Raw genomic sequence first — 144,179 nt, 5'->3', positions numbered from 1 at the left:
TTGAAGTGAGAATCATGGCAGTGGGGGACTTACATAATAAACTTTCAATACTTTTTGCTAATTTAATTCTGAGTTGCCAAACACTGGAATGATAGTCATGGATTCTCAAGCAAAATGGAGCAGCTATTGTATTGCACCTTGGCCCAAGTTCTATCCTACCCCAAGTTAATTCTAACATTAGGTCAGATAGTCAGCTAAACAGAAGCAGTGTTTTAAAACAGTCTTATCTGAGGAGCCTGTTGTGATTCATGAGAGCAATTTCTTACGCCTGCTTAAACCGGAGCCACCCTGAATGTAAGTCAGTGACACATCAGATCATGGGCTATTCTCAGCTGACCTCTGGGGAAATGTTTGCATCCACTCTGAACTTCTTCCATTGAACACAACCACAGTCTCTTCTTCTCTAAAAGAACTGTTATGCCTTGAGCTTGGTAAGGTTTTAGTAGATGATTCCCTCATATCAATAGATTTCACGGTGTCACTTCATATCTACGAACAAAATTGTCATGACTGTAAGTTTTTTGAGCTTTAGGTTTCAAACTTCTGTTCACACAACAATTGTGCCTTGGGCAGGATCTAAGTTTGTCACAATTCTCAGAGGGGAGAGGAGATGCTAAAAAGGACTGACCCATCAACAGGCTTTCTGTAATTTCCCTTGCATGCAAAGCGATCTGTTCCAAGTTATTTTTGCTGAGAGTTCACATTCAACATGCAGAACTGAGATTTGATTACACAGTTTATCACACCCCTGAGTTTAAATCAGGAGTAACACTCCCCGGTGCTTATCAGGGCCACTGTGCTGCATACAAAAACTACCAAGGTTCCTCCTCCATCAAGTGAAGGGAATCCACATAAACATCAACAATCAAGGTGGCAGGTCCTGCTGTGTCTCAGCACCCAGCTTATGTATATAATTATGACTGTAATGCAGCTATAATTATATAGATTTTATTACATATAAATTAAGTGCATTACAATATAATATACAACATATAATATATAATTATAGCTATAATATAGCTGTATAATATATACGATCTTATCTATGCAAGAAAGAGTATAAGCTATGAGCATATATATAAAAATCATATCTTATACTCTTTCATGCATAGATAACTACTAAATCAGGCCTTGCTATGTTTCTAGTTAAATGCAACTAATGTCTTTACCAGCTTTTCTATCAACTTACCTACATCTTTCCCATGTCCTCTGCTCCTGGAGGGGCAGACATTTGTGTTGGTGTGTAACCTTCACAGGGTATATGGCATGCACTGCTGTGTGGAGCAGGTCTCTTCCACAGAGATTGCATTTTGATTATGATTTTCCCTCCACATAACAGAGAAAATAACTTGTTTGAGATTCTCTGACTACTGCTTCTTCATGGAGCAGGATTGCAATGTCTATATTTTTCCCAGTGATCCCTCAGGCAGCTGCATTCCCTTAAACACCTGAATGTTCCACATTATGCAGAGTGTTCTCTGTAAAGGGCTGAGATAAATGATGAGATTCAACTGCTGGAGGAGTAACCTAATCAACATACAAGGTCACATTCAAAAGCTTGAATGTTACTTCTCAATTAGAGCTATGTATGTATCAGATGGAAAGCAAGGGATTAAATATTGACACTTTTCTGCGCTGGGTTAGTGATCATTTTCAGGGAGAAAGTTATAGTTTCTCAGCCTGTGTCCATGTACCAGATGCATACTTCCAATAGGTATTTTTTTTTCTTCCCTTAAGTCAGTAAAATAAATCTCAAATAAAATTTGAAACACTACCCTGCAGTGAAGACAAACTCAGTGGTTTTTTTTCCATTATTCTATCACACTGTGGATATCACAAAGGTAATTGGCCACATTCCATTTCCAATTGCTCCAATTTCCAATTCCAATTTCTACTATACCGATATCATTAGGGATTGCATAGATACCGCAGAACAGAATTAGGTTCATATGTCTTCAAAGTAGCAGGAACTTCCATGTGATGAGTGTGTTGTTTGACAGGAGAGGTTTCTGGATGAGATCAAGAGACAATGTTGGTGCACTGAAACAGCTGAGTCTGAGCACCGTGAGAAGCGTTCAGGGCAAGGGTGTTGGATCACACTAGCAGTGAACAGTGTGGCTTCTTCCCTCTACTGCTTATAAAGAATGACATGGCAAAATATTTCAGAGACCACAAGAGATTTTCAGGCTGTGTCTTTCATAGCACCTGTTTTTGGGCTGTAGCTGTCACCAATACTATGCAGCCATAGGCTTTCTGTGTATCCTTTTCCTTGTCCTATTGCAACAGGCCCTGCCAAAATGTCTGTCCCCATCTTTCCTGTACGTTCCCTGTAAGTCAAAAAGACCACGGAAAGGTATCCCTGGAGCCTTCTCCTCTCTGGGCTTCACAACCCCTTATGAAATGACCTAAAGGAAAAAAAAGGGAAAAAAAAACCCCAAACTAAAAGTTTCATGTCCAGTCCATCAAGTCTGGAAAATACTTTTTTTGCAAGCTCCCATTCTTTGCTTAGTCTTCACATTTCTTGATCACTGGATTTTCTTGCTGTAATAACTGCCTCATTGTGTAATTAATTTTACTGGAGAATTCATTCGTGCAGTTATTGCTTTGCATTTTTCAATAATTAATTCCCTGTAAGTAGGTTCATGTTTTTTGCATATTCCCCATATTTTTCCTGACTCGTCTTCAATTTGTTAAGGTTAGCACAACAATCCTCTTCCCAGATCCCCTCTCTGTCCTTCTCTTGCCTCTCATACTCTGTCCCTCAGTCTTCAGCTCTGCAGCACCTACCAGTCCTCACTCTCGACACAGCAAAGACAATCTTCATTCCTTGTCTTTTGGCCAAATTAAGCCAGTTTCAGGATACAAAAAAACCTGTGGCTAGATGAGGCAGCTACAAGGCTTTTTGGAGAACTAATTCAAGCTAATGCCTGGCTAACTCTGATCTTCTTGGAAGTGGTAGAGTGGTCCCAGGGACAGCAGGGTGGGATAGAAGTGGCCAGCAAGGGTTTGTGAGGTCTGAGGTTAAGGACTCATAGGACTTTGGGGGACTTTATGAAGTTGCACAGACCTGGAGAGAGTGAAGGGACCTGGGTGGAGATTGCAAGGGGTCTAGTGGGGTGAAACATTGGATGAGACCATTTAATGGTATTTCAGACACCTTTTGGTAAAAGGAGGTCATTTTTGTCTTCCCACCATGAATAATAAATAGAGCAGGTTTGGCAACCTCACATGTCCTTGAAGTTTCTGGAAATATTATGTGTTTTTCTGGAGAACAGCACTTGTTTTACTCCTCATTATGGCTTTGCTTCAAATGTTGACATTGACAAAGTTCATGCTTTCTTCCCAAGATGGTTGTTTCTCAAACAATCTTGATCTCAATACCTGTTTCTTAATTTCAAGAAAGCAAGTAAGTTCACTGTTACATTGTTTGTTAATTTATTCTCCCCTCTCCCCCATTTACAGTGCTGGTCAAACAAATCAATGTTAGGGCAACAGTGTTTCGGGGTTTTTTTATCTGTATGATACATGGTGCTGATCAGTGTCAATAAGTAAATGGCTTTTTGGTGCAATTTTGGCTTTGAAAAATTGAACCTGACCCTAGATTTTTTGTCTTAGACAGGAGTTACGCACTTTTACACAGAATGGACTTGTAATACTCCTTAAGTGGATAAAGTAAGGCGAGATGGATCCTCCACACACTCTCTTAGAATTTCTTAAGTGAATTTGCATGTTCACAAGTTTGTAACTTTGCTGTTGGAACTCTTTTCTATTTATTTCAGGTTTTTTTCAAAGTAAAATTTCTGCTGCAAAGCTTGATTACTCCAACATTTGTCTAAAGGGAGATGAAAAAAAAGAAAACTCAAAAAAAATGAAAGTAACCTTATTAGGTGGCTCCTCTGCCCAGTCCAAAGGGCACAATCCAAATTTTCCTGGTGACTTTGTTGGCCTTTGGATTAAGTTCTGACTGCAAAGTCTGGTTTTCAAGCACATTTCTGAAGCACAAGTCACTGCTCAAATCACCAGCCCCAAAGAGATCTGTGCTTCAGGGGAAAGCAGTCAGAGGACAATTAAAAGATGATGTCTGGATTTGTCAAGCGTATGGAGACTTTTTACGTTATCAGAACAGAACTCACATCTTAATATGTCAGGGCTCATCTACTTTAAATAGTCCATGATATTCCAAATATTAGGTTCTAAGTTGCTCATCTGAAATATTCTCAGTAACCATCATATTAAAAGTGATACACTTGAATATTTAGGGATTAATCCAAATATCATTGGAGTTGTTGCGAGCTTTACTTTAAATATATATTGGGCTGGAGATACAGCCGATTAATCAGCTTTTAATCTGCTGATTTCATGGCCTTTTGCAGGCTGGCGTGAGTTCATTCAATCTACAATCTGCAATGGCTAGAAGCTATTAATAATGGCAGCACGACACTGACTTTGAATTATCCTTTTTCCCTGTGAGCACCAGAACTGGTTTCTCACTGATCGTGATTCTGCAACTTCTTGTCACTGGAGGAGCCCAGGTCTGCACAGAGAAGGTGCTACAGCACATTGTCCTCCATCGACACCCCAGGAAGAGATGGAGAGCTAGTGTTTCAAACTCAGTCATTCAAGTCTCATCCATAGAAAGACTCTGGAGGGATAATGGCTTTAAACTGAAAGAGACAAGGTTTAGGTTAGATATCAGGAAGAAGTTCTTCAGTGTGAGGGTGGCGAGGCACTGGAACAACATGTCTAGGGAAGCTGTGGGCACCCCATCCCTGGAAGTGTTCAAGACCAGGTGGGATGGGGCTTGGAGCAACCTCTTCTAGTGGAAGGTGTCCCTGTCCATGGCAGAGGGGGTTGGAACTAGATGGTCTTTAAGATCCCTTCCAACTCAAACTGTTCTATGATTCTATGACAACCTCATGCCATTTGCAGAGTGCAACAACAGACTGGATACTTGGACCTACAGGAAACACAAAACCTTTGCTTATGGAGCTCTTTATGCAGGCACAGCACACCAGGATTAGGACATTAGATGTACTCAAGATGCTTGGAAAGTCTGCCCTTGCTTATCCCTCATTAAAACAAGATTTAATATGAACTTTATTTGAATGCATTAGCATACATATATTACCATTATTCCTTAATATTTCATTGTGGCAGGACAGTAAGATGGCTATATATGGACACTGAGTCTCTGTTGGAGGAAATTTGCCTGTATAATAAACTCACAGGATTCAAGCTTTCTCTCATGCCTGCCAGCATAAGATATTGTCAATAATGTTAAAATAAAATTTTAATAAACTAAGTGGAGACAGAGGTGTAGTGATACATAGTTCTTACTATGGAAAAAGAGGTGAAATTTACAGTTCAGGAAAGCTGAATTTAAGACCAAAAAAAATGAGAAAGTAATTTAGGTTTAATATTTCACAATGAAGTGACAATTTCAAATTGAAAAATTTGTGAGTTATGTGATAAATTGTTTAAAATTTTCATCCTGGTTTAGGATGTAAACATCTTGTAAAATAGTTTCTAGTGTGTAAATCTCAGTGTTTCCCTCTGAATGGAGCCTTGTGTTTGCTATTGGGTTGCAGACTCCATAAATACTACATACAAATTGTGGTAAAGTCTATGTTCTCCACCAGAGAAAAGAGAAAATGTTCTCACTTGGCTAAAGGTCTTGCTCCAGGCTAAATGAATGCCTGGAACAGATCTCCACTTTCCCAGTACTTCTTGCTTCTTGTTCCTGCAACAACCTGTGACCATGATCTATGGACTCAGCCTGTATCCCTGATGAAGGTATCTCCCATGAGCCCACTTTGTGAACCAGTAATGGTAGTAACTGATCATTAAAATCAAACCTTGCAATGCAGTTTTCTGGTAGAATCCTAATCATGAAGATTAAATATGTGTAATTGTGCTTTCCTTGTTGTTTCAGAGAGGCTTTTCAATGAAATTGAAACTATAAACTAAAGCACTTGAGAAACTCATATCAGCTTTAATCTGAGAGGTGTACAAAGGTTTTATCCTCAGTCATCTATGTCATCAGCTATTAATCTCTGCAGTTACTGCTGTAGAGTTTATAGGCTCTATAGGTTCCTTCCTTCCTATATATACGTTCCTTCCTTCCTATATAAAGGTGACTACAGGCTCTGTAGAGAAGATGATCTTTGGATAAAGTTTCTTCCAGTAGAGGAAACTCATATTTTCCTCAGCAATTTTGAAACCATGCAATTTTCAGGAAAGAATTAGTTTCTTCGTAGAAATAGATTCCTAGGACAGTCTGTACTAAGAATAATTCCATTTGTTTATGTGTTATTTTTAACAAAACCACATATTCCAAAGTAAATCTGTCTTTCTTTTCATTTCTGGATGGCTTTCAGACTAAATTATTCATTCTTCCTACAGCTCAAACACACTGAATCTCGGAAGGGTTGCTGTGGCCTCCAAGAATATCAAGAATATCAAAACGTGTCGCTGCTTTGTTATTAAAACAAACAAACAAACAACCCCCCCAACAAATCATAACTATTTACCTCTTGCTTTAATTCCCTTCCATTTTAATGGCAGTTTATTAAGCTAATTTTTTAGAAGATATAAACAAAAAATACATTTCACATTCCATGAACCTTTCACCAGCATTTATTTCAAGCAGTGGTATTCTCTTTCCTCAGTTTTCTGTCTTACATCTTTCTGCTTTTCACTTGCCATCACAAGAGAAACTCATGTGATTTGTTACCGTTATGCTTAACTCCAAGTTATTAAAACATATTATATTTATGGTTTTGGCTAAAATATCCACATAATTTTACATCTGAAGTTTTTTGACATATATTGATCTGTGAAACTTGGTGTTAATGTGACCATCATGCCAAAAAATTTAAAAGAAAGCCAAGATCGGTGACCTAAAGTTAAATTGCTCTCTTCCACACCCTCCTCCACCAGATGTGTTTTGCATAATGTATTAGGCTTTTTTTTTTTAAAAAAAAATGCACATAATCTTTAATGTGATGACTTTGGATTTATAGCTTTTTGTGGATTTTGGTGTGGCTGGAGCTTTCCTTCACTTTAGACCGTTACTTTCTCACAATTTGTGTGTCACATTCCTGAAGCTTCGGTTTAACCATCTTTTAACTGTCTTTTCAAGGCAATAGACTTTTAGCAAGAACATTGCTTTGGGAATGGACTGCAATAACAAGTGATATGGTAGATCAAACAAGATAAAAGGCTCAAGGCCCTTAGAGGGGCTCCAGTGGGGCAGTTCTGAGGGTGGTACCAGGGTAAAAGGGGTCTTAGGATTGGATGTCCCCATTAGATATGACAATTAGTAAAGATATAAAAGTGTAAGGATTCTGTATGTGTGCCAGAAGGCCTTCATTAAAAGAGATGTTCTCTATCTTATCTCTACTAATGGCCTGGTGAGTTTTTCTCCCACATCTTTAGGCCACAAATTTCACTGGAAAGTAAAGGAGGAAGAAAAGGATATGTGTTTCAGTGTTGGATTCCAGCCAAGCCTTCTTTGGCAGGTCTCAATGAAGAAAGAAACAGTAAAGTTTTCAGAAATGACTTTTGAAAAGAGGTCTTTACCAAGAAAAAAAATCAGATTGCCTCAGCATATTAAAAAAAACTATTAAAATTTTAAAAGTGAGATCCTGACTTCATTGAAATCCCTGGCAAAACTCTGATTTGCTTCAATGAGACAAAGGGTTGTTGTAAACTCTCTGATCTTGGAAGCTTTTGGCTGACAGAAGTAATTTCAGATGATCTGTTATTTTGGACAAAGAACAATCAATTAAATGATGAGGGATTTCTCAATGTTCAGGAGCCCACTGAAGGAAAAAAGTCTTAGCCTGAAAGATACCAAATCTCAAGTCAGGCAGGGTTTACTGTAAAAAAAAACAGAATTAACCTCACCCAACCTCTGCTCTTCAACAATGAGGTCTCTTCTCTGAGCTTGTTGAGGCTGAGATTCAGCTCCAGCTTCAGACATCCCTGTGTTGGCACCCACATCTAAGCGGATTCCTGAAAGTGTTTAAATTGCCATTAGGATCAGAGGAAACCTGGTCAATACTGTAAAAAAATCTGCAAAGTGATTTGACTCATGCTACACTCAATGTCATGGTGCTGTTCCCAGTCACACAGGGAGGAAAACTGTGCCTCAGGAGGGAAATTTATGCCACTGATTTTAAGACAAGATGGACCATGGTCCCCCATGGGTCATTTGCCTCTCCATTGACCACAGAGAGAGGCCAGAAAAATAAAAAATGAGCTTAGACCTCTGAATTGTCTTTCAAATAAAAGAATCTTGTAACAGGAGGGCTTTTGCAAATGTTTGTGGCAGGTTGATGTGTCAATCAAATTGATTCCTAATCATTGCAGACATCTACTTGACTCCAGTATCTTCTTGGCAGACAGAGGATGGTGATGGGATAATTGCCTGGGGGAAAGTTTCTGACTGGAAAAAAAAGTCAGAAAACCACTGGCAATGAAACTTTGAGATCAATAAGATGTTTGAGATTTCTGTGGAGGAAATCCACGTGAATGTGTATAGAGCTTTGAGCACCATCATCATGTAATGTTATATCCTCTGCATAAAAAATAAATTTTGGAGTGTTTTCCTCTCTTGGCATGAGACTCCTACCTAGGAATGAGTCCTTGGTGTGGTTCAGAAGGAAAGATGGCTGAAAACAGAGTTAATGTTGTTTTAAAAATAGGAAAGCTGTTAAAAATAGGACACTACATCTTGAAAAATAAATGTTTTTATAAGTGATAGCTATTGTGAAATAGGCAATTCCATGAGTCGAACATTCACAAACTTAGAATGTGACAGGGATGCAGTGTAGAAAGGTTATGCATTTAGAATTGGAGACAAGGAGAAAATGTAAACTAGATAATGCTTCCCTTGCCATTGAAAAACAGGACAGATTTTTAGGTCTCTTATGGTGGCTTTAAGTAGGTGTCATCTGATACCAATTGAGAACTGTGCATACTTGTCAGAGTCAGGCAGGACCACAAAGCCCTTAGTGCCAAACTTTCCTCTTCAGGAGCTACAGATAAGCAATTTGGAAGCTGGAACATGAGGTACTGGAAACCAGAAATTATGGAGGTAACATGAAAGATCACCATCTTTGCAAGTAAGAAACAGCATGAAACTCTAAAGAGAAGAGACTGTAAAGCTGTCAAATTAATATTCATAGCCTTCTTACCATGGGTGCACATCTGAAACTAGAAATTCAGTCCCTCAGTGGGAAGTGAAAACCTCTTGTTAAAACTAAAAATATTGCTTCTGCTTCTAATGAAGACCAAAATCCCACAGGCAGATGTTATGTTCTCTGGGTGAAGGCTCATAGGAAGACTCTATGTTTGCACTATGAAGGGTGACAAAATTAGGAAACTTAGGCTGAAGGCAAAACATCTATAAAAGTGGTCAAACTGGAAAGGGAACAGCCTTGCAAAGGTAGATGTCAGATGATGAAGGAGGTAGGACATTCTGTATAGGCTCTATGGTGCAGTTTATAAATGAAATAGAACTAGGTGGTTGAAATGCTGCTACAAGCTCAGCACTGGAAAACTTTTATCAGCTCTCTATCCTGGGAACTGAATCTGTGAATTTTATTAATTGGCTACAAAAGGCTATGTTCTCTATTTTTCTTGGATTCCTTTTTATTACCATATGAGAAATCATTAGTTAGGCTGGCAAGAGAAATGGTCCTCATGGGTCTCTGGATAAAGTCATTATAAATTCTTGTAGAACAATGCATCTTTGAGATAGTCTCTCTGTAGTTTCTTCCAACAAGTGCATATTTCTTGAGGTGTTAGCAGACTGCATGGAGTGGCTTTTCACTAGATCCACAATTTAATAAATGTATGCTAAAGATTTTTCTTTTTTTTTTTTCTGGCATTGGAAACACTACAAAACATTATGGCAGAATGAGCATCATTTTCATGTTGCAGTGAGTCGATTTTGTCACTAACCATATCTGGCCAGTCTTAGAATCTTTTATCTTCATGTAGAAGTAAATTGATGCAAATTAACACTGGGTTTTGTTTACATTTGATTTTAAAATTTCATTACTGGGCACATGCATAAGGTGATAATTACCCATTAGATGCATAGTATTATCAGGTTATTCTCTTACTTTGTTCCCAGGTACAGTAAATTAATTTTTAGCATCCTTGGAGAGGCTGTGATTCTGCAGTGACACCTTGCCCCATGCACTTCATGCATGTAACAAGCCCTGCTCCAGCCCAGTGAAGGAAACAGGTCCCCTGTCTATCCACCCACCAGGACTTTTTCCCAGGACTTTTCCAGTGCTCGCTCTTCCTTACCAAGTAGCTGAGCTGATCCATGCCATGAACCTTGATGCAGTCCCACCACCTGTGTGTTCAAACACCTGCCCTACCTTGCTTTGAGCCTTCAGTGATGTAAGGCTGGGAATACCCACAGAACTGTAAATTCAGTACCAAAATTTGCTTAAGGGATAATGTCAGTGCAATACAGTGCTGTGACAGGATAATGGTCTCCTGACACAATAAAACTGCCAAAAAGAAGCCAAGCAGTTTATAGATAATAAATGTCAAACAGAGGTAGATGTTTATTTTCAGAACATCACAAGCCTATTATCCTGTCAGACCCTCCTGTTTTGATTTCTTTATTTCCATTACAGTAAATGAATAAAGAACACTAAAGAATAAGATGTCCCACAGGCCAATCACCAGCTCATTCAGCCTGAAGGCTCCAGCAAGGCAGTGGTTTACGTCAATGTTTACGTCTTTATTGGGCAGCTACTTTGCTCTGGATCATGGACACATTGGCTTCACTCAGACAGAAACCCCTCCACCTCTTCCAGGTTTGAAGTTTACAGGCAAACCATGAACTTCTTGTTGCTGTTAAACCATCTTTGCTTCAGTGAAGAGGGGCATATGTGGAGGAAACAAGGAGAAAACATCTCCCTGTATCACACTGCTGGCATCAACTTGGCAGAGATGAGCACTAAATGGTCTCTCTAGAGTGGGCAGATGAGGGTTGTGGGCAGAGTCAAACAGGTACATGTTTGTGAGAGTGCAATCACCACGAGTTTCTGGAAGGGGATATTGGGTATCTTCATTTATGTCCACGTTACTAATAGTTGTGAATTGAGTAAATCCAATGACATCTTTTATCTTGACATATGTCTTCCTCTGAGGAGCATTTTACATCATTTATTCATCTTATGTTGTTGTTGTTATTGGTGGTATTTATTATTTTTAATCATGTATATATTAATATTTTATGCTTATATTTATTACATAATTGTTACATGAATATTGACTATCATTATTAAACCATAAGTATGGTACTGATAAAAAAAAATTATGCCCCAAAAGATGACACAGTCTGTTGCTGAACAAAAGAGGGAAGTAAGAAAGGAGCTGGTTGTGCTTTTATTTTCTGCTGCTTGTAACAAAATTCAGAGCTGCTGTAGTGGATAAAATGTCATGAATAGGCCATGCTGGAGAACAGGTTTAAAGGCAAGCAAGCAGTAATATCTGAAATGGGGTGAAAAGGGGTGTTTCCAAAGGAAAATACACTGAGAAGTAAAGACTATCATGCGAGAAGAATGTTGTGGTGACATCTGGTCTCACAAACATTATTTATTTTGTGTACAGCTTTCCATTCACCATCTAAGTGAAGTCAAAAGGCCTCCAGAAAAAGCAGCATGACAAAGAAAACTCTTGGCAGCTTTCCTGCACAGAGAATGCCAAGGGCATAGTATTAACCTTCAGACTTCCCTCTGGTCCCTTTCTCCTCCTTCACTGGTTTTCCTGAGGTTGCTCCACCTTCCCTTAGGGGGATGGCATTGCATTAACATTTTTCACTCTCCTTCTTTCCTTATTACTTAAAAAAAACCCCATCCAGGACAAAAATACTCCACAGAGGACTGGTCATCTGGAGATGAGCCCTAATATTCCGTGGACAGCAGCCTGGACACATGTACTGCCTGGAATGCTTGAACATCCAATGGTCGGTATTTGAAAAAAGCACTTCCAGGGGCAAAATGGATTTGGACACCAAGGAAAAGGCTAGTCTGTCATGATGAGGCTGTTTCAGGATTATCTCATGTTAGATAGTTGTAGTTCTTTGTGTTGGCTGTAATCTGTAATTGCATCTGTCCACAGAACAATGTTAATTAACATTGATACAGAAAGGGGACAGACTTACTGAAACATTCCACAATTTCTGCCCATAGGGATCCTTCCATGCTCTTCCTGACCAGGTTTTGCATCCCCAATGTAAGGATTGATGTCTTTGGGAGGTCATCTGGGTGAATGATGGCATCTGACAACAAGGGTGTCGGGTGGGTGTCATAGTGTCTGAGTATGGTCATCTTAGCTGACTTCAACCATCTTTACACGACCATGTAGCGACAGGACAAGGAGGGAATGGTTTTAAACTAAAGCAGGGTAGATTTAGATTACATGTTAGAAAGGACTTATAACTATGGAGGATGGTGAGATGTTGGCATAAGTTGCCCAGAGAAGCTGTGGCTGCCCCATCCCTGAAAGTGTTCAAGGCCAGGTTGGACTGGGCTTTGAGCAAGCTGGTTAGGTGGAAGGTGTCCTTGCTTGTGGCAGGGGGGTGGAATGAGATGATTTTAAGGTCCTTTCCAACCCAAACCATTCTATGATTCTATGATTCTGTCATCTGAAGGTTATGGATCTGGTCTGAGCTAACCATCAAGGAGCCATCAATACTCCCTGGAGGCAGTCATGTCCAAAGGCTGTTTTGTCCCCATCTAAGAAAAAGTTGTAAGATAAGTCTAAGATGAGTCTCCTGGTGAAATGTCTTTTTGATGACTATTAAGGGACCTACCTAACTTGATGAGACTACGCACATAATTTTAAACATCTAATTTTAGGTGAGTTGTAGCCCGTCCTATATACGAATTTCATGACTTCTTATTGAATATTATTTCAATATTGCAATAGAAAATACACTATGTGAACTGAAATCACTGGAAAAAATGGATAGATGATAAAATTCTAAAAGTTAGTTATATCAGATGAGATGATGGTATTTTCAATGAGGTTTTTATTTCAATATTAACTGTCTTAAATATTTAATTTTAAATTCTGACACCTCTGTTAATCTACTTAGAATTAGCTGGAACTGGAGATATATAGTTACTCCCATTCATATAAATAATTTAAAGTAAAATAATTTCAAGCAGTTCAAGGTTCTTACCAAAGTTATAAAATGTGAAATCATTTAACCTGTGAAAAGCACTGAGCAAAGAGCAGGAAGTTGGAATTTGAGAATCAAAAAAAGTAGGAAAATTCTTTATTGCTGTCTGGAAGGATGAGATTTGCTATGGTAAAATACGGTAGAGTTCTGAAACAAACTGTTCAATTTATTTGTACATATTATAGTTTGACTTTATCCTGGATGCAAATCATGTCATTAAAAGCTCTCCAACCCTGTTTATACATCTAGGACATTTAAGATAATTTTATTTAACTAATAAAAATGATTTTTAAAACCCTTGGTTTCTGCACTTTAATTAGATTCCTGGATCCATGTGAAAGTTATTTGGCACCTACTAGGCAGGGGGAGGGGAAGTTAATTACATCTTTAGAAAATAAGAAATTTGTCATTCACACGTTTTCAGCAAAACAGACATGAATAAAACAGAGAACCCAAATAAGGTTATTCTTTATATTTTCTTATGTAAATGCATACTGATAGAGAATATCTAATATTTGCAAAAGTGTGTCCCAGATTTCACCAAACACTGAAGGTGAATGTAAGAACATGCATATATATATAGAAAAACATATATATACATATTTTCATGTGTGTATATATATACATAAATGTATATATATATATATATGTATAAAATATTTTTTCCTTCTCTTCACATTTTCAGAAAAAAAGCACCATCTACGTTTTTATTGAAGAAATATGATCTGCTCCACAGTTGGTGAGTTTTGCATCCATACTTCAGCACAGGGACTACTGGGAAAGTCATAGCAGACTCATAAAACCTTCTGGAGTCAGAGGTTGGGCCTTTTCTCTAGGCAATCAGTGCCAACACTAGCCTTTTCTCTGTGTTAGAAGGTTTTGGTGCAATATTCAACAGCCTGCTTGCTGAAGTTTATTCCATGTTATTCTAGTCACCAATGTAATGCAAAACACACTAATTCTTCCTTCTTTTATATCTACTTTCCATATATTTGAAAAAGACCATCACATCCCTTTGGTTTTTGCCTTTGCATACACATTCTGCAAGGAATATTTTTCTTAGAGGGACCAGTACTGTCTCCAGAGAAAAGAAAAGAAGTAAAGCATGAAGAAGGTTTGGGATTAGGGACAAATCTCATAAATATTTGGGAATGGGAAGGAGTGTGATATTGGTAGTGAGGCACTGAAAGAGTTTGCCCAGAGAAGCTGTGGCTGCCCCATCATTGGAAATCTTCAAGGCCAGGTTGGATGGGGCTTGGAGCAACCTTGTCTGGTGGAAGGTGTCCCTGCCCATGGCAGGGGGTTGGAATGAGATGGTCTTTAAGGTACCTTCCAACCCAAACCATTCACGATTCTGTGATGATTCTATGAGTCTCAGAGTATCACACCATATTCAATATTTTGGCCCTAATATGCAAAGTACTTCATCATCTTGGCATGGCATTCCTAAAGACAAAGGAATTCTCTCCTATGGGCAAGATGGAGCCATTCACTGCAAAGAGAGGGCAGTCAGGTCAATTATAGCAGAGCCCTGTGCAACCAGTTTACTGAAATTCTCCCTCATAGTCCCTCCCCATGGGAGAAGATGTCACTGGAATCAGCTCAGCAAAGATGAAAGAGTCAGTTCACGGATTTCATAGCCATTTCAGCAGGACAACCTGACTTCATGAGAGATAGAAATATTTAAACAGGGATAAATTTGGTTTTGAAAAGTTTTATCGTTTATTACAATTTAATTAAAAGCCATTTATAGTAAATGATGAGGTTTCTGCTGCAGTAAGTTTCTCAAGCAATCATTATCAAGCTGATGATAACAGAATCTCGAAGTCAAAAGCAATAATTAAACTGAGCAAAGAATATCAGAGGAAAAATATTGACTAAGGCATCAATTCATGTCTTGTTGAGGTGTGATATCTCATGCTTTGCAATGGAACCTGCTTGTAGTGAAGTCCGTCTGGTGCATTTTGAGGCTGTTTCTCAGGTAAATGCCATGACAGAAGTGGACACTGATCCCTGAAACTTACTGTCACACAGGTACGAATTTGAAAGGAAGAACGGAAGAGGACACTGCTACAATGGTAGCAAAGTATGGAGGCAGTGATGATTTATGTCCCTTTTGCAATGGGAGTAGCAGATGACAGTCACATTACATGAACACCCATTTTACCATGTCTCCTTATGGGGTCTCATCTATAAGCAATGGAAATGGTCCTTCAACAAATGAGGCAGAGATGACCTTTTTTGGCCGATAGGTGGAAATTAAAGCTCAGAGTGCACTGGCTATCATGACACAGCACTGAGACACAACGTTTCAAACAGCACCTGGTTCTTGAGCTGTCTCCTTTGAGTCTGAACCACATTTTACACTGCCTAAGTCAAACCTGTTTCCCATTCATCTCTTTATAACTTGCAGCAATACTGAGAATAAACCGTATCAGGCCTTGAAGTGTAAACAGAGGATTAAGTGACGTGTCTTAGAGACACATCCCATATGATGTTTGACTATATTGGAAACTTCCTTATTTTGTTGGAATATGTTCAGATTGTGATGCAGTGAAAACTTATGCTTCCTGTTTGATCTTCAGCATAATTCAAATTATTTGGTAACACCTGACCAAAGAAAGAATCTGCTATAGCACCTCATTTGGAAAACGAACCCATGATAATTAATTACATTCATGTAGTCATTTACTAATCAGTTTTTGACCCATCTCAATTTAGATTTATCAGGATCATCTTTCTTTAATCTGCTATTTACGATAAAATAATATGAAACAGTATCAACAGACATTCTAAAGTCAGGTATTTAACTACTGTTTTTACCTACCCTGAAACCTTCTGTAGAAGGAACTGACAGAGTTTCTTTCTTAGCAAAACCACATTCCTGCTCATTTCCCTCTGTGAGCTTTCAGATAGTTATTGTTTCATTATCTCTGGTTGACTGCTCAGTAGCCTTTGGCTTTCTATTCTTCCTCTTCTTTTTTAAGAACATCCACTTTATTTGCTTTTTCCTATCTTATGGGACCTTATCTGACTTCTAGGAGTTCACAGGCATCTGACAACAATTCCAAGATATTGTCCATATATTATTTGAGAATCCAATTTATATTTATCTAAGTGTTCTCACAACATCTATTTTTGTTCTAATTTGATTTCTATAACTTTGTTTCTGGCATTCATTTTTTTAGCCATCTGATTTGATTACACCTCACCCTCTTGTTGAAAATGGAAGCAAAAATGTTATCAAATATTTAAACCTTCTTAAGGTTTCTAACGATTAAGAGAGAAAAGCAGTTTATTAAACTATGTTATTAAACTGTCTTACTGAAGGATCCAGTAGATCAATCTAAGAAAATGGTAATTAGTGTGATGTACAATAGTGTCCATTCCCTCATGGAATGACCTCAACCATCAGAGATTTCCCTTTTCCTGGCCAGGAATGGTACCAGATCCTTGCAAGAGTGGATGTGGGCTGAGAGAAAGGACTCTGCCCTCATATGAAACAGCTCTTAAAAACCTGAGGTCCTTGGCAAATACTAGGATCCATCAAAGGCAGAAAAAGCTGTCTGACAATTTCAGAGGACTATTGAATGTATATGGAGAAGGACAGGAAAAAGAAGAGCAGGGGTGAATTTATGGAGCAGAGTGGTCTGGGACTAAAGTGGTACTGTCAAACTTTCAATGAAAAGGTGAACTTCGTGTTAGGTCAGAAACACCTGTCAAGTTTCTCCCTAGTCTGTACTAATTCTCACATTTCAAATTAGCAGGATCACTTGAGAGTGGGGCATTTTTTCCTGCCGTTGCTACCTCTCTCCTTTCCTCTGTATTCCTTTCACTGAAGTTGTCTGAAATGACACCCCTGGTTTTGACAGTCACTTAACACAATGACAAAAGACACAGGAAAACGTGCAGGCTGGGGCATCTTGTATGCCCATGAGTTTCTAGAAAAGTGCTTTCCAAAACCCCAGAATCCAGGGGATGTTCCAAAGGGTGGGAAGCCTACTGATATGCAAAAATAATAAATGAAGAACGAGATCTCCTGGGAAAGCCATTGTAACATCAATAACAGAACGGACGCAGGGAGGGGAAAAAGGTAAAATTAATAAAGAATAAATAAGTAATAGGGAATGTAATTAACTAATGCTAGTCACCAAAATTTTGCAGAAAACATGTCTCATAAAACAAATGCAATTTAAATATTTGATGATTTTCCAAGGGTGGCTAATCAAGATAATAAAAAAGATATAATCTATTTAGACTTCAGCGTAGTGTTTGACTTTTTGCTGCATAACATTCTGATTAAAAAATTTGCTCCACATCATATCAATAAGCCACATGATAAGGAGATAGAGAAGAGGGTAATTCACAAACCTGCAAGAGGGTTTGTCGAAATGAGAAACCATGATGGAGAGAGGATGCTCTTAGTAGGGTTCTGCACTGACTGTTGCTAGGTCTGTTGCTATTCCATACTTCTGGAAGGCAGTTTGCAGTCGCTGTTGGTGATATTTGCAGATAACACAAAGGCTGTCAGCATGCTAAATAATGCAGAGAATGAAGCCACAGCACACAATCATACCCATCGCTCAGTGAGTTGATCCCAGACAAGGATCAACAGCCAAAGACAGGCAGGAGTGGGGGGGAGGATTCTCAGGGCTCAGCATGTGAAACACTCAGCATGAGCGATGGTGTCTGAGGAACAGGACTGCAACCTCTGCAGAGGGCCAAGGGGGCAGGGAGGTGAATCTTTTCCTTCCACTACCACCCTAATGCTTGCCTGAGATGGTGAAGGGTCTGGAGCACAAGTGTGATGAGGAGCTGCTGAGGCAACTGGAGATATCCAGTCTGGAGAAAAGGAGGCTCAGGGGGAATGTTATCCCTCTCTACAAGTACCTGAAAGGAAGTTCTAGATAGGTAACAAGTGACAGAACAAGAGGAAAACGCCTCATGTTTCACCAGGGGACATTTAGTTTGGATATGAGGAGAAATTTCTCCTGGAACAGGTTGCCACATGGAAGTGGTGGAATCACCATCCCTAGAGGTGTAGCTGTGGTGCTTCAGGCCATGACGTAGTGCTGCACCTGGCAGTGCTGGGTTAATAGTTGGACCTGACAAACTTAGAGATCTTTTCCAATCTTAATGCTTCTATAATTGTCCTTATATATTTTTTCCTTAGGAGACATCCAGTTTGCCTGGGTTGACTCTCTAACCAACAGCCGTATTTCTGGCTCCTATCAGAGTAGTCCTACAGTAACTACCTAAGTTCCCAGGCAAGTAGTGATGACAGATTCCTTGAAGCCCTTGTAAAGAAGATCCACTTTCTCTGATTTAGGTGGTTGAATTTAGGTGAGCAAGATATCTCCTTGGAGGTCTCCAGAGCACACTGCCTATCTCTACTGACCATGCTGGGTATTTCAGCTGTTCTTTCAGGAGGAACTTGACACCGAGTCAGATAAACTGCATCATATCCACTGTGAAGCCACGTGGCCTCTGTAAATCTACAGTCTCTACTGATAGGGGGATCTATATCATTCACTCACAGGTATTGGCTAAGAAGCATTTCTTGCTATTAAGTTCATTAAATTAGTGCAGTGCAACAAAAACCTGATACCATACACGAGAATCACCTTTACTTTCTGTAGGTCATATACTGTGTCAAAAGTTAAGGGCATCCAGAGTTTTCATTAAGACCAAGATATGTCCTGAATTAAATTCTTCCTTTGGAAGGAATTTAGGGCATGAAGACTGAATTTCCATCTGGTGTGAACTGGGACAAAATCACTGAGTTCCTAGTTTTATGAAGAAATAACGGTCCTTCCTTTTTCTAACAGTCTGTTTTTCTTTTCTCTTTGCCTATATCTCAGTTTCAGTCATTCATAATCCACTCTTCTATTTTTCTATTTTATAGCCATCCCACGGGAGTAATGTGAAATGTAACCAATCAGTATTTGTAAAGCACTCTGAGGGTATCAGGTGGAAGGGAGTGTATAAATGCAAACTGTTACTATTGCTCTTACATTGCTGCCAAGGGACCTGCAAACAGGATCAGGTCCCTGTATATTCAGAGTTAGTCACACCCTGTGAAAGAAGCCAGAAGATAAAACCTGTGGAAGCGTGGGATGATAGAAGTTTAATAAAATATAGGAAAAGGTCGTTCAGGGATTGTTTATGAGTTCAAGACTGAATCATTGCTCTGCCACAGATTTTTGCTTGGTTTTGCTTCTAGCACTGTGTTCAATACCTGCTTTAGGAGTATAATTGCACTGTGTTGTCTGTATTGGTCTGTGTGGCTCATAATGTAGAGACCTAGTCTTGCTGGGCTCATCTTACAGTCAGTGTTATCTAATACAGATTTTATGGTGCAGTCCCTGTGATTGTTATTAGACAACCACTTAATGATAAGTAGATCTCATATGATGAGACAAATTATGACCAAGTGTTTCTCTTTGTCGACCATACATTGTCTGGGGAAGACACAGACAACTGTCCCAGATGTTGGCATCTACATTTCATTAGGCAAATCCCATCCTATAATTACCTCTGTCAGCAGATTGAATGGTGCCAGGGAACATTCCCAAGCACTGGAATGCAATCACCTCTATTCTTCAATTTTTAGAATGGTGCCTGGAATTATTTTGGCCCCAAACAAACAGCACTTTCCCAATGCATTCCTGAGTGTAGCTCAGGTTCCAGCACCAGCCAGGGACTGTTCTGAGTGGCTGGTTTGGATGCAGCTACCCTATTTTAGAGACAGGGATACTTTATTGTTATAGACATGGACAGGCTGTACCAGCTGGACCCAGAGCTGGACTCTGGAACTGCTTGGTTTACCAGGAGAGTCATACCCGCAGCTCAGCACCCATCACACTGGGACTGGGAATATTCAGTGGTTCACGATAATGAACCCCAGTATCCCAGGCTGACAGAACACTTATAGCCCCAATGGATCTGAGCCATTTGAGTAACATCCCATGAGAACAACGCAGGAGAGGCAGGAAGTGAACCATGTTCCCTGGAGGCAGCATTTAGTGCTTCACACTCCTGTAGCCACATCACGCTGGGTTGGGTTTGATTTTTTTGTTGTTTTTTCCTGTTTTGTTTTATTGGTGATTTGTTTTGTTGTTGTTGCTTTGGTTTTGTTTGGTTGCTTTTTTTTCTTTTGTTTTGATTTTCTATATTTTGTTTTTATATGAAGGTTTTTGGTTTTTTTCAAATGTTGCATTATTCTGTAAAAGACAGAAAGAGAGAAGCTGTGCTGATACATTTTGAAAGGACTCATGACCATGTAGGTTTGCTCTTCATGAAACAAGTTCTCTGGTTTGCTGTTATAAATATCTTAAGGCAATGCAGCTTTTAGGAATAATAAAGTACTTTATATTGAGGCACTTTTCCTAGGTAATAAATTAATTAGATTTTATGTTCCTTTTTACCTCTTGTTTAAACCACCATGCCCTCGTGACATTAAACAGCCAACGACACCACTAGGAGAGATTGATTGCATATCTCTTGATTTCATATAAGTCCAAAGGAATAAAGTCCTGAACCTTTACTCCTCCTCAGTTTCTTCAACAGCTTCTCTTACTACATTGATTCCTGCCCTCACAGGACTCACAGCAAGGGCCATTTCAGGCCATCTCCAAAAAAGCAGACTAAGGGGGACAAAATTAGCAGAGGCAACTGCAATGAAGGAGAAGCAGAAAGCCTCTTGGGAGGCTCTTTTATGAAGGTGGTCCCTTCTACAAGACCTACAGTATTGCCTTTTAATTCTGATCTCACCCTTGTAAACAGAAAATGACAGTGCTGTATGGCATCACCCTCTGGTCTGGTCTAAACGACAACACTGCCCTCCATTCTCCATAAGGAGGAGAAATAACACAAGACAAGTACACAGGATGTTGTCAGACCAAGAATTAATACCATCTATTTTCTTACTGGGATTCCTGTGCTTAGGAGAGGCTTTTCCGCCTTCCTCTGGAACTGTAACATTAAAAATACATTGCAGCAGCTTCCCCAGTCAGTTTGAAAACTCACAGCATACATTTGGTGTCTGTGTAAAGCCCTTAAGGAGGATGTGGGTAGCAGGTATAATTGACAGTTCCACAGATCTCCATCTAGGGATGGATTGCAGCAGACACCTTTGTTTTCAAAGTACTTTTCCAGATACGCAGGGACATGAAAATCAAGTCATACAGTGACAGAAGAAATGAATATTCATTGTTTGCCTTTTATGACAGTAGGAAGCACAGAAGCAAGAGTTGAAAAGATGGGGTTTAATTTTTCCAGAAGTGATAAGGAACACATGTGGGAGCACATTTGTTTGATTTTTTCACTCATCTGAGGTAGCTTCCTCAGTCATTTCCATTTTCTCTGGATGAATCAATATTTTCTCTCTCACAAAAGAAAACAAAACCACAACTTAACCTCTCCACCCACACAGAACATATTACTTAACTGCCTGCTGCTCCCAGCTATCTTTGCAAGCTTACAGCATTTTAATTTTTCAGTTCTCTCAAGAAATATAATAACATTACCATTATGCATTTTATGATGATCTTACTTGTTACAGATCTGCAGCTCCTTGCTAATACTGGGTGCTTTTATCAAGTAACAATGTGAATTAGCTGTAGATGCTTAGAAATTTTGAGGATACTTTTGAAACCAAAAGAAAACCTAAACAGGGGGAAAACCTGTTTATTTCTTTTTAATAAATTTCCAAGAAACTTTCTAATTTTTGATTAAAACCCTGAAATTTAATAAGATTTGCAGCATTAATCAGAGGGTGGGGAAAAGTATTTTAAATATGCTCCCAAAAGCTTCATTTTTGAGTTGGCAAGTTTTACTTTTCAAAGCTAAAATAACTTGTGTGTTGTAGGAGAGACAAAACAATCTGCCAGTCTGCTAAATGTAGAATAAAGCACTGGGTTTATGCCTAATATTTTTCAAAACCTCTTTTTCATATTTGAAAGAATTGACCAAGTTTTTCCAACAAATATTAACCTCTTGTAATCCCTGGCTTGGCAACCTTTACTCGTGTGAGCATATTTTAGCCACTTCACCAACTGCTCTGCATCTGCTTAAGGACATAGAACCCAACTGGGGGACTAAAACTTTTGCAATAAAGCTGACCATTTGAAAATATATTAGTACATAACACCATACTTGTTTCCTCCCATACCACAGTTTCAAAAGCTCCTTAGCATCTATTCCTTTTGCTATTACCACTACAACCTTTTTCATCAGTTCTCAGGTGTTTCTGTATTAAATCTCCAATGTCAACAGGTGCAGGTTTCTGGTCCTACAGGGCCTGACATCCTCCCCAAAAGGCACAAGGTACCTCAGTGTTTCTTACCCTTTACTTCTGCAGCTGGCAGGGTTTTCTCAAACACAAAACCAAACCTGCCAATTCAACCACAGTAACCACAGTTTTAGCTTTTTTTCCCTGAAGGGTCACACCGGCTTTTACATCCTTTCTCCAGTGCTCTCATTTCCCAGTAGGATACACAGACACTCTCTGTCTCTCTGTTCCCACCCATGCCCACCCTGTGCAGTGCTGGCCCCGCAGTTTGAGGAAACTCAGAACTGAACAGAGAATTCCTAAGAGATTTTTCTATAAAATCCACGTTTCTAAAACTAAACTTTATATCACATTAGAGTTTTTCCTTCCCAGTTCAAGCTAGAAAATCATGCAAATGTATGAACATGAACTGCTAGTTAGTCTGAAGTCTGTTTTACACAACCTCTGTGGCTATTATGAATCATCCCTCTGCTTTTATTTCACTATTTAATGTCTTTTTATACCATAAATTTTTACTATATCCACCCAGTTATTAAACCATAACAACCCGAATTCGCTATGTCAATAGGACCATTTGTGCCTTTACTTGCTAGTGAATCAACATATGGCAATCTGGCTCCTTGACACCCAATCTACCTTTCTCAATACCTAATCAGTGCACCTACATCAACCCTTCAAGCCTATTAATAATTCTTATTTAAACTACTGGCAAGTTTACTGTGTCTCAGTAACCCTCTGAGTTGAACACTAGTAGAGCCACATCAGAGTATTAGAGGGACTGTCCCTTTCCTCCTTTCTTTAGGATACCCTGCAAGTAAATTTGATTTGCTTTGACTTTCTGCTCTGTAATGCCTTTTCCAAAACCATGTCTACCTTGCCCTGTGCTGTAATCCCATTATTTTCTTTGTGCCGAGTCATTTGTTTCCAAAATGGTCTCTTTTCTGGGAATAAGCAACTCCAATTATTTTCTTCAGATACAGCTGTATTTTTTCCAAGCTGAATCTTGTTTCAAATATTTCTGAGTGTTTTGAATCTCTCTTTGTGGTTCACTATTTCTCTGGGCTCCAGACTCTGTGAAACAGCGCTCAGTTCCCCAGCTAACAAACCTGACATGGCTGTTATTCCCCTTTAAAGAGGATTCATTGGATGACACCAGGGAGGATATAAATATCAGCACATCCCAGCACTGTTCTCAGAAAAGGTGCTGATGCCCTGCTTGTTTCTGAGACGTACTTCAAGCCGCCTTTTTAGATCCTCCGTGGATTTTGCCATTTGGGATGACCAATGTAATGCATTGCTCGCTTTATCATCCGTGTTTCCTGCAGGGTAAAACTTTCAGACACCTTCAGATCAGCAGTATCTAGGCCACTACATAAAAACAGCCTGAATTTGAAAGGCATGATGTGCTTGCAGCACCCATTCAAACATCCAAAAATTAAGCCAGTTTTACCGTCACTAATGCCGGATTATACATTGCTGTGTAGTCTCAGGGACAGGCAAGACAAACTGGCAGTGCCCTTTGGCACTGTTCTCTATTCTTCTGCTCAGGAAGGAAATAGCATGTACTCAGTTACACCTTTCATTGCATCTCTTTCTTTGCCCTCTCTTTGCATGGTCTGTGCCTCAGCAATGGCGTTGGAATGTTCCACTGCAACATCCTGACGCACAGGAGTTGTCTAAGACGTGTAGAAACTGCAGAAAAAACATCCTTTGCCATATCTTATTTAGACACTAGAGGGACTTGCTCCTCCCAGGGGGTCCAGCCTACTTGTACTGTTTCCTGAACTCTTCCTGTGGTCACTTGCTGAAGTGAATCGTCTCAATTGCTTCCTGTGACCTAAGGGGTCAATGGGGAAAGGTTTTAAGCAGAAAAAGGGTAAATTTAGATTATATATTAGGAAGAAATTCTTTACTGTGAGGGTGGTGAGGCACTGGAAGTGTTCAAGGCCAGATGGGATGGTGCTTTGAGCAACCTGGTCTAGCAGAAGGGGTCCTTGCCCATGGTCTTTCAGGTCCTTTACAACCCCAACCGTTCTGTCATTGTTGATCTGGCCAAGCTCCTGAGCCACAATCAGCTCTGTGGATGACTCATTGGGTAAGGCTATACAACCAAGGGAGTTGAGTGCAGGTTTCTCCCTTCCAGACCAGATCCCAACACCATATAAGCCACAGAAGCAATAAGAGTCAAGGACCCAAAGGCTCCAGGCAGATTTTCTGCAGTCTCTGCTGAAGTCCACAGTGCTCAGGTATCTCTGCCACCAGCACCCATAGCTTAGACGTGGTGATATACTCTGTCAGAAGCTGTTACAAGCCTCCACGTGTAGAAATTAAGAATCAGGCTCTGACTTCCCACCCAAGGTCTCACTTATGTAAGTACAAAGGCTCAATAAAGCCTTTGCATTTAGACTTTATTCACTGGGAGCACTCAACCATTGGCATAAGTGCATCATAAAATAGACAAAGAGCTGTAATTTGTACCAATGGAGCTTAGCATTTCCTGGAGTTGTTGAGGCAGATTTCCATCATAGGCAATATCTTAAGATGTGCAAATAGGTGGCTGATAGGGTTTTTCTGCAGAATTTCCCACCTTAGACCTCTCCTTTGTGTTGCCTGTAAGAACTCCAGCCCACATTTGCAGATCAGCAGTATCTAGGCTACTAAATAAAAAAAAAGCCTGAATTTGAAAGGCATGATGTGCTTGCAGCACTCATTCAAATGCCTAAAAATTAAGCCAGTTTTACCAAGGCAGTTTTGAATTTTAGCCACTGATTTCAGTCATGTAGGTTTCCAATCCAGTGCTCTCAGCCTCTCTGTTCCTTGGAGGAATTTCATGTTTCCACACTTCTGAAGGACTTCAGGCCCCTAATCTGAATAACTGTCTCTGCAACCTAACCCACACCCTTCAAAGCCATCAAAGACGAGCTCCTTCTTTGCAAGTCCTGTTCATCAACACAGAATCATAGGATGATTAAAGTTGGAAAAGACCTCTAAGATCAAGTCCAACCATTAGTAGCAGTAAAAGCGTGTGTGTAGGGGTGCCAGCATGAAAGGCATTGTTGAATATGCTGTTTTTCTTCAAAACACTGATAAATACCTCAAGCTGAGCACAGCCTGCTGTTTATCTAGTCCTGAATTGGACAGAGGCTGCTAACTAACATTATCAAACCTCCCAGTTTCCACTCACCCTTCTGTTTCTGTGGGGTTTTACAAGGGAAAAGCCTTGTTCTCTCAGACTTTGCACAATGTCCTTGGTCTCATCCCAAAATAAATAATTTCTGCTTGACAAAACTAGCTGAAATACAGCAGAAACTTGGTGAAGGGAGAGACGCCAAGTAGAGATCTGCATTATTTTGGGGGTTGTTTTTTAATTGCACTTAGAATTAAAATATGAAGCTCATGCAAAGCTAGCTTGCCTTTCCTCCTTCCTTTCCTGCAAGGGGCTGTCAGGTCTGCTGGGCTGGATCTGCTGTCCTGAGCAGTCCTGGCTGAGGCTCCCGGAGGAGCAGAGCTTGCTGCCTGGAGAGTTGGTGGGCAGCTCGCCTGCTGCAAACGCATTTCTCTGCTGCTCGCCTTTGGTCCGGAGAGCTGCAGAATTTTTCTCCTCTTATGTAATGGTCTGCTGGTATCTTTGCTCGGAAAACCTCTTTTTCAGCTGGAGGGTGTCAGAAGCCGTGTCCTACCTCTCCTGGGTCACTGCTGAGAGAGCAGCTGGCCGGGGGAGATGTGCCAGGGCGTGGGGCAGCAGAAGGGAGCAGCTCCCCTCCCCTTCCTCCTCTTGTCCCCAGCCTTTCCCTGGGTCACCCTCCTCCTCGTAGGAGCACGGGGCAGCTCCGCCTGGGCGACCACGGGCAGCAAATGGGGGAAAAAGGGAAAGGGGAAATCTGTGCTGGAGCAGTGTGTGTCGGGTGTCCCCCCGCCCCGAGAGCCACAGCGCGGCTGGGGCAGAGCCGAGCGTGACGGGGGGATGCGGTGGGACATGGGGACGAGAGCGGAGCGCGGCGAGGGGATGCAGCAGCCGCGGGACCGGGGGATGAAGAGGGGAGTGCAGCGAGGGGACACAGCAGCCGCGGGACCGGGGAACGAGAGAGGAGCGAGGCGGCAGCTGCTGCTTCTGCTGCTGCGGGAAAGCGGTTCGCCAAGTCTCCGAGCCGGAGCTCTCCCTTCTCCGGCAGCCGGCGGGGATGGGGAGGAGGGGGCGAGGGAGGGGCGGGTGGGGGTCGGGGGACGTCAAAATGCAGCAATCATCCTCCTGCCCCGGCAAATTCCGTACGGTATGTGTGTGTGCGTGGAGGGGAGAAAGCGAGCAGTGCGAGGAGCAGCTGGCCCGCACCCCCGGAGCAGCTGGGCCGGGCGCCGGGGCTGCGCGGGGCGCGGAGCGGAGCGGGCACTGGCGGAGCTCCCGGTGCAACGCCCGAGCCTCGCCGGAGAAAGGGGGCACCGGGAGGGAGGGGGAGGAGGAGAAGGGGGCGGCGATGATAGCTGGGCTCGGGGGGAGGGAGGAGAGAGAGCGGGGGGGGGGGGGGGGAAGAGAAAGAGGGAAAAAAGGCAAGGACCCCCCCGTCCTCCTCCCTCCCCTGCTCGGTCCCTTCCACCCCCGGCACACACACACACACCCGCACGCACACACACACCCCATTGATCAATATTTGGCTGTCTTGCTGCAACTTGCTGCAGTCTTTTAAAGGAGTAGTAGAGAGAGAGGGAGAGAGAAAGGGAAACTGGCAGGAAGGGGTAAGGAGCTACACATGTCACATGTGCTTTCTAAGACGGCCAGGAGCATCTGCAGGCTGGATCTGGTGGAGGATGCTGCGGCAGGTGATACACAGAGGGCTCCAGTCGTTTTTCTACAAGCTGGGCTTATTCGTGAGCAGGCATCCGGTGTTTTTCCTCACTGTGCCCGCAGTCCTGACCATCATCTTCGGCTTCAGCCTGCTCAACCGCTTCCAGCCTGACACTGACCTGGAGAGCCTGGTAGCCCCCAGCCACAGCCTGGCCAAGATCGAGAGGAGCTTAGCCAGCAGCCTTTTCTCCCTCGATCAATCCAAAAGCCAACTGTATTCGGACTTGCACACCCCGGGGAGGTATGGCAGGGTGATTCTCCTCTCCAAACCCGGAGGCAATATTTTGCATCAGGCTGATGTGATCCTGCAGATCCACCGAGCCGTGCTGGAAATGAAGGTGAACTACAAAGGCTATAATTATACTTTTTCCCATCTGTGTGTGTTGAGAAATCAGGATAAGAAATGCGTGCTGGATGATATTATTTCAGTGCTAGAGGATCTGAGGCAGGCTGCCCTCTCCAATAAGACAACAGCCAGGGTGCAAGTGAGCTATCCCAACACTAAATTGAAGGTATGCTCTTACTGCATGCTTTTGCCAATTAAAGAGGCAGCACTTCATTTCTTGTCCTAAACAGCAAAGAGGAATATAATCATATCTATCTCTCTCTATGGAAATGTGTGTGATCTGGGCTATCCTTGGGAAGCAGTTGAATCCGGTGCCTTGCTATTGTTCTGGGAGAGGAGGGAGGGTGGGGGACTGGATGCTACTGAAGCAGGAGAAGCAGGGAGCGGAGAGCCTGAGCACCGGGAGACCTTGCAGTGCCCTGAAGGTTCAATATACAGAGGAAAAGGGAGACGAGGTCGGTGGGTGGTTCAGAGCTGGGTTGCACTATCACCTTTTCCAGCCTCACTGCTGTGGTGGAATAATTTATCTTTAGTGTGCCCAGAAAAAGCTTTCCTCAAAGACGTAGAAAGCTCCTGTATCTGCCTGCTCCTTCCAGTGCTGTAGGAGCAGCAGGAGGTTTGGGCCAGAAGCGAATTCAGGTGTCCTGCCTTCTTTACCTGCATGCAAAGAAGGGGAGGTGGGATTTTTTTTTTCCTCTCAGTGTGAAAATTATTAACTCTGTCACTGAAGGATGGGCTGGAGTTTTGGGATGGATACAAACAGCTGGAGGCTTCCAGCAAAGTTGAAACAAGGTAAAAGGTGAAAGTAGTTTCAGTGGTTCCAATTAAAAGAATAAACAATGTGGCACAAATTATGTCAGGACTATTTCCCTGGCATAAAAGCTCCCATCTGCTTTCCCTCCCATCTGGAGCAACCCAGCTCACCAGGACTAACCTGCTGTGAGTAAACAGGTACAAAGTTTGCAGGTGGCTCAGGGAAGAACTTTCTGTGGATTACAGTGTATCTGCATGCTCCCTTGGGCATTACACCAGAGGCAGGATTTATTTACCAGAGTGTAACAAACTCCCTAGCACGCTATTTAGTCATGGCTCAGGTCATAGGGAGGAGGATACGGTCCTCCTTGTACACCAGAGATCTTTGGGGTTACCTGTCCCTCTTTTTTCAAAGAGTTCCTCAAGGATGAGGGAGGTAGTGCTCTTGCAAGTACCAGCACCAAGATCCTGAAGTCATAATTTGGTTCTTCCAGTTCATTTACGAGAAAAAAAAAAAAAAAAGTTAAAATCAGTTTCTGTCCCAAAATCTGAAACAGAGACATAGATTGTTTTTACTGGTCTCCTTGCTTCAGTAAAAGGGCCGGGTGGGACAACTGGGATTTGGTCCTGTGGCTGTAGATGTTACAGTAATTGCTTTGTGCAGAGTTGTGGCTGTTTGAGCTGAGTGTGTGGAAATGAAAAGGTGTCCTTGCTGCTGCTGGAAAGTACTGAATGCAAGGAGTACTCAGAAAAACAAATTATTCTGGATTAAATATCCCTGAACAAATTTTATCTTCTAGTTGACTGCAAAGACAATCCTGCTATTGCAGAATTAAAGTGCTTCTACTCCGTTTTGTTTGTCTTTAAAGTTAAGATTAAGGTAGTTCAGTGGAGAACATTGATAATCTAGACTAATATAATTGTAATGCACTTTTGTACAGAAATTGTCATCCCACTCTCTCAATCCAGATTAATTTTCTTCTGTAGAGAAACACTAACTGAGCTTGGTAAAACTTGGATGGGGTCACCTGCAATGTGTTTTTTTATGAGAATAGTGCCTACAGCTCCTCCTTTTTTAAAGATAAAGGCAAAGGACAAGATATGTGATCTAGATTAGTGACCTATTGGAATAAAAGTGCTTGGTAGATAATTCACACAGAGAGAAAGGTTTTCCCAAAGCATAGATGTCTGACTCTAAGCACTGCAAAATACCAGCCCAGTACCTTCAAACCCCCAAGTAGTTGTTGTATATCATCATCTGGATGAAGGAATAAATGCTCTTAAGTATCTCAGTTTAAAGTTGGACAGAACAGGTAGCTTTCTACCCACTTTCCAGTGAAAGAACATAAAGCCACCAAAATCTGTGACTGTGTTTCAGAGAAAAGCCAGCAATTACAACCCATTTCTGTGGAAAAGGAGAGTTCCTACTTTTACTGAGAAAAAGAAATACACTTTGCCACAATTTTTTGTGTTCAGGTACAGTAAGGACTTTTTTGTGGGACTATAGTCAGCCCTGAACCTGCGCTGGTCTTCAGCGATGGTGTGTCCACAGAGACTCCCCTCCTCTGGTCTCTTTGGCTCCAGCTGCTGGGAATAAATTACTATTTTGTGTAGATTAATTCTCTAGGTCATCCCTGTCATCTCTGTTGTCCCATCTATCAAGGGTTAGGAAGGTGTGTGCTCTCCTTCAAGCCATGAACAAAGTCTTGGGTTAATTGAGGCTCACGGGCTATTTACTGACCTCCCTCTCTTTGCACCTCTGAGCAAAAGCTGTGGAAATCCAGGCCTGTGTTGCTTGTTCTGAGGTGTCCAGTTGTGCTTAACCAGAAGTATCTCAGATGCTGCACCCACTAGGGTAGATCAGTTTCTGGGTGTTCAGCAGGGGGAAACAACCCCTGTGGCTGTATCTGCGAGGGTTTTTATTTCTTCGCTCTTGAGTTGTGACATGAAGGAGTAGTTGTGGCTAAACCTCATGGGACTGCAAATGAGAGGGCCAAATCTGCCTGCTCTTATTCAGTGTGGACCAGAGCTCATCACATTCACCAGTCCATGCCCTTGGGATTTTTCTCAGCTAAACTTTTCTGCATCATTAAGACCCACCAGATCTTCTAGGTTGCCTCATTTTCCCAAAGGTCACGTTGCTTGATTAATACTGGTAGATTTTGCTGTCTTTTTCTTTCAATAATGGCCTCAGACTGAACAAAATTCTTCTAAGAACAATATGGGGATTTACAAAACATGAAGGTGCCCCAGATGTGTTTAGTCTGCAGCCGACATGGGTCAAGTGTCAAACTGTACTGGTTTGAGAACCACAATGACAATGTTGAGCTGCTCCAACCTCACCCCTGCTCCATGTGGGAGCTGTTAAAACACTTTGTAGTTTTTCATTTCCCCCAAGCCTTGTGAGCAACTCTCACTTTGTCCTTCTTGTCTCCTGATGGAGGCCAAATTCATTCAGTTCTCTGAGGTGAGGTTGGCTGAAAGCTGACTGAGAGTGAGCTCTTGACAGGTCTCCCATGGGAACTTTGTGGGAGCCGTCTGAGCAGGTTTAAGCAAACTGTTCTAGTTTTGAAACAGCTCTTATTGGACTGCAAAATCTGATGAAACTGCTCAACTTTTGCTGAGGAAATCTGTATGTGGAGGGTGATGTTTGTTTAACCCTTACTCGCTGTATGTTGAAAGAGGTTGTAGCCCTGAATACTTCTATCTTCACTGCCCTTCTGTGAGTCAGGAAGCCTTGGTCTTTCCACTTGCCAGAGAAGGAGCAGAGACAAGGCACTCACATTCAGAGTGCAGACTGCAGCATGGTTTCCAGCTCCTGAGATGAGTTTAAAATCCACTCTGGCAACACAGGGGTCATTGTAGACTAGCTCAGGTGAACTAGGCTATAGGAAAACGCCGGCTCCCGTTGCTTTGGGGACAGTATCCAGCCTGTTCACGGTTATTGCTACGCTGCAGTCTGCAGCCCAGTCAGAGAGTGACTTGCCCAAGGTCATGCAGATAGACCGTGGTGGAGCAGGAAAACAAAGCTGGATGCATGAAGTCTTGATGAAGACTTTTGAGATACATCCTGGAGAAAGATTCCTCGTGCTTTCCTCACTCCAAGACATAGAAATGGTGCTCCTGTGCTTGGGATCTGGATTGTGCCCTAACTGCATAGATTGAGCAAATCTACACTGACCATCGGTCATCAAACTGTTAAATCTCAAGTTTTGTCTAAACTTGGCATTATTTTTGTCAGTTGAGACCTCCAGGACAGTACCTGGATGTGACATGAAGGACAGCATGGGAAAAGGTTCACTTCTAGCTGGTATATCTACTCTGTCCTCGGCATAACAGTGTGCAGTGTTCTTAGAAGTGGACACATTGTGCCCTTGGCCCCAGTGTGGGGGCCAAAGTGTGGTCTGAGACACAGTTTATTCATTGGTATAGACAGAATTATTGATTACATGGGGATTACTTCTTGTGTAGAGTCAAATATGAGGGAAGAGATTGTTTTTTGACCCTAATTTGTTAATAACCCCAGAAAATTTGCTGTCTTAGTCCGGAAAAAGAAAAGAAAAAAAGATTAAAAAAATAATAAAAATTATTTCTGAACACAGTCCTTACCCAGAGGGGAAAAAACCACAAAAATATTTTTTCTGGTATTTCACATTTACCATTTCTTTTCATGTTTATTTGCTAGTTTGTCTGAGAAAAGATAGTAACTGAGAACTTGCCTCTCTGAGATCAGAATGAATATGATAACTGCTGGTTTAAAGAAATCTTTTTCAACAGATTGGTTTCTGTAATACTGCCTTCAATTAATTAAGTATCAGTCATTTATGAACACTATGCTAAACAGCAGCCAATAAACCAGAGATCTCTATTACCACATTTGTGATAAACACATCAGCTGGATATTGAATCTGTTCTTGCATAAGCAGAAAAGTTACTTGCATTCACTGAACATCTTGAAACCTCTAAGTGTAGATTTGGTCATGGCCAGATTCTCAGTTTTTCTCACACTAACAGCTGTACTTTTAAACGAGTCTTGCTCCATTTGCATTCGTGGAGTCTTTCCCACTGCTCTAAGATTAATCTCTCCTTAGATGTCCCTGAGGCATGGGCCACCTCCATGAGACAGAGAGGATGTAAAACCAGAGCCCACCTACATCAGAATAGGCATCTGTGCACCAATAATGTCCACAAACTGATTATTCCTTCAGTAAAATCAGTCCAAATATAAGATTAACTCCAAGGAGCAGATGCTTCCTCAGAGACAATGTGGCTCTGTACTCATTTGTGATACCCCCTGCCCCAATTCAAATCTGTTGGTCAGAATCTTGTGAAGTGCTCCGTGGCTGGTAAAAGCTGCTAAGTCAAAGCAAAATAATAAAACATGCAGGGAGAAGATCAGAAGAGGAAGGTTGGAGGCTGCAGATAGTTTTCATCTCAGCCTCTCAGATCAAGACAGGATTGGGCAGGCTGAGCTCAGAGCAGCTGCTCAGTAGCATGAAAGCAAGAGGAAAATGTTTGAAGGCTGGTAGCATCTTCTGTCTCACAGGTTGGGAAACTTACTTGGGAAAAAAAGATCCTTTTGTTCTTCCAACTCTGTTTCCATACTGGCTGGTAGGACTAGGAAGGGCTCCTCACCCTTCTCACCTCGATGGGCTGGTGGAGCCAGTAAAGACTGTAAGGAAAATATTCTCCACTGACCTTCTGGGTCACCTTGGTTATCTGCTTCATGCCATCACCACCCTCCCAGCTATTCCACTTTTTAGTTTTGTCAGCACTTGCTGGGGGATGTGGCCTTTTGTTCAGTGCCAGGTCTTGATATGAATAATAATAGAGAAGCAATTGGAAGGTTGTTTAGGTAGAGAGAACAGGAAGATGCAGTCGAAAAGCCCTTCAGTTAGTAGCAATGGCTCATCCCCATGGATCTTGGATAGATGTCAACTGCTTGCCAAAGGAAGAAAGCCTAGTAGCACTTTTCCATCTTCCTACAACAGATAGTCCTCTGTGGACATAAACAAAATACTTATTTCTTTTATTAAATATTTGGTTAACACTTGGCAGTGTTAACACTGACATAGTACCCTACACCTTTACAAAATATCTTTGGAGCCCCTTACTATACTGGCTGTGTGAGCTGTTGGAGGGCTCTGAAATTCTCTCTTTAGATTTACAAGGAAAGTAAAGAACATGTGTCATATTCCCAGAGAAAGATGCTTTTGAGGAGAGGTTCGGAGAGGTTCGGAGAGGAGATCCTTAAACCAGCTTTAACTGTTTAAATACATGCTCTATGGTAGAAGTGGGAAGAACTTTGTAAGGACAAAATTAGATTAATAAATATGGCCAAAAAATTCTTAAATCATTTAACATCCTTTACGTGTATGTGTCTATGCATATTACATGCATACCTTTGTCAGTTGGTAAACAATGATGTGGGTAAGGCTGTGCTAGACATTTCATAAACAGTAATCTAATAGCAAAACCTGTATTAAACCTCTTCAAACATTAAGGGATAAGAGACCTCTTTGCACTCTGCATGGTGCTTATTACAGATGTCACAGTGAAAAAAACTGCTGACTGGTTTTCCAAGAGAATTGAGTTAGGAAAATCACGATCTCACATTTCTACTGAAAGCTTTTAATTTATGCAGGTCCCACATCCACTGCACCCTCCTAGTGCAAACAGTGAGACATGGCTGGGACTTGAGCTGTGAAACAGCTTTAAAAATGGATGAAGAAAAGTCTTCAGTGATGGAGGAAAGCAGGTGCTGTGTGTGATGGAAAGGAGAGGGGAACGCAACAGGAGTCTAAAAGGGCAAACTATAAAGTCTTTTAAACCTCTCTTTCTCACTACGTTAGTCCTTTTCTCTGTTTTCCTACCTACCAAGGTGCAAGATGCTCATGTGGAGAATAGACAGTAAAGGAAATTCTTGGAAGTGGGGCTGTGAGGCATCCTACAAAAGGAGAGAGCAGTGACAGAGCTCCTGAGCATTGCAGAGACGATCACATGCAGTGGCACGTGTCGTTGCCCTAGCCCTGGATTCACCAGGTGGGAATTAGCCTCACTTTTACACTGGTCAGGCCATTTGGGAGCAGGAGCCTTGGGTGGAGTGCTGAAGACCTTTGATGACACTAGCAAGGGTGACCTGATGGCAACAGGAAGATTTCCAGCTTTAAAGAATTACTGTAGAAGCAGCTCAAGGGCAAACTGGTAATAATTTCTTAGTGGGCAGCTCTGGTATTGAACAGAAACTTTGCTGAAGCTTTTTTCTCTTCCTTACCACCACTCACACAATTCCTGCACAATGCCAGTTCTGCACGCCCAACAGTGGCTCTGTGACACACCAGACAGTCTCACAGCTGTGAGTTGGCCAGATCAGCTTTTCTCGCTGGTTTTATATTTAACCACCACATATGCCCTCCTTCATTCCACCCTTGCCAGCAAACTGGTACCACTGCCAGGGAGCTGCTGGGTGATCCTGGGTTGACAGACCGGTACATCACTGCCTGGGTAATATTGCAGAAGGTTTTGGTCTGATAACAATCTATAACTAAGATGGAAAAGTTAGTTGGCAGCACAGGTATGTGATGCTTCCTGAATATGTATGACGGCAAATGCTTTGGTGTCTCACAGAATAATTCTTCTTTAGAAATACCGGTTGCACAAACCCTAAAGCTTAGTTGTCTGCTCTGAGGGCACCAGAAAAGGTAAAGGGCAGTTCTGCCTAGCTGCCCCACACCTTTGAATGCAAAGCAAGTCACAGAGACTCTCAGGGTAATGCAGCCCACCTACAAAGGACATGCAAGTGGGATTAAATAGGGGCTCCTAATATGGTCCAATCTACCATAATTATTTCTTTGTTCAGTTGGTAGGAGACCTGGGAGCTGCCATTGAACACCTCCACAGGGACGCCCAAACACCTGACGTGTATCCTCTCACAATATATAGGAAACATGAACACCACCCAAAGAACTGGTTCAGGGGGCACCTAAAATTTATGCCCAAGTTTGGTACTGAAACAAGACAGAAAAGTTGCCTTTGTGTAAGACAGGGTCTTGCTTTTATTACACCTTGTGTAATTGTTTCCACCAGCATTACCCAAGTGTTGTCAGTCTGGTGGGGAGGTGTTAGTATTACCACATACGTGGTGCATTTTTGCACGTGTGTCAAACAGCTTCCTAAAGGGTGCTACGATTCAGCAGTGGCCATGGAGCATTTTGCTGCTTCTCTGCTAAATCTTGTATTGCCTGTGCTAAATCATGTATTATCTGTGCTGTGAGTAGGGCTGGCCCATAAAATTTCAGATTAATCTTTTCCTATCAGAAGGCACAGTACTCTTGAAACCAAAAGCATCTGTGAAACACTGTCTACCTTGCCCCTGATTTCATTTTGGAGGATGACAAGAGAAGGGCAGTTTCCTTTAGTTTCATTTTGACAGGCCACCAACAAAATATTTCCTTTTTTTTTTTCTCTTTTTCTCTCATATTATACTTTGGGTTAGAAAATGAAGGAGATAAAAAAAACAAAATCACTTTAAAAGGAAATGTTTTCCCATGTTCAAACTTTGGGGAAGGAAAATCACGACCATAGACTCTGTCTGGCAGGAACCCTGCAAGGCTGAGGGCACAGCCCAGACCCCCTGGACATGAATATACCCCCAAGAGAATGCTATGGCTCTTGTTAATGCTGTTTTTCACTGGAGAGCATGACACTGCATTGATGGGCCAAGTGGTCCTGGCTTCCAGTTTTCCAAGCAGGTTTAGTTTGTAAAAAAATTTGCAGTTCATTGAGAAGATGTTGTTAGCAGTACTTCATTATGCAACTCCATCTCTTTGATGGGATTTGTGACTTAAATATAAATCACCTTTTTCCTAACCATTTTCCAGGATAGTTTCTTAGAGCAGATTTTGATTCATTAACCAAATACATTACAAATTCAGTGCAGAGTAGATGAAACCTGGAAATATTCATGTGAATTTTTGTCCCTAAAATTTACACTTCAATTTGTTCATGTTCTTGACTCTTACCAAAGAAGGGAGGTTTTATTCACAGATAAGCACAAAACATCCCCCAAAAGAGATTTCAACACATAGACTTTTGCATTCAGATTAAAAATCCATTTGTCCTCAAGGGTGGCTGGAAGGTATGGTAATAAATGCTCTAGTAGTGTTTCTTTGTTAACTAACCTTAATTTTCCTACCCATAACTGATTTCCCATGTGCATGTAGAAAACACTGGTCACTCAGTTGATGTACAACAGATTTATCATAGTAAATTGCACAGCAATTTGGGACACCAGCAGAGAAATGTGAACATTTCTGAAGATTTACAAATTTCTGTCCACTCTTTCCCCAGGCTTCAAGATTAGCACAGGTATTAGGTTTTAGGTATATACATTAAAAAAAATTTCTCAAACTTGATAAGCTTAAGAGGTCCACTGCTCTCATAAAGTATTTTATGTTTTGGTTTTGAGAAGTTAATTTTAGAGAAAAGAGTGCTTTGGGTTTGGTTTGATCTTGGGAGTTTTTTTGTGGCTTTTTTTTTTGTTTTCTCCTAAAAGAATAAAGGTTGTATTCTTACTTTTACCATTTTCTTACCTCAAGTATCAGATTTTGGAGGTGGGAAAAAGAGGACATCCTTGAAGGGAAATTCGTCTTATATAAATGCCAAATGCTGTAATTGCATATGGTCCATGGTCTTTTCATCACAATATTCACCTCAAAAGGCAAGTTAAAACAGGTCATTTGTCACTACTTAACAGATCTGAACTAAGCTCCTTTAGGAACGATTCTGACACTGTTCTTGTGGAAAACCCAATTACTTTTTGAAGTAGCAAAAATAACAAGGAAAAATAAGGCAGAATGAGACAGGTTTTCATTTTGTTTAAAGCAGCTAAAAAAGGTAACCAGGACAGAGAATAGCCCAGGACGAAGCTCAAAGAAACGTAGGTCCACCCTTAAACCACTTGAGTTGGGTTTTCCTAGAGCCTGTTCAATAAGGATACAGTGGATAGAAAGGATGACATTTCAGATATTGCTTGGTGAAGGAGCAGCTTGGGGTGTGGGACGGTGATTTTGGTGCAGGAGCATGTATTCAAGAATTCATGTTCTGCCGTGACTTCTCCTGTACATTGATTTTCCCATCATAAAGGAGGGCTGTGCTACTGCTGGGGAAATTTAGAGAGCTTGTTGGAGTTTTATGAGCAATCCCACACCTCTTCCATGTAACATCAAGAGGTCAAAGATGTAAAAGGTTTATAAGGTCAGTCTAACCCACTCCCTAGCCTGTGCAGGATTATGAGTAAACCATAACAGAAAAATTAATTCAGATTGGCTTGAATGGGAAATCAGTCATGTGGGTTGGAAACTGGCTGAAAGACTGTAAACGAAGAACCATGATAAATGATAATGTAACAAGTTTATGGACGGTATCTTGCAGGGTATCTGGAGAATTTGTGTTAGGTCTGGTCTCATCTAACATCTCTATTAATTATCGGGAAATGGAATTGAATTGCACAGGAGTGAAGTTCACAGACAATATTAAACAAGGAGGACATGTCAGCAGCAGCTGAGTCAGAGAATTTACACAGACAGAACCAGAGCAGTTAGAAAGCCAAACAGAAAATAATGTTATTTTCTGAAGAGTTTTATTTGTATTCTGGTGCCCAAAGGGCAATGTAGGGTCCTCCTTTGGAATAGATTCCTGTTAGCTGAGTTTTGCAAATCAAAAAGTGAAGGTGAAGCACTTAAATGATATGATCAAGGTCAAAGACAAAGTTGATGTTGAAGTTGGGATTTTGCAGCCTCCAGAGAAAGGCCACTTGTATTTACTTCTGACTCTGACACTGCTTAGCAAGGATGGACATTTCAGCACTCGATGTTCTCCTTCATCCTTCACCTTCTTGCAGATCAAGCTCTGCAGGACAAACACATCTCCCTATGTTGAGCTTGAATACTGCTTTGGAGGCTATAGATGATGTGTTAAATTACCAGGGAAGCCTTGGTTGTTGCTTTGTTTTGGTCCTTTTGTTATCTTTCTAGAAACAAATTAGTCTTTTTCTGGAAGCTTGTGCTGACTGGATTTTTGACAGATGATTTCATTTGGATGATCCCTTTAAGTTCTTTTGCCATGTTGTGAATCATATGATTGTTCCCCAGCACCTCAAATTCAAATATCCTAATACTCCTAATGTCACAAATTGGCTCAATTTTGTCCATGTTGAATTTTGTCGTTTATTAATTATATATCTTGATTGTGCCAGGGAAAGATTATCATAGCAAATGTTTTTAAAACTCAGTTGAACAGGATAGTTAGAAAATATTCAGTTGGACCATTTCTACTATTTTTTGTCCAACTTGACCATGATTGCAGACCAAGGGTCCAGGAATAGGCTGATGATATTTGTGAAATGAATTGTGGAGTCAGACCACTTTGTCTCCTTTTCTTGACAAATGTCCACAATGTCAGGACCTTTGCTGCAGTGGATGGGACCTGGTCTTGCCTTCAGAGCCAGGTTGTGACCCTACCACTGAGGGTCCATGATGTTGCAATTTGTGGGTGTTCATGCAGAGAGTCATTACAGGATCACTTATCCCAAAGATGGGATCCATTTCCTCTAATCTGAGCCTTTTTCTATTCAGCAGCTACCCTAAACTGGGCCCAATGTGCAATCAGGGGAGAGAAGAATGAACCTCCAGAAGAAATGCATTTCAGTTTTTCTAAACATCTACGTTAGGAGGGGATGAATTCACCTTTCAGAGATTTCGTGGACCAGAGACCTTTATAGAAAAGAGTTACATCAGGTGAAGCATTTCCAAAAGACCTAAGGAATAATCTGCACTTGCACTGACATGAGAAAAAACTTCCCAGAATAATTCCATGGGTAAAATCCAGGCTTATTCTCAAGTCCACTGCAACTTTGTCTCACTCCAAGTCTCTGACAGGGTTTTGAAAAACTCTTTTTGAAAATTATTATTAGACAGTTGCAAAAGAACTAAAATACATTAATCTGAATAAGGAATTAGCTCCCACTGAAGGAACTGGAATTAAATGCCATCCTCCTGCAAAATAGATTGCCAGATATTGGCAGTTTATTGCAGCAGGGAGACAGAGATTTTGCATAGTGCTCAGAAGACAAATGCTAAGATTCCATCATCTGGAAGTGCTTTACCATCTGATTACTCTTTGGCTTACTCTATCAGAATTTTTCCCTAAATATTTGTTTGAAGTCCAAAGCTGGCTAAATACCACAAGGTCCCACCATCTGCAGCATTTTTGTTTAAAAATCAAAAGTCCAGTCCTTTCTGTTCTGCCAGAACTAAAACCTTTCCAAATAGACTATACCGATATAGACTGAAAAATCACTTTGCACTGCAGGGGATTTTGGAAAACTTTTTTTTTTTTTTAACATCTATTACATTAAAATAATTGTAAAATCTGTTACATTAAAATAATTGTAAAATGTCTGTTTGGGGAGAAAAGTTTTGTTGTCCTGCAGGGAAACATCTCAAATGAGTTGAAAAGATGGTTGTTGATACTATTATTATTTCCAGTCAATATTCTGCATTTCTTCAGAATTCCTTTTACAGAGTAATTAAACACTCATCTTCCTTGATATCTTGAGTTCATTCTTAACAGCAGCACTATGTTAACATCTAGGTACACATATAACCTAACTTTAAGCATTTTATGAAGTTAATTCAACTAAGGTTTGGGACACTGGGGGCTTTAGGAGGACTAAAATCCCTAAGAAAGAATCCTTGAATGAATGAGATTCAGTCCATGTAAGATCAAAATTACCTTCCAGAGGTGCCCTGTTTTTCTCTTCTGCTGGAGCTGGCAGCCCAGTAGTCCTGGTATTTCCATTCTGAAGGTTTGGTTAGGCAGCCTCAGGACCCCAGAGCCTAAATTATGACTTGTTCTGGTCGAAAAGGCACATCCAAATCAGAAACTCTGCTTGAAGTTAATTGTGTAGTTGAAGTAAGGACAAATACTCAGCTGTGAAATACAGCCACCTTGAGGATGGAGCCATTCAGGTGTAGCATTGCCGACATTACCACCAGACTGTGGGGTCTGAGCACAGAAATTGAAGAAATGCTTTGCCAGCTGGCAGCAAAGAGGGGATGAGGGGATTAAATCTGTCTTCTTTTCTTATTTTTTCTTTCTTCCCCTCCTGTTGAGTTTGCATAAACTTGGATTATTTCTCCAATCCATTTCACCACACGCCACGTGAACTTCTGCTCCCAAGCTTGGCAGGGAGGAGATGCAGTCTCAGGATGGAGAGGGAAGGGACCTCTCCTTTGACAGCATCACCAGTTCACTCTACGAAATACAGTGACTGAAGAAAATCCAGCATCAGATGGGAAATTTTTTTTAAAACGGGTAGCTTCTCCAGCTGTGTGTTTGCACAGCACCTTGCACAGCAGGGTCCTGGGCTGTGCCAGAACCTCACTGGTGACCAGTGATTATGGTCTGAACCGAGACCTCAGCATCTGCTGTACTTTGTGTGGGTCCTCCCAGTCCTCCACAGCACAGGGGCTGCATTGAGATATTTTTCCAGACATGCAGAGCTTGATCAGTAGCAGTTGTTAACAGCCCCTGAAATCTTTGGATGAAAGTTCTGGGACAACGCAAAATTTTCTTGTTGTCTCACACCGTTGTTTATCACTTGTTTGCCATTGCAAATGTTCCCTGTGGTGTCTGAGACAACACAAGACACCCTGTCCCACAGAGTATGACTGAAAAAATACAGGTTGAAATCTGACCCTCATAGTGTCAGCAAACTTTCAGTGGGAGAGCTCTCCAGTGATGGAAGGCAATGAGAAACCCAAAGTGGAGATCATAGAATCAAAAAATCATTTAGGTTAGAAAGATCATCAAGATCATAGAGTCCAACCATTAACCCAGCACTGCCAAGTCCACCACTAAACCATGTCCCCATTTACCACATCTACATGTTTTTGAACACTTACAGATGATGCCATGAGCTTTACTTTATAAACTGAAACAAGAATTAAAAAGCCCTGTTACAGGATCGCACATGACAACACCTTCAACTCTGTGGGCTGCTAAGAGCATAAGATTTTACAGTGAAAGGTACAGGTTACAAGGTGACCTTGAGATAGATTTTTATAAATTTAAAAGCTACCTGCTGATGTTCATATGTAGAGGTGAAAAATCTCTTTGAACGTACTGAATTCAAAAGTATCTTGGGTGGGAGTCAGCAGATTCCCAGCTTCAGTTAGATTTTAGTGCATAAACACAGGCCTACTTCAGTGTCTCGTTCCCACTTCCCCTTCCCAGATTCTAGTTCAATATTTAAAAAAAAAAAAAAGGGAAAGCATCTGAAACTAGACATTTTTTTGGCTCTCTCCAGCTAACAAATGGCCAAACTCATTAAAAACCAGCGTGCGCTGGAGAGAAGGGAGGGATGCTTCACGGTAGAGAAATCGCCTCACAATGCCAAATTTGAGACTCAAAAAAAAAAGGGGAAACTGATTAATTATCTCTTAGAAGAGGGGAATTTTCAACCAGAAGTGTTGTGTCCTCAACTGTATCTCCTTTGTGCAGTGCCTTGTTATATCTTATTGAGCATTGTGAGAGTAGAAGTTCCTGATAGGACTTGTATAAGAGTACAGCAGCATCTTGCATTCAAAAGCTGAACTTAGTTAATGGTGCTTCCCTGTATATTAACCTCAAAACCACACTAGTCCCAAAATCTTGCCACATCACGCTTGGCTCTGTCTGATTCTCAGTTACTTCTTTTCTTCTTGCCTTTGATAAAACATTTTTGCAGCGTTTCAGTACTTTGGCTGCTGGTCCCCAGAGAAACCAGGATGAGCAGAGACGGAGAAAATTAAAGAGATGTTTGCCAACATAAAACATAATTTGAAAAGAAAAAAGCATCCTTTTCTGTGTCGTTATTGAAACTTCAGATTGTAAGGGCTTAAATGATCCTGTGGATCTGCTTTACTCCTCACTTTTTATTCTCTACTGTTTGTTTTTTAACATTTCCTTTAAATGGAGTAATAAAACCAGGCAAATCCAATCCCTTTTGCTTCCTGGCAGGTTTTCTTCCTATTTCTTGTGTGTACTGAACTTCAAGTAGTGTAGGGAAAACAATTAGAAAAGGCACACAGTGGGATGCTCACAAAGCAAGAGGGCCCACAAACCTGTCAATGAAAACCTGTGTCCTCCTTTTAGGATCTCCTGTTAGAGACAATCATTGGATCCAATTCATTTCCCCCAAAACTCTTCAACTTTTGCATATGAAGGACATGATGAAGTTTTTTAGACAGTTTTATATCTTTTGCTTTTGTTGATACATAAAGAAGACAAAAAAGGGGATTTTCTTGATTTTTAGTATTTTGTACTGCCTTCTTTATTATACTTTAGTAATTAGGATCTTGTTTAACCTATAAGTCCATGGACTTCAAGGAAGATTAAGGTTAAGCATTCCCACGAGACAGAAAGCATTCTGGTGGAATATTGTCCTGTCTACTCCATTTGAAGAAAGCCATAGCCCTCTTGAGATAACAAAACTCTCTTGATTTCACCAAGGTACAAGATAGCTTTAATTTATTAATCTTGCTTACTTTTTGTTGCCAGTTTCATTCAAATCACTGCATTTGGGACTAGGATTTCTTTATTAAAAATGAAGTTCCATTCTTTCTCCTTCCAAGCAGCTCATTTCACTTTTTTGTTTGTTGAAGAGCTGGAAAACCAACAGTACTCTGAGACTCCCAAAGGCATCTTCCAGGTGTGTCATGGAAGACACCATCTTGGTGCATCATGGTTTAAAACTGGACAGAGACTGAACATTGGACTAGATGGACCACTGGTCTGCACTGAAAAAAGCATTTCTTGTCTTTTTATGCTCTTCCTAATTTTCTTCATTTCCTTTGAGCATTTTTAACATGGAGTTTGAGCTGTGAATTAAGTCAGAATTAATATGGAGTATTCATTGATTAAAAGTATTCATGATATAGATTCCTAGGGATTGGCAAATATGAGAGATGGTAAATGTGTTCTTCAAACACATTCCTGCATACATCACTGCGAGTGTTTAACTGTATATATCCAAATATTGGTGTTTTGTGCAACTCCCTTGAGGCACTTCTGTCATTCCTACATTTCAGTCATTCATTCCTACATTTCTCCTTGGCACAAAGAAAATCCTTTGGGATGAACAGTAGCTGTGGACAAGACCATGGAGACAAGGACAAATTTTTTTAAATTGGACCTGGGTATTCCTCATAGCTTAGCAACTGTCAGAGGCTTGTCTTAGTTTGCAGAGGTGGAAAGCCACAGCTGCACCATGGATTTCCCTCTTAAAGTCATGTATCCTGTCCTTGCAAAAGGAGATGTTTAATCTATCACCTTTGTGGTGATTGCTTTTACCATCACCCTTCATCCCGAAGGATTTAGGAGCCAGATGAACCTTTACCTTTTGCTCTGTGTTACCAGGCAAGATCCACTGGCAGGGACAGGCTATGAAAAGCAGAGGATGATCCCAAGGTGCTGCCTCAAGGATTTGCAATCCTGGGCAGGGCAGAGCACAAGCTCAAAGGACAATGAACAATGAGGAGGGAGCAGGGACCCAGTGCCTGCTGGAAGGTGAACATGTGTCACCTACAAGGTGTGTTGAGCCACCCACCTTCATCCTGAGTGAACCATCCCACTGGTCCCCCGGCTGGGCATCCAAAGCAAGCTGTGCCCTGCATCCATCTCATGGGGCTGGGGACCAGCCACCAGTTCACCTGCCTGTGAAGGTGAAAAGCTATGTCCCTGCTGTGCCTGTGTCCTGCTCCTGGTGGAGGGGAGAGAAGAAAAATGCAGATAGGTGAGCTGTGCCATGAAATTATCTCCCAGTGCTTACACTGTCTGTAACTCCCCCATCTTCCAGCAACACCCTTCCCCACTTAGGGAGATGTGTGATCCCAGCCAGTGTGGCTATTACTCATCAGCTTCAAGGACACCACTGTGTCCTTGGGTGCTGTTTAGGACAGCTGGGGACAAAGCTGTGCTGGGCAATAAATCTAATTCTCCTTTCCCAGAAGAACTGGGATGGGATCTGAGATGGACCAAATGAGAAAGTGACCTTATGAGAGAAGGGGTCATTTGAGCAAAGAAGAGCTTGAAGACAGGACAAAGAACGATGAAGGATTGAAAAGGATGTAAAGGCAAAATACAGTCTAGGAGGGAAATGGACTGGAGCTGGTCTGGGAAGGAGAGGTCTTTCATTCTGGGGGAATGTGCAGGGGAACCAGAAGGTGGAGTCTTTTCTACTTTCCTTTTGTCCTTCCTTTTTCTTGACAGAGATGTTCAATTGAGGGTGGTGAAACAAAGGAACAGCTTGTCCAAAGAGGTGGTAGATTCCCCATCCCTGGAAACATTCATGTCCAGGTTGGATGAGGCTGAGCAACCTGTTCTAGTTAAAGATGTTCCTCCTCATTGCACGGGATTGGACCAGGTGACCTTTAAAGGTCCCTTCCAACCCCAATCACACTATGATTCTCCAAAAACCTGCTGGGGTGATACTGAAGGAACTCAGAACAGCCTGTCCACTAACACAAGCTCCTCAACACAGAAGAACTCTCTAATAGCAGTCACACTTTTCTATTGCACCCTTATGAATCCTTCCTTAATTTGATTTACTTGGAAGGAGTAAATCTGTGTTAGGAACATTGCTCTTATTCTTTATTATTACTTCTACAGTATATAAGTCTCTTGAAACACTTTTAGTTTGTTCTTTTCTCTTTTAAATTACCAGATAAAAACTAGAAATCCAAAGCTGTAATGGAAAGGAGCACAGGCCCAGAGTCATCAGAAAGAGGTGCCAGATGGTTCTGGTTGCCTTTTGGCTGTTTTGGATACTTATTCATTTGAAAATCACACAAGTGGTCAAGGATTTCCCTGGGAGGAGGATGAAGGTCTGTGTGTTTGTTACCCTGCAGGATGTGCCTGTGAAGGGGCCAACATGAGCCAGGAATGACAAGACAGTTCAGGTAGTTTTGTGTTTGCATTTGTCACTGAACATGGTCAATATCTCCTAAGTTTTTAGCATGATAAAGGCTGGGGTCAAATCTTAAGTAATCTCATACCTCTGCTTTAAATGGAGAGAGATAGGCAACTGCAGAGAACAAGTCTGACCCGTACCTCTGGATGTGCCTGACTCTTTCCAGTGACCATAAAACAAATTTGCTTGATGAGTTGGTGAGCTGAGCCTCATCATTGCTGGGTAGCTGGAAATAATGAGTTGTTATTTATTCCAGCAGAGACTAAAAGGATTATTTCCTGGAAAACTTGTCATGGCCACTTTCATATGTTTCACTTTTGCTGTGTGAACAGACTCCATGGCCTTTGCTGTGTCCCTGTTTCCAACCAACCAAGGTGCAGTTTTACATCAAATGCACTGCCTTCAGTGTTAACTTCCCCTGGATGCTTCCTCCATACTTCATCCACACAGAATAGCTGCACAGGGACAAGCACAGCAAATATCTTTGTGGGTGTGCAAGAGCACCTACACAACTCTGAGAGAAGGAAAACTGCTACATAAAAATGTATGGAAAATGTTGAATGAATGAATCAGCATTACGTGTAACTGTTGGAAAGGAATGCTTCAAGAATTCTTGGTAATTGGTGGCTGTGTAATAGGGATTGACTGGTACAAGGTCTCTGTGGATAACTGTACCAGGGACAGAGAAATCAGTTTTACAGTGAGGCTGAAGGATGCAGGAATAGCCCTATATGTTAAACCTTAAATGAAAGGGGATTTTAGTTTTTTTTTTTTACCTCGAAAACTGGCAACCGGTTGAAAAATAACTGGCTTCATGCTAACCTCTGTGGGGTTTAGCATAATAATTTCTGTGACCTACAGTAGATGAGGAATGTCCTTATCAGAGGGAGAAACAACTGCATTGATCTCATTAGGATGTTTATCACACAATGTATTTCAGCAGACATTCCTGGTTGCCCTCTGTTGAGCATTTTAAGCTTTTAAGATAAAATAGAGTGTAACCAGGATTGCATGTTTTCTCCTAACATCGCTATAATGTAGCTTGATAATGATCTATCACTCCAGTTGATGAGAGGTACCAGTTAAAGAAAAATAAAAATAGAGATAAATTTGCTGGCAAATGTCCTGCAGATGTACTTGAATAAAAGTGATCTGGCAGTAGGGAAAAAGGGCTGCTCTCCTCGCCAGAGATCTGAAATGAGTTTTAAAACTCTCTCCAGCCCTAACCTCCACTGAGTGGGGCCCTGGGAAGGCAGGAGCCCTCTCAAAAAGACCTCAAACTGTGAGAGGGTAGTCAGTGGAGGCTGATGCCATTCAAAGCAGAGATGAATTATAGGACCATTTACATTGGAAAAGACCTCTAAGATCATCACGTCCAGTCATTGACCCAGTGCTGCCGGGTCCACCACTAAACCATGTCCCTCTGTGCCAGTCCTCACAGCTGGCCCTCCCCACCATTTGCTTCAGTAACTACAGTCCTCCTTTCTTTCTGACTTAATGTGATCTTGGACAAAGAAAATATCCCAGTAGATGATAAGGCATCCTGCCCAGGGCAGTGACCACACAGAACCCGCAGGGTGGGAGTTGGGACTGCAGTAGTTGCACTGAAATTATCAAAGAAATGAAAAAGGTCCCAGGTAATTTAGTAGAGAGAGAATATTGCTCATATTGCTCTGGGGCTGCATCCTGAGAGAATCTGTGCCTACATGAGCACCAGCAAAAGATACTTAGCTCAGAAGAGCAGCTGCTTTTGTTTAACCTGGGAGGTCCTGCACTCAGCTATGGAGCAAGCCAAACATCACCATGCCACTCACACATCTTCTTAGAAAATTAGGGGCCAAACATCTCTTACAGATGAGTTTCTAGCCTGAAGTGTGGAAGGGGTTTATTCTGTATCCTTCCATTCACTGTTAGTAATTTTTACTACTGAACAGACAAGGAGTTTGGATTTTCAACCACAGGCAAGGTCAGGTCTGCATAAACAGACATGGTGAAATCCATCAAACTGGGGGAAAAGGAAGGTGAATCTGTTCATGACTGTCATCTTAGTTCTCATTCTCCTCCCTTTCAGAGTCTAAATATACCAAACAGCTTTGGGACATCTAGAGAAAGAAAGGGGAGGACACAGAAACCAATTTAATAGCATACATCGAAGCAAAGATTTTAGTTTGGCCTCTGTTTTAGATCAAGTATCACATGACCCAGCAAGTGATCTATATTTCATGCCACCTTTAAAGATGCTTGGATCTGGAGAGAATTAGCTGCCATCAGAATCTGGGAGAACAGACACTGTGAAGTTTTCATTAGACGTTCAAAAAAAATGTTAAAGAAAGAGAGAAAGACACATAGACACAGACTGGAAATCTGAAATTCAGGTTCCAACCATGCAAGTGACCTTGCTAAAGACAGTTAGCATCTTATGTTGTAGATCCTCTGGAGATACATGGGTGTAAGGTGGTATATAACCAATAACTATTATTATTATTCTATTTTTTTGAGTTTTTCTGCGTATAGGATCAGAGAGTAGCAAGAGATGTAGGTAAAAAGTGTAAGGGGTAGTCTGAAACATGAAACTACTGTTATGAAATTAAAAATAGCATCATGTAGGCATATACCAGGAAGGATGTGCTAATTATCAGCAGAAAGTGTGTTTTTTCATGAGGAACTAGGTGGAATCTGGTTCAAAACCTGCCTGGTTCTTCAGGCATCATTTACACAAGCCACTGTGACCTTGTTTTTCCCAGACCTTAGGTTTAGTCCAGTAGCTTAGCTGTTCATGTCTCCTTCTTTCACTAAGGTGGTCCTGGAGGACAACGAAGACCTTGGCATAGTGAATAACTCCCTGAAGTTTCCATGAGATACCAAGAAAGAGCTAATTCCCTGGCTTGGAGGCCTCTTGGAGTCCTGTTGGCAGCACTGGATTCCATTTTCCTACATCAGTTGCCACCTGTAAAATGAGATGAAAGACTATATTTTCCCCATATTTTTTCTGCATTCCTTGCTGAGACTGTAACCACTGCTGAAACAACCCTACTCAGCACAACAGGAACTTTTTCTCTCTTTAGAGTGTTTGGCAAAGGCAGCAGATGGGGGAATGGTTTCAAATTGAAAGAAAGTGAGTTTAGATTAAATATTAGTAATATTTCAGGGTGGTGAGGCACTGGAACAGGTTACCCAGAAGCTGTGAGTGCTCCGTCCCTGAAAGTGTTCAAGGCCAGGTTGGACACAAGTTGGTCTATTGGAAGGTGTTCCTGCCCATCATGGGGGGTTAGAACTCAATGATCTCTAAAGTCCCTTCCAATCCAAACCATTCTGTGATTCTGTGATCCTCTAAGATCTGTATTAGAGAAGGGCCCCATTTTCCCATGTGTTGTGGCACCACATTCATGCTTGTATGTTATAAAAGCAGCAAAGGCAAACCCCTTGCTTAGATAGGAAACAATCTGCCTTTGGAAGTAAAGGAACGGACAAAACGACCTCAAAGAAATCCAGCATCTGTGATTTCCTCAATTCCATCCGAAAGCTTACTCTCTGTTTTGCTGACATATGAGCTGGGTGCCCTGTTGTACATCAGTGTAAAAAATAGCTGTTATCTGCTGTTTCATGGGAGATATGGCAGAACATAATTTATTTGTGGCTGCTCTGCTGCCTCTTTTGAAATGTTGCCATTGCTCGGTGCACTTTTCGCAGGGGAAGGCAGATGGTCATCACAAAGTTTCCCATAACCTTGGTGTGTGTGCTGCACAGTGGAGCAATGAAACCTGAATTACAGTGCATGGGCTGGGTTTGGAGCTGTGCTGCTAAAGCCTCCTGCAGCGGCTGCAAACCTCTGAGTGTCAGCACTGCACATGCACGTGCTGAGGAAATATGACATTTCTCCCTAAAATTTCAAAGCCAGTGCCAAATGGGATTTTTAACTGCAAAGTTGCATCCAATGTGAGCCTGGACTGCATTGCTCAAACATCAATTACGGGCTCGGAGATGTATTTTTTGTGTGCATATTAAGTGTGAACTCTCCTTAGAAAAAGTAGAAATAATCAAAACAGGATTCTAGCATGAAATGACAGGGACGAGGATCTTTTGGAGTCCAAACAGCACCAGCTGCCCCTCTGTGCCAGCTGTCTCTGCTTGTGTGACATTTGCAATGAGGCTTCAGGTGATTTGAGAAGCTGGCATTAGACTGCAATTCACCTTTCGTGTCAGCTCGCGCCAGGATACCTTGCCAGAAGCTGTTATTTCAGTGGGAAATAACAACAGGGAATAGGGGAAAAATGAACTTCTGAAAAGCATTTTGTCCTGTTCCCTGGGCTGTGGCAGGCAAATGCCGGAAACAGTGTGAGCTCCTGCCATGAAAGCAGGCATAGGCAGAAATTTCTCAGTGAGAGGATTACCTCTTTTACATACCTGATTGAAGATAAGGTGAGTACACAAAACATTCTCAGCACTGTCTCCCTGTTTCTGATATTTATTTTCTCTATGAGCAGACATGCTGGAAGACATCTATGTTTCATAAAGTCCTGCTTCATTGATTTTTCCTTAGGATGGGAATCATTACTACGAATGGGTCTGGCAATTTCAGATAATGACCTGTGTGCAGTACAGGTGCTTCTAGAAATGGTTAATGTTGGATGTAATAGATGTTAAAATATCTCCCTCAAATTGTTCTGGCCTTTTGCAGATGACTGCTTCCATGTGTGTGCGTAGGGCAGAGCATCTCCCAAATTCAAGTGGTCAGCTCATTCCCATAGTGTGTTTAGGCAAAGAGTATTATCTGATGTGAATTCACTGCTGCAAGATGCTGTAGACATCAACTGTCTTGATAATTTTATGCTTTTATTAAATACAAGAGGAAATAAATCTGAAAACTCATAATCCAGTTTATATGGGGGAAAAAGCAAAATGTTATTTGGTGTGCAACAGACGTAATCCCTGGGTTTAGACTCTTTTGATCAAAGATATTACTTGTGCTGGGCCAATTTTATCCACTGAGTCTTCTTCCTCAGTTTGCAACTGGATTTGATCTTCTAAATCCACACAAGCTTCCCTTGTCTTGGAAGGGGCACATACAGTTATCCTAGAGAACTAGAATTACCAGTGGCTTAAGACCAAGGACTTTCCTTACAGGACCTTTCTTACTAAATCCTTCCTTCAATAAAAGAAAAAAAGGTCTGGTCTTGTAAATAGACAGAAGCTGATCTTGAATGCACCTGATGTGTCCTTTACTGACTGTCATGGAGTTTTTTGTGTCCTAGCATATACTGAAAGAAGTAAGACCAGAATAAGGTTTATATTCTCAAAATATAAAAAAAAAAAACAAACCCACACATATCTTGGTTAAATCCAAGTGTAAGGTAGATTCTTTTCTCTGTGCCACTGGTATAAATCCATGAAATCTCAAATACACAATTCAAAAAAGTCTGATTTTAATTATATTTTTCTGAAGCCAGAATAACTATTAAACTTTGCAGATCTGTCTACATTTACATCTGTATACTGAGGAAAGAGGCTTCGTCTTCTGTACATTTCCAACTTTTTAGAACCATTTCCAAAGTGTCAAGAAATCACAAATTTTCCAACAATTGATCTTCATTTCAAACTTTTCATAGTAATTGGAGATTTGTCCATCAGAGTTAAATGTGGAATGGGGCAAGGAGCTTGCATTCCACATTTCATTCCCTGAACATCTGGGAACATCTGTAACTGCAGCAGAGAAGTGCAAATGAGTCTGTAATGAGTAAGACAGAGCTGTGTGAAGGAGCAGGGATAGATCCCAAAGCCCACTGGAGTGAATGGCACAGCTCCTGCTCAGTGCAGTGGCCTTTTAGTGGAGCTCTGGTGGTGTCTCTGAGAGGAAGGCAGAGCCAAACACTATCACTGTGTCACATCGTATGCAGGATAACCACATGCTCATCTCTTTTGCTTTCTCTCCCAGGATGGAAGGAGCAGTTTTATTGGCCACCAGCTTGGAGGGGTCATGGAAGTGCCAAACAGCAAGGACCAGAGAGTCAAATCAGCCAGAGCCATCCAAATCACTTACTACCTCCAAACGTATGGCTCTGTCACCCAGGACCTCATTGGGGAGAAGTGGGAGAGCGAATTCTGTAAACTGATGCACAAGATGCAACTGGATCACCAAGATCTGCAGCTCTACTCTCTAGCATCCTTTAGCCTCTGGAAGGACTTCCACCAGACCAGTCTCTTGGCCAGGGGCAAGATTTTGGTGAGCCTGATGCTGATTCTCCTGACTGCTACCCTCTCGAGCTCCATGAAGGACTGCCTGCGTAGCAAACCTTTCCTGGGCCTCCTGGGAGTACTCACTATCTGTATTTCCAGTGTCACTGCGGCAGGGATATTTTTCATTACTGATGGAAAATATAATTCTACTCTGTTGGGAATCCCTTTCTTCGCAATGGGTAATTATTTATCTTCATAATAATGGGATTAACAGAGTTTAATGACAGGATTGTAAATTACATCCTGGGTTATAAAGTGCAGATTTTACCTTGAGTGAAATTCTAAGTCATTTTCATCTTGTTAAATTGATCTGTGCCTTGCCAAAAAAAAAAAAAAAGGGAGGGAGGGGGGAAGAAGGAAAGAAAAAAAAGAAAAAAGGAAAGAAAACAAAGAAGTAGCAACGATAAAGAGTAAATGACGTTGCTGGAAACTCATCCAATGTGAGAGAGGGGCAGTTTTATTGATCTCTGTTACAGAACGAAGGAGAAATTGTTATTGAAAACTAGTCAGCTCAGCAGACAAAATGGATATGTGTTGACCCGACTTTGAGGCCAGCTGAAAGAGTAAGTTAAATAGGAGGGTGCCAAGGAAGGGCAGATTTTAGCATCTTTCCTGAGCAGGGTTTTTCTTCGAGCTCTGTCTGAGGGGCAGAGGGGAATGGGTTGGTGTAAGAATAAGATTGATGGACTTTATCTCAGAGAGGAGATTACTTTTGTAGTGTTTGCCAGGCTGTGAACACGGGGGCCTGTCAGGATTTGCAGGGGGTAATCCCTCTCTTTGTAAAGTCCCAGATCAGCTGCAGAGATTTCCTTTTTGTTGTACCCAGACAGGGGAAGGTGCAGATGAAGAACAAAAGTAAATCCCAGCTTCTTAGGCAGCAGAGTTGATTTCATTCCTTCTGTTCTCGTTTCGGTTCCAAGCATTTTCAGTGCATCCATGTGGTTAATGAGTTTGCCAGGAAGCTGCGTTGGGAAGGCAGAAGGAAAGGTGCCCAGCACAGCTGTGGAGGCAGAGTTGCTCAGTGCTGTCACATCCAAGTTTGTCAGAGTTTTGCCAGAGTCTGAATCCCAGTGATGACTCTGTGCAAAATATCAGCAGTGGCAGCCCAGACACAAACACCTCCATGCTGGCAGAAAATCTTACCTGTGGCCAGAGCTCTGCATCTTTACAGTTAATTTCTTAAATTCCATTTATCCTTCTAGTCCCCAAGCCCAAGTACTGTTATGGTGTTGTTACATAATATACAAAGCCACAAGCTAGAGTGAAGGTTTGGAGAAGGGTCTTACATTTTTCTTAAAAACTTCAACCTCCCAAAAGACCACACTTTCTTGATCTCCCCCTCATGAAAAGTCCTGTGAGTGTATGCATCCCCCAACTCCCTGCCTCCTACTTCATCTCTCCCCTAATAATGCATGTGTCACTAATGAAAAGGACTGAGCTGTGGCCTCTTAAGTTCTGCTCCCAGTACCTCTGGAGCAACTGCTTGAGGTGGTAAAGAGATGGAGTGGATGGTCAAGATTCCAGAAGGGAAAGAGAAGAGTGAGGCAAAGGCCCACAAGGAATTGCATGTTTGGTTCAGCTTCATTAATATTGATAAACAGTGCTGTGCCAAAGCCTCTAATTCAATCATCTGCAGTGTCAAATTGTGACAATGGCCCCTGACATGGGCTGCACTGTGCCAGCTCCTCAGATGTTCTGGGGTGTAAGAGAGTTGATGGAAAGAAAGTGCTGAGAGGGAACAAGGGAAGAATGCCAGCAGAGAGTGTTCCAGGTTGTGACAGGGATGAATCCTGACTTGTGTGAAAGGTGTGGGCTTAGGAAACAGAGACAAAAGGATGACAGTGAGGAAGAGGGGGTCATACTTGTTATCAGATTTTGGCAACCTTTTCCTTGGGTGTTGGGAGGTGCATATCAAAGGAGGGACCAAAATGCACTTGTGCAGCAACTTGAAGTAAAGGCAAAAAAGCCACTGAAGTGATGAAAAGAGCCTTCCCTAAATTGTGTATTCTTCTGCTGCTGTCTCTTTTTAGATGGTTGGAGATATGAGTGGCTCATACTCTTTGCTTGACAGGTCCTAAACTTGTCACTCTCAAGGAGCTCCAGTGTCTGCAGGTGAAATTCGTTTTCAGGGCTGACCTCGAAAGGATCAGCATCCACACGGGGCAGGAGCACCAACTGAAATGGCAGTAACATTGCTCTCAGTTTATAGCCCCAGGATGAGACAGGAGTGGGAGTTTCTGAAAGCAGAGTGCCTCAGTTTCCCACCTATCCACCTAGGTAATCCATGACTTTGTTTCTTGTCTGAAGAAAAGTAACATTTATAACTTTGTGTTGTGTTTTGTGCTGTCATACTTGTCACAGCCACTGCCAAGAGCAAAAGAAAAGGAAAAAAAACAACCTCTCTTGAAGTGAGATATTTACAAGGACTGCTTCTATAATATTTTATTGAATGAACTTCAGGTTGAAAGGCAAAACGTTTACGTAACCCTTCTACAGAAATTTCATTCAGGAATCTCAGATCGAATTGGAAATATCATTAGAGAACAGCTTGCAATGCCTGAGAACTGCTGCTTTTAAATGTTTTAAATATTAGGCAACAGTTTTATAGTTTAGTGAAGTAAAAGACAGGAAGAATGTCTTACCAAAGTCCTACTGGGTTAGACCCTGCAAAGAACCGTGTGCCTTTAGTCCTTAAACGGCGCTGCCATTTAATGAGACCTTGCTGTGCCCAGAATCTAACCAGGGCCTCACACACCTGGGCCCTCACAGGGCAGCATTTTCTGTTGAACCTAGTCTGTTACGAACTGAGCTGACATGTCAGAGCAGATCTGCTGAAGACCTCAAGACTGTTAATTCTGTGAGTCAATAAAGAACTCTGGTCCATATTGTACCAGTGTCCCTTGCTACTGGCACAGCAGAAAGCAAAGAACACATCAAATAATAATTGAGTGAATATAGATGAAAAAGTGTGCAAGGTGGGGTTTCCCTGAACTTCAAATGCCAGATTTGCAAGTCAAACTTCTGAAGTCAAGTCACTTAAATTAAAAAAATAAAAACAGGCAATAACAATGACAAAGTCCCTGCAAGTACAATGCAGAGTACACAGGCAGCTTTAATTCTGCAGCTTCTGACTTTGGAATACTTCATTTGCAAATTGTCCATTTATAGTATATATGTTTGTGAAATACATATAGTTTCTTCTAACATTCGCTTTTCAAAGGATTGATTTAATGGAAATTCTATGGTGTTCTTCTGTGCTTGTCCTTTTCCCTGCAGAGGTGGCAGGATGCTGCCTGCTGAATGGCAGGAATAACCCTGGATGTTTAGGTCCACAATTCCTCTGGCAGTGCAGAGCTTCTGTGGGTTTCAGTAGGTGAGAGAAGCCTATATAAAAATATTTAGTGTTTTTCTAAATTTAGACTGAATGACCTACACCATAATTATTTACTGTAGCCCTGCTGTGAGGGAATGGTCTGCTGGGATAAATCACATCTCTGATATACTGGGGGAAGAGTGTTAGCTCAGACTGGCTTTTCTCTTCTTTATCCTTGAAGGTGTAGAACTTCTTAAGTTAGGTATGAGGTCAGTGGTGGAAAATCTTGCTTGCTCTGGCTCCCTCTTCCCAATACCACAGTTTCCTCAGATAGCTGCCTCAGGAAAACCAGTTTCCTCAGTGCAACGTCTATGACTGCATTTTTGGAGTCAGTGAGGAGCAACTCTTCAGAAAAATCCTGTGCAAATATTGGTCTGGTGTCAGGATCTCCTGCAAACAGGAGCAAGAAACACTGATTTTTAGCCCAGACAAATGGATAAGTATTTTGAGTTAATGAAAAGGTGCTTCTTTAGTTTCAGGGCTTCCTCCTTTAGGAACTGAACTGGACCTAGTTGTTTTATTTGTCTTGTTCTCTTTTTTTTTAGTAAGGTTTTAATAGCTACCATGTGAAATTAGAATATGGGGCAATTCTACCTTGCATTTATCTTCTAGGACAAATAAAACCTGCAGTTTCTGGTGTAAATTTGACAACAGTAGAGCTGCCACCACTGGCTGTGTTTCAGATAGGAGACAGAGGGTGAAATAATTGAGTTTCAGGTTTGTGCTAGCCCTGGTTAGATGTTCACATCTGCCTTTTGTGTTTGGATTCACAACGCAGTTTCAAAGGGGTGTTATGTACGTGACATAATTATGGTTTCCCATGCCTAATCATCACTAATTAATATAACCAGAAGGTTAACTACATAATTGAGATATTATTGCTCCCATGATTTCCTTTTTAATGCACAGGAACCAGACTGATATCATCAGGGAGATAATGATTTAACTCAGCTGAGGATCCAACTGTATATTTTTAAATGCAGGTGTATCAATTATTTAATTTTATATTGTAATTATTTTTGGCCAGTCCATGAAGTACCTCATTATATAGATTAGTGGAAATCTTATGATAAAAAAGCACCTACAATATAATTATAGGGTAATTATGCCTTTTGTACTATAGAATGCATGTGTTTCTTAGGAGACTGGATTCACAGTGGATGTGAGAAACATTTTCTGTCATTTGTAAAACCAGACCATGAAGACCATATGATCTTAATGGAAACAGCTCTTTGTTGCTGAGTCTTTAGAGAAGATTAATCTCCATGGAAGACTCCCAACATATTGCAGTATTGCTACCACTATTATGAATAATAACACTTCTAGTAGTGGTGTAGTAAACAGATACAAAAGCTTTAGGAAGCAATAGGCTACATGTATCCAGCAGTAATCCCATACCTGATGTAAGAGTTCGAGATGGATGGCAGAGATTGTACTTACGGTGCAGAATTTTTTATTAAAATTCCCATTATTCCTTCCCCTGAGTTATTCAAATGGAAGGAGGAATCAAGGTAAAAGCAGACAAGACTCCAGACAGTTATTAGCATTTCAGATAGAAAACATCTAACCTCTTTCAGATCGTAGTTGTTAAAATAATGACTGGAAATCAGTAATTTCAGTAAATTTGAGATGTCACAGTATTACCATGAGTGGTAGAGTTGTGGAAAATTGCAGAAACAAAGTCCCAGTGCAGATGAGGAATTTTTTCTTTCAAACCTCAGAAGACAGATGTGAAGGCCAAAGTGCATGTTATCTCTATTTACCTGTAAGTGAAGTATCACAGTATTTTAATCTTTGCTTCAAGCAATGGACTTCCTGATTACAACTGTGACTTAGAAATATTTCAAGAATTACTCTGACTTTGGTTTTGTCCTTTTGATGCAGCAGTAAAGCAAATCCCACGTGAATCTCATGTTATATCATCACTTCCTATCTGTACAAGGAGCAAGAGAACGACCCTTTAGAGCAAAGGGACCTACTGACATAAAAACCCCCACCACTCCATGCCTTAGAAATGCAGTGAATCTGTCATTTTAGATGTTATAGCAGTTCATGTCCCCACTCACTCAGTAGATCATTAAGGGCTTGGAAATACCTTGTTCTTAATTATAAAATGTTCTTGACTTTTGCAGTGGGAAATGGGAATAACAGAAAAAAACGATGTGTCAGCAGGGGAAAAAAATAGAAAGAGATAAAAATGTTTAAGATTACCAATTTGGATGGGCAGATAACATAAATAATTCATATGGATGGGTTTAGAAATTCTCCATATTTGTAAAGTTGATTTCCCCATAACCTGGTGTATTCCCTGACAAGTCTATTCCCAGTCGCAGAAGGCTGGAATTTTTCAATTCTATTGTAAAGGTTAACCTCCCAAGAACAGTCTTTCCTGGAATTTGAGTAGAAGACTGAAGCCCTTCTGGGATAATCTGCTACCCTTGTATCACACAGCCTGGCTCTGCAGCTGTATCCTGGAACATTGATGGGTGGGGAGAGGCAACAGGGCTGGGAGTGTCCTTCTCAAACACAGTCAAGATGAGGTTATCTCTGACTGAGTCCTTTGGGCCTTCTCACACTCAGCAGAAAGGGATATACAAAGCAGCCTAGCCAGCCTCAGTCCCAACAGCAGGGTTCGTAGCACCTGATTTTAGGTGTCCCAAATGTTCCTCCCTTAACTGAAGTGACACAATCTTAACTGCCTTTGGAGACAAGAGGGAGAAATCAGAAACAAGTTATTTGGACCATCGCTTAGTAGATATTTTGGATGAGCTGTATTAATCTCTGGAAGGTTCCATCCACCTCTGAAAAAGCCAGGGGTTACTGCTTAGACTTGAGGTTATTCAGCTGTTAAAGCAGGCTCATTCCTATGACTGGATTATATTTAGGGTTCTTTATTGGATGCACCTTTTCTGAGTGTTGATCTCATTTAGGTTGGACATTAGGAAGAATTTCTTCACAGAAGGGGTGATTAAACATTGGAACAGGGTGCTCAGGGAGGTGATGGAGTCACTGTCCCTGGAGGTGTTTGAGGAAAGGTTAGACCTGGCACCCAGTGCTATGGTCTAGATGAGAAGGTGCTGTTTGGTCACAGGTTGGATGCAATGATCTCAGACGTCTCTTCCAACCTAATTGAGTCTGTGATTCTGTTACATACATAAGCTCTAAAATATGTATCCATATACAGCAGGTATGCATAAACTGCCTTGAATCCCTTAGAGATTGAATTCTAGCCCTCCTTTTCCTGCAGAGACTTACCAGAAGGTCTCTTATCAATCTAAATGTCATCATTCCTTAGGGCAGTTCCTGCACCCTAGGAGGTGGATCTGCAGGTCTCTTGCTCAGTGACTCTGAGGCTCAGTACAGGTTGAAGCATCCACCCTTGGGCCATTGTCCAAGCACAGACCATCACTCCCAAATCCTCCACAATGACAGAGCAAATACAAGAGACATTGCCTGGGTTTGTTGCTTGAGAACAGTCAGGCAAACTCTTTCTCCTTCTGACTCTAGCCGGAACTCAATTAACCCATTTGTCCCAAGAGAAGTCTCCAAGTACAGTTGTCTTTTATTGTTATTATTAAAACAGCTTCCTCAGCTCTCCATCTGCAGACTGGTAGCTGTCATTTGAGCTGCTTCTAATTTTCTACAAACATTTCTAAAATCCTTTGGAAAAAGTGGTTCGATAAGAGAAGAGAGCATGTTTTAAGCAAAAAGATCAAAGGTTAAAAGGAATGATTTGCTTTTGCACTTAAAATGTATGTTTAGTACCCAATCAATATACCAATTCTGTTCTGATAGAAAAGGATATTTTCAGATGCTTCACACATTTGTCTGAACACCTCTTGCTTTCATTTTTCCACCTTTTTGTGGCAATACTCATTCCAATGACAAGGTTATTTAAGGTTCTTTTTTGGATGCACCTTTTCTGCGTGTTGATCTCATTTAGCAGGAGTTTCATTCCTTGTGGTTAGTGCGTATCGATGCACATTACGTTTACATTTGTCTAATTTGGGCTGGAAAGGAGCTGCATCATGGCAGAAATGATTCAGCTCCACGTATATCATCCCTAATAGGGCACTGACAAATCCAGCCTTGAATAGTACCATTGCTAGCAATTCCATAACCTGCCCCGGCAGCTTGTTCCACTGCTTAAACAGCCATATATTTATAAAGGTATTTCCTAACATTTTCGCTGCTGCACCTATAACTCCAGAGTCTGTCTGGCCCGACTGTGGAGTGCAATTTTTCACAGTATCTATATAGATGCAAATACTTTTATGCTATTTTGTATGTAGGGTTGTTTTTATTTCAGTTTGCATATTATTTTGCTGCCAGACCTTTTTCTCTCAGGTATTTTACTGTAGTTAGTACTTACCTGTGAGCTTCATTCATATGGGAAGACTGATGGTGGCTTCTGGTCTCTGTAGAAGCACAATGGATATGCAGGAAAGAGCAGATCTGGTATAGGCTGAGGATGTGTCCTGTGTTCTTTGGTGTGTTGTGGAGAAATTCAGTCTTGCATTGCTGTTTCTTTCCGTTGCAGGAAAGATGGGCTCTGCTGTGCAAGGAAGCATAGAGTGAATGATCCCATGCTCTATCAAGCATGCTGTCTGCTCACCAGGTTCCTCTGCAGGGAAATCCAAAGTTGTGCCTCTGGTTTTTGAGCAAAAATGAAAGGCAGAAAATGTTTTTTTTTTTTTTCTCCTGGAACACACTGTGTGTGCAAATCATTCTTCGAACTCACAGTCATGAGTTATGGTTCTGTTTCAAAATTCAGCCTGATGCAGAAATGGCTGGATTTTTACACAGTTATGTGAAACATCTTCATTATTTTGAATAATATTGCAACACTAAAACATAGTCATAAGGAAGAAGCATAAAAATTAATGACCATACCCAAAGACACGGTTCAAAAATGGGTACAAAGAAATTTCACTTGTGAAGAATTTTTCCCATAGGTGCCTTCTTTTAGTCTGATAATTTCCCCCTGAAGAGTTAGGAAAAGGATACAGAACTCAACAGACCATTTGCCAAATGTTCTCAATCAATATTTGTCTGCTGTATTCATCTGCAATGTTAAAAACTTTGCATAGAATTAAAGGCTTAAAGAGCCTATTGCAAATACCAAGCCAACTAAAGAGACCTTACTTGATACTGTATCATTTGTATGTCCTTTGTGTAGCCACTAGCTAGTTGAAGTTTTAATAATTCAGTTTTATCCTTCCATTTCTGATCCTTTTTTACTCCATTTCCTTCCCATGAAGTGACTTCTCCTCTCTAGTGGGATAACTGCCTGCAGTAACACACAGTATGCTGGACCCACACTGGTTCAGGGCTCACTGCTCCAAATAATAGCAGCAGCCCATGTTATTCAGGGAATATCTTTCACGCCATCATCATATGCTTGTGTTTCTGGCCTTCAGACATAGGTATGACAGCTGAGAATTTCCATGTGTTAGTCCTGCTAGATGTGGAGAAACAGGTCATGTTTCATCCACACTTTTCTGATGGTGAGATGAGGAAGGAGATGCTATTTTGGGTGCTCAGAGTGGCAGTGAGAGCTGCAGAAGCAGTGGATGCAGGCACAGGGTTGCAAGTGGCACCACCAGCTGAATGGGATGAAAGCCTCAGGTCTTTGCAGCTGCTGATCATTAAAGATGTTCTTTAGTTTTTGTTCTGAGCATACTGTCCTCACTGTCTTGACTTGGTTGTCAAGGAGGATAATTACATTTCTATCTTTCTCCAATTCCCCCTGCTGTGCAGGTTAGATGCAGTGTTGGTGAGCACTGCCTGGCTCCAAGCAGTGTGCAGGTGCTGTGAAGTTTTTACCTAGATGTAGCTGTATTTCACTGGTGAATGCAATGGCCACATTATGTGGCTCAGCAGTCTCTAAAATCATTCTGCATTCCCTGAGAATACGTAGCTGTGCCTCATCACATTGTTTTGCATTTTCCTGCAGTCATCTCTGGTATTTCAGCATTAGGGAATATTTTGGTCATACTCCGTATTCCTAAAACCCAAGGAAGAAAAGCATTCCTTTACAGCCTGGCACGACATTTAGACCTGCCCAACCCACACATCCCAACCCATATTCAAATGTAAATTTGTCTCAGAAATGTTAAATACTGTAGCTTTCCCTGGTGTTATGAACCCCATTGTTGTTGATATCCTGCTTATAAAGAAAACTATTTTGCTAGCACTGCCATGAATGGCTATTCATAACTATGTCATTTTGCAAACTTTGCACAAATTCAGAACTGTGGATATAACCTACTAGAGGGAGCACTTGCATTGCTTTAGAAAGGGCACCTAATGGCAGATTACTGTACCAGGTGAGACCCTAGAGGGTGAAAAATTCTGTGTTTCTTTAGGTTTCTAGTTGATACTTTTACTGTTACTGTTGAGTAATTATTATCCTCCAGGGAGGACACAGCTGCAAGAAGCTGAAGGCAGGGAAATGTTCTGCATACTGAGTGCACAGCAATGAAGCCTTCTGCCCTTCTACAGTACTTAGAAGAGTTTAGTACTAAGGTTTCTGTTAATGCAATTTGAACCTTCTAAAACTAGACTGGGATACCTGGGAACAAAAAGCCTGTTTGTGCTTAGAGTAGATACCACTGCAAAAGCAAATTGTGCAAAGAGCAAAACCCAAACTGTTCTAATGCTCAGTCTTCTCATGGGAGCAGCCGAAAGAGAAGATGATTCCACAGGTGAGATGTTAACTACACTGCTGAAACTATTACCAGAAAGTGCCATGCTGGAGCTGTAAAAAATATGAATATATCAGGGAAAAATTAAAAACCTAGTGCAAATATCCCTCCCATCTCACTCCCAGTCAACTTCAAGGTACCATTACTAGGAGTGAGAGCTGCTGGACTCACCCAGTCTTATACTGAAAAAGTAGAATCATAGAATCACGGTTTGGGTTGGAAGGGATCTTATATATCATCTTGTTCCAATCCCCATGCTGTGGGCAGGGACACCTTCCACTATGCCAGGTTGCTCCAAGCCACATCTAACCTGGCCTTGAACATTTTCAGGGATGGGGCAGCCACAGCTTCTCTGGGCAACCTGTGCCAGGGCCTCACCACACTCACAGCAAAGAATTTCTAACATCTAATCTAACTCTACCCTCTTTCAGTTTAAAGCCATTCTCTCTTGTCCTGTCACTACATGCCCTTGTCAAAGTCCCTCTCCAAGCAGCTCAGTGCCTTTTGTAGTCCCTTAGGTGGGCTTTCAACTTCTCTCCCATCAGTGCTGAGAAACAGTAATAACTTTAACGCGCAGTTAGCCTGTTTTTAAATTAATAACCTTGGAAGGATATTGAGGTAGGAAAGCCTTTACTGATCATAGATACAGATGTTCTACCTCTTTCTTAGGTTATTGGAAGTCAGGCAGTGCAGTAAATGAAGCAAGTCTCAAAAGATCTCTCTTACATGGATTCTGACCTCTAATATACTGATTCTTTTCCTGAGGGAAAACTAATGGAATCCCTTTACAGACTACCAAAAAAAAAAAAAAAGTGTAGAAATTTATGATGATTTTGAAATTGGTCATGAGGCATGAAAGTAATTGATGGTCAAGGACAGTCAAACAAGCCCAAATGCACAAACAAATGTTGAAAATTGAGGCAAAACAATGAAAAATATCAATCCATTTAATGTAAAAGAAAAAAGTAAAAAACTATATATGTGGTTCAGCATTGCAACAACAAAATCGTTAAACCTCATCCACTTGGGAGTTTTGTTCAGAAGCTGGAAAAGATGCTTGTCAGCTTTTAAATTTCAAGAGCATTGTCAGTACTCCAGGAGACCTTTGCTTGACTTTTGTGACTTCTTTTACCCGACCCTGTCACGTTTGCATACCACTTCCCTAGGATCTGCCACTGCAATGCCAAACACACATCAAACAATGCATTCCTTAGGAAACTTTATATTTTAATTATTGATAAATTCTCCTTAGAGTTTATTCAATGTTTCTTTGAGAAGATGAGCATACTTTTAGTTTCATTAATCAGTGACACAAAGGTCATTTAATGTCTTTTACTAGAGCACATTGAAAGGTTTTTAATTCTTAGAGAGTATTGTTTGACCTGACATTAGTAAGGAAAAGTGAAAGTATCACAGATATTGTTGAAAAATAAAGTCTTTTTTTAACCTGCAGATCAGGTTCTTTCACAACTTTTCCCATAACAGTGTGTAAACTGTGCCACTGGTCCACTAATAACTTGGATAGGAAAATGGAGAACACTGATGAAGTTGTTAAGAATTATTTTTGTTTTCTCATAGAGAAGATTGGTTTAACTTTACATAACAAAACAAAGCTGACATGTTGCAGGATGATAAATTTTAGACTAATATCCCTCTACTGAATGTGGTATATTGAGTAATGTGTGAAGTTAAAAAGGGGAAGAAAAAAACTTGAGGTGTGAGAAAATGAATAAAGGAAAACATCTAGGCATTCCTTTTACTTTTTAAATTGTAAACATGAAGGAGGGAAAAGAATACATTTTCTTAGATAAACAATTTAAGTACAAAAGTTTCAACAATTTTATCTTCTATAACCTTAACGTTAAATATGATGGCAACAGATGTTTTAACACCCTAGATCAGACATTTATCTGGAAAAAAATCAGTAAATTTTATGGCATAAAGTGATTCTTTAAATGGTACAATAATTTTGTGCATGATATAATGGAAAATATGTCTTATTAGATAAACCTGATTTTTAAAAATTAATCTCCAAACTTAGAGGAGAAAAGAAACCATGCTGATATAGTCTATTTAAATAATGGTACTTTGATTTACTCCTGCACTACATTTTGGTGCATGCATGTGTTTGTACTACACTAAATCACTGTAGCTTATATTAAATATCATAATGAAATATTAAATCATAAATGTATTCTCTTCCTTCTGTGAAGACATAAATAATCAGACAAAAAAAATTTTTCTTCTATGCTATTCAACATCTTTCTCCATGTTCTAGAATGAAAAAGAAATCAATAGTAGTAAACTTCTTGGATAATGCAAGGTTTGGCAGAAAAAAAATAATGAAAACGCAGCCCAAGCACATCGTTAAGCAGCTCATTTTGTCGACATGTGCTCCATCACAGTTAAGTGCTGGATTATGCATCTAGAAACAAAGAATGTATTCACATTTGCAAGATGAGCAATTGCATTCCCCAAAAATGAGAAACAATGAGATCACAGCAGACAATGCAGTGAATATGAATTCCCAGTGTGGTGCTGTTGTTTGCTTGGGAGGATGAAATGGCAAATGTCTGTTAGGGAAAGAATGCACAGGTGACATCAGTCAGGAGAACGACTTCAGGGAGATGCTGGTTGGCATTTTGGGTGGACTCATCTGGTAAAATGTAGATGCCTGTCATGTATCCACTGACTCCTAATAGACTACAAAACTGGAGTCATTCACTGGGAGGAATGCGATGTTCCTGGTGTACCCAACAGCAGGCAGCTGCACAGGGCAGGTGGAGAGGACATAACAGTATCTGGAAGCTGCAGGTAAAGCACTTGATACCAGAATAAAGATGCAATTCTTTTACATGGAAAGCAATTCACCACTGAACCAATTTTTCATGGATTGGATGATGGACACTCTACGAGTAAAATATTTAAAACTAAGACTACATTTTGTAGCATACAAGCCAAACCTCAAAATTGCAATTTTGATGTGGAAAGGAAAGGTTGCAATGTTTTGGCATGTGATCAGAACAGTTTACACTAGTCTTAAAATCTATGAAGTTTCTACTCTGGAAGAACAGAAATTTTGTCTTCTGTCTGTGTAATGAATCAGTTTTGCTTATGCTCAACCTTAAATTTTCAACTTCTCGACCTAAATTTTCATCTTCTCAATTTTATCACACTATTCCTATTTTATGCCTACCCTTAGGGAACTTCAGATAATTGTCTTTATTCACCAGACTCCTACGAATTCCTGCAGAATATTCTTATGTTCATATCTCTGTTACATATCTCTTATTTTGCAAGACTCTGATAACAAAAGCCACTCTGCTATTTAATCGCATTTTTTAAGACTGTAACATTGCAGCCAACATATCAAAAATCCAAAGTAAATTCCCAAATCTTTCTTCTTAGAAAACTTTGATAGGAACCCGAGGTCCACTGACCGTTTGATCTACACAAATGTTTTGATGTTTTGCCTCATTTGTTCTAGAAGGTTTCTAGATTTTAGGCTCTTCAGAGCAGCTGTGACTAACACAACAAACTGTTCCAGGCCTTCATGGTTTTTGCTCATATAAATCCATGTGTAAAAAATACTGGAAAGCTCATTGTTCATATGGCTCACTGGCTTTTGATCATGTTTTGCTCAAGCTCATACAACAGTGGGACTACGTGAGGTGTTGCATCATGGTGATTTTATCTAACCAAGACATGCTTCATCCCTTCTGTTAGTTTCTGTATTCATATCACTTCCTGCTACACATTGGTCTTAACAACACTGTTCTTTCATAAACCCTTACAGTGTTTCTACCTTGTGGAGTCCCAACAGAGAGCTGGGGAAATGCTCATATATCTATTAAACCATGTGTTGCCGTTCAGCAAAGGGATTAATTTCACCCACTTCCCTTATCTGCTACCTTCCTAATGGTATTCCTCTTTAATACTGATTTTCCCTTTTGCCTAGACATTAAAGCTGGTTTCAGTGGTTAGCAATTGCTGCACTCTACCTCTTAAGATGAGCATCATTAGTTCTTCACATCTTCAGTCCTTTGACACTCTTTTTCATGTCTTTCCAATGCAAACTGGCAGTAGGAATTCAGTGAAGCTGGTAACAACATTCCCTTCACACTAGTACAGTATATGAGAAGACTGAGTATATCGTATTTATGAAATTGAGTGGAGGAGGAGTTTCAGTAAGAGCTCAAATTCAAGCTCTTCTTGAACTGAATTTCAGCACTCGCCTTTTAACAAACTTGGTAGTTCTGTGATCATCACAATCTGGATTTCACAGCAGATTAAAGCCCATAGGCAGTGACTCAGATTGTAACACAGGGCAGGAATAGGCTACTTAAAGTCTGCTCTCATTGCAGATATCCCTTTAATCCTTTTATGGCTTTCTTAAAGTAGCTTGAATTCTTCAGATCACTGCTGGGTACTGGTTTTCCAGTATAACAGATTAGGTCAATATCCAAACCATTTGGGAACCTAGTGTTTTCTGGAAATCAGAAACTGCTGCGTGGTGCAATTTATGTTTAGAATTACTAGCAGAAGGGAGTAATTTTTCAGGGAAATGGAAATAAAGCAGTTATATTGCTTTTTTCCTTTTTATCCCTGTTATGACAGTTTTACTTGCTGCTGACCATCTCCTAGAGATATGGCCATATTATTTCCCTGCTTCCACAGATTCATCTATTCATATTTTTTTCCCCACTCTATTTTTGCCTTTTGTACTCCAGGCTTCCCCTGGTCAATGTAGTTCCTCTAATGTTCTTCCTTCATCTTTTCTTCCAATAACTTTATACACCCTTGGCTCTTCAGAATAAAACTGTGGTCTTTCTTTTTTCTCTGTTTTCAGTTATAGCATTTAATTCCTATTTGCATCAAACATATGACATGTGACCATGAGTCTCCTCAAACTGCTTTTCAAATCTCTTCTTTGGTTCCTAAAGAATCCAGGAAAACAGTGTTTCCCCACTACCTCTTCCTAGAGGCAGCATCCTTATAAATCCCTCTGTGCCAGACGCATGCTGCCTGCACTGATAATCCCCAAATGAGGTGACATTGTCAAACCATAATCCACAGTCTCCTTGTTGCCTCTTCATATTTGCTAATGCTGGTCTTTTCATAGTCAAACACAATAATCTTCCAAGTGACAACTAAGGCCTCAGCTTATCTGTATGGAGCAGCAGAGGATCCAAGCAGCCAGTAAGGCTGCAAGGGGAATTTTCTTCCAGCCCACCTCAATGAGTAACTCTGTGATATGTGCTGCTGCTCACCCAGGTGCTGGTTTGTAGTGTGTCCCCACACCAGCTCCCAGGATCTGGGAAAACACAGTTTCTTGTGAGGGGTGGGAGTAGGACTGTGGTGGTGAGTACTTAAGGACCTTACTGACTAGAAGGTACTTGGCTCTCAGCATCCTGGCACCTTTCCCTACACCTTTAGGAATTGTTTCATTGCTCTTCAGATAACGTATTGGTAAAAGGATCCTGCCTATACTGTTAATCTGCACTTTGCTTTTGGGATTTTGATGGGTGAAAACCTGCCATGGGCTGCAGTAGCTGTGTTCCTGATTGCCCAAGTGGGGTCTGTTCATGCTCCTCTAGGCAGAGTTCAGCTCTTAAGGTTTTACCTTGCCTGCCTCTCAGACTCCCATCTTATCTGATCAAACAAGGACTACAGTAAGGACCTCCATTGACTGGACTGAGCTCTGAGGAGCCCCACAATGCATGTGTCAGGAAGGACTTGATGGTTTAGTCCTGGTAAGAGCAGAGAAATTGGAGCATCGTGAAACAGGAGAGTTCCTTGTACCAGATACTTCCAAATACTTTATTAAAATGTATCTGTATCTTTGCATTAGAAAAAAAAAATACTGTTGGCCTTGTAGTCAGACAAAATATGTATGTAGTGTGTCAGAGAAGGGGCTTCTCTACTTTTCCTTTCATCAATCTTACCCCTTCCCAAAACTCTTTGCAATAAATCAGTGTGGAAATGGCAGAAATCACGTCCTTTTCTCCTTGGCTTCTCCTTGTTATGGTTGAATTCACAGAGTAAGTCCATCAAAGTCAACGGAATTGCCTCAGAAATTAATTTGTCTGGGATATCTTGCAACAGATGTGCTATTGACTTCTGCTTTTATTATTGCTATTCTCATAGCACGGCTCTATTGTGTGAGATACATTCCAGGCTCTGAGGACCCTTCAAAACAAACTCACTCCAGAGAATGAGAGGAAGGAAAACAGAAAGATTTGATCAATGTTGCACAGCAGACCTGGCTTTAGAAATTTAACATCTCCCTTATGGCTTCCTTGCATGGTCTGATTTTGGACCACACCACCCAACTGTTATAGAACATGGGTGGGAGTAATCCCAGGGGAGGCCAGATGTCTGCTTGGGAAAGTGCCCAGGGCTTGCCACCACTGCATAAAATTAGAGAAGAAACCGCTGAAACTACTTTCTAATTTGATATACTTGTGATTGAAATATTTCCTCTCACTACAAAGCATTTATTTGTGGTAGATGTAACTGAATTGGGTGTAATCAGGACACAGGTTACTTGGCTGAGGAGAGTATTGCTGCAGAGGTGGAGGTGCATTGCAGCACTGGGGCAGAGATGTTTCCTTCATGTTTGGCTGTGAGCCACCACCAAAACTCTGTCATGAGGACAGAGACAGCTGCTCTAATGCTATATATGTCTGTGCTGTGCACTCTGGGACCTCCATTCAAGGGCAGATTAGCATTTAAGGTGAAAGAGGATAAAGAAGGGTAGCATCTGGCTCATCTGCTGGTCTATACCCAGACACGTTCACCCAAAGAGCCACAAGCAAGAAAGAATAACCATATCTGCTTAGGAGAGCCATTGTGATATTGGGAAGGTCAGAATCTTGCTGGAAATGCCTCAGACATTGGATGATAAAGGAGAAAAGAGGAAACCTCTTTTGTTCAATGAAAAGCTAAATGAACAAGAGATCAGCCATGGTGCCAGCAGAATTGCTACAGGCACCAGCTTCACTGGAGAAGTAGCAACAGCAATGGCAAATAGTTTTAATAATCCCCAGCTGATATCAGCATCCTTCTATTCAAGTACCTAACTGAAGTCAAAGAATAATTAACCTTGGCTAGGTTATAAGATCAGCAATGTCCTGAAGAGACTTGCACTGAAAGAATATTTACTGTCACATATGTGAGCAGAAAAATCGTACAAAATTCTTACCAGAAAATTGGCATACGGCATTTCACAGATATATGAGCATTTGCAGGAATGAAATATGTTAGAGGTGAGATATAAAGGCTGAGCTTTTGTAAGAGAACTTTTTTTTTTTTATTTCAGAAGTAGGTGCAAAGGGCATGCAGAGTCCTAAGAGGCATGAGGTTACCGAAGGAGTAGTGTACTATGTAACTACGGTCAGCAAGGTACTATTGGCTGGTTGCATTCTTCCTTAACACACAGTTCAGCTGACAGGTGCTTTCACACCAGAGAAGGCTCTTCCTCCCCAGAAAACACCAACAGGCAGTTTTGTACAGCTGTTCCTGCATCGTGTAGTGATTTTATGAAGAGATTCTAATTTTTTGGCTTAGCGGGTGCCAGCCCATGTGGGACAGGCAAACGGCAGCGTCATTGCAAGATGGTCGATAAGGCTTTATCCTGCTTCATCCTCCAGCATTGCAATGCATTTAAGTAAGAAAAAGTCCCAAAGTTACCACTTAAACATGGATTAAATCCAGATTTTCTCCTTTACACATGTTTTATTGAGTAGATAAGAAGGTTAAAACTTGGAAAATTACTGAGTAGGTAATTGCTACTAGACAAAAAATGAGCAATAATAAGCACCTTTATGCTCTTCTGCCAGTAACACCTTCTTGTAAGAAAATGAAACATCTATCTAATATGGGGAGAAATAATTTAGTTGAAAGGGTATCCTTGAACAGGTGAAGATATTCAAGATGAAGCTCAGGACCAGAGAAAAAAAGTAAAACAAAGAAAAAAACCATAAAATAAAAACACACTACTCTAAAAGAGACAACCACACATCCTGAACCTTTTATCTATTCTGATGACTTTAATGACTTCTCCTTTGTACTAGCTAAAGTCTTTTTAATATCTTTTCATTGAAATAAATTCCTACTCTGACAGAAGAAAATCCACAAGTGACATATTCTCAGGAACAGCTATTACAATTACACTGTAGTTATGATGAAGCAATAATATAACTACATTGCAGTTAACTTTGACATAATTTTCATGCCTGCTTTTCACATAATTAACAGTTCACCTACACGATGGAGTTATTGATTTTTTAAATTATTTATTTCTTGCTTAATAAGCCCACTTTGTGGCATAGAGAAGGTAACAAAAGCATTTTACTCCAAAATACAGAGATACAGAAACAGCTTCCAAATTACAGCATAATTGAAATGCTGCTACCCTCCACAAACAGTTTTATTTAATGAAGTGTACAGCCATTAGAGTTGTATATTTGGAAACTTTTGAAGTGATCATATACTATAGTGGCAGATCTGGTAGGAAACCAAAGTCAGATGCCTTAAAAAATATTAGTGATTCTTTCTTCTACTGGCATATCAGCTCCATGGAGGGCCCTATGCTAAAAAATTTTAGTTCACCCATCCTTATTTGTTTTAAATAAAATATTAAAAAATACAGATTAGTAACGTCGCGACGGAAAGCTCTAGACACCTCAATATGAGAATCCAGGAACTTCGTTTATTGTAGATTGACAGTAGCTTAATATACACTCTATAATAGGTTCATGAATATTACAGAAATCAGGCTCATTATTGGTGCTCAGTTAGGTGGTGATATCATCTTAACTGCTTCCCACTGTTTACACAGGTGGCTCGTTAAGTGCCTTTGTTTTGGTAATGCCTAGCTCTGTTTCTCAGCTCAATTTAGGATGCCCAAGGACACTGCCGCTTTCTCATGGCCCTGCTATCTCAGACTTTCTCATGGGCCTAGTGAAAACTGCATCTTATACTTTAGCAGTAGTCTTGTACTTTAGCAGCTCATCCATAGCCTTAGCCATGTTCATATGTCCTCGCATTTCTAACCAATCCACTACAATTTCCCCCGTTTTTATTATGGGCCAACAATGCTTTCTTTGTCGTAGTATTTAGACGTCTAGTAATACAAGAAAAGGCAACACGAGCTATTACTAAGATTACAATAACTGTCAATATCCATTGTATAACTTAGAGCCCATTCAGAATAAGGAATCACTATGGTTCAACAGAATCACGTTACACATCTCTAAAATCTTGACACCGGCAGAAAGTATTTTTAAGTTTACACATTCACACATTCATGTAGCTTTTTTCTTTCACACAACATTCAGGTGGCCACCTCAGACACACTCCTCAATCACACACATTTTCAAGTGGTCATTGGCTGTGCACTTCTTGTCAGTTTCATAATTCAAAGGAAATTTATGGCATAGCCGCCATCAGCAATCTGCAAATCCTGCATAACTCTCCATGTAAAAGACAAATACAGCAAGAAAGAACAGAATATTATCTTGGAAATCTTCAACGCTTCTTATAGAGCAATGATATTTTATCATAAAGGCAATAAAGCTACTTTTGCAGGGGGAAGACTATATCCCCTTCTGTCTCATCGTTCCGTCTCCAAATCTTCTACCTGCACCCTGCCCCTGGGGGAAACAGCCAAATTTCATGAAAGAGAAGCAAAATGGCAAACTATAGGAAATTCTTAACAACCTTCTGCAATATGCAAAAGCTAAGCACGGATGTCGCGTTATTTCTAATCTTACTTCAAAGGATTTTTCGTCAATCTCCCTTTCTGTTTTTGAAGAAAACATTTGAGAATGCCATGAGCACACTGCATGCTTAACACCTATTGCTGTAAAAACAATGCAATCTTATTTGATTTATAAGTTGGGATATTGTTAATTTTAAGTTGTTTTTTCTCTTTTCCCTTTTTTCCGTGTTTTACCGTCTTTGCCTCCCCCCACGCTCCTCATTGCCGAAGGACGAAGGAGGGGAAGGAGGGGCTGGGCTCACCCAGAGAGATCAGCAGAAGGAACTTAATCACAGGGTCTGCTTAAGAAAAGACAAAAACATAGGAGAGGGAGAGAACAGCTGCAAACAGGCATGTTTCAGAGAAGGGGTGATTGGTGTAACGGGGAAAAAGAGAAACAGCTTTCCCCCTCCCCCGACTGCACCCCCCAATGTTTTTGCTACCGTCATTAACTCTAGGAAGAGGAGCAGCACCAGGGAAAAACCACTCGCTGCAAAGAAGGGAAGGGGAACACACACCCCCCGGGACCATGGCTGTCAGCAGTGCGGGGGACACAGAGCCCCCCCGCCGCCCGCCGCGCCCGGGGCCGCCGGCGTGCACGCACTCGGGCGCACCGCTCCGAGCCGGGGCCGCGCACCGCTCCGAGCGATTTCACCGGCCCCCGGCTCTGCGTCACCCGGGAGCGCTCCGAGCCGGGGACACGCAGGCGGCGCGACCACCGCTACTGCCCCGCTGCCCGGCGCAAGCACCCAGCGCCATGAACACAGCCACAAATGTGCAGCGCAGTCCCGCTGCACAGTTCAGATGAAAAGCTGGAAGTGTCTTAAGGTGGAACTCAGTCATAGTGTTCGTAAAGTTCATCTCTGGTCCATCAGCAGTACTTTCACGCCGCAGCTGTCGTCTCCGATCGTCCTGGATATGCACTGCCGAGACGCTGGCACCGCGTTCATGTTGGCGGGGCCGCTCCGTTGTTTCCGGCCCCGTTCCGTGATCTCTGGTCCCGCTCCGGCTCCCTTCAACTCCGCTCGACTCCCTTTTTACACGATTTCTCCGTATGATGGTATCCAGTAGCATCCTAATGTCCTCAGACTGTGCTTTAATGCCTTTGACTGTTCCAGATAACAATCGCCAAATTGTAAGGAGGGAAGCAGCAACTTTTTCTCCCTTACAGGCAGCAGTAAAGAGTTTATCACTAAGTTCTTTCCAAGTAGAGATAGTAAAGGCAGTTACAGTGTTCACTTCATATCCCTGGCCCTTACATGAAAGCAGCATCTGCCACAAAGCCAGTTCGTCTTAACTCCCCGCTTTCCCAGAAAGCATTGGAGCAATGATAGTGCCGCCTGTCCCTCTATTACCTAAAAAACGTGTTACCACGCTTTGTGCAGCCCTTACCACGAGACTTTGCGGCTTTGTCGGCGGGCCTCCTTCTTCAGGAGTCGTCCCGGGCGCCGGGCCCTGGAAGCACGGAACTTAACTCTTTCGCCGTCCGAAATCCCCGAAAGGGAGGCGTCCGGCGGCGGCAAGTTGAGCTCTTTTTCGTCCAGCCCTTTCGCCTTCTTGTGCTGCACGGCAAGACCGACAAAAACTCCTAGGTCCGACCACGGCTGCGAGAACCCGACTTGGCTCTCGGGAGTCCGACTTGACTCCAACCCAGGAGATCCGACTTGACCTCCTAGGGACCCCCACTTGGTCCCTGTTCGGGCGCCAGAATAACGTCGCGACGGAAAGCTCTAGACACCTCAATATGAGAATCCAGGAACTTCGTTTATTGTAGATTGACAGTAGCTTAATATACACTCTATAATAGGTTCATGAATATTACAGAAATCAGGCTCATTATTGGTGCTCAGTTAGGTGGTGATATCATCTTAACTGCTTCCCATTGCTTACACAGGTGGCTCGTTAAGTGCCTTTGTTTTGGTAATGCCTAGCTCTGTTTCTCAGCTCAATTTAGGATGCCCAAGGACACTGCCGCTTTCTCATGGCCCTGCTATCTCAGACTTTCTCATGGGCCTAGTGAAAACTGCATCTTATACTTTAGCAGTAGTCGTGTACTTTAGCAGCTCATCCATAGCCTTAGCCATGTTCATATGTCCTCGCATTTCTAACCAATCCACTACAGATTAGTATATCGTATCTGTCTGCTTTAATCATCTAAGGATTTTATTATAATTTCAACTTTAGATTTCTGTCCTTCTAACATACCCTTAACTACAGTATAAATGGGAACAAGCTGAAAGTAGGAGTTTTTGACTTATGATTTAAGTTGTGAGTCTGATAATTAATGAATTACAATAGCAACGTTGCTGTCTATTTTAAGCCAAATGAAATAAAGAGGCTAGGGGGATTCTTTAATAACTATAAACATGGAACTTTAATTTCTTTTTATGCTCTGTGATCACATACAAAAGATCTAATATAAATAATTGCATTAGATGTCCTATTTTTGGAAAAGTGCATAGCTAGTATTTAGGAAGACTCTTATTGCTCTGATTTATCTATTAATGAAGCAAAACCCAGTTAATTACCTAATTTGCATGATATTTTGCATCCACATAGATGCTGGGATGAGCACTGGGGAGAGGTTTTTCATCAACCCATTTTTAATAAGCTAATGAAGTTGGCTGGGCTGACTCTGCAGATCAAGTCACTGGATGTTTTTCTCTTGTTGAGTTGAGAACTTGTAAATCAAGGTACAGATCGAGAAAGTTTGTGAGCTGAGGAGGGCAAGACCTTTCCTCCTCCACTCCCAAGGTCCCGTTATGGTACTGGAGATGCAGATCAGCAACCTGCTTGATGTCCCACACTGTTGTCCCATGGCCTCGAGTGCAGGCAGTGAGGAGGATATTGTAGCTTGTGGCTTCCTATGTCTTACCTTCTTCCCTGTCTGCTCCTCTCCCCCACTGCTCTGAGGCAGGACAGGACCTTCAGTACTACCATGCAGTGCTGGGGAAGTCATATCATGGCAGAAAGTGGTAGGTTTGCTGCTGCTTTTGCAGTTCTTTTTACATCCCACCTTTGTGCTCTGTGGTGTTTCTTCCCACTTTTGTTTTTCCCTCCTCTGTCCTCTTGTGTCAGGATGCCTTTTTCAACCTACCTATCCTCCTGTCACCCTGTGCTTGTTGTTTCTGCATCCCATGTGTCTGTCAGGAGGCACTGCCTCAAGAAAAAAGAGACTTACATGACTTTCCCTGAAGCCTTCCCAAGCCCTGTGCAGCAGAGGGTCTGATTTGCCATGTAAAGAAGATTTGTACAAGAATGCATCTTATTTAACATTAGCTACTGAAAACCAAGGCACCCCATCTAAGCCAGTTACTTGTCCACACTGAGCCTGAGGTGGACAAGCAGAGCAGCACCTTCAGGGAATGCTTCTTCCCACCCCATGGTGAGAGGTGGAAATAGTTTTGAATCCCTGTTGATGTTCTTCTATCTCTGTATTTGACAAGAGAGGGAGCTAAGGACAAAGCTCTGCATTGCTAAAGTTAGGAGAGATTAATTTCCTCCTTGGGGTCTTCTGAAATACTCTCAAATGCTTTATGCAAGCACAGAAAAAGTGCCATTAAATACAAAAACTGGTGAAAAAAACTAGGTTTTAAAATGTAAATGTCTGCCCCTGTGGAAATGAGGATATTTGGCAGGAAAGAGCTCTCCAAAGAACAGTCCATAGTCTTCCAATCTCTGCTGCTTCAACTAACAGCTACAATGTATGAGCCATTTAATACTGAAAAGAGGGCAGACTCATCACTGGAGATAAATTACTAGTTCTGGAGACTCAGCTACAGCATAAAAGTAACAACCAGCTAAAAAAATATATTGTCCTAATTACACTGGGTCATATATCGAAATATGGTAATTTGAGTGCTGAGTCACCAAGACTGCTAAGGGAAAAGTTTTTTCTATAAAACAAAATTGGTTAAGTCTGTGTTTCCTGTTTTTACAGCCATCACTGGGAATAAGATAAATAAAACCACATCGACTTTTGATCTAATCAATGCAGTTGTGCTTGATTTTAATCCACTATTTTTTAAATACATTTGGAGTTTTATTTAGATTGTTTACCTTTGTGCCAAAGACTAATTATAACAACTAACATGAGATCGAAGCTCAAAGAACCATTTGAGTTCCTTATTATCCAGGGCTGAAAGACAGTGGCTAATTTTGGACGCAGTGGAGAGAGGTAAATGCCTTCATAAAAGTTCATCTTGTGTATCTTAGCTATCCAAAACTTAGGGTTATAGACTAATTAATTGTCTTAACTCTTTTGGTAATTGCTGGTGACAAGAAAGGTACCCTAGAAAGTGATCAGTCCTAGATATTTTACCTACTTAGTGGTATGGTGAGGCATCTGTGTCTCTCCACTGACTGTAAATGAACTCTGACAACCAGTCTGGACCAGATCCACAACTTTCAGATGTTTAAAATTAGCGAGATGAATCTCACCTGTGCAGGAGATAAATGTCCATGTGATCCCAAATTTAAAACTGCATTAGAGCAGGCAAAGGACATATTTTTACTCCAATATTCAAAGCTAGGGGGAAAGGGGAGGAATGGATTTGTTTGATCTCTTGTAGAGGAGGAGTTGTGAAACCATAGGTTGGAAGACATCGACATTTCTAGCTTGCTGACATTAAACATGAATGTTATTTAAAGAACATCTGCCTGAATGATCTTGCAAATGGTATTGTTTAATACCAATGGAAGCCCTATGAACTTCAGTTGGGATTTACATCAAGATAGCCATAGTTCAGTGAAACGTCTCTCTTTATGAAAATATTTAATACTGATGTTAAATATGACAAAAGAAAAAAAAATTCCTGAAGAAGAATGTGCTTAATTCAGCACATACTTAATGATTGTGCTGAATTAAGGTGCTTTGGACAACACCAGAGGACAGGAGTACCAGGAAACAACCATCCTCATGAAAAACTGCTAAGGATATGCCATAGCTGCTACTCATGTAGATTTGCTCTTACAGTCAGTGGGGAGAAGGAGACAGCTACAAAGGGCAGTCATCCCTCAGATGGTCTTGAGAGGATACATGGCAGCTGCTACTCCTTTGCTGCAAAGGTGAAGGCTCTCCCCAGCTTAGACATCTCACCCAGGAGTACCTGAGAGGGTAGAGGAGTGGCACCTCCACCACCAAGGGCTTGTGCTAACATCCATATCATAAACATCTGACCTCACTCCCTTGCTTGGATGGAGAGATGCTCCTTCAATATTTCTACCTGAGCATCTACTCTGAGTTTATACCCTGGCACTGCGTGGGCTGAATAACCTGGTGGGTACCAGCTCATTGCTCATCTGCATTTTCTGTGAGAATAATGTGAGATCTGTGTAGCTTTTGTGCTCATGAGACAAACCTCTCATGGCATGCCATGTAAATATTTGTAAGAGATAAAAAGACTTCCAAATACAGGCTTTAAATAGCACTTGGCTTCATTGAAAAATGTCCTGGCAGTCTTAGTTTCCTTTGCATTGCACAAGGGAGGACTAATGCCAACTGATAACAGTAAAAGAAAGCAAGATGATAAAAGTCTAAAGGGAAACCACCAACTTTCTCTGTTTTCTAAATGCCTCCCTGAGCTTAGTCCAAATTATTGCCAGATAATTTGTTCTGAATTTCCTAGTTGCCAGACAGACAATGAAGCAGGGCTAGATTGTGACAAAAAGGATTTTGCTATCATCCTACCTACTATTATCATAACACAGCATACATAACACAACAGAGCGACACAAAATTCTAAAGCAATTTTTCCATACTCTCTTTCCTATTTTAAATTCTGGTACTCTTGAGGAATGATATAAAAATTTCCAGTTCTATTAGACTAGAATTTCCAGCTCAAAGTAGCACACAATTATGTGGTGGAGTCAACATCAATCAGTCTCGGTTTGATGAAGCTTACCACAAATTCAGCTCTGCTGTTTTACCCAAATACTTTTCCCTGAGCATTATTTCCAGCCCTGGGTGATGCTCCAATGGAGCCCATTGATTCACACAGCACAGGCTCACAGACCCAATCACACGTATCAGCAGAGTGTCCATATGCATCAGGATGGCATTGCTACCAAGTATTGCTGGGCTCAGTTTTCTAACCCCAATGCTGGAAAATTACACAGTAAAAACAGGTAGTAGAAAAACTGTCTGGTTTAGAATTTCATAAGGCATTAGCTTAAGAAACTTAACTTTCTGGAAACAGATATATGAGAACAAAAAGGAATGGAAATTAATCCCTCAAATCCTCTCCCCTCCTCTCCTCCTCTCCCCTTCCTTCCCCTCCTGTCACCTCCCCTCCCCTCTCTTTCTTTTTTTCCCAAATATCTTCCTCTCTTGTCTTAGAAATCACTGTAGAAGTCACCTCTGGGAATAATAATCCAGGTATCCCTGAGATTAAGCTCTGCTTGAGAGCAAAATAATGTGATTTGCCTTTAATTGCCACAAACTTAGTGCACTTACTGCAACTAGATATAAAAATTTTAAATTCCCTAATCAGGCTGGTATTTAGTTACTTTATCCAGTGAGATGGGAAAATTATCTTAAACTAGAAGTAACTATATATTTATATGTTTGTATTTCTGAGGATAGAATTTAAATGTCTCATTTCACTTGTGAGAGCTTTGCAATTTTTTCTGCAGCTGAATCTGAGCTCTGGCAAAATAGGAACATTCTCTCTGGGCTGATTAAACCAAGTGAATTTCACAGTGTTGGCAGATGAGGGTTGAAGGTCTCCTGACACAGTAATGATGCCTACTCCACTCCCAAGAGATAGGAGAGTATTACTTCAGGTTTGCTGAAGGCTGGGGTTTTTATGAAGGTTTTTAATACCACATTGCATGAGGGTGTACTGAGATCCTCCCTCCATGAGGAAAAGCAGCTGGTGCTGGCAGTTTTCAAGCAAAACTTTAAAGAATAACAAATTCTTGTAGAAGAGAATAACAAAAGCACCATTGTGACTTTCTGATGTGACCTCCTTTCCAGTACTGACAATAGAAATTTTTGAATTTCTGGAACCAAGTGAATGAAGAAGAAAAAGAATGAAAGATGGGAAGCTCTTATCCTTGTGCTGTTACTTACTTTAACTCCACTGAATTTATTGTGAGCCCCAGATTCATGGCCTTTGTCAAAAGCACAGATGGAGATTTTTTCAAGATGGTACCCCAAACTGACTGAAAATATCTGAAAATGTAGGCTGCAACCGTGTTATACCCCAAGGCCACCGCATTGGGTCAGACAATAGGCAATAGGCAGATGGTAACTGGGAAGGAATGTGATTGTGAGGAATAAACACATTCATGAGGAGAGTATGGGAGCAGGGAGAAGCCCTTAGCAGCAGGTACACTTCCAGTGAGTTTGTCAGCAAGAACACCCCAAAGGAAACCTGGCAAAGGGGTAAAAAACCAAACCAAAAGAAAATAGAAAAGGAACTTGCATAGAGAGGCAAAGAACTAAGCCAAAGGGAAAGGAAAATTGAATTTATTTAAGGACTGGCCATGATGAAAATATTTTCTAGTGAGATGGAAGTGGTGTACACACTCCAGGCTTCTCACCACCTCATAGCCTGTAACACTGACAATCAGCAGCCACATGTTGAAAAAATAACAAAAAGCCACCGTTGTCATCACTGTGTGGATGTTTCCCCACTTCCAGCACCTGTTGGTGCAATTATTCCCCTTCCAGCCCTTGGGCTGCAGAGAGCATGGCTGACCCTTCAGGACATCCTAGTCATTGCTGAGAAACACATTTCTTCTTTCTGTTGTGAGTTCATTTCTCATTCACTCCTACTTCCACAGCATTGCACCTCACTCCTCTAATGATTACACACTCCTTACTCAAACACAAAAGCAACTCTTAAGTATCCCCTTGTAGCACAGGGAAAAAGATTATGAGGGTGAAGTTGGTATGACCAGATTTTTTTCCTGCCCTGATGCACATACTCCTCTGATATTTGATACTGCATTCCCTTTGCCTCATTTTTTTATTTTCCTCAGAGCATGATATGAAAATTTCCTTCCTCACTGGGTTTTGAAGACAGAAAGTCATCAGGAATCCAGCCTCTGAATCCAAACCCTTTCTTCAAGTCATGTTTAGTTTCCTGGAAATTCATCATATCATCTATTCAAGACCTTTCTCTGATGTATCCTGAGGCTCCTCCTGCTCTCTCCTAACTTGAGGCACTCTGAGATTCCTGCTTGCTCAAGGCTCTCTATAGCCAAAGGGAAAGAAGGGTTCCCAGCAGGTGTTTCTGATATCAGTAACCACTCTTCCCAGTGATTATAAGGAAGACCAGCACAAAAAATACTGGTGTAGATACTCCTTAATTGCTTAAACTTGAGTGGGATAAAGCCAGGAAGCAGCATGCAAACTGAATGCCAGATTCCATGCAGAAGCTGAAGAGTCATTTTACCCTTCCCATTTCCAGGCTATTGTGGACCTAAGCTTGATGAGCCTTTCTTTGAAAACATGTAGGACAAAAATCACCTGCTAGATCCAGAATTTTTTAGCATTAAACATCACTTGTTACTCCATCTCTACTCATATGAGTTATTATATTGCTTTTTTCATAACAATTTTCATTATGACTTCGTCTGGCCATGAAAATAATTCCGTTGATTTTTTTTAGTGGCATTTTTGAGAAACAGTCAGCTCAGGATAGGAGAAAACAGGTTCAAAACAGATGATCTCCTTTGCAAAGACACGGAGCCCCCACCACTCTGGCAAACTGAAGGTGTTCTCTTATTCTTCGATCTCTCTAAGACTTTATTTCCTCTATTTTTAAATTAATGAATTGTGTACAACTCCAGCAGTGAAGCTGGAGCCTGGGAGGCTAAAATATGAGAAAAAAAAATCTCATCTAAGCTTTGCTGTAGAATTCTGTGATAATTGCATTCAGCATCATTCACCACAACCAGGGAATACTGCATGATTTATCACTTTAATCTATTTCTTTGTTGACAACTTTTGCCAAAAGGAAAAAAGTCTATGGATTAGCTATTTGACTGACATGAATAGGAATACTTCCAGTTAACTCTGTAGGGTTATGTTCCCTAACACCCTGTGGGGGATCTGATGCTATTTATCTTTCATGGAAGAATGTATAAATGCAATGGAATAAAAAGTACGTCAACACATCTGTGGTCTTGCAAGAGCCAGGCTCTGCAAAAGGTTTTCCTTAGTGCAAAATAGCACAAGATTTTGACTGCTATATAATTAAATAACAGTATTAGCAAAGGTACAATGTTTTATGCAGTTGGGAATATTTATACCTATTTTTCTTTTTTTTTTAATTTTTATTTATTCCATACTTTGAGGAACCAAGCAAAAATTTAATTTTTGTGAACTGGAAATTGGGATGGGAGTAATCGTATAATCTTAGATGGCCTCACAAGGGAAATTATTTTCTCTCTATTTAGTGCTAGTGAGAACTTGCTTTATTTGCCTTTATTGTGTTAATTGAGGTAAGCAAATGTATGAAAATTGGTCTCTAAAATCCTGCTACTTTCTTTTACCTTCAAGGTGTTGGTGTTTCTCCTAAGAATGAAACAGGCACATAAATTTATGCTGTTGTAATTTTATAACGGATGTCTCTAGCAGATGGCACATTTTAACGAGGTTGAAAAATCCCTACGGCCTCAAAAGAAGAACAGAGAACATAACAAACATTTCATAAGGAAGCTAAATCCAATATACTTAAAAACAAAAAAAGACTTTTTTTCTGGTAGCCAACCTATATACCGAAATTTTTTTTCTCAGGGGTTTTTAAAACAAAACAAACCCCAACCATTTTAAATGTGCTTGAAAAAAATCTTTTTGGTCTCCTCTATGTTGTTTTTCATGAATGTTTCACCTCTGGTTTCCACCATAGGAATGTTTAAATAGTTCTGTAGAGAATTAGTGAAATGACAGTGTATTTATATTGCCTAAGGGCCGTGACAGAAAAAAATCACCCCTTCCCTAATTTCCATCAGGATAGCCTCATCCTTGGTGCAACTTCTTAGATGGCTAGAGAACTACTTTGAATAAAATGAAGCTGAACCAATGGAGGTCATTTATACAGAAGTGAATCCAAAGCAATTTAAGAAATTGTAGCAGATGTACTTGGGTTTAAGACAGTATAATTGAGATGACAATTCGGCAAAGTATTTAAGCACAGACATAACTCCATCTCTGTTCATGCTTAGCTTTAAACATGCATTAAAATACAATCACTTAAATACATGCTTAAGTATTTCCTAATGGGATGCTTTCTTGAATCACAACCTAGAGTCTAGAGCAATGTTCACATTTTATGACATGCAGTATATTCAAATAATGTCATACTTCACAGACCCTCAGAATGGGAAACTTAAACTCATAAGTGATATTTTAGAACAACCTTACTGTTTGTTCTGCAGACTTGGCTTGTGTTTAAAACCATTTTCACTTTATATTTCTACTAAAAAATATAATTTAGATCCCTTATTTTCTTCCAGACAGCTGCAGTTACTTCAACATTATATTTTGAAAATTTAGTCACTAGGTCTGGACAGCACCATGAATGATTCTGAGGAAAATCAGGGCCTATAAAAGAGATAGGGATGGACATTTTTAGCAGGGGCTGTTATGATTGGACAAGGGGCAATGGTTTTTAATGTAAGGAGGGCACATTTAGATTAGGTATAAGGAAGAAGCTTTTTACAATGAGGGTGGTAAAACACTACCACAGTTTGCATAGGGAGGTGGTAGATGCTCCATTCCTGCAAACTTTCAAGGCCAGATTGGATCAGGCTTTGAAGAACTTGATCTAGTTGATGATGTCCCTGCTCATGGTAGAAGGGGTGGATTAAACAACCTTTAAAGATCCATTTCAACCCAAACTGTGCTACATGGCAAACAATATATGTGGAATTTCAAAGCTCTGTTGGAACACCTTTTCCACTCAAAGGTGTTGACTATTGAGATCAGCCACTTTTGTTTCATATCCAAGCAGTTACAAAGCTCTCTCTTGAAACACACATTATGTCTATTTACTTTTTCTTAGACTCTGAAGATTTGTGATACTTTAAAATTTCAGATCTCACCTACACAGCAGCCTTCATAAAGACTTTTTTGAGAGACTAAACTCTTTAAGAAGATCAGTCATTATAGGGAAGAAAATGGGGAACTTGAGAGAAAAAAATCTCTTTATATCCTGCGTGTTATCTAACATGATTAAGTTGTTGCATATCATTTTGAAATAAAGAAACCATAATTATTATCAAATACTTCTTAATATTTCTCAGCAAAAAGATGTACCTCTCTTAGTTACATGGAGGCTCTCCTTTCTCTCTCCAGTGCCCAGAGAGGAAGCAGAGGTGATCATTTTGATATAGATTCCTTTCCCCTTGGCTGAAAGTAGGAAGATGACTTCCAACCACCGTTGGTGTCCATAACCTTATCTTTTCTATGGGCTGATCCATTTCTACAGTAGAGGAAACTCATTTTCAGACACTTCTAGATGCCCTGAGACCACAAGGCAGTAGCTGAGGAAGTGTGACATAAAGCTGTGCTTCATTATGGTATTTATGCAAAGAGTTTGGAGGATTTGCATTTATGTTCCTCAATTTTTCCTTTCTAAAGCCTCACTGATCTGAAAACAATTTGTTGAAAGCATTCTCAGCTTAAGAATTTCTACATGAGAGCACATGCTTTTCCCCCCTGAGGCAATGCTTGTTTGACAAAACAAAAGAAAAACATCGATTCTACTTTTCAGCAAACACTTTTTTTGTGGGAAAAAAAACCCCAAACAAACAGTTTTGACTGCTGACATCTGAAATTTTAGTCAATCTGGGATTGGTTAAAAGTTTCAGCTACCTGAAACTGGAAACAGTAAAAGAATTAAGGCATCCCTTGAAAAACATAACCAAAATATGAATTTTCCGATAGAAAATAACTTGCCTTTTCTCACTGACTCTGATAGTCTGAGCTGTTATTTTTAAGCACAGCTTCTTGAAATACTGTGCAGTGTTATTCTGAATGAGATTTGCTGTGGGTGTGCAGCTAATTTTGTGGAAACATATCTACTGTGTTCACCTACGTGTGTTTAGATATGTTGCATAAGAAAAGAAAGTGCGCTGATATTTCTTCGCACTTCAGGCTCTTCATGTTCCCTACGCCCTCACATTTTTGAACTGAGAGCATTGCTGCTGCCACTACCACAACACTGCAGCTCAATACTCTTGGCTATTTTTGCAATGAGATTTTTGTTTAGCTTAGTGTCACAGGAGAGAACATCTTCCTTCCCCCGCATTTGAATCTCTTCAAACAACATATATTATAGTCTTCAAGCTATAAAGAACCTCTGCTAATGCATTTCTAATGCTGACAGGTGCCTTTGGACAATATTTTAGTAAAATATATTTACTGCCAAGTGGCTTTTCAAAGTTAATGGTCCATTGTTAACAATGAAATTTCATGGTAATTTGAGTTCTTTCTGAATTTAGGACACTTCACTTTGGAAAAATGTAACCTCATCAGAAAGATAAATGAATTACTATGAGTGGTACCCTACTTTAGTTTCCAATTTACACCTTCTTGCCTGGTACAACTAGGTCTGTTTTGCCTGAGAAACAAACAGTGAAATGTATTCAAAGATGTTTAAATTCGAGAAGTGTATTTTCCAAACCCATTACTATTAAAACTTGCAATATGTTTTGCTGGCATTATATCTGAAAGAGAAATGCTCTGTGTTTTCCCCATCTCCTCTTTTCAAAAAAAAAAATAAAAATTGGCAGTCTGATCCAATAGAGTGGGAAAAAGGAAAAGCACAAGGGAGGCTGCAAAGCTTTGCCTGTCTCATGTGGCACTACAAACAGGGGTTGTACCTTGTTATTGGAAGGATATCCTTTGTCACCTTTCCTTCTCTCAAATGACAACCCTTCTAGTAAATATGTGACCTTTTGTGATCTGAACTCATCTTAAAGCACACAACCACCCTAAGATGCTGTAAATTTGTCTCCAAGATGAACTACAGGTTTAGATCAAAGTGCGTGCTTGTAGAAAATGTGAAAAAATTATGTTCCTTCACATCTGCACCTCATCTTTTGAAAGACAGAAAGGAGAAAACATTCTTCAATCTCGTCTTTCCACAGCCACAGATCAAGCAAAGCCCAGGTTTTCTGAATTAGACTTTTCCATTTATATTTACTTTTTTTTGTTCTTCCTGTGTACAAGACTCTGACCTCACAGAAAATGCTTGCTGAACACTGATTGAAAAACTTAACTTCCAGACATTTTAGTTAAGATAGATGTTGGTTTTATTATAAGCATACACCACTTTTTTTTTTAAATTCACCTTTGGACAGAAACTCAAATGTATTTGGATACCTTATCCCATTGATAGGTGAGGGTTAAGTTCCTATGCACCTCAGAAGATTTAGGAAGAATCAGAGGCTTTTTTATTCATATGTCACCTCTATCAATCTGTTACAGGGAGAAAAGCACAGAATTACTGAACTGTGTTAATTATTTATTCTGACAGTCTGAACAAGCAATTGAATTGAGACAGCTTGGGAGTCTCTGTTGACTAATAGGGGAGAAATATTCCAGAGTTTAAAGGCAAAGAGTGAATTGAGAGTGAGTGTTTATTAATACATGATTGAATTTACTACTCCAAGGAGAAGTTTATGAGCATGTTATAGCTCTTTGGTCTTCATCTACAGAAAAGAATAATTTGGAAAGGCCTTAGAATTATTAAGCAGGCTCTGAAACATAAAGTCATTAAGACAGTGAAAAGTTAGAGGGAAATTCCTGAAGGAGAAGAGTTAAGATGTATATTGATCAAAATTGCTATGCAAAATGTAAAATAGACAAAGAGGAAAGAAATAAAGTATCTGGATGAAGGGATTTTTTTTAAAGTGAAGACTAAAAAGGAATTACACAGATTAAAACATTTATTATCACAAAAAAACTGAAAGACAGTAGACTGATCCTGAGCTTGCTTTGTGACTCCCTTGGTTTCAGCATTATGATGCCAACTAATTCTTGCTAAACAGTAAAAGCTTTGTAAAAAATCAAACCAGAAGGCAAAATTGAAATTCTAAAACTCACAGAAGCCAGAAGAAATAAAGGGTGAACTATCCACAGTATAGCTGTCTGAGCTGGTTCCCTCAGCACATCATTGTAGGTTCTCTTTGTAGTCAATAGGATGAAATGTGCACTATTGAGTCATAATTCATCTGTCCTGATTTAGAAGCCCTCCTACACTGAAATGCATTGTTCCCCTAAATGCATTCCTCTTTTGTCAACTAAAAAGTGTCTAAACAGCTGGCTCAGAGTTACATGTGTTCAAATGAATCCCACTCCAGGTGTTTTGTAAGCGCATGAAATTCCAAGAAAGAAAATGGAGTCTATTTGATTCTAAGCAGAATCTATATGCAGCAAGGAAGAAAAAAAAATGCAGCTTGCATTCCCATTCTCTTAAGGTTTTATGCATCTTTCATCTCTGGAAGCAATGGCTGTACCAGTTAGCAAGACTGTGCCACTGTTTATTCCTTATTCTGGAGGCCAGCTGGCATTATTGGACAACATCCATATGTTTCAATTCTCCCAGCCTTCAAAAGAGAGTGACCATGTCAAAATTTCCTATTGGGAACAGTTGCTGGCCCATCATATACCCTAAACTGTGCCTGGGAACTATTTGTGAGAATGTTACTTGGCCCAGATCAAACCTGTCTCAGGGACCTCTCTGACAATCAGAAGTATGGCAAATAGTTTTGTGGTGTCTGTTCCAGGGCAGTGTTTAATGTAATGATATAGAGGTACCCACTGAAAATGAGTGCATAGCATAACTTTAAAAATCTGGGTTTCAATAACCTGTAGCACATTTCAGTGGAGACAATGGCAAAAAAATACATCAGCTCTTATCGGATTTAGCTCTGAGTTATCTTGTCTCCATTTTCAATAAAATATAAAGAGATATTTGTAAGCTATAAAAGAAGGTGATAATACAGTGAGAATGACTGACAGCTGGTGCTGATAACAGGGAATATTTGCTGGATAATCTGAGTATATATGAATATTGGAAATAGAATCAATGGGAAACAGACATTAAAGTGAGCACTGCCAAAAAACTGAAACCAAAGCAGACCAAAAGAACAGAAAATGACTACATGGTTTATTTCAGATCATTTTATATAAGACACAGATCAATCATAACAAAGAGCTACATTTATAGTTTATTTTGTAAGTCAAGAAGAGGATAAATCTGGAGTTTGATTTTTTCATTGATAAATGAGTAGTGAGTGGTCAAGTCTAACATGGGTATGTCCTGACAAGTCACACCCAGTCTCGGTGGGAATAGGTGGAATAAGAATGTCACCAACCATAACACCAACTGAATTCCTAGATCAGTTTGAAAATACAGACTTGCAAGGACAAGAGTGATTAAAATCTAAGGTTTGTGCAGAACAACAGACATGACCTGGATTGTTACCACCAGGCTTTCCCATATTATTACCACCATAATTTATTAGTTGTACAGTAGAATTATTGCAAAATAAAAGCTTTCTCTGTGGAAGAATAGCATTACAGTAAATATGATATTTGAAAATGAAAAAAAAAATAATTATTTTTACTTAGGAGCAGTAGATGCTTGTATGTCTTGTGCAATAGACATTGATTCAGTTGCTTAAACAACCTGGTTCAAGATAAGACTTTCGTGGTTCCCATTGTATCAGCAGAGGTTAAAGCTGGGGTTCAGCTGCTTAACTGCAGGTATATCCTGTGCAGTTTAACAAGCACTGAGATATGTTCTGTCTGGCCTCCAGAATGAAAAGGACATGAAGAAACATGTATCAGATTATCCAAAATGTCAGTGGACATCAACATTTCCACTAATGGGTTTCGTCACTACTAAACAAACATAGTCCATCCAGCTTTTCGGTTAACCAAATGTGTTCCATATTTCCAGAAATACATTCCACTTTCAGGACTCAGTACAATTTTCTAAGAGTATTAATCCTGTCAGTCATGTTTGTGTACCTTGAATACTCAAGTCCTGGACATTTGTTTGGGGATCTGAATGGAGTCCCTGGTGATTTTGGGTAACCATCTGTTGTCAGATAAGATAAATGTCTCCAACCCAGCAGACCCTAATGAAAATTATTTTCCAAAGGTTCAAAAGACTATCTGAATAACCTTGCAAACTTTAGCAATCATTCCCTTAGAACTTGTGGAGATAAGTTCTTATCTTTAAACAGCAGCATAACCAGAAGGATCCATAAACTTATAGACCAGGCAACCTGTTAGTCACAAAGATAGGAAAGAAGGTTGTTGAACAATCAGTTTGCAAACACTAGCAGAATAATAAAGTGATAAAAAAGAGTTAATACGAATTTGTCAAGAACAGGTCACATTCAACCAATTTGATATCCTAGAAGCATAAAGTTGAACGTAAAGATATAAAAAGTGATTTATTTTAGGATTCTTATATTTTCATTTTGCCATAAATAATGGATGCCAGATCACTAGTCCCTCTTCATGTGCTTTTTATGTCTGGCATGTGTCAAATGCCTCTGTTTAATGTGTGTCATAATGATAATTGACACTCTGCAGTAATTACCATACCTTGAGAAAAATTAAATGAGATGTATGTACCAGAATTTGTGACAGAAATATTGACACTATGAGAAAATACTCATGTTCTTGAGGGATTCCCCCTTCCTGAATCACAGTTCTACACCTGTGTCTCTCATGGTCAGTATTTCTCAGTTAATCACATTCTACATTGATGTTATCAGCCCAAATTCCCCTACTCTGGTACTCAGAATGCCACGGTCATTAAATTACACTGATGTAAAAGAGATATGGATCAGGATCTTGATCTACAGAAACAACAAAAAAATTCAAAAGCCCTTTTAGAAAAAAAAGAATTCAGTAAAATTACTTACGAAGAACTGAAGTCCTTAGGATTCAACATGAAAATTATTGGCTATAATTTATGAAAGCCCGAAGCCTCACTGAGTGCTCTTCTGTTAAAGGTATTATAAGATAAATGTCTACAATGTTCACCTTTATTTTCCCACTCCAGAATTATCATGGTGAACTTTTCAGTACTGGCTTCTAATCACGTTTTATTGGATGAAACCTGCACTAAATTATAGGTTAGTTTCCAGTAAACATTCCAGCAAATAAAAAGATGCTTCGATACTAAATAAGCTTGGTGCACTCATCTTTCTCTGAGTATAGACTGTTAGTACTTTCTCAGCTGTTTTAGTTTAAAAAAGTTCTCAAGAAAATTGTTAGGGTGACATTTGTGAAGTTGAGCGTAATAAAATTTCAAAAGTTTCTAAGGGAAAACTGTTAAATGTTAATATGTTTACACAGGCATGCATAGTAGGATTTTCAAAGTTGTCTTTGAGGTAGAAGGAGAAATTCTTAGATGTCTGTCGGTCATACATATATTTTTAATTGACTTTTTAATGCTAAGAGTACCTAAAATGTCATCTCACCTGGAGTTATCAGCCTGAAAATTCAGGCTTCCAGATTTCCTCAAGAGTCAGCGATGTGAGGTGGGTGTGCCCAGAGACCAATCCACCCCACCTATTTTAAGATCCAATTAATAATTTCTTTGTCTAAAGAGGAAGCTCAAGTGCCTATCTTTGGCTTGATGCCTTTGAAGAATAAACAACAAATATGAGGGCATACCATGCTCAGTCTTGCAGAGAAAACATCTGGGGGTGGGAACTGAGGATCCATCATGCTGGTTGTTTCCTCTCTTAGTTAATTATGGACTGAAAAAAGAACATGAACAAGCTGAGTGTGTAAGAGTAGGACCGTGTGAAAGCATCTAGAATTCATGTGAGAGCGTTTACTGATGTGAAGGAACAAGATTCAGGATGGGAGAGGTTCCAGGCGTGGAGAAAAACATACAGCAATTGACAGGACCTTATTATATGGACCTTTCAGTTATTATATGGACTTTACCGTTATTATGTGGTTTTGGATATGTGTATTGCATTGTATCCACACAACACAGTGCACAGCCTGGGCACACCCGGGCTTGCCACAAGTTTGCCTGCTCCCTGCTTCCCCGCTCCCCTCTCTGATAGGCTGCAGAAGCTGCAGAGGAGACAGTTACCCTTCGCCCTTTCCTTCCCCGGTTCCTCCCACATTCCTCCTCCTTTGCCTACATCCCTACCCCGATTTGTTCCCCTGTTTGTCTGTCTCATGCTCCACCCCATATTCTAGCCCTTTCCCCACCTCAAACTCATAAAACCCCTGTACCCCTCAATAAAATATCCCAGTTGCACCTCTGCCTTGTCTCCAGACCTGTCCGTGCTGTGTCACGGCCTCATCCCCCCTCGGACTGTGGCATACTGAGACTGTTATTTTACAGAGAAATTTTTAGGTTCTTCTTACAGTTCTCTAAATATTTCTTTAAAATTCTTTCCAAAGTCTTTAAAGCCTACCAAATTACATTTAAGCACCTAAGGATTTTCTATAGGAAAATTTCTTCATGAATTTGTAAAATTCAGGTTCAAGTTGGAGAGTCTCAAGTCTGAAAAACTGACATCTAACTCTCCATCCTTTTCTTGCTAGAAAAAGACAAGTTAAAAAAAAAAATACTCTGACATAAAATGTTCTATTTGTCCTAAATCACTTTTTTTAGGCCCTGGGGGAAAATAAAGCAAAGAAAATTTAAAAAAACCCCTGCATTAACAAATAGTGAAAAATATCCCCCTCCTGTCAGTAGATCAATGGAAAGAGAACCCATATTTGCTTAGATCCAGTTCCAGGGTTAATTCCTCTGTCTGTCAGAGAGAATTAGCGCCCACTTGGTTCACAGTCCAGCACAGTCTCTGCATCACCATACAGCACAAGCACTGGGGGTGAGGCAGTGCCTATCTAGGCACTGTTAGTCTGCTCTGGCAATATTTGTTGAATTGAGATTGAATTGAGATGTCACTGGATTCAGTCCCAGATGAGTGACATAATCCCCAAACAAGACAGTCAATCTCTGTTCTCTCGCTTTGTCTCATCTCACTTGGCTTAGGCATTTAAAAGGCACTTTTAAAGCCAACTCCTAAGAACGAGGGAGGAAAGAATTATGTGTTTTTACAAAAAGGAGAAAATTTAGTTGGCTGCATTCGTACTCTGTAAATTTACAACAAAGCAAACCTAGACTTTATGGTGCAAGACAGCAACTTGTGTCAGCAATAGTGTGGCCATCAGGACGAAGGCAGTGATTGTCACCCTGTACTGGGCACTGGTGAGGCCTCACCTTCTTCAGTTTCGGGCCTCTCATGACAGGAAAGACATTGAGGTGCTGGAGTGTGTCCAGAGAAGGGCAGCAGAGCTGGGGAAGGGCCTGGAGCACAAGTCTGATGAGGAGTGTTTGAGGGAAGGAGGTTGTTTAGCCTGGAGAAAAGGAGGCTCAAGGGGGACCTTATCACTCTCTACAACTCCCTGAAAGGAGGTTGTAGCCAGGGGAAGCTGGTCCCTTCTCCCAGATAACAAGTGATAGGACAAGATAAAACGGCCTCAGGTTGCACTGCGGAAACTCAGATTAGGAAAAATTTCTCCACTGAAAGGGTGTTCAGGCGTTGGGACAGACTGCCAAGGGAAGTGGTGAAGTATCCCTGGAAATGTTCGAAAGGCACTAACATATAGTGTTTAGAGACATGGTTTAGTGATAGACTTAGCAGTGCCTGGTTAATGGTTGCAGCTGATGATCTGAGAGGTCCTTCCCAACCTTAATGATCCTATGATTCTAAAGTGAGACATAACAGCAACAATTCAGTCCTGAAAGAATAAAGACACAAGAAAATCACACCAAGATTCCTCCTTGTTCCAAATCTACTCCCAAATAAGACTAAGACACTCTTGGATGCTGAATATTTATCAACAAGGCTTAAGTAATTCCTCTTTAGTGAAAAATAAGAGATGGATGGAAAGGATTATTGAGACATGACAGGATATTTCAAGAGTCAAGTGATAGCAATTGCTGAATAGAACCACAATAAAAGGTTTGCATACCTCTTGTCGTGATTAGCTGCTTCTTTGAGTCAATATTCAAGTTAAATTGTGCCTATGCAGGTTAGTGTATGTCTCCAAAGTCCTTCTTCAAGGGATGGTGTTTGTAGGATGAATGTGTGAACAAGTTCCCTGGCTAAGAAACCTGAAAGAATAGGCCAAACGGGTTCCTTGCTTTAAGTAACTTCTACACTTGTATTTTTTAGTTTAGACTCTTCATCCTTGTAAACCAAGGGCTTAAAATTGCTACTTCCTTTGGACAAAAACTTGTGATTTCCATCAGAAATTTACCTTCTCTATAAGGCAAGCTCAGGGCTAACCTGACTAGTATTAAAGTTTTTACTCTCAGAGACAAAAACAGGGGTCACAGAAAAAGTGAGATCTTTCACAACAAGGCTTGGATTGGATTTCCTGACAAGCTGCAGGAATCACAGCAGTGGGAATCACCAAATACCAGGGGACATCGAGCACCCTTCAACCAAGGAGTAGACCTTGAGAAGACAGTTACTCCTGAATAAACCAATCTGCAAAAAGAAATTGAGAAAGGTCTGTCAATCACCTATGCTAAAAGAAAAAAGGAGAAAAAAGGATAAAAAGGCCAATAAGAGAATGAACATTTTGTTTTCTGTTCCACTTAGTTCATACCTGAAAGACCAGAAAGCAGACAAAGAGAAGATAAATGAGCACACCCTGCCTTCATCTGGGCTGCTGGCAAGTCTGCTTGGACACAGCACTTCCCAGTCTGCTGTTCCAGAAGTAATAAAATCTGCCATCATTGTTCTGCTAGTGACAAAGAAGAATTTTCTGCAGAATGGTTTGTGAGAAAATTAATTGACAACAGGCTTCTTGGCAGTTTGCAACCATAACATTTGCATGATCTGCTGATGCCATGGTTTTATTCCCTGCTAATCAGATATTGCTCTCTTTACTGTGCAAGGGCATCTCTTCTAGCTGTTGTTGGCATGGAGAAGGCAGACCTCCTAACAGTAATAATTCCACAACAACTTTCAGTCTGTATAGGCACATATTTTTATAAGGTCTCAAATACCCCATGGAGACAACCCCAACACATAACAGCCAAAATGTGACCATCTGCTTGATCACTTCATGATGTGGAAACTCAGCATTGCCAGCCACCTCCTTGGATTCAGTACAAATCCCTACCTCACCAAATAAGCCAGTTCCTCAGAGATAATTGTGGTCTTTATTTACACACACCTGGATTCAACCCATCTGCTATAATTGAGCTCTGAAGCTTTATCTCTTTGAGCTTCCTCTATGTCAATGGAAGGGGACAGACACCTGTAGATCTGCAATAGACAAGCTAGATTGTCCTAGAATTGAAGGGGAAGGGGATAATATTTGTCCTGCATGTGACAAGCTGTGGGATGACAGGCCAAGGTTAGAAGGATGGGGTGCTATCCAGGACAGTCAGATTGGTACTCTGAGATGAGCTGAGTACACTGGAGCACACTTGAAGTCTTACAGAGATGAACCAAGGTCTCCCGAGGTAACAGAAGCCAGAAGGGAAACACCAGGGAAATATTTCGAAGGAATTAAGAGGTGTACCTCTAGGAAGGCAAGACAGCTGATAGCCCATCTGAAGTGCTTCTAATGAATACATGCAGCACGAGTAACAAACAGGAGAAGGTGGAAGCCATTGTGCTGCTAGAAAGCTGTGATCTAGTGGCCATTCCTGAGACTTGGTGAGGTGAGTCCCATGACTGGAGTGAGGCTATTGATGGCTACAGGCTGTTCAGAAGAGACAGGGGAGGAAGAAGAGATAGAGGGAGTTCCCTCTACATCAACATGTGAATTAAGTGTGAAGACTTGTGTATAAGAATATGTTGAAAGCCTGAGGGTATGAGAGACCAAGGCAATAAAGGGAACCTTTTATTCCTGTCTACCACAGGCTGCCCGATCAAGGGGAGCCTGTTAATGAAGACTTCTTGCTCCAGCTATAGGAGACATTGTGCTTGCATGTGCTTTTCCTGTTGAGGGACTTCAACGACCCCAGCATCTACTGGGAAAGTAGCACAGCAAGCTGTAGGCAATCCAGGAGATTCCTGGAATGTATGGAGGATAACTTCTTGAACCAGGTAATAAAGAGCCCTGTCAGAGGGGACACAATAATGAATCTGATGGTCACCAACATAAGTGAACTAACTGGGGATGTCAAGATTGGAGGCAGCCTGAACTGGAGGGATCATGCATCGGTGGAGTTTGGAGTCCTGAGGGATATGGGTCAGGCAAAGAGTGAGGTTAAGACCCTGAACATTAGGAAAAAAATTTCAGTTCTTCAAGGAGTTAGTCAATAGGATTCCCTGGGAAACTGGCCTCAGGGACAAAAGAGGGGAACACAGCTGGCAGATCTTTAAGGAAATATTCCATAAAGCTCAAGAGCAAGAAATCCTCAGGAGGCAGGAATTGGACAAGGAAGGCAAGAGACCAGCATGGCTGAGTAGGGAGGGATCTGCTGGTCAAACTGAAGGGCAAGAAGAAAACGCACAGGTAGTGGAAGCACGGACAAGTATCCTGGAAAGATTATAGGGACACAATCCGTTTGTGTAAGGGTGGGATGAGGAAGGCCAAGGGACACCTGGAGCTGAATTTGGCAAATGACACGAATAACATGAAGGGAACAAAAGGTATGTCAACCAGAAAAGGAAGGTCAAAGAAGGCATTCACTCCCCCCCCCCACCCCGGATAAAAAAGGCTGGCAAACTGGTCATAACAGGTGAGGAGAAGACTGAGGTACTCAGCAACATTCCCATCCGAGAAAACAGCAGAGAACTGCAGTGATCTTGTGCTAGAGCAGCAGAACTCCATGTACATGGCTATGTGAATATTTCATCTTCCCCTGTAAAATGAAAAGATACTTAATTTTAATATTTCACATGAAAGAATAACATTATATCTAAAAAGAGGTTACAAAATACAAATTGTGTAGCAATTTTTAGGGGGGGGTAATTTTTTTTTTTTTTGTATCTTCCTGCTTCTCTTGAAAAATACCCTCTGGAATCCTAGAATCATAGGATGGTTTAGGTTGGAAGGGACCTTAAAGATCATCTAATTCCAATCTCCCTGTCATGGGCTGGGACACCTTCCACTTTCCACACAGGGAATATCTTACAGACTGCAGATATTATTGTTGTAAGAAAATGAATTTTAATACTCCTTGCTGTCACATTTTTATATTTTGCCCTAGTGCTCTGGTTTCTTTTTAACAATCCTTTAAGATTGTACTGTGCAGTTGGAGCCTTATGAATGAAAACACCATTATAACAATAATTTATCAGCTTGAGAGATATAGGCTGAAATGGTACAAATTTCTGGCTCAGTCTTATAATAATAACTCATGACAATATCTAAAATCACTTTCAGTTCTTTAAAACTGAAGGGAAAGAGCAATTTGCGATGCCATTGTTTGGATGAATGGGCAACATTCTCAGAAGCAATCAACTAAAATAAACTGATATATAGGTTCCTGTAGGAGGCAAGTAATCTTAAAATCTCTTTCTAAAACAAAACATAACTTTGCATTCTGTCCTACATTTAAATTGCAGTGATTTATACATATGGTTTGGCTTATATTTATTGTTATTTGACTTTCTAAGTAAATTCAATGTACTGAGAGTACATCGTGAAGTGCTTCTCACAAAGCTTTGCTGACATAAAAGTAATAAAACTAAGCAGGCTGTGAGATCAGTGATTCATTGGGAACTGTCAGCACCTTGCTTCTGGTGTAGATTATAATTTTCTTTCTTCTGAGCTTAGCAAGCAAAACACTCTTAGTAGCAGACTTAAGAGGCTGCTGCTCTCCGGATTTTTTACATCTTTCAGTTACACGTACCAAGCTATTAAATGGGATCAGCAATCTGGGTTTGGGTTATCTCTGCCTTACGCCCATTGCAATGACTGACAACACAGCATTTTAAAATGTATAAAAAACACTAAAAAAACAAAGAGTTTAAAGTAGTTTGATCAAGCAGTTTCCACATTCCTCCTTTTTCTTTCACAGCGTTGGGCTTCTTATAAAGGGTAATCTATTTGTCATACCTTTTAGGGGGGAAGGACCATTGAAGCAGCATGACAGATGAAAACAGAGGAAGAGATCATCTCTCCATTTCTTATTGTATATGCTGGTTTTAATGATCATAGAAATTAGTGAATGCACACAGTAAAGTGAAGTGGAAGTGACGGGCTTAAAACAGCTGAGGGTTTGGGCCTCAAGTTGACATTAGTGATACACTGTTTTGTCAGTCAGCCTATAAAGCAAAGCAGCCCCTCACCCTCACACCACTACACTTTCAACCAGTGAAGTCATCTCTATAAAAACATGATAAACTGAATTAGCATATTGTACTTTTTATAATGTCCACAAAGGGATTAAGACACCCATCCCCCAAGTGTATATATATATACATGACAGTTAGGTACCTCAGCAGAACTCAGAAATTCCACATCAGTGGGATTCTTGTGCACTTGCAGTGGCAGAACAGCATCACCCTTTGGCTAAAGCCTTTACTAGAAAACAGAGCAGGCCAGGCCTATGACTGTCTAAAGAGTATTAAATTTTTTGCATGCTCCCTGACATGGTTCTGCCCTGTTCATGGCACTTTCCCAAATAACTCCCTGGTGCAAATTAAGGTTTGTGAATGACCGTTCTGTTCTAGAGGCTAAAGGAGTAACATACCATAGTTTACGTGCTTAGATTGCACCAGCTGGCTTCTGTGACAGAAAATTAACCCTAGAAATAATTAATTCATTAGAATGGATGCAGATTAGGAATCTCCAATGACCTCCATAGGGACCTATGCACAACAAAAGATTCATCAGAGAAAGCACTCCCTCTCCAGACTCCTTGAGGTGTTAAACATATTCAAACTAATTTCATGATCAAAATTATGACCATTTGAAATTAGGGATATTCAAAATAATAATGGGAAAAGGATGAGCAGCCAGCTGACTCACTGTTCCTGGTATTCCAAGCAAAAAGAACACTCCCCAAAACAGAAATGTGTCTTATATATTGTTCTAAGACCATAGTTTAGCCTTAAACTTTCAGGCTGAGTTTAGACAGAATAATAATTAAAAGAAAACCTTAATGATCTCCCCCCGGGGACGGGGAGATGCTAAAGGTCAGGTTTCAGATACATTAATGAGCTGCTAAATGCTGCTAACTCAAAAAGGCTTTTTTTAAGTCCTGCCCAAGCCAGCCCACTCATATTTTTAATGCCAGCACCGGGCATATCAGATGTCTGTGGGAGTTTTGCCATGAAAAGAAAGCTCCTCGTGTGCTTTATTTACAACCATTTCACCAGGGTTTATGAGAAGCAGCTTGAAGGTGAAGCCATGCCCCACAAAACTGAGAAAGAGCTTGTTGGTCTAATTCCAGCTCTTCATGGGGTCCTCTGGCCAGTGAATCAGAGCCATGCAGGGAAGGAGTCCTTCGGTGGTGGCAGCCCTGCCTCTTGGAAAGGCTGAAAGACAACAAGGGAAGGAGTCTAGGGCTTGCAGAAAAAGCAGAAGTCATGTGCTATCTTAAAAATTGCAGAAGCAACATGTTTTAACAGATGTCTATGAATTTGTATGGTTTACTTCCTCTGTGTCTTGGTCTAACGCCCAAGATACAAATCCCCAAAGTATGACACGTATATATTGATTGATATCAGGCTTTAAGCATACAAATTGTAATAAAAATCCTGTACTACATGAGAACAAGGCTGGTCAATGCCATATGTTCACTTCTGGAGATCCTTCTGGTAGTTTAAAACTAGATTTCTTTTTGCCTCAATTTCACTGCCATAAAATAGGTGTAATATCCATAATGTCACAGAAGTCATGATAGTCATTCATGTATGCAGTGCATGAGGGAATTGATGCATGCACTGCTGTATCAACCCATGGCAAAATAATCAATTTTTAATCAGTTCTCTGCACAAGTGGTGAGGGTAAATGGGACCTGAGACCAGGCAGTGAAAGAGATAAGTATCTGTAGCAATTTAAAGATAGATTTCTAAATGGTATTGCTACAATGTTAAAATTAGTAAAGTCAAAAACTTAAATGCCAGAATTAAGGGCCAGAAGAGCTGCACGGCTTTAATTCATTCTTCTGTGGCTTTGGATTTTAATGCAGTCAGCCCCATGAATATACAGGGATGTAAAAGAATTCAGACTGATTCAGGTCAAAGGGTTTATCTAGCTCAGCATCTTATTTCTGATAGCAACCAATGGCAAATGCTTTAAAAATGAGGATTTCAACAGATCAAGCATCAAGTCATACTTTCCCAAAACATTCCCATCAGGGTCCAGCTGCTTCTTGGCTGGCTGGCTGCTGCATCCAAAATTGTTCTGACTTTACTGACCCTTTCCATGGAGTTTTTCTCCCCAAATATGTGCAAGTTCTTTTAACTTCCTGAATGGTCCATATTAGTGTTATAGGGTTTTGAACTAATTTGACACAAGGGGAGCTGAGAGCCCTGGAGCAGCAGGCAGAGCATCAGTATGTTGCAGTTTTCATTTTTCAATAGAGCTGCATAATGAGAAGGAAGGAGTAGGATTTTATTCCAGGCATTGGATAAGTCATTTCTTCTCTCTTTGGTTCATTTTACTTTTCACTCCTTGTCTAATGAGAGGAAACTTTTAGGTCCAAGGAAAGGCTTTTGCCTACGCAGAGGCACTCTGAGGATCTTTATAACCATTTGGCAGCTCACCTGGATGAATTCCTGCATCTACAGCATTCCCTGGCACTGCTGTTTGATAAATGGTATATATGTAACCTACCCATCCCACACTGGCAATCTGTGATCCCTAGGCTAAATTTATAAGCCCACACTGGGAATAGAGGAGAGGCTGCTGCTCCCCCGAAGCATTACTGTGTGAGTAGCACAGCCTGTGTATCACAGAGTAGGGCAGCAGCCACATCTCTGCATCAGCTGCTTGGCAGCTGCCTGTGACTCTGAAGCAGACAAATATGAGGATGCTTCCCAGCATGAGCAGTCCCACTGGTGGGACGACCTGAGCCAGATCTGTGGTGCTGCAGTGCTCTGAACACCATCCCAGGCTTGGCAAGGGCAGCAGAGCAGCCTTCCTCCAAGTTCCAGTGCAATGCAGAACCTGGGCTTTCTGGGAAGGGAAAGGGAGATTTAACACCTCCTTTTGAAACTGCTGAGTCAGTCCCCATATTTCCTTCACTCCCAGCAAACAGAAACGAAAGGGTAATGTCGCTTCTCGCTCTGCCTTCCCATCTCTTTTCTGAAGTAAACAAATGTCAGCAAATCCTGGACTAACAGCACTGTTAAAAATATCACCCTTTCAGCAGATGGGTTCATTGCCTTTGGTCTGAAGCTATCTCTTCACTGCAGAAAAGGTGTGTTTTTACATCAAGATAAGAAGTCTAGATGGAAACCTCAGTGGCTGAGGGAAGAACATAAGTGTTGTGCTCTGCACCACATTGCCACCAGCTGGAGTAATTTCCAAACAGAGATTATTAGTGTAGGAATTTTACAGGATTTGACCTGTTAATTATCAAGGTAGAAGCCAGCCCTGCTTTACTCGGGTAGAACTTGGCCTTGGGCGTACAAGTGAAAATGAACTACTACTTTAGCCAAGATGCAGCACTCACTCTCTCCTTAGCATATTACAAACCACAGCACCCAACCTTCAGTCCAAGTGAAAAGATGGTGTCCTATTAGACTTTGGAGTTGTATGGAAAATACTCATGATCAGAGAGACTATATCCCTTTCAAAGAGAGATAAATCCCCACAAAGCTTTGCCCGGGTGTTTTTGTCTGTTCAAGGAAGGGGACTCATTATTCTGGTGACTAATATCACTGGGGAAAGTTAAGAGTGATTTTTTTCTGCTTATTGCTTGTTATGCTCTGGAATCCTGCAGTTCAGAAACTTCAGATTGTGCAGACGAATGTGTCTTGTCAATGGAAGGTAAAGGTTTTCAGCTTTCAAAATTTGGTTCCACCACTGCTAGCATTATACATTTACCTCATGTATAACTTCAGAAATAGGTCCCATTCCTTCAAGCACTCCTTCACTTTCTTTATTAGCTCAAACTTACAAGTGCACTGGTCATTTTTTGGATGTGTATTCTTTTACACCTTCTATTTACTTCTTCAACTATTTAACCTCTCTTACTTTTCTTTGAAGAATTCACAATTGCTCCCTCTCTGCCAGAAATCAGCAAATTACCAAATGTATTATTTCTGTAATGATTCAAGTATAGATTATTTTTGCTGGATGCCAGAATCTACACTTGATCAAAGCATTTTCCTTTCTTGAAAGAAAACTAGTACCTTATTCTTTTGGATGTTACCGAACTATCAAATCCAGGTGATAAAGTGTTCTGATCTGTGTCACAAATCCCTCCTATGCTTTTAGCATAAATGAATATATAATAAATTCATCAATTATTTGATCTAAATTCATTATCTTGTCTTCTATGTCACTTAAACTCCCATCAATGAACAGCAGATTCCATATGCGCAGTTCTTGTTTACAATGTTCATTAAAAGGCTTAAATGAGAAACAGCAAAAAGTGCATTTTAATTCATTGCTAAGCACAGCAGAAAACTAAGCAGGATTCCAACTTTATGTACAATTTGCAAGCAGTATACGTTAGCTCAAACCTAAATCTCCCATAATGAGGTGTGCAGCCCAATGACTGATCACATCCATTGAAATATTCTCTGTGTTCAGTTCTATTTCAATGCATGGGGGGATGGGGGTGGTGTGTTATTAAATATTTCTGTTCCTTCTAACAAGAAGAAGGGGAGCTTCTAAGCATGAAAAATTGTAAAATTTGACCTTAAAATGAACTACAGCAAGTGAACCTTGAGTACAAAGTGATGTCACCACAGTTCAGTCAGAAATATGTTTGTGTCTGGACTAGCAGTTCTTTGGCTCATCTCCAGTGCTCAGCCCTGGGCTCCTACCCAGGGATGCTTATGGTGAAGCTCTGGAAAGGTCTTTTCAATATGAAAGATACAAAATTGGATAAGATTCAAAATCAGAGATGCCAAATTCTTGTTAGCACTAATTATTCTTAATTCAAATCAAGATCAAGGTCCCATCATGCTGGTCTCTGTGTAAACAGGGATAACAGTGTTTGGCTTGAGAGTCTGCAAAATGAGAAACACAAGCTGATGAAAGATTGAGGATGTGCCTAGAGGATGTGATGTGGTTTAGTCCAGCTCTCATAGTTGTTTGGGCTTCTGCATGTTGTCTGGGACAACATTTATTTTGAGGGGGATGGGAAAGAGTACGGTAAGGGGGCTGTCAAGGACTGTGGAACTAATTGACTGAAGAGGGAACATACCAGAAAGGAGATCAAAAGAGCCTGTGAACCATCACTTTTAATCTGTATTTCCAACAGATTCATGTTAATCTAATGTACAGATTGGTGTTTCTTAGGAAATTGGAAGGCAAGGGAGGAACTCAGCTACAACTGCCACATCATTGCACCATTTTCTTCTTCTACAGGCATCTACAGCTATGGCTGTGGTTGAGAAGTTGGCAGAATTTTATGGGAGCAGTGTTGGGCTGATATTGAGATTTCTGAAATATGGCCAAACCAGACAGAATCAAATGTTTGCCTCTCTCCTAAGTGCTCTTCAGCCTCAGACATTCATGGGGTTGCTCTCTGCCAGGCTCCACTGAAATGCCCACTAGGAGACTAACTCTTTCATGTTTTGGTCTCATCAGCAATTCCCAGAATTATTTAAAAGGCTTTCAGAAGTGCTCATGCGAGCAGAAATAAGTGCAATTACTTGGAGTACACATGAAGGCATCAGTCATAGTCTGTATGGTTGGCAGAAGAGCCCTCTGGTGCACTGTTGCTTTTTAAAAGGGGTTTACATTGTAATGGGAATAGGCCAGACCTTGGGAGCTGGAAGTCACCAACGTGTTCAGGCCTGTGAAGTGGCTATAGTCTGGCAGAAACGTTTTTAAGGAAATTAAAATATCTATTAAGCATAACTGATTTCATTTATGACATATGTGATAGATTTAAGTTTACTTGCTGTATTTGTCTGAAATGCTAAAATCCAGGAATAAAGAAATCTCTTGTGCAGCACTAGAGGTTTCCCTGAGGTCCTTGCCACTAAAGACTCATGGTTCAACTGGCTGAGGTTTCATTGCACTTGGTCAAACATTCTTGCTATAAAACCCAGCTCTGTGATTTAGCCAATTTATTATGATAATGATCTGTTTCTTAAAAGAACAATTCTACCCTGAATACTTTTTGAGAAGGAAAGGCACAGCAGGGTGTAAACCCCTCTGTCAGCATGCCTGCATAAATCTGACTAGAGAAGAAATTGTGCATGTTGTGGCATCACAAGGAGAATGGACCTAGAAAGGATTTAATTTCTGTCTAGATGCTTTTTACCATCACAAAATACCATTTATCAAATGAGATAAAGAATTATAAGTTTAGTCAAAACAAAATTTCTGCAGGAAATTCAGCATCACATCTTGAGTGTACATTCTATATTTGTTGCTGTAAGTTCCACGACATTCAGAAGGTGTAAATACTGTAATATCACTGATAATTCCTACAGCCCAAGGAAACTCCTCTCTTTGGACAATGTTAGTCAGAAGTCCATTGATTTCACAGTTGGACTTTCTATCCCCAAAATCTGAACCTTCACTGGCATTTTACTGATAAGCTGAGGTCTGACTTCACCTCTTGCACTGATATTCTGGAGAAAGAGCAAACCACTAAATACTGTGAGAGTGATTTAGTCCCTCATCAGGACCCCTTAATTACTCTAGTTACCACTAAAGCAGCACAACAACTAAAGGAAAACTAAATAAAGAAGAAATGATCAACAATCCTACTATGTGAACAATTCAATTACAATCATTTTACAAGTATTTAGACACGTAAAATTAAAATCATTCTTTTCCTACCTACATTTCAGATTAGTTTTAAAAAATATACTCTATCTTTTCCTTATCCTTAATCAAGCTGGGAATTTTTTTCTTAGAGTTAAGGTCCAGTTCTTATCTGGATGCAGTGTGCTGAGATTTACCTTTATGGAAGTATCTAGATTCAGAACACATTTCCTTGTGTATCTTACTGCTACTTGAAGTATTACCAAGCTTCAGATTCTCTTTACCTTCTGCATCAAAGACCCCAAGGATTTACTGATTCTTCTCAAAGAAGTAGTTTAATAATTTTTTTCTATTTCTTCTTCCCTCTCTGAGATATGGACAGTCCTTGATGACTGTGATTAATTTGTTTAATCTCTGTGCTTCATTTTTTAAATATAAGTGAGGATACTAATATTAATGACACTAATATTAGTGATTTAGTGGAAGAACAAATGCATCCTACATTGCACTGTGTTGGGATACAAAGCTCCTCCTCTGTAAGAAAGTGATGGTGTGAGCCTAAATTATCTACAATGGGGTCCCCAGCATGAGATCCACATTGTCCTGCTGGAGCTAGTCCAGAAAAGAGCTAGGAACATGGTCTAGTGGAAGGTGTCCCTGCCCATGGCAGGGAGTTGGAACTAAATGGTCTTTATAGTCCTCACTAATTCTAGGATTCTAGAGTTCTGTGCTTCAGTATCCTACTACTGTACATGGCCCCTACTATCACAGGGTATTGATTAGATAAAACAAGAGGAGTTTTTCCAGGATGTGAATTGGCCTCTCTACTACTAAAGAAGGAAAAAAATCTTCATGTGCCCTGTTTGCTTATTCATGTGGGAAAAAAAATGTCATTTCCACAAATAAAATAGTTTCTTTCCAGTAGACTCATAGCAAAGAATTTTAATGTAAAATTATACTTATTGCTCACCACTATGATTTAAAAGTAAGCTGTCTCTGCATCCTTTGCAGACATGGAATGTTTACATGTTTTGCTGTTAATGAAAACTGACTACAATATTTGGGTTTCTTAGTGCAGAAATGCTGAGTAAAGCTGTGCTATGGCACTTACTTCAAAGACTTGTTGGAAATATAACATAGACAACAAGGTTATCACATCGACTGCTATCACCTATAGCAGCAAATAATCTTCTTTATGTGTTGATCCAAAAAAAGTGCAGAGTCATTCTGATCTTCCTTCCTAGAAAGTTTCCAAAAGCTGGCAGTATCCAACCTCTCCTTCTAGCAGTGCCTCATGGCTTCAGACTGTGGTCTCAGTGGATATTATGTGGAGTGACAAATGCAGATCAAATTCCAGTGCCAAGAAGCTGACTGGTTGTGGCAGAAGCAATAGCTAAACGCTGAACAGGCATGCTTTGGTTAAGAAAACAGACAGAAGAAGACAGACTGGTTTTCATGCTTAAACAATCCTAAGCATCTTAAGTCAAATTTAGGTAGGATGGCTCGAAAGTAAGAGACCTCAGGAATCTGAACAGGATCTGCCTTGCAGCATTGACAGGATGTAGGATGTACCTAGCACTCACATTAACATTTATTAATCTAACCTTGAGACTTGTAACGGAGAAGACTTTTTGACCCTCTTGGATAGTGTGTTCCAGTGTTTAATGAACCTTAAAGAAAGAAAGATTTGTTTTTTTCTGGTGTCTAAGTTAAATGGGGGGGGGGGGTTGTGCAAATGAAACCATGTCCTTCTCCAAGTAGAAATGAGAAAGAATTTATTTCTGTCCTCTTCTTAATAACTTATTTCATGTTGAATGTTGTTGAGTTACTACTGACGTTCCAGTCTATATGGGAAAAAAGTCCAGCTGATTCAGTTTTCCTTTACACTTTTCATTTTTAAATAAAAGACCATTGTTTGCTGGTTTTATTCCTCAGGGTATTCACCTAATTTTTCCATTTTTTTTAAATGTCCCCACTCACAGCAGGGTTCTGGAACTAGATGATCTTTAAAGGTCCCTTTCAACCCAAATCTTTCTACGGTCCAATGAAAATACCATGCCCCTTTTCAAAACATCACTCCAGTTCTCCTTTTTGAAGACACATACTTTGCTGCTTCTCTCCATTCTTCTTGGATCATCCCATCTACTTTCATTCTCTAAAATGACTTCTAATAGTTCTGAGATTGCTTTGGCTTAATTTTTATTTGATTCATTTCTCCAGGCTCTTCCAGCTTGAATAAGTTTAACTCAATCAAGTGGTCTTTAATCTGTTATTTCATTCTTCTTTTTTCTATCCCTATCTTCTTCAAACTTATTTTTAATATCTGCTCACAATTAATCTTTTGGTTTTGGATTTGAGGCAGAAAACACATTATTTATTTCCATCTTCTCTGCAGCCTCCCTTACTTGCTCTCTTAACCTTACAAGTAATGGGATAAAAATTTCTCCTCTCCTTTTCTCTTAAGTAGTCATAGGCCATTGCCTGTCTGGCAAATAAAAAATTGCTGTACTTCATTTGTGTCATGTCAGTACCTGAGAAACTTGACTGTTTTTGACCCAGAGCCAAAGACCTTCTGAACCTTCCTACAACTGCTCAGTGAACTTAACTCCACTGTCAGTGTTGTCAGTGACATAACAATGCAGCTGAAGGAACAGAATTTTACAGAGTGAGTGTGGTGTTCGAATCACCAGAATTGTCAGATAATGTTCAGAAAAAAAATGGATTTGTATCCTTGTTGGGGAAGGGGGACAGACTTGTTTATGTGGGGAGAGCAACAGAGGCTGACTGGAAAATTTGGTATCTAAGTAATGATGGGGAAAAACCAGTCAGGTAAAGATCTTGTGGCAGCAAGGAAATTACTGCACTGTATTCTCCAGTATCTGTGTTTGTGTGATAGAACTGAAGTTATTTGTAAAAGGGGGATAAGTTGAAATTTTGCATTTGTGTATTAATTATCCTGAGAAAATCAGTGCCAATATTCATCCTCAAAGAAGTTGCAAAATTAATATTTTTTTCCTTAGGTTACTACTTGTTCTATTTGCAAAAAAGTCTAGAGTTTAATTACAGTATTTTAATTTTCAATATTTTCACAAGTTTGTGCTTAGTCATTAGTGTGTACTCTTGGGTATTCCTTTATACATATGTTTGACAATATAAAGCTCCTTTCTATTAGTCATTGCATACCTACCCTAAGATTAAATGCGCCCAGGAATTCTTCACTGAGAGTGTGATATACTAAAATTTTTGAATTAATAACAATAAAAACATGACAAAGATACAACTGTGAACATAAACTTGCAGGAGGGCACATAAGTGAGATTTTTGAATAAGCAGAGAAAAGCCAGTATTACTGTTAATTGTTGATAGAGCTGTTAGAGCATTGCTTCACCCAACCTGGTGCTGGAGCATGTCCAGAGAAGGGGAACGTAGCTGGTGAAGGGTCTGGAGCATAAGTCTGTTGAGGAATCACTGAGGGAGCTTCTCTACAACTCCCTGAGAGGAGGTTGTAGCCAGGTGGGGGTTGGTCTCTTCTCCCAGGTAAGAAGCAACAGGACAAGAGGAAGTGGCCTCAAGCTGTGCCAGGGGAGGTTTGCATTGGATAGTAGGGAATATTTTGTTTTCAAGCACTGGAAGAGGCTGCCCAGGGAAGTGGGAGAATTACCATCCCTGGAGGTATTAAAAGATGTGAAGATGTGGCACTGAGGGACATGGTTTAGTGGTGAACGTGGCAGAGCCAGGTCAACAGTTGGACTCCATGATCTCAAAGGTCACTTCCAACTTAAATGATTCAATGATTCCTATACCATTAAATTTAGCCATGCCAGGACATCGGCACTGGAAGTGATGACCAGCCAATCTGGTCCACACACTGTAGGGTACTTAGGCACTTGCTTTAAGAAAAGTATAAGAATGTATCCAAGTCACTGGATTCTGCAGCTTTACACAGCTGAAGGAGCCAATTCTTTCTGCTTGGTGGTCTGAAAATGACAGTGTGCAATAACAGCTGTGCCAACGACAGCTGCGCCTTGAGAGTTTGAGCAACTCACCCTAAACTTACCAGGGAATTCAAGGTCCCTCCTGAACTGAGACACTGATTCATTAGAGAGCAACATTTCCACGCAGGCCTTTTGCTAACTGCAAGACTTCTGCAGTACTGTAGGTTTATCTTTCACTGGGGACACCGATTTGCAGTAAAGCAGGTAACATTCACAGAACCTGACAGTTTATGCTGTAATTTTCCGTGTCTAGAATGGCTGTCAGGAGTCTGCTTTGGGCAACATAAGCAGCTGTATGAATCCCAAACAATTTAAATCTAAAGACAAACTCAGCGGTCCTTTAGTTGTACATACTTGATTATTTGCAAGTATACCGTTGTCATATTTCTGCTTTTGATACAAGAAAATTGCCTTTGTGCATGCTTTGATTCCTGCTATAGAAAGTGAAGGCCCACAAACAGAGGCAATTTGCTTCTACTTCTCTCCTGCTCAGTAGTGTGTTTCCTTACATTGGCCAGAACTTTGTCAGGGCTTGATCCAAAGTGCAGAGAACTTTCCACTTTCTCATCAAAGCCCAAATTGGTGTTTTTATTTGTTGACCAACATTTTTATTTGAAAGCCAAGCCATTTTGGCTCCTTTTTTTGAATGTTAGATTTTTTATTTTCCTCCAAATTGAAATTCTCTAATGGGGGAAAAAAAAATAATGTGTATGTGTGTATATATTTTTATCAACATATGCATTGTAGGAATGTGTATACATAATGAATAACTTTACTGGTTAAACCTAAACTAAACTAGTTAAACTAGTAAGATCAGATTCTGATCTTTGTTACCATTCTATCACAAAATGTAATAGTTGTAGACTTCATAGACTGCGACTGTGATAAGTAAAATGAAAGTAAATCTGTATTAAGCATTAATTTATTAAAAAATCATACCCAAAAATATTTCTCAGGGTGGAATATGAAGTAAGAATGTGTCATGGAGCACTGAGCAGGTCTGACTTTTCTGACTGTCCTCTCACGTGAGCTAAGGGAATTCCTTGTCATCAGGAGGAGCTCTGGATAGCTGAGAGAGAAAGAGACAGAAGAGTTATAATCATAGAAAATAAACTCATATGTTTTCCAGACAATTAACGTGGACCAATGACTTAGCCATTACCACCTGCATGTCAACTTTCATATAGTGTGAAAACTTGTGTACTATCACTGAGGAGTTCCAATCTCACTCAGTAGAGAGAGAATCATGATCCAAATTATTCTGGTTATTTGTACTTACAGTATAATTTCTCCTCCATCCAGCATGAAGAACCAAGATGTTCCCACTCATTTCTCAAACAATGCCTTTAATTTATACTCTTTGGAAGAAAATGTTGTTACTTGTATTTTTAAGTGTTTCAAATTGAATCCCTTGAGCCTTGAAAGATGTAGTGGGATCCACAAGGAATTTCAAGAATGAACCCAAGGCTTGAACCAAACTTCATGTTCTCCTATATTTACAGTCCCTTTGGGAACTAATTCAATGTCCATTAAAATCAAGGAATGTTTTTTAAACATTTTTTCATACTTTCTTTTCTGAGTATGGAGAGTCTCAGAATATCAGGCATGTTAATCGAAGCACCTGTATATGAATTCTGGTATCCAGCTTTAGACAGAAAATTCACAATTTTCCATTTGTTTACCTGGAGACAAAAAAAAAAAGAACAAAACTTAGCTGACAATTTTTTTTTACTGCTGGGGGAAGAAAAACCTGCAGGATGACTGGACCTCCCCCCTTACATATATGCACATGTATACACTTTGTTTTCTCTTTTCAGGTCATGGAACCAAAGGAGTGTTTGAACTTCTTTCAGGATGGCGTCGAACCAGAGAGAATCTGCCATTCAAGGACCGGGTAGCAGATGCCTACTCAGATGTCATGGTCTCCTACACAATGACAAGCTCCTTGTATTTCATAGCCTTTGGCATGGGTGCAAGCCCTTTCACCAACATCGAAGCTGTAAAAGTCTTTTGCCAGAACATGTGCGTCTCCATCCTGTTGAACTACTTCTATATCTTCTCCTTCTTTGGCTCCTGCCTGGTCTTTGCTGGCCAGCTGGAGCAGAACCGTTACCACAGCATCTTCTGCTGTAAAATCCCTTCAGCAGAGTACCTGGACCGGAAACCTGTGTGGTTCCAGACCATGATGAACGATGGCCATCAGCACACTTCCCACCACGAGACCAACCCATACCAGCACCACTTTATCCAACATTTCCTCCGAGAGCACTACAACGAGTGGATTACCAACATCTATGTCAAGCCATTTGTGGTGATACTGTATCTCATCTATGCCTCTTTCTCCTTTATGGGGTGCTTACAGATCAGTGATGGAGCCAACATCATCAACCTTCTTGCCAGTGAGTCTCCAAGTGTCTCCTATGCCCTCATACAGCAAAAGTATTTCAGCAACTACAGCCCAGTGATAGGCTTCTACATTTATGAACCTCTGGAGTACTGGAATGGTACTGTGCAAGAAGACCTAAAAACACTAAGCCAGGGGTTCAACACAGTGTCGTGGATTGAACAGTATTACCAGTACCTTCGGGTGGGTAACATCAGTGCAACCAACAAAAGTGACTTTATCAGCATCCTCCAGAGCTCCTTTTTAAAAAAGCCAGAATTCCAGCACTTCAAAAATGACATAATTTTCTCCAAAGCTGGAGATGAGAACAACATAATTGCTTCTCGTTTGTACCTTGTGGCCAGGACTAGTGAAAACACACAGAGGGAAGCAGTGGAATTGCTGGAAAAGCTGAGGCCACTCTCTCTTATACAGAGCATCAAGTTCATTGTGTTCAATCCTACTTTTGTTTTTATGGACCACTACGGTTTATCAGTAACTATGCCTGTCCTGATTTCTGGTTTTGGCATCCTCCTGGTGTTAATACTGACCTTTTTCCTGGTTATCCATCCTCTGGGAAATTTCTGGTTAATTCTCAGTGTCACCTCAATAGAGCTGGGTGTGCTTGGCTTGATGACCCTATGGAATGTAGATATGGATTGCATTTCTATACTGTGCCTTATTTACACTTTGAATTTTGCCATAGATCACTGTGCACCCCTGCTTTATACATTTGTACTCGCTACTGAGCACACCCGAACTCAGTGTATAAAGAACTCCCTCCAAGAGCATGGGACAGCCATTTTGCAGAACGTTTCTTCTTTTCTTATTGGGTTGGTCCCCCTTCTCTTTGTGCCTTCAAACTTGACCTTCACACTGTTCAAATGCTTGCTGCTTGCTGGCAGTTGCACACTTCTGCACTGTTTTGTTATTTTGCCTGTCTTTCTAACCTTTTTCCCACCTTCAAAAAAGCACCACAAGAAAAAGAAACGGGCAAAAAGGAAGGAACGAGAAGAGATCGAATGCATAGAGATTCAGGAGAATCCTGATCATGTTACAGCAGTCTGAAAGGTTTAGAAAAAATAATAGTATATTCTCTTTTTAAAAAAGTGTTGCACAAAGATGCAGGGAAAATAGAGCAAAGATCTCAGCTGCTTGTGCTGGCCAGGTCTGACAAGGCAAAGGAAGATCAAGAAGGGGTATTCATGACACCTCAAGGTGCAAACTTTTTTTAACAAAAATAATGAAAGTAAAATAATCTCAAATGTTTTCTTTGAATCCTCATTCTCCACCAGGGAAGAGGCTGTTGGTCATTAAGTGTTCCTGAATCTTAAACTGTAGCTCTAATGCAAATTGCTTAATTTGTCTTATGTAGGCCTGAAGCAAGGGTGAAAAAAAATAGTTACCATTAAGTAAAAAGTAGGGAAAAGGCAGATTTTTTTGCTAAAATTGTCCATGGAAGAGAAGAAGAAGCATTTAAAATGAGAAAAGGTTACAAGACCAAGAGAGATTAAAAATGCCATGGCACTCTTTTTCTAATTTTCTTGAGCAAGTTCGTTAAGATGAAACCTATGCACTTGGGAAGTAAATGTTTAAAACAATCTAAGCCAAAGTACTTCCCAATTCCAGTATACCATATATATCTGTAACACCACAGTTAGAGCATTATTGCAAATAGGCTTGGCAAAGCTGAGGGATAGAGGTACTGTTTATATAGGAGAAGAAACAACCATAGCTATTTGAAAATTTAACATTCACTTCCTTTATATAAAACATATCATTGTTATCCCAAGGTCACAGCTGGTAGTTAATACCATACACACATTTTAGTATTTCTGAATTGTGAATTTCCCCTTGAACTACCAGATCTTCACAAAATTAACAGAGACTATCACCCCTGCAGAAGTGTTTGCAGTTCCTGCAGTGTAACACTTTTGAATTCTAATTTACCAGTGTTGACATGAAATACTGAGTATTAATCAAGCAGGAACTTTAAATGTAATGATGGATTGCATATCACAGGCATAACATGATCAGGTAACAGCTGAGTCAGCTCTGGAGCACCTGCACAGTATTATCACTATACATTTGGTCCAATGGATGAAGGAATGTGTTTGCTGGTCCCTGCAATATGCTGCAGGAAGTGGGATTTTCCCCTTCTTTAAGCAAAATGTCAGTCAAATAATTGCCACACACAGACACAAAAAAAAACCTTGTAAAGGTTTGCATGGGGCTGGATGAACACCTAGTTCTAAAACGACAGATTGGTCCCCTTTCTGGTGAAATGTCCTTTTTATTATTATTCCTAAATATTTTAGTGTTCATCATCTGCAACATAAGCCTTTGTTATGGCTGTTGAAATTTCACAGGAGAGTGCAGTAAATCCGCAGTTACTCTGACACTAGAAATTGTACTGTAAAGGACTATGAATGACTTTCTCTGCTTTGTAAACTATTCAGCTTAGTAGCCCAAGGGAAGGGATGAAAACAGATCCAGCCATTTCAGTTTGCTCTCGGCCCAGTGCTGCACTGGACCTTGCCATGTCGATCTCTCCTTTCAGTATTTTAAAAGGGCTTGCTTTTTACTCTCTGGAATATGGAATAGCATCACCTCCATGAGTAATGTCTTCCTGAATCTATAGTATCCATGAGGACACTATGTAAAGATATCACTATATGGAGTGTTTATGTCTACTTTGTATTACTTGTGGGTACCTTTAAAAGATTATCTGGAAGCTGTTTGCCTTCCAAAATGTATATACATGTCTATATGTGGCTGACAACTCAGTCTCAAGCCTGCAGAGTTTGCTGATGAGGGTGTGGACATATGTTTTACTAAAAAGCTCTCTGCAAGACATTAATTCTTTGCTATGTGATATGTTTCACCTCTTCCTACTGTTTTGTGATTAGGGAGAGCCAGAAAAAATTCACCTGCAGCACAAAGAAAAGCCATTTGAATGCCAGTTCTAATGTTCTTGAGCTGCTTCTGTTTCCAAGGAATGCAATTTCACCTCCTCTCTATACTTTCTGTACTTAGCCATTATCATTTGCCAAAAATGACCTCTGTGTTTTAGGAGTGGTCAAAGCTCTTGATTGTTTGAGGAAACTTTTGAGTGCAACAGGTATTAAAGAAAGATAAACTTTCTAGAAAGGCAAAGCTTCCAAAGTTTGAATCCAGACCTAAACTTCAGGGGTAGACAGATCAAGGTTACCAGTTTGACCCAAAATATTCAAGGGCCAGATACAAAACTGAGATCTAAGTAGTTTAGTAAGATTTAGGAGCAGGGGATGTTTTAATGTTGGGTTATGGCTCCGATGTGTCTCTAATTGGGAAGTATTTACTGACCCTGATTTCCACCTTGAAGACATTGTGTGATATCCATCCTTTTTAGAACAGCCCATTATGAATGTCAAGCTTCCCATTTCCTCCACTGTCCATGCAAAACCTGGATTGTTGTAGCACTGTGACTCTTGGTTATCACTTCTGGAGCTGTTACCTGGGAAATTCCTGGTCTTCTTTTGTACTGCCCAGATGCATTCTGGGGATGTCTGTCATGCACTGTATTGAGGAAAATGGCACTTTCCAAAGCCATCACAGCCAGGATTCATCTCATCTAACTCCAGACACTGACAATGTAGATATTTATATCTGAACTTCGTTTATGGCCATGAGAGAGGGACAGATCCTTCTGATCTCTTTTTTAGGTTGTGCATTGGGAGTAAAAAATCACACTTTTTCAAATGCAGATTTCTGTCCATTGGTGATCAAGGAAGCTCAGCACAATTAGTTCAAACACAGACATGGGCTATGCAGACTCATCCAGAGATGGTGAGATTAACCCCACTTAAAATGACCAAATATCAAGTGAAAGAGCAAAGATAAAAACCATCAAAACTTGCCTCCCAAGCTTCTATTTTAGGGATAAATCCCAGGAGTAACTCAGTTTAAATTTTATGTTTTGCTTATGAGGCTTTTATGCCGAACAGATTGTTTAAAAATTGTCCCTGGAATTCTCCTAGCAGAGAATGGTGAGCCAAGAAATTAGATGTCAGTATTGAGGGTGTGCTTACATGAATGAACTAGAGTTTGATGAAGTGTCAAATCAGCTCCCCTCAACATCACACACATGCAGGAGCACTTGTATAACAAACTGATATATAGATCACAAACTGGGACTAGAAGCCTTTTATTTCCATACCAATGCAGGAGTGGAGCAGAAAACAAACCAGATCTTCCATGGTTGTCATTTGTTATTTTTTGCCAACCATTTTCCACATCCATCAAAAGAAAGACCAGTGCGGCTGTTACTTCTGCAGATACATTGATCTCTGTGGAACAAGGAAAGCTTTCACTTCAACCTAAAAATAGATTATTTTCTTCTATAACCCAGTTCACACTGGAATAATTTTGGGATAGATAGTCCACATTATTTAATTCCTTCTTCCTTTTTTTGCTTATTTTTCTTTCAGTCCGTTTAAAAAAAAATTATACCTTTTTTGAAGAAAGGGCATAGTTCATGCAAAGGAATTTGACACTCTGATATCATATCCCAGTTATCATAACTCCCCTGCAATATTACACATATTCCTTTAATGTCTGATTTTATATATGGTCTAGATAATCTACCAAGAACCCTCTGTGCATCTCCTGCTTTGTTTGGTTTCATTCCCTGGAAGTATATTGGTTTGAATTCATTGTTGAGATAACTCTGTTGAAGTCAGTAGATTTATTGCCATGATATATCTGACTTTGCATGCTTTCTATCCAGTAAGAAGTGAAATCATGACAAATGAACCTCTTACATTGTTGATGTGCTTGTTGAACAATATATCTGTCTATACTCTATAGCCATTGTTGCATGCTGCGTTCAGGAGGCTGCAATGAAGGTATATTTCTTGACACTTTTCTCCGTGGGCTACTTTGACCTTGATCTATTCACTGTCTTTTTTATTAGAGTTAAGTCTTCAGCTCTATAGTGCAGTACTTGATATAGGTTTGGGTTAGATTTTTGGAAGAAATTCTTTGCTGTGAGGGTGGTGAGGCCCTGGCACAGGTTGCTCAGGGAAGCTGTGGCTGCCCCATCCCTGGAAGTGTTCAAGACCAGGTTGGATGGGGCCCTGAGGAACCTGGCCTAGTGGAAGGTGGCCCTAACTGTGGCAGGGTTGTTGGAACAAGATGATCTTTAAGGTCCCTTCACACCCAATCCATTCTCTGAGTCTACATTTTGTAAATTTTTTGCCTAACAAAGCATCGTACTTTTTATGGCCAAGATAGGTATGGATTCATGGCACCTTACATGCATAATTTAAAGAGTTAAAATTCAGGATTATTGTTCTCAACCTTTTAGTTCAAACGATTTCTCTTCAGAATGCTAATATCTATTGAAGTTCCTTGAAAAAGTCTAGTTCTGAAATTTTCTCCAATGGGGAAGAAAAGAACCGGGGGGAAGGAAGAAATATGCAGTTAAGTAGTTGTGTAATCAGTGTTCTTTTTTCCCCAAAGGCTTTCACTGCTCTACTCTTAATTAAGTCACACTGAGTAGTGACTCTAGCATAATTAAGATTTATTTCAATGGAGTTATTCCATATTTCATTGTGACAAAAGCTTGGCTTATTGTCTTTATGCAAGCACCATGCTAAGTCTCTGATTAATTTTTCAGTAATTATAAACTTTAATAAGTTATTTTTCATTGCAACACTAGGTTTTTGAGTACCTCAAGCTCTCATTTGATGTTCTAGGAAACACTGTAAGGAAGTAAAGTTAGTCAGTCAGCGAGCAAGAGATGTTGTGTTGGGGAAAAGGGATTCTTCACAGAGGCAGCATATACTCCAACAAGGCTTTAAATAAAAAATGATGCTCAGGATATCTCAGATGATTAATGTGAAGTGGAAACCAAGTGAAACCTTGTTGGGAGGGTAGTGTAATCAAATCACAGACAGAAAAAAATTTGATTTTTCTTCCAGAACTTCTTACACAAGCAAGAAGGCATTTGAACAGGGAAGGAAACTGAATACAGAAAGCAGCTCATCTATCACTTGAAATGATTCATTTCACTGTAGTCTTACATAAGCAGTGCCACAGACCAAGTGAGTGCAGGTTGTCCCACCTCAGCATGGGCCTCTTCGTGTCCTATTTTGCATGAACAGCAAGGAAGGGATTCCATCTTTGGTTTCACATGCCCTTGGGAAGGAGATTCAGAGCTGCTTCCTTGCCTGACAAAATTGTGTGTGAATGAGAGCTGAAAGATGAACACCACACTGCAAGCACAGGTACTGCATGCTCCCCTTGTTCTCTCCCCACCTTCTCATGAGCAGCAACACCATGAACTCTTGGTACCAAACTCACTTAGTGCCAGCATTCATAATTTCCCCTGGAGTAACCTGGAATTTGTGATCACAGCAGTTCACAAGCTGATAGATCTCTGGCAGTTCACAAGCTGATAGATCTCTGACCAAGAAGACTTCAGGGACTTTTTTAGAGGTTTTCTTTGAAAGATACCCACTTCTCACTACAGAGCCTCATACCTCACCTCACCTGCCCAACACTGGAGAGGTGCAACTTGTTCTGACATGGCAGTCAGGTAGAAGAAAGTTTTCTGGAAACTTTTGCTTTTAATCCTCAAGGCTTTTCCCAAACTCAAACTTTTTTTTTTTCTCAAACATTTCTCCATTTGTTTCAATTTCCTTAATAGCTTAAAAGCAAAGTCTCCCATGCAAAATTGGGATGCTCATCCTACCCACAGTGGTACAAAACATCATTGCTTAACCATGAGGTTGAGGTGGGTTATTGGCTTTCAGGCCAAACACAGGGATTTGGCTTTCTAGCCCAGACAGGCAATCAAAACCCTGCTGAAAACAAGCAAATGTGAAGCAGTTCTGAACTTCATCTTTCCTAGTTCTCTTTGTTTCCTCGCTGACATATCAAGGTGTCCACAACACTATTCTCATTTTTTCCTGCTTCCTCATTTAAAAAAACAGTTTCTCTTTCCCACTCCCCAAGGTTATCTTGCCTTTGCAGCTTCACTTATTTTGTGCTTTATTCTTCTCTGTGTGCTCTCAACCTCTTCAAAATTTCCCTATTTATATGTGAAAATTATGAGAGCATAACTCTGTTGAAATAAATGAAAGATGCCTGGATGCTTTTAAAGTGCAGCCTGTGGTACAGAACTAACTAATTTATAACAGTGCCCAAATAGCTAAATACTTTCTTCAGACAGAAAACTGTCTGTAAGAAAACTTAGAAAATAATTAAGCCTAAATTTCCATTTTTTATATCATAAACTTCTATTTCTTATGATTCTTTTACTGTAGGCATTTCTTTTTTTTTCAGCATGCTTTTATCATAGAAATGCCTAGTTTTTCCTTGCTTTTCTCTCTCAGCAACAAAAATAAATGGACATTTCTTCATACTCTCAAAAATAAATTATTGCCCCTACTTGGAACATTTTGTGCCAATTTTCTGTCCAGAGCACATTTGCCAACCTGAATTATACATACTCCTGGAAACGAGTTTCTGGTGAAAATGCTGATATGGCCTTAACTAGAGAAAAATGATTGGTACCTCAACAGTGTCCTGCTTAGCTTCAAGCCCTCTGCATCAGGCTGCTGGATACTCCAGGAAGTATTCCTAATGTGGATTGATAATGGTCTTTTCCTCATTACTGGCACCAGTGTGTGGACAATATCAGCTGTATAGTTCTCCTGAGCACACATCAAAGTCTACCCTGCTTACATAGTAAAATCATAAATAGATTAGCACAGCTTTTGCTGGAGAAGGGATATATCCAATATATCCCAAGCTAAGACAGCAGGGCAGCCTCTAGTCTAAAACTGCTTCTCAGTTTCCCATCTGTATGTCGGATATTTCACTGAGTTCCTCTGTAAAGGACAAAAAACATCACTTTTCTTTCAATAAGCCATTTGAGGATAGGACATGAAATATTTTAGATTTAGTCACGGATATAAATTTTTACATAAGAATTTGAATAGAGATGCCAATTGAATAGAGTAAAAGTCTCCGTGAATAGAGAAATCTTAGTCTGAAACATCTTGCAATTCTGGCATGATACTTCTCTGATCTTATTTCCTTTCATCAATGAGGACTGAAGTTTTTCACACTTTTCACAGTGAAGATAATCCCTGACCTACAAAAACATCCTGTCTGCCAGAAGCAGACATTCTCTTGGAGGAAATCCCATTGGTTTCAACTCCATGTCAAGAGAGATTTTGCAGCATCTGGCATAGCAGTGGTGTTAGTATGTTCCTGTCCAGACATAAACCCTTCTTCCCAAAAAGCAGGCCCAAATACTAAATATGTATGATTTGTGGAATGTGTGATTTTTTCTCTGTAGAAAGAGGTTCTTGTAAAATTCAGCTCTGATTTTACCATGAGGTGGGAAAGCAAAGAGTGACCAACATATCAGCCTAACTGCAGTTACTGTGCCTGTGTGAGAACTTCAGAGAAGGCTTATCTAGCTATGAAAACCTAAGCAGTGACACTATCTTACCCTGAACAAGAATTTGTCCTCTACTCACTACCTCAGAGAGCCACAAGTGTAAACTACTCTGCTACTGAAACATGACCTAAGTCCTGGGCATGATAAAGTTGGTTGAAGCACAGAACTGAGGGTACGTGTTCTTAAGACCAAGTGATTCCAGGTTTTGTAACGACACAGGTATTTAATTAAATGACACTGGAATTTAATCTTTAAAATTATTACCTAGAGAAGTCCCTGGCATAGTTTTGCTCCAGAAAACCAGTTCTCTCCCCAGCAATTCCTGGGCACAGGCTGGGTGCTGGCACAGCCCAGGGACCATTCCCACCAGACAACTTGTTTACAGTTGCTCATTTTTCAGACCACAGGAATGTTTTATAGTATGGACATTGACAGACCACATCAGCCTCCTTTGGGACTGCAAAGCAATCCTGACATTGCCTGATTCACTCGCAAAGTTATAACTTTAGACAGTAATGCAGCCTATATTCATGGTGGTATTTTACTTCTGAAGATCTTCATCTGGCAAAGCACTCAAGTAAATGATTTAGTTTAATCAAATTCTTCAGTATCACGGACTGGGATATCGTTAAATTTAAGCATGTGTTTAAATACTGAACTAAATAAGAATGCACTTATCTCTGTGCTTCAAGTTAAATAGGAGCTTCGAAGAAAAAGAGGTTTTAAAAGAAAAGGTCTTTTTCCCATAACGTACTAAATCCTACAATTATAGTAGCAATTTCACAATATATAGAAAAATGGTGCCAAGCACATATATTTTTCAGGGTTTCAATTTCCCTGATGTAAGACATCTCAGGGACATTTTAGTGATTTGTTACAGTCATACAACACTCAGGCAAGAACAAAGCCTTGCTGAGCACTTTTCCTGGAAAAAAATAGCAAGATATTTGACTCAGAATGAGAATACAGTATTTTATGATGTTAAAGCTCATTTCTAAAAGAAAAAAATGGAACTTTTCATTTAATGTAATTCATTATTTCTTACAAGTGACACTCTGGAGAAGTGCTGGATATGCTTCTTTTATGGATAAGAGAGGAAAATTGATTGATGAAGTTGAATTCAGCTTTGCCAATTAAAAAAATATAATAAAAAACCCACAAAAGCTGGCTTTGTGCCCAGTGTAAAATTTGCCGTGGCATCATCTGTTGCTTTTTAATTAAATTAAATGTGAACGGTGGCATAAATGGGGCAGAAGTGGAAATCAAATTGTACGTGTCCTGGGGCTGCATCTGGTAAGGAACACTTACATACACCAGGAAAAGAAATCAAGTCCCCACTCCTGCAAAACCAGATGCAGCTGCCAAGCCATGAACATTGTGAATAATCCCATTGGCTTCAGTGGAGCCATTGGGATGCACATAAAGATTTGCCCATAAGTCTTTGCCAGTCTGACGACTGGGATAAACCGATATTCTAATCTGAAAAGGAAATAGAACCTCTTAAGCCAGAAATTTCCTCAATGTCCTTATAAATGTTCTCAGTGGAACTGATCTCTGCTTTTTCCAAGAACCATGCTTTTTAAAAAACTTTGCCTGAGAACACAAATTCAATAGATACACAGGCACTATAAACATTTAAGAGGCTCATGACAAACAGTGTCTTTTCATGAAAGAAGTCTTCTCCTGGGATGCCTGTAGCCAATACTTTAGGGAAGCACATGGTCAGATGGAAAGGGACATGTAAAAATCAGATATTAGAGGTCTCCTCTCCCAGGCTATAGTCAAAGGAGAGAAACATCTACAACAATTTATGGAGCTCAGACAGTTACTTTAGGATTTACTTTAGGATGAGGGCCCTTGCACACATCTGGCAGCAGCGACCAGAGCTGGTGAATAGTCTGGGATAACCAGTTCATACACTCGAGGGCACTTGTATAAAATGGGGTCAGACTAATCCCTCCGAGGCATCTCCATTTGTTGTAACTGCAGGGAAAATGTTGAGAAGTAATTCTGGGGTGATGGGCAGTAATCAGTTTGACTGTTCACTTTCTTTGTTGGGGGGTTAAGATGGGTCATCAGGGCTCCGGGAGGGCAGCTGAATGACTGGAGGAGTACAAACAATGCAGCTGTAGGCAGCTAAAAGTCACTACAAAAAGGACTGAATCAAGCAAATTCTGTAGGGAAGATACAGGTCATTTTTCCCCAACTTTTATTTATTTCCCTTTGCACTTTATTTTAATGTAATGCTTATTACTTTTTTTTTTTTTTTAGCCAGTAATGGTCAGCTTTTCTACCTCCCTTTAAGTTGCAGAATTTGCTTAACCTTTTTTTATATGAATTTAGATTAGATGTTTAATTACTGGGATTTCTCAGGTGTAGGCAACTTTACTATGCTACAAATAAACACCATAAGTCAATATTGATTTTCCTCCCTTGTAAAGCTCCCTCGTTGCTGGAAACTGTTAATATTTTTCAAGATTCTACCATGACCATATTTGTATACAGCCTTTTACTGAGCTTGAAATTCTATACCAAATACTTATGTCTTTTAAAGACTGAAATCTTCAATAAAATATGTTACTCATAAATATTAGAATTTTCCCTTTCTTCAATAGAAAGATGTTCAGTATCTTTATCTATCCATATTACAGGACCATTTTTTTCAGATTCCTGTTCCCGTACACCTAGTTTTAGAGGAAATGAACAGGTTCCTTAAAGAAAAAATGTGAAGCTAAGACCTTGGGCAGCAGCAGGAACAGGCACCTCCCTCCTCACAGGAGGAGAAGGGCATTTCAGGACTTGAGAAGAGTGGGTCAGAGTCAGGGAATTGGCAAACATGAGCTGGCATATGGCCCCTCACAGACTATCTGCAGATAGACAATTTACAGGTGCCCTGAAGCTGTGCTACATGCAAGCAAATGTTTCAGTTTTCCAGACAGAGCTGGCTACATAATGGTCTCCCTAGAACATAATCCAGTTCCATTCTTTGCCAAACACTGATGCCAACAGATCCTTTCTCACCAAGTTTTCTCTTGCTTTCTCCTTCAGGCTTCTCCCCTCTCCTCACAACCCTGGCAACTCTCAGCTCCTCTTCCCACAGTGACAGAGGTGGTATTTCAAGGTCTTCCAGTGCAAAGGCATGGGGCATAGTTTTCCCAGGTTTTCTTGACCATCTCTGGGAAGGCCAAGGACACATACCCACACTGAACCCAGCGCTGCTCCATGGCTGGGAGATCTGCCCCTGCCTCTGTGCAACCACTTCTCTTGTCCTTGATAGTGCAGGTACCAGCATGAGCATCTCTCAGATCCTTGAGTAAATAGTGAGCTCAGAAGGACATATTAAATCATGTATTTTACATTTTGTCTATCCAGTGCAAATGGGAAACTTTGGGTTTTGCCTTGAAGTCTCTCTTCTATCCTGAAGTCCTGGTCTGTGGGACCCTGTCTAGACAGAATGTACTGGACTAAGACTCTGTCTTTTCCCGTGTACTTGGTTGCCTTTCAAGTGAGAACAGGCAGAAAACAGAGACCAGAAAGTTCTACCTGAATGCGAGGAAGAACTTATTTATTGTGAGGGTGACTGAGCACTGGAGCAGATTTCCCAGAGAGGTTTTGGAATCTTCTTTTCTTGAGATATTCAAAAACTGTCTGGACACGCTCCTGAGTAACATGCTCTAAAGGATCCTGATTGATGGAGGTTTACTAGATGTCCTCCAGTGGTCCCTTCCAACCTGAACCATTCTACAATTCTGTGTGGTGCAGGATCAGAATATGACCTTGCCAGTCATACTGGAAAGAACACCTGATCCAGGATGTAGGCCTGTCCATCTTTGTCAGGTTGTTTTCCACAGATACACTTATTTTCCATTTCCATCAATTACCATTTCCCCAGGTGAGTTTTCCAGCTAGTGGCCCCAAAAGACATTGAAAAAAAGGACACTGCTAGAAAACTACCTCTACTGGTTTTGATGGAAAACTCCCCTTGGTGAAAGAGACAGCTTTTCATCTCACGTGGTAAAGGGATATCTCTATTGTGTCTTTGAGCTGCTAAATATCTCCATTGCCAAACATGGGTAATAACAAGGGCAAAAGACACGTTCTAGTAAAATAATACTGAGGATGTTCAGCTGAATCGCAAGAAGTCATGAAATTACTTCAGTTGAAATATGGTTTGTCATCAAAATTGCATGGTTGATGTTGCAAATCACTAGTCATACGACAGCAATTTTCCAAGTTTCTGCCTAGAAATTCAGGACTACCAGATGCTGCAGCCTACACAATAGACACTCAGCTGTAGCAATGTATCTGTGCTGGTACCATGTCAAATGCCCTCCTGCCAATCTGTTGAGAATCCAGCTCTTATGGAAATCAAGCTAATTATAGCTTACCAGAGTAGTTCCTGCATGTACAGCCAAACATCTCAGCTGATATAAGTCAGCCTGAATCATACAGCTGCCCATGAAGCACAATTTCTTACCTGCTGGGGACTTAGCCTTCAGATTTCTATGTCTGGCTTAAGACTTTTGTATCAAAACTGTTTAACAAACTACTTTACTAACGTTGCCATAAGACAGATTTTCTTTCTTTCTCTTCCAATTTCTCTTTTTGTTTCATTTAACTAACTTGGTATAAAGTAAACAATCTTCTCCATTCTTCTGGCAGATTTATTTGAAAGGGAAAAAGAATTTTCCTTGATTATATCTTAGCTACTTATATAGCCTTACTTGGGAGACACAGTTCACACCAGCCAAGGTGAATGAAGCAGAGAGCCACTGATGCCTCAGAGGCTCTGGCTTTGCATGAAACCAGAAATCAACACTATATAGTGGCTTTGAAAGACAAAAGTTTTGAATTAGATATTAGGAAGAAAATCTTCCCTGTGAGGGTGGTAAGGCACTGGTGCCAAAGTTGGTGCCAACAGCTTCAAGGTTGCCCAGAGAAGCTGTGGATGCCTCATCCCTGGAAGTGTTTAAGGCCAGGCTGGATGGGGCTTGGAGCAACGTGGTCTAGTGGAAGGTGTCCCTGCCCATGGCAGTGGAGGTTGGAACTAGATGATCTTTCAGGTCCCTCCCACCCAAACCATTCTGTGATTCTATGATTCTATTTCTCCTGGCCTGAGCTGGGTGCTGCCATTTCTACTTGTGTTGATTCTGTGCTAGTTTCACTTCCATGAGGGGGGATGCAGATTTGACCCAAAGTTACAGAGGTACCCTACAGAATGAAAGAGTTTTTTTCACTATATTCCAAGGAATAGTTCTGAAACTTCATAGATTGCTGTGAAGGAAAAAAGGTAGCCTAGAACTGAAATTAAATTCTCTTCTTCCTTTTCAAGGACAGAGAAAAGTTTGACAAAGTTTTCTGTGTATGTTGCAACTGAAATTATTTCAACCAGCAAGGCCCTAAGCCTGATGAACTCCTAGAAAATGGTAATCTATATCTGGCTATAAGCAAGTTATCCCAAAGTCTTGGGAGCGTGTGCAAGTTTGGTAGTAGCCATAACATGATAAGGGCTTCTGCAAATATACTTGCTATTAAAATTAGAGAAAAGCTCAATATGAGTTTTGGAAACAAATTTCACTTCCAAGAGCTCTCTGGCCATGGGAAGTTTCTCTCCTTCCCAACTCAGGTTTGGTCTGGGAATTTTTAACAGTAAAGGAAAATAAATGACAAATGTGTCTTTCAGAGATAGGTCTGACCTGCTGGCTGCAGCATCTCTTGTTTGTAGCTGGTCACTATAAAGCAGCAGCAATTACTGTTCTGGCAGATAAAGTCACTTAGTTGAAGATACTGGGGTTTTTCTATTTTAGCTTATATTGGTACTTGTGCTGCCCTCCAGTGATAAACACGGTTGTTCCAATCTGTATTCTAGACTTTTGTAGGAGTTTATTTCTGGTCTTTGCTCAATTCACACTGAAAACTGCAGTTCTTATCCCAGAATTTTAGCCAGTTCTTTTCAAATAATAATAATAATAATATAGATTCAGTAAATTTTATATGTAGTTTTTAAAAAACTAATAGTAAATACAAATCAATTTAATGTGAGAAATAAAAAGTAGCATGGATTTAAATAGAAAAAAACCATAAATTACACAATTTTGGACCTACTAAAGTTAAACTGTCACCAGTTAGTAAGAGTTTCAGTTAAGTAACTTTTTAGATGCAGATTTACATTTTAGTTTTAGTTCTGCCAAAAACATGTCCATGTTCATTACCGTTATTATGCAAATAACTCCCTTATACTCTCAATATTGGATCCATGTGGATTTTGGTGGTGTGTTGATTAGATCTGTTGTGAGTTGCTGATTCTCTCCCATGCAACTCAAAAGTCCATGTATAGTGTGGAAAGCAGGTGGAACATTCATAGCAGCACATAGAGAAATTATACAGTGGTTGTCAGCACTGAAGCTCATGATATCATACAACAGCCTGTATTTGTCCCTCAGTTCAAAGGTTTGGCACAATTTCTTACAGCAAATGGAGTGTTTCAGAAATATTACTGGTGCTGCTGCTGTAAGAACTCATCATCTGACAAGAACTGACCTGTATTTTAGCTGATTGTGGGTGTCTGTAGAAGCATCAGAGATTGGAAAAGTTTGAGCATATTTTACTCTGCTATTTCGTTCACAGCCACTTTCGAATTTCTAGCTGCAATTTACATTTCACTTGGGAATGCTGCTGTTGTGCTGATGACTTCTGTATTTCTCCTTTAAAGGAATACGATTACTTAATGCTTTTTCTAGCATGTAACGTAGTGATATGACTGCAGCTCATACAGACACATGTGAGTTTTAGAGTATGGGATGCAAACAAAACATTTCTGAGAAGCTGAGTAAGTGCCTGAGTGATTGGCTTGTGCAGAAATCCCTGTTGCCCTCGTTATCAGTAGTAACTTTGCTACTACTGCTAAAACTAAATGAACCCGTGGCTCCCACACCCATTGCAGCCCCCGGGTTTGTACCGTGATCGGCAGGGCAGGACAGGTCAGAACGGTATTCCCTGGGCTCTGAGTCTGAAGGAGGTGACACAATCTTCCCTTGACCACTGACAATTTAACCACCATTGACAGTTTAAAGACCATTCACTCTTCAGTGAGAAGCAGCCACAGAATTTGTTAGGTGTAAGATTGGTCAAAGCTAAGGAGTTTTTCAATTACAATGCAATGATCAGAGACCCACTGTGCAATGATGTGTCCGAAAGATTCCACTATACAGATAGAAATGGTTTCTTGCTTTTTATTAGGCTGGGGTAGTAATTTTATGAATCCTTTTGGTCTAGACTTCCTTACAATAGTATTGAACAAGAGCTTGGACAAGTCTGTGTAGTATCCAGGCAGAAATCTTGCTATACAGGTTGTACTTACGGAAAGAGTTAATATTCAAAAAGGTTGCAGAGTATCCTCAGGGCTTGCTGGATATAGGTCTGGTTTTCAGCAGACTGTTCAGGAAACAATTTTATGTTAACAGATGATGTGCCTGAAGGTAGCACTGAAGAATGGACCCAGGGATGGAAAAATACAAGACCTCATACCACACTAGAAGTTTTTTCATCCTTTACACAATTGGAGCTGCCCTCCTAATTATCTCAATCTGGGCCAGGTTAATTGGAGCCTTCCCAGCCGTGATTCAGTCTCACACGTTTTCTGCATCTTTGCTAATTAAGACAATTTTCACCTTTTATAGTTGCTTTAGTATTCAGAGCAGTTTGCCATGGGCTAATTATAATCATCGAGTGATGGTTTTAAATTTCATGTTTGTGATGACATTTTATCACATTAAATTGGAATCCCATAATGCTTCTTGAGCTATGATAGACAGGGAGGTCATCTCTGTTCTGGAATTTATCCACTGTGTGATATTGTGCTGATATTGGGCATTTTCATTCAGAACCATTTCAATCTCTCCTACTCTTCAACTGAAGACATTCAGCTGATTCCAGAGGAACACAAAAATACTGAGTTCAAGATCCAGGGCACAAGACCTTAACTTTCATCCTATAGATGCTCTTTCTTGAGCATCTATGATGATTTGAGAGAAATCCTAGATATGGAGTCCTGAAGGGCTGGAAGGAAGAAGCCAAGGCAGCATATTCTTCTCATCATTGCTCCTCCATTTCCAAATCCTTGGCATTTTAACAGCTTAATCTGATGTGGTCTGGAAAGTCTTCAGTCCCCTTGAGTTGAAGGAGCGAGTAGGGGAGCTCAGTCTCATCATGCAGTCATTGTTTCTTGCAATCAATGCTACATCACAGCTTACAACAGCTTTTCTCTGCTACTCTGTGAAGGTGAAGGCTCCTGCAGATGCTCTCAGGGGCTTTCTAGCAATGATGCTTCCCAGGAATAACTCTTAACAGTTCAAAACTTGTCACCAAGGTCCCAAAACACCCTCTTTGCTGTGTGGCCGTGGGTTTGCTGCTTATCATTCCAGCTGCAAACACTTGGCCTGTGGTATAAGTTTGAAAAAGCCAGAAATATCAAAATCAGGCATAAAGTAGAAGAGTCACCACTGATTAACGTAAACAGAGTTTACTTAGACTCATCCTACTGGGTGCAAAGATTTACTGGATTAAAAACCTGTGCAAACCTATAGCCTTGCAGAGAGTCTTTCCACACCGAGTAGTGCTGTGATGATGAGAAGACAGGGCAGTTTGCAGGCACAGATGCAGAGCTGTGTCACCACAGCTCTGTGCTGGAGCTCATCACTCCTGCATTGAAACAAGGCTGTCATGTGAGTAACATACACCAGCACAGCTGTGCCACTTTCAAAACCAAACTAGTCCCTTTACTCAGATCCTCTACAACTAACACTGGTATCTATAACCAGGCATAGTTTTGCAATCACAAACATTCCCACTTTTACCCATATCTTTCAAACACTGGCGTCTGTAGGAGAGAAGGGTGTGTTTATGAGCTTTGTTCATTTTGTTCACACAGGATTTGAGGAGTTTATTGAACTGTAAGTAGCTGGGTATTTAATTCCTTCTAAGGCAGGAATAAAGACCAGTTGCAAATGGGATTTGCTTTGTTCTTGGTTTAGGAAAAAAAGCTACAAAGTTAAAAATGAAATTTGGAAGTACAAAGAATCAGCATATCATAACCATACCATTGCTTCTTCTTGGCTTCTTGTTAGAACATTAAATGCTTCTGGGTACAGATGATAAAATTAAGGCAATAATTCAGAACAAATCAGAATTTGTTGATGTGCTCATGTGGTGCTGGAGCCTGTTTTACCAGATTTTCAGATAGACTTGAAAATTTCTATCTAATGTGGTTTTTTTGCTGAGGAAATAGTGTCAAATATAATGATTGAGTCACTATGGCCATAAATTTGAAGCTTATGACTTATGACTGATCATATACTTCAGACTGGTATTTATTCTATCTTCAGATAAGGTAAATATGGCTCATGTTTCTCCATCTCTGTTCTGTTGTTTTGTGCAGATCAGAGTCTCTACTAAGTAGCTGACAAAATATAATCCCTTGAGTGTCTGTGTGTGGACCAGCACAAATTTTACCTGATTTCTCTAGTTTTTGGTGAGAGCATAATGAGATTTTGGAAAGCCAATGCTTTCTTATGTCAGTTCAAACTCATGTTACTCAAGGAATAAACATTTTGTTTGAAGGTAATGATGTCAGCTAAGCAGAAACAGTTTTGAAAAATGTCCCTGAAAAATACCAATAAGCATCTACTTTTCAGGACTAGTCAATAAACTGTGCATCTGTGGCAATACAGAACTGTATTACAGAAAGCCTCTCTAGGCTCCAGCACTTTCAGAATAATTTCAGAGTCACCCAGCATTTTCTTTCAAAGGTACTTGCAAATATCTCTCAACAAATGTCTGGAAGTTCACAGTCCTAATCATTTTCTCAGAGTGTATCTTAAAGGAGAGCATCCCTGAAGGAGTCCAGAGCCCTCAGAGTATTAGTAAATCCACTACAGCAGAAGGCAAGGGAAAACTCACTCCCATTCTATGTTTATAATGTCTAACTCGAGCCAAAAAAAAAAAAAAAAAAAAAAAAAAAAGAAAGAAAGAAAAATTGAAAGGAATTGATCTATTTTTAGAGCTTTAATTTTTTTTCCTTTCCCTTCCTGGCAATTATCCATATTTTGGAGGTTGCAGTCATTTTTGTTGGCAGGAGAAATCAATAAAGAACTCAGCTATTTCTTCAGCATCCTCCTCTTTCACCTATGAGGCATGTGAAAGACAAAGGAGGAAGCAGCTTCTCTGGCTCACAGACAGTCTCCTCTTTCCCCCTGATTCAAATCAAGAAATCTCCTACCGGCATTTTTCAGATCTATGCTCCATTCCGGCGGTAATCTTGGGTGTAGTCTTGGTTATTTTTACATCTCCACTTTCCTGGTGTGTTCTACAGGCTTCTTATCTGTCCTTCCTGCACAGAGGTTCCAACACCCCAAATTATTCAAGTCGCCCTTTCCACATAGACCCCATGCCCTCTGGATAATGTCACAGGCCTGTGACGGATGGAGATGTTTATGTTGTTTCAACTCTCTGGTGCCATATCTGAGCTGCATATTCCATTTTGCTTTCTCAACCTTTTTTTTCCTTGTCTCACAAGGCATATCATAGAGTCATAGAATTGTTTGGGTTGGAAGAGACCTTAAGGATCATCCAGTTCCAAACCCCTACCATGGGCAGGGACACCTTCCACTAGACAGGTTGCTCAGAGCGCCATTCAATTTTGCCTTGAACACTTACAGGGATGGGGCATCCACAACTCCTCCAGGCAACCTCCAGTGCCTCACAGTAAAGAATTTCTTCCTAATGGCAGTTCTGACATATGGCTGGGGGTAATTAAAGCAACGTTAACAGAAGATCTGATGGTATGTGCTGTAATCAGGGATCGTTGTGCTCAGCCACAGCACTGTCCTTGGCTTGTACGTCAATGGAGAGCAGGGCTTGACCTCTAAGAGCTCCAAATGAAACTAAATTCAAGGTTTGATATTTACAGGCAGTTCAGATAAGAGTTGCATCTGGAAAGTACTGTGCTACATCCACCAGGCAAAATAATTAGTCATTCATTGAAATCCTTTTTTCCTGCTATCAACAATGTTTCAGCTTTTGCTGTAAATTTTTAAGATTATTATTAAGATTATAACTGTGATAATAAAAATGTGGTTGCACTAGCACATATTTCCCATCCATATTGAGCCACTGAGATGACAGACACCTTTCTAAATTAAAAGGTATCCATTTCTTCACTGTAACATTAAAACTCCTCCCCATATCAATTTGTACATGGATGGAATACAAATAAAGGTGATCTCATTTTTTTCTGGCATCCCTATAATGGAAAAGCCTCAGTTTAAAGAGAATGTAATTGGTAACAACTGACAGCTTGGCAGCATATGAATTTTGTGTACTTCTGTATGTTATTATTCTCTCATTTTTCAGGCATTTAATTTGGCCCCTGACATTCAAACACTGATGGTCCTTCTTTCCTTAAAACTTCGTTGGGACATTATATAGGAAGGTCTCTAAATAGTTTTACCATATCATTTTGGCCAACCTGTTATAAATAGCTCATCTCCTTAGCATAAATTTGCACTCATGTTCTCAATCAGCCAAGTTTCTATTTTTAATTCTTCTGAGGAACTCCCAGAGGAACAGTTCTTTTAAGATTGCGGAACTGTGAGGGACCTCCTGCTCAAAATCTAACAAGGAGTCCTGTGACAGCTGATTCCTGAAAAATGTGATTCATGTGCTGACTTGCTAAAAATAGATGTGGTTGAACCAAAATAGAGGTTTCAGTGTAACAGAAACCCCCTTGAAACATTGCCAAAAGTATAAGCAACCTCCATAAAAACTAATGATCCAATGTGGCCAATGTTCAGAAAAGTCAGGAAACAAGGTAGAATTTTTAAGAGATTCCTAAAGATGATGCTTGGCTCCCATTGAGGCTCAGTGCTTAGGATTTTTTAAAAATCTAGCAGAAATGTACTTTTATCATTGTAAAGGCTTTGAAAAGCCTGACTGTACAGCAGCTTTGAGATTGCCTTGTTAGTGGAGCTCCCCAGACTGAGAACTTCAAGAAGCCCATTTGTCAGAGCTTGTACTTTTATCACTTTTGTACCCAGTAAAGGATATCTAATCAAGCACTTAAAAATCCTTAGATGTGGTTGAATATCCTGGCTATCCTAGTGTTAATGGGAGAACTCAAAAAATGTGAACTTGCCCAGAAATAAAACTAGAAATAGAACCTTGAAATAGACCAAATAATTTTCACTGCTTTTGAAAAGTGTATTGCAGAAAGAAATGGGAAGCAAAGCCAGTTAAAAATGCATTAATCTTTTAAAAAGTCATTCATTTGTAATAATGTAAGGTATAGGTTCCACTATTGATGCAGGTAGAGTCAACTTAAAGAAGCATTTTTAAATCCTGCTGGAATCCTTTTGATGTCTCAACCCTCTACCTTCAACAACACAAAGGAAAAGCTCAGTGCTGTTCTCTAGATCCAGACAGAGACACATTATATAGAGCTGACCCACTTGCATGATCAGCTCCTCAAAAACAATGTCCGCATTCTGGAAGATAAATCCAAGCAAAAATTGAATCCTATTTAATCACAGTTTAAGTGCTAAAATTGAAAATACTTTGGGAAATGTGCCAGACAGTTCTGTGGAAATTGCATGTAGGTAGAGGAGAGGCAAGGGACATACATAGTTGAGAATGAAGCAGAGAACCTCTACAAAGTTTTTTTAATATTGAGCCAGCACGTTGCCCTTCTCCCCTCTGTTCTGCAGGTGGTCTGAACTGTCCTGACATGTCTCAGGTCATAGAGAATTGTTTCAGAGATCTCACTGATTATTTAAGAGCACTCATCTTGAGCCATAATCTTTGGACTACAATTTAAAATGACAGAGTTGCTTATCTGAGAAATGAATAGTATCCATACTGTCATTTAGGTCATTATAAAGTGGAGACCATCTGGACCTGGGGATTTTATTTCACTCACTGCAGCATCTGGGATTTGGTGTAAAACTGTGCTCTAATATGGTTTATGCTTCTGTTTTGAAGTTTGGGAACAACTGTACCTGAATGCTTATTATCAGAAACTGAAAACCATGTAAATAAGAGCAGAACAAAAATTGTCAAGTCACTGAACACCTTTTAGCTGAGTAAGCCAGGAAATAGAATAACTTTTCCCTGCGACCTAAATCTTGATAAAGTTTAACTAGAGCAAAGCAAAATAGGATCTTACTTTTTAATTAGATAAAGCAGGCAGAAGAGACAAACTATTTCTACACCAAAGGCCACTATCAAGAATATATTTTTACAGGCATCTCATTTATAATTAGCTTTATAAATTAAAATCTTTGAAAAATGAGTGAACTGTGCAGACCACAGGGATCTGGGAAACTTTACACCACAATAAATGCATCCACAAGGCTGTCAGAAATGGCAGAGAGAAAATTTGTGATGTGATGTATTGCTCTTGGATTATTATGTCCAGGTACCATTAATTTCTCTACAATAAAATAGGAACAAAAGAATTCAAAATTTCTAGAGTGTGTGAGGAATTAGATCTGAGGCTTTAGATAAGGGCATATCAGAAATTTCTTTTTATGTCATCTTAGTAGCTGACAGACTGACATTCCTAGAAACATAATTCCTTGATGTAGCCAGAGCAGTGATAAAGCGTGAAATGCAAGATAACACAGTGACAAGTGTATTGAGGAGGTGAAGGGAGATACAGTAGATAGCAAGAGAATAAGAGGAAATTGTTAGTGTTAATCTGCATGAGCAGCTTCTTGAAGGAGTTGTAAGGAGTTGCGCTAAGTACACTGAATTATTTCATCCTGTCATGGATTATGTCTCTTTGAAAGATATTCATGTGCTCCTCAGTGTGCACATCTCTCTGTTTTTGCACATTGCCCATGGTGTTAGCTTCGTGTGAAAGCTTTTGCATGGCTGTAAGTGAATGCTCTGCTTAACTCTGAAACAAGGTTCTCCCAGACAAAGCAGGTTTGCTTTGGTACCCTTTCTGGATAGAAGGATACAATTATTTATCTGCTAGCAGTGTGGATACCTGTTGTCCTGAGAGAGGTGTGTAAACACCTTGTGTGTGTATTTGCAAGTGGTCAAGGACAATTCTTTGCTTAAAGAAGTACTGAGAGTTAGGTTTTTCATGTATGGTAGGTTTACCATCATGGGCCTCCCAAGCCAAGCCTTTCTATGATCACACTGCACTCAGCAACATATCCTATCAAGTTTTCTCTGTGTAAATTTGAAACAAATGCCAAACAATGGAGTGGCCACAGGTGGGAAGACTCCTTGGTTGAGCTGTTATCAAGTTCTCAAGGCAACAGTGGAGTTTCTGCTCCCCTTGAGGCTGTTAATCACAAGCAGAGCTGGTAAGATTCCCCAAATAACACACAGTGAACTGACTCCTCAACGTCAGCTCAAAGTTAAACTCCATTTGCTGATAATTTTCAGTATTTTGAAGAGCTTTTGTACAAAGGTCTCTTTCCCCACCATGCATTGGTCTGGCTCTACAGCCAAATAGCACATCTCATGTGGGTCCAAGGGGGGGGTCTATAAGTTTCCCTTAAGAAGGGGGTCATGGAAGCATTGAATCCCAGGGGAATTCTGTTGACATTGAGGGAGATGTAGCTCACCTTTGAGCCAGTCAGGATACTGAAACAATAAGGCCTAAGAGGAGGCAATGTGCCATGACAGGGAAATAGAGTTTAATATCCCAAGGACAAGAACTGAAAGAATTTGAGTAAGTTCAACAAACCGAAACATAGTATTTTGAGGCAAAAAATATTAAAATGCTTCATCCCATTTCAAACACATCAAAATGAATAATTTATAAATCCATCTATTTCAGGATTTAGGAACAGAATTAATAATAATAATTACTAAATATTGAAAATCAATAGTAAAATCCAACTTTTCATGCCATTTGTAAGAAAAGCCAGTTTTAATAAAGTAGCGTTTTCCAAGAACAAGAAAGCAGTTTGTGCTGAACCATTAGTTGTGCTGCAGAGCTCGCAGGCTCTGCTCTCAAGGATCTCTTGAAACAAAAGAACCTAAAGACTGCACCAAGGCAGCTACAGGTCTGGGGAGGGGAGGTGGAGAAAGACACACAGATTTAGGTAGAAGAAATAATGAAAGCATGCTGGTAATAGTTGCCTATGAAATCTCCCACACTATCCTACCTATGTGATATTGCTCCACCAATGGTAAAATTTAACAGATTTGCAATAGATTTATTGTGCCAAAAAACAAGCAGAGATTCAGCCCTCACATCTTCTTACTCTCATAATTGCCTTAGGTTTTCTCTTGTGGCAGGTGGAATTATACTATGCTCAACAACAACAACGGCAACAAAATATGGCAAAAATAAAGGAGCAAGATGCTATTTCTTCTCCACTTTAATGCCTGGGCAAGGAATGCCATGTGTTTTCCCATCTGTGCAGAAGTTTTGCTGATTTCTCTGGATCAAAATTTAAGGGAGGAGGGACACCAGGGATTTTACTTCAGAACAAAATGTTGTACAGCACAAGCAAGAAAAGTTTCAGTGAAATTTTGCATCCCTATTCTTGTTTTCCACTGCAGGGATAAATAATGGATGAGCAACCTCATGTTTTATTGCCAAATGTAAATAAATGATTCATTTATTTTATAGGTGTGTATATATATATATTTAAAGAGCTGTTTGTAATCAAATGATGTTATACTAGCTCATGACCCAGAGTTTAGTTCATGCTCTGTGAGGATGAAAATGTATTGCATGAATCAGCAAAGAGTTTTGTTTTCTCAGCACATGCATTGCAATGGGTGATGTGTCTTGCACCATTCAAACAGAAAACTCCTCAATTTCTGTTTTTGTGCTCCAGCATTTCCTGTTATTAATTACCACTGAGTATTAAATTGTCCAGCATTTTAGTAAAATCCTTTAGATTATGCTCTTGTAGGGGTAGTGTGTCTAGTGTTGGCCTAACAGCTGTTTGTGAGGCTCTTTGCACAGTTTCACACCATGACTATATGGACATCAAACGTTTTGAGTCCTGCAAAAGCTTGTGAGAGGATTAGTTACGTGATAGCTTTTAAGACTTGAGTCCTTTTGGATAGAGTCTCCCACTTTGCTCATCCTGCATTTCACTTGCTTGCACTGAGGATTCCTCCACAGTCTCCTGGAACTATTGGAAATACTCACTTTGACTGCAGCAGGTTTTTGCATCATCTCTGCAGAGGGACAAGAGTGGACTATTTTCAAAATCATTGGTATGACTTGACTGAAATATAAGTGACTTCAGCCTTTTATATAGAGGTAGATAGACTGAACAGTAATGCAAGGACAAATGCTAAAACCATCCCCAGGGTCATATCACTTTCATCAATCTTATATTTTGAGTCCAAATTTTTCCTAAGAGGCATTCAGTTATTAATGGTATTTTCAGGACAAAGGGGAGATAATACCATGCTTTTTGAGCTGTTTTATTTTGACCTTTCCTTGTTGTTTTTAAATTTCAGGACATAAAACAGGAAGGGAGACTGTTTGCATTTATTACATGAAGTTACCTTCTGAACTCAAAACTCAGTTTCATGTTTGAAATTGAGCACCAGCTCAGTTAAGTCCAAACTTCAGTCTCATTAACAACAAAAGATTCAACATGTAAGATTTGTCTTACACCTTTTAAGTATACAGTACTTCTCGTTATGAAATATTCAACATTTTGAAACATGTGGAAGAGCTCGAAATGTATCCATGTGTTCAGCCAAACCACCTGCACACCATAATGTTGATTCTTTTAATGACTATTAACTGACAAAAGAGAGATAATTTCATTCTATTTTCTTGACAGAATCTCCTATCCAACTGCTTTCTTAGCTAAGAGAAATCCATCCTCCAGCAAATCATGTGGTTAGGAACCTCTGTGCAGTTTCAAGGCAGCAGTTTCCTGAAAAGTATTTAAATCAGGCTTTTTAGTATGTTTGAGCTAAACAACCTCATTGGCTTCTGCAGTTAAACTTTGTCTGACCTGGATCAATGCCGACAAGTAAGTGATGATTGCTTTTGAAACTTTCAGCACAAGGATATAAGTATGAAACAAGCCTCCAACATGAGAGCCTGAGATTTTCCTGACCAAAATAAGGACATTTCTAGAGTCCATGTGTGGCCAAAAGACAGAAGCAGCCATTTCCTGGACACAACCTATTGTGTCATAATAAAGGTGGAAGAAAATAGGAGAAATGGATCGTGCCCTAAAAGTACCTACTTCTTTCTGCTGATGAGTAAGGAAGCTTGGGAGCTCTAGTTGATGCATAGATGGACTATCAGATGCTCTAGTTCATGCATAGATGACATTGCAGAGGTAGAGTGAGGTGAGTGTGATTCTGAAGGGATCTCTTTTAGAGTACATCTCCTCTGAGGATGACAGCCAACAGATAGAACAATGGGTACAGCCAAATATCTAGCAAACTTATTCCCAGGGAATAACAGGAAAACTACAAAGGTCAGGTAGGGCACATCCTCACACCTACCTGAAGCCTAGAAACAAGAATAGTATTTTTATGAGCACCAGGGGGCTTCAGAACAAGCTGAGAGAACAATCTGAGGATGTTTTGACAAATGCACCTCAGAAGAGGTCTGGATACCTACAGGGGAATCAGCAATGAAGGGTCTGGCAAGAAGAGGTGCATTATTGCTATTTCATTGCTGATCCAACCTTGGAGTGACAACAATTAACTATTTTCAGTAGGGCTTCCATTACAATCCAAACTTAAAGCTGTATGTTTATTAACTTGGTGGGGAGTGGTGTGAAATCAAGGAAAATTATCTAGACAGCATCTAAAAGTTGGTAATTTAACAGTGACTATATTAGACAGTGCAATATACTTGTTCAGTGTAATAATAAATTAAGTGCAGTTTGCCAAGTAATTTACCCAGTCCTCTTTTCATCATTTCAGCTTCAAAATGCTTTAAATAAACTGTGACATTGTGTAAATGACTGTGTATTTATTTAACTGTTTCTCCTAGACACTAATCATGCAAGAGAGAAAATACCGGGTATTAAATGGACTATGCAAAATAGATACAAAATCCCAGACTTTAGGCTCTGTTCTATTAATTAGATATGAGTGATAAACTGTTCATAATTAAATGAGGAACATAAGGCGATGTAGATACTGTATATTCATGTTTCAAATGAGATATCATTTCACTGCTTGTACACTTCTTTCCAGGGAGCACCTGCTTTGTAAACAAACTTTGGGCTTTTTTAAGTACCCTCGCATGTCTGTGCATGGTTGAGTTAAGTAGTGATCAGGTCATTTAATGCAGTTCTATAAAACTATCCAGGTTACAGTGTTGCAACTTTAGTCAAAGTCTCTTTGTGTCAGTCCCATGTGAATGGAGTGTTCAGCTGGAGCATCCTGATCCATAGGCATGCCCACACTTCATAGGCAGCACAACACACCAGCACAATGTTAGCAGCACTCCAGTGCAAAATCTGTATGTAAAACTGCAAGCTTTACTGTGTAATCAATTTAATCTTTTCATGCTAATGGATTTTTCTTTTTAAAAGGACAGTGTTATAACCATCAAATTTTCTATGTGCTCCCCTGCAAGTTGTTGTTTTGCTGAGTTTAGAACATTAAAACTCCATGTATGGATTTAGATCCAAACCTGTTTCATTTTCCACTCCTGCCAGTCAGAGTCACAGAAAATGATTAATAAATCATCAAATATTAATATCATCCCTTCAAGTCATAAAAGGCTGCAATATACATTTATGATTTTTAAACAAAAATTGATGACTATAGGGTTTTTTGTAATAAGTAACATAGTGGGAGGGGGGAGAAATAATCTGATGAATGCTGTTATTTATTTTAACTTTTATATTAGGTTCATGAAAAAATATTCTCTATATAATCTACTGAGATTTATCAGCCTGTGAAATTTTATAATAAAGACTGATTTTCTAATTAAAGATTTGTCAAATAAAGAAAATAAGTGTGCACGTGTTTTCTGTCTTTGGGGGACAGTTGTGAAATAAAGTGGTTTGCTGCATTTGCAAAGAGCCATGACAACACATTTCCTTGCTCTGTGCCCATCCATTCCCACTGCCCTGGACTGAAAGCAGTTGCCAGTGTGTGTGGATAAAACACACAACAGGGCCACCTCTCTGAATGATTAACCTGGCATTAATTTCAAATTCAGGGTATCCATTTTTTGATGCATGTGCCTGATGTTCTGAAAGGGGCAGAGCTGTGCCAGGGGATTGTATCACTGTTACACTGATGTGTGGCAGATTATCCCATCCTTAGCTCTCCACCGACCACCCAGAGAAACCAAAGACAAGGTTTGTGCTTCAATTTTTGCTCCACCAGAGATGAGACGAATCCAAACTCTGGATTTCCAGAAGTGAGGTGAATTTCCTTGAGAAGTCTTGCCAAAAACACCACATGCCACCACTTTTTTATATGGGAGGGACTTCTTAACACCATTAAGAAGGAGTGAACACCCACCAGGTATGAACTAAATGTCTGGAAGACAAGATTCAAAACCCCTAAAAAATTCAATGTTCTTATTTACTAAAATTTCTTTTGCCATTCTTGTTATCCTTGCAATCACTCACTCCCTCTTTGAAGGTCACTATGGTCCACATAGTACTGCTGAGAGCAGGAATTATGCAGACCATAAATCATCTGAAAAAAAATATCCTATTCCAGGGTGTAAAATTTTCCACTACTTGATTTCTTGTTGGCCTTGTGCTGTAGATTTCTCTTTTGCTACCCTTAAATCAGTCATTGCTCTGCATGCTCTCATTATGTCTCCTCTTATAAGCATATTTAATGCTGTGGCATTAACAACCCATGTCAGAACTTCAGCCTTTCAGTGAGATCACTTTAATAAAGAAAACCCTCAAATTTCTATTCCTTTCTTTTCTTTCACTGGTGTGGAAAGTTCTCATGCCACTCCTGTGGCTCCTGAGACAGAAATGTATTTTTCAGAAGTACCTGTTCATTTTAGAAGCCTTGGGCACGCTGGTATTTTTGGCCTTTCAGAGGAAGGTTAACCCATTTTCTCTTTTTTGTTTCACTTTCCCTTCCTCTCTGTTCTTGTTTGCTTCATCTTTGAAACACTCAGCATCAGCCTCATGCAAAAGACATCTTTTTGCAGACACAGATAGTCCATTAAGCCCATTTTGGAACACCTACAGAGTCTTATCTCTGTAATAGCAGCACTAAGCAGTGGTCAAAACATATTGTCTAGACCACAGTTTATAACATCTACAATGTTGAAAATCAGTTTCCTGACCTCCTTTCCATATTAATACCTATAAGATAATTACAGCAGCTCTAAAATATTTAGGCCATTTTTATACTATTTAAACTTTGGTACTCCCTATTTTGCCTGTTTCATGTTCTTGCCTTTGCTTTCACCTCAAACAGCTCACTGTTTGGCAAAGAGCCCATCAATTTTCTTTGAACATTTGTGAATAAAGGTGAGAACTTTTACTAGGATCTCAAGAGCAACTCTAGCTGAAAACTTGTGTCTGTGGGGAACAGTTCTCAAAAGGTGGGATGAATTATCTTCTCAGGAAGCCGTGCCATGACTGATTTGAAGTTAATCTCTTATGTAGCTCCATACATGTAAACACCCAGGCAAGAGTGTGAACATGGAGATGATATCCCTATGCAAAATTCAGTGTGGTGAATTCCCTGAGTTGGTCCCTAAGTCAAGTGAACTGGTTCCCATCTTGTCTATTTAGCAGTGGGGAAAAGTACCCAAAGAGGGTCATATTTGAACCATTTGAAGTTCTATAAGTTCATCACTTTACATCATGGTAAGCGAGGAAGGATTTTGCAGTGGTTACAATCCTGCCTCTGCTATTTCCGTTCGACACGAGGCCAAGGGGCTAAGCAGGGAAACACAGCCCAGACTCCCCTTCCAGCTGAGACACTTATTGAAATGCACACTCTTCAAAAATGGGATCCTCTCCTCCTACAGAGCTCTGCATTCTGCATTTACCAGTGTCAGTATTAGTAAATGTAGGGAAAAATTGATATAGAGTATTTGTTGTCAGCACACCAAATCACGCTGTCTTCAGTAATAAGGGTTGCAAATGAAAAACTGGTTCAACGAGATTGCTCAGCACAGCTTTCTGTGATGACTAAATTCTCTGGGATCTCCAAAGGATCCTAAAATCCGCATTTTTCTGTTGTACATTATGTATAAATATGAATTTCTAATCAAGATATGCACTCTCCTCCTGGTATATATAGAACAGTCCTGAGTTAGTAAGAAATAGCTTTTGTCTCTCTTAAAAATTGAGATTCTTCTCTAGTGGGTCTTTAAATCTTTGTTTCAGGAATTGATCATCCTGTTTTGACGTCAATGGCCCATACTGAGGTTATTGAGTACAGCAATTTTACAGCCAGCTCCTCTGTTTTCCTTCATGTTTTACAATTAGCCAAAATTTCCGCAGAAATATCAGCTGGGAAGAAAGGCTCTTGTCATTTCAGATTCATCAGTTGCAGGAGTCACCAAGAAAGGTCAAAACCAAAAGTAAACATATGTCTTCATATTTACATTTAAAACAGGCAGCCCAAACTGCAGAGAGCTCTTTGCCTTTGTTAAGCACAAACAAAACGTTCTCAAGTAGTGAAGTGTGAAGGTGACTGGTAAATCAGTCAACAATATTTTATGCTAAGTGTTTACAAAAAGAAGAATTTAGGGCAGAAACACCATTTGTCCCCTGAGAGTATCCTTACCCATGATTCTACCTTGAAAATGGCTCCACATCAAGAAGGAATCTATCTTATCACCTTCGTTCCTTTGTTTCTATTGTTTATCTAGGTGCCAATTTTCCTTTTATTCCATATTATTTTATCTGCAAAGACTAATATTCTTTCTAGATTCTTGCTTTTTCTATTCACTAATGCAATATTTTCCTTGTGTCCAGATATATAGAGCTGCACAAGTGATAAACCAGAGCAAATGTTCCCTATTTAACTATAGGGTTTATATTTTTATTACTTTTATTATTTTTGTCCCTATTGTTTTATTTATTTACTTATTGGTTTTCATTCAGATCATCCCCAAGCTAAATTTCAAAAGTTTTCTGTTCACATGAAAAAACTCTGCATACCTTTCATAACCAGGGATCAAACTTGCTGACATTCAGCAGTGACCCAAACTCTGACTGAAAAATATTTAAATATTTTCACATTTTTTTCTCTGTAGTAGTCCATTGCCTGAACCACTTGTATCCTGAGAGTTGCATGGCTGCGCATATAACTGTGGGTTTAATAAGATGGGCTCAGGCTTCTAGACACAGTAAGGAATAAAAATGTGATGCATTTGGTCCAAATTTTGTCTTGTAGTGTCCAATTACATACCTCCCCTCCCAGTACAATAAGGACATTGCCAAACTGGGGGGATTCCAGTTAAAGGTCACTGAGATGGTCGGGGCTGGAGAAGCACATGACATAGTCAGATAGGCTGAGGAAGCAGGGTTTACTCACACTATTAAAAAGAAAGCCACATGGCAGATCTCATAGGAGACTTCCACAGTATAATTTGGGTTACGGAATAAAGATAAAGCCAGATTTTTTTTCCAGATGAGCAAAATGAGAGGACAAGTGACAAGGGGCACAAAAGGCTACAAAGGAAATTTTTATGAGATACAAGGTAAAAATGATTTCACTGTAAGGGTAGTCAAATATACAAACAGGTTGCTCAGAAGACTTGTGGAATTGCCATCTTTGGAGATATTCAAACTCAGCTGGACATGGAACTGCCCTCTGAAATCCAAGTGATCTTGAAGATAGCCCTCTTTGAGAGTGGGTTTGGATTACCTGATCTGCAGAGGTCATCTTCCTCTTCCAAACTAAATTATTCCACAGTTTATGTAGATTTTGTGCTTTAATACCCTTTTTAAGTCTGTAGAGCTGTTGAGATTGTGCCAGTTGACTTCCGCAGCAGAGAATGGGCCCTGACACTATTTAATTCTAGTACAGATGGAGCTTTCCTGCTCAAAAAATTGGGCACTGTATGCCAGAATCTGCTATTTTCCTTCCATGTCTTCTGTGATTATTCACAATGCCTATATGTGGCATTGCATACATGTATAAAATATATATCTATGTCAATAAGTCTTTGTGTGGAACAAGAAATAATTTTCACATTATTAGGCAAAACTTTCTCTATTTTTATTTCCCATGGGAAAATTTTAATAGCTATTAAAGGAAAAAGAAAAAAGCACAAAGGCTTTTGTAAGTGTTGCTTTCTATTTTAGAAAAAAATGAAAAATAATGAAAAAAACGGGATTCAATATATGGGGCCAACTCTTCATTTAGAAAAAGCCATGAAAAGTCTATCACATTTCTGAGGTTCCAGTTTTAATTGCATCAAGGTCATTGATATCAACATTCATATCAATATTGCTATCAACGAAGTATGATATATTCAAAGAAATATATTAAATATAGACTTTAATTCCAAATTATGCTGAACATACAGTGCCTTTCAGGACTAGAGTGTTCTGAGATCTCTTGCAGATAATCTGTTGGCATGCAGGTAAGGAAAATGGAGCTCCAAAGCCTATTCCAGAGAAGGCATCTACTTCATGTCACAATCAACAGAAGAGACTAAAGCATCAGTGTGGGTTAATGTACTGGCTACATGCAGCTATTTAGTCATTTTCAACAGTCACCTTTGGAGATGGCCATGGTAAAGTTCTGCTCCTGTGTTCCTCTGCTTTCCTCTTTGCTCCTTTTGAGATTGGTTCTTTCCTGAGGGAAGAACTGATTCGGCATCTTCAGTGTGTGAAGGACCAGTAAACTCTTTCATATGTATATGAAAAGAAACACATCCAAGCGACCATTCAAGATCTTTTCCTGTCTAATTAAGACCTGAATCACTGAAGTAGTTAATATATACAATAACCTTTGTACTGTGCCTTTACCCCTAAGGAACAATGACTGTGATCCATAAGGCTCATTATGTGCTACCTTTGGCACATTGTCAACAGTACTACCTTTTAGAGAGCCAGGATAAAGGGTAATGGAACGGAAAATTTCCTTTTATCCCATTGCTGGGTCAGTCTGGGTGTATCCCACATATTAGCTTGTAACAAAAAGGCAGACTGTGTGTCTTCAAGTCACATGCCCTCTGGGAATTTCTGAAGGGAATACTACCAACACAAAGGAAAAGGAAACAAAGTGATGTTCAGTGACTTGAAAGAATTAGTTCTTTTATTTTCTTTCCTTTTTCTTTTTTAGTTGGCCTTGCCAGGTTCTTACTAAAAGCATAATTCAGTCAGAGGCTGTCTTTCTTTCTAATGCTAAATAGGTAGGTTAAAAAGTACCTATTTTCTGGAATTTGAAGTTACAGATGAAAACCATTCACCTTCCTCTGACAATGCAATGAGTACCTGGCATTAGAAATTGGACTGATTTCAGAAGATTTTACAAGTTGTCTTTCCAAAATCCACCAAAACCAAAGAGCTGGGGGGTTTTTTTCAGTCCTAAATTATCATTCCATCCAAACCAGTATTGCCATATTCCAGTTTCTATCTACTTTTATCTCAGACCTGACAAATCTCTTTCTCTGAAATTGCCTGCCCATCCTGTCATGCAAGGCAGTCCAACAGCTGTGCCAACTACAACATCATACAGTTTTAGCATAGGATTATCTCATTTGCTATACTTCTCAATTATTATTAGGTGAAGTGTTGATATTCAAACTGCCTGCTAGAAGTCATTTTGACTGATACTCAATATAGATTCAAGAAGTCCACAAATAGTTCCTACTCTTCATGTCTTACACACCCAAGGTTTTCTTCAAGCTAAATGTAAGGTCTTAGGTTAAGGAGGCTTGGCCTCTGTGATCAGTTGTTGCTTTGCAGGATTCAGCTTTAGACAGAAAGCTTAGATCCTTTGTGAGAATGGGAATTACTGAAAATAAGTATTTACAGCAGTCTGACATTCTAGACAAACTGCACATTTGCCACTGCTATATGACTAAAACTGGAGCTGAAGGCTGTATGGATACATTGGCTGTTGGATGGCCACATCAACAGGTTAATTCCAAGAACTGTGCAGGGAAGAAGTGGTGATGAACAACGGTGATTTATTAAGCTCAGTGGCAGAAAACAACTGGGAAAAAAACCCCAATATTTTGAACAATGTCTATCCATCAACATTTTTGTTTCAGGAACCAGGTATTACACATCAGGAAAAATGGGGATCCAAGATCTTGCCCTTGGTTATTTTCCGTTCAGTTTGTTGCATTTGCTACAGGCAAAAGCAGCATCATACTCATTCTTTGAAAAATGCTATTCCCTTGTCTTCTCTTAAGCTTTGTGGTAAATTCTCTGCCTCCCTTTCTCTCTAAAATAATGTGTGTGGCCTCAGGAATGTCTTTATCTCATTCTTGCTGCATGCTAGGTTATATTCCATTCAGCTGGCCTGATCCGTATGCATTTGTATTTTCCAGCTAATTACATTTCTCTATTTGTATCAGTAGTTCTATTGTTGCTGTTTCTAAGAGACTTTTCCTGACTAACTAATTTCCAGGGTTTTTAAAAATTTTTTCCAAGATGCTGAGTTACAGGCAGCAAACCTCTTCTGCTCCTAATCATAACACCCAGTTTCCAAAACCTTTAGGCTTTCTCATTTCTTCTAGCAAAAGGCATCTAAAAGCCATTGTTTCCCTTCTTGATGCCCTATAGCAAAACCAGGTTTTCCCCATATAAAAATTCCCACATACAAGGCACTTGAAGGTTACCCCTGGAATTTTAGAAGCTGAATATAAAGCACAGGGGACTTTATATCATAAGGAATCTTGTTCCCTCAGGTGCAATATCCTGTCAACACACTTTTGGGCAGAAGTAGTATGTCTATACCCAGGCAGTGCTCTGTCACCTTCCCAGATCACATCACCACCACACAGCAGAGCCATATTCTCACTTGCTCATACCGTTTCTACAAAAAAAACACAGGGTTTTTCTTTGCCAAAGGCCATGCAAGAGAAATTCGATGAACCAAATGGACTGTTTGATTTGCTCTTCTATTATTCTGGCACCACTAATTGATCAAAATAAAATAAGAAAGAGTGGTTTAGAAAGACTGAACTCATAATGAGAAACTGTCTTTTGGTAAAACTCATGTGCCAAATTCATCTCACTTTGTGTAAACTGCAGTTAGTTGCCCTCCAAGAGACAGTCAGCTGTCTCCATCTGTCCTTCAACATTCCATTTGCAGAAGCTCATGAGGTTAGAGTGAGGATCACAGTCAGGACTTTGGCCTGAGTCACTACCACTGCGCTTCACCACTTTACTCCTGTATAATAGACCCAGATTTCCAGATATGTAGCCATTAAACTGAATGTTCATAGAATATTGAACTGGAAAAACCCATAAGGATCATCAAGCCCAACTCCTTGCATCCTTGCAGGACCACCTAAAACTAAACTATTTTCCTTAAAGGCACAAAGGTTTGAACTAAAGACATCAAGGAATAGGGAACCCACCCCTTCCCTTCATGATTTGTTTCAACTCTTAATCAAGAGAAGTACTTAAAACAGATTATCCTAGCTTTTATTAATTATATTTATTATTTATGTTCCCTATTTGTACACTGCAAATGCAGTCTCCTCTGAAACATCCACAAGACTCAGTAATAGGAAACAGTAATTACAGTGACTTTGTTCCAGGATGGAGGAAAAATGCTCACACACAGTTGCTCCTGGAAAAAACTGCTTGTTGCCACCCTGTATTAAAGTAATGAGCTGCCACTGTTTAACCTGCTGGTGAGTCTTGGTGTCTCCCCACACCAGAAAAGGAGGCAGGTCAGACTGGCTGATGAAGGTTGGCTGTGCCTAGGACATGTGCCCACAGCCTCCTCCATCAAAGTGGATCCATCTCTGGAAGGAGCTCATACACAGCCCCAAAAGCATTGGAGACATCTTCTGGCTTTGTGAGTATTGCAGCAAAACCT

The 144,179-nt window shown here is 40.2% G+C and overlaps 1 protein-coding gene across 2 annotated transcripts; it reads left to right on the top strand.

Moving 5' to 3' along the window:
- Nucleotides 1-27,100: 27,100 nt before the first annotated feature.
- On the top strand, nt 27,101-109,857 carry PTCHD4 (patched domain containing 4). 2 transcript variants are annotated; one of them, XM_018088963.1, is made up of 3 exons: nt 27,101-27,689; nt 51,394-51,874; nt 108,186-109,857. In XM_018088963.1, exons 1-3 carry the CDS (start codon nt 27,264-27,266, stop codon nt 109,817-109,819), a joined length of 2,541 nt encoding a protein of 846 aa, XP_017944452.1. In that variant the 5' UTR covers nt 27,101-27,263; the 3' UTR covers nt 109,820-109,857. The 2 variants fall into 2 exon arrangements, with proteins under 2 accessions (XP_017944452.1, XP_008925293.2); XM_008927045.2 differs by having other exon boundaries at nt 27,207-27,863.
- The last annotated feature ends 34,322 nt before the right edge of the window (nt 109,858-144,179 follow it).

Source organism: Manacus vitellinus, unplaced genomic scaffold (genome assembly GCF_001715985.3).
Source record: "Manacus vitellinus isolate BGI_N305 unplaced genomic scaffold, ASM171598v3 scaffold_11_pilon, whole genome shotgun sequence".
In the NCBI taxonomy this organism is placed as follows: Eukaryota; Metazoa; Chordata; class Aves; order Passeriformes; family Pipridae; genus Manacus; species Manacus vitellinus.
Note: the sequence above shows the minus strand (reverse complement) of the source record. Positions and strands in the feature narration are given on the sequence as shown.

Coding starts and splice junctions, on each gene's coding strand:
- PTCHD4 (XM_008927045.2), top strand. CDS start 27,264: ATGTGCTTTCTAAGACGGCCAGGAGCATCTGCAGGCTGGATCTGGTGG. Junction 27,864..51,393: donor ATCCCAACACTAAATTGAAG/GTATGCTCTTAC, acceptor TTTCTCTCCCAG/GATGGAAGGAGCAGTTTTAT. Junction 51,875..108,185: donor AATCCCTTTCTTCGCAATGG/GTAATTATTTAT, acceptor TTCTCTTTTCAG/GTCATGGAACCAAAGGAGTG.